Source organism: Aristolochia californica, unplaced genomic scaffold (assembly GCF_029961685.1).
Source record: "Aristolochia californica isolate CCGP_79_NKW_82.1479 unplaced genomic scaffold, dmAriCali1.0.hap1 SCAF_2, whole genome shotgun sequence".
Classification (NCBI taxonomy): domain Eukaryota; kingdom Viridiplantae; phylum Streptophyta; class Magnoliopsida; order Piperales; family Aristolochiaceae; genus Aristolochia; species Aristolochia californica.
The window spans coordinates 46,597,019-46,737,074 of NW_027181881.1; the positions used below are offsets into that span (position 1 = coordinate 46,597,019).

General features: G+C 38.6%; 15 protein-coding genes, 1 long non-coding RNA gene, 1 other non-coding gene and 1 pseudogene across 28 annotated transcripts in view; 9 read left to right on the top strand and 9 right to left on the bottom strand.

Moving 5' to 3' along the window:
• LOC137957048 (tryptamine hydroxycinnamoyltransferase 1-like) overlaps positions 1-457 on the top strand; it is a 1,355-nt gene extending 898 nt beyond the window's left edge. Inside the window, exon 1 of the mRNA XM_068804751.1 lies at positions 1-457. This exon is cut by the window's left edge and continues 898 nt beyond it. Coding sequence (XP_068660852.1) covers positions 1-422 — 422 coding nt within the window. The 3' untranslated portion in view covers positions 423-457.
• A 4,135-nt stretch (positions 458-4,592) lies between these two features.
• On the top strand, positions 4,593-6,521 carry LOC137956931 (transcription factor MYBC1-like). Of its 2 annotated transcripts, none has more exons than XM_068804601.1 (2): positions 4,593-5,769; positions 5,863-6,521. In XM_068804601.1, the coding sequence occupies exon 1, from the start codon at positions 4,889-4,891 to the stop codon at positions 5,765-5,767; it is 879 nt and encodes a 292-aa protein (XP_068660702.1). In that variant the 5' UTR covers positions 4,593-4,888; the 3' UTR covers positions 5,768-5,769; positions 5,863-6,521. The 2 variants fall into 2 exon arrangements, with proteins under 2 accessions (XP_068660702.1, XP_068660703.1); XM_068804602.1 differs by having other exon boundaries at positions 5,955-6,521.
• Positions 6,522-12,297: 5,776 nt separating this feature from the next.
• On the bottom strand, positions 12,298-25,673 carry LOC137955635 (protein ALWAYS EARLY 3-like). 2 transcript variants are annotated; one of them, XM_068802665.1, is made up of 21 exons: positions 25,443-25,673; positions 24,188-24,260; positions 23,338-23,464; positions 21,010-21,108; positions 20,528-20,590; positions 19,572-19,649; positions 19,232-19,424; positions 18,816-19,078; positions 18,343-18,706; positions 17,515-17,598; positions 16,346-16,626; positions 16,206-16,268; positions 15,377-15,706; positions 15,113-15,294; positions 14,643-14,925; positions 14,250-14,474; positions 13,969-14,124; positions 13,595-13,714; positions 13,287-13,499; positions 12,850-13,140; positions 12,298-12,747 (listed from the first exon to the last, which is right to left on the bottom strand). In XM_068802665.1, the coding sequence occupies exons 3-21, from the start codon at positions 23,440-23,442 to the stop codon at positions 12,547-12,549; spliced, it is 3,594 nt and encodes a 1,197-aa protein (XP_068658766.1). In that variant the 5' UTR covers positions 23,443-23,464; positions 24,188-24,260; positions 25,443-25,673; the 3' UTR covers positions 12,298-12,546. The 2 variants fall into 2 exon arrangements, with proteins under 2 accessions (XP_068658766.1, XP_068658767.1); XM_068802666.1 differs by lacking the exon at positions 17,515-17,598.
• A 2,136-nt stretch (positions 25,674-27,809) lies between these two features.
• On the bottom strand, positions 27,810-32,059 carry LOC137956945 (uncharacterized). The gene is made up of 4 exons (XM_068804621.1): positions 31,789-32,059; positions 28,748-29,366; positions 28,191-28,467; positions 27,810-28,090 (listed from the first exon to the last, which is right to left on the bottom strand). The coding sequence occupies exons 1-4, from the start codon at positions 31,925-31,927 to the stop codon at positions 28,040-28,042; spliced, it is 1,086 nt and encodes a 361-aa protein (XP_068660722.1). The 5' UTR covers positions 31,928-32,059; the 3' UTR covers positions 27,810-28,039.
• A 1,835-nt stretch (positions 32,060-33,894) lies between these two features.
• LOC137956952 (bZIP transcription factor 17-like) lies at positions 33,895-37,092 on the top strand. The gene is made up of 2 exons (XM_068804626.1): positions 33,895-35,881; positions 36,562-37,092. The coding sequence occupies exons 1-2, from the start codon at positions 34,012-34,014 to the stop codon at positions 37,008-37,010; spliced, it is 2,319 nt and encodes a 772-aa protein (XP_068660727.1). The 5' UTR covers positions 33,895-34,011; the 3' UTR covers positions 37,011-37,092.
• Positions 37,093-39,765: 2,673 nt separating this feature from the next.
• On the bottom strand, positions 39,766-40,603 carry LOC137955305 (uncharacterized). The gene is made up of 3 exons (XR_011113138.1): positions 40,520-40,603; positions 40,356-40,433; positions 39,766-40,093 (listed from the first exon to the last, which is right to left on the bottom strand). It is a non-coding gene; the product is annotated as an uncharacterized lncRNA (long non-coding RNA).
• A 277-nt stretch (positions 40,604-40,880) lies between these two features.
• Positions 40,881-42,727, top strand: LOC137956222 (F-box/kelch-repeat protein At5g26960-like). The gene has a single exon (XM_068803607.1). The coding sequence runs from the start codon at positions 40,952-40,954 to the stop codon at positions 42,191-42,193; it is 1,242 nt and encodes a 413-aa protein (XP_068659708.1). The 5' UTR covers positions 40,881-40,951; the 3' UTR covers positions 42,194-42,727.
• A 2,301-nt stretch (positions 42,728-45,028) lies between these two features.
• Positions 45,029-49,024, top strand: LOC137957104 (exocyst complex component SEC15A-like). Of its 3 annotated transcripts, none has more exons than XM_068804815.1 (2): positions 45,029-45,482; positions 46,379-49,024. In XM_068804815.1, the coding sequence occupies exon 2, from the start codon at positions 46,394-46,396 to the stop codon at positions 48,761-48,763; it is 2,370 nt and encodes a 789-aa protein (XP_068660916.1). In that variant the 5' UTR covers positions 45,029-45,482; positions 46,379-46,393; the 3' UTR covers positions 48,764-49,024. The 3 variants fall into 3 exon arrangements, with proteins under 3 accessions (XP_068660916.1, XP_068660917.1, XP_068660919.1); XM_068804816.1 differs by having other exon boundaries at positions 45,029-45,136; XM_068804818.1 differs by lacking the exon at positions 45,029-45,482 and adding an exon at positions 45,798-45,901.
• Positions 49,025-59,058: 10,034 nt separating this feature from the next.
• LOC137957082 (putative RING-H2 finger protein ATL69) lies at positions 59,059-59,781 on the top strand. Its single transcript, XM_068804786.1, has one exon. It carries the CDS (start codon positions 59,078-59,080, stop codon positions 59,591-59,593), a length of 516 nt encoding a protein of 171 aa, XP_068660887.1. The 5' UTR covers positions 59,059-59,077; the 3' UTR covers positions 59,594-59,781.
• Positions 59,782-60,622: 841 nt separating this feature from the next.
• Positions 60,623-71,292, bottom strand: LOC137956457 (protein FLX-like 3). Of its 5 annotated transcripts, XR_011113243.1 has the most exons (7): positions 71,207-71,292; positions 68,994-69,559; positions 68,728-68,873; positions 67,609-67,688; positions 67,337-67,479; positions 61,871-62,177; positions 60,623-61,755 (listed from the first exon to the last, which is right to left on the bottom strand). XR_011113243.1 is itself a non-coding variant. In XM_068803963.1 (5 exons), the coding sequence occupies exons 2-5, from the start codon at positions 69,533-69,535 to the stop codon at positions 67,393-67,395; spliced, it is 855 nt and encodes a 284-aa protein (XP_068660064.1). In that variant the 5' UTR covers positions 69,536-69,543; positions 71,207-71,292; the 3' UTR covers positions 67,111-67,392. The 5 variants fall into 5 exon arrangements, 4 of the variants coding, with proteins under 4 accessions (XP_068660064.1, XP_068660067.1, XP_068660063.1 ...); XM_068803963.1 differs by lacking the exons at positions 60,623-61,755; positions 61,871-62,177 and having other exon boundaries at positions 67,111-67,479; positions 68,994-69,543; XM_068803966.1 differs by lacking the exons at positions 60,623-61,755; positions 61,871-62,177 and having other exon boundaries at positions 67,111-67,476.
• A 733-nt stretch (positions 71,293-72,025) lies between these two features.
• On the bottom strand, positions 72,026-72,098 carry TRNAA-UGC (transfer RNA alanine (anticodon UGC)). Its single transcript has one exon. It is a non-coding gene; the product is annotated as a tRNA-Ala (tRNA).
• A 109-nt stretch (positions 72,099-72,207) lies between these two features.
• LOC137956115 (uncharacterized) lies at positions 72,208-77,603 on the top strand. The gene is given in 14 exon segments (XM_068803458.1): positions 72,208-72,273; positions 72,360-72,455; positions 72,578-72,655; positions 74,863-74,943; positions 75,024-75,243; positions 75,324-75,382; positions 75,508-75,557; positions 75,663-75,762; positions 75,908-76,162; positions 76,262-76,354; positions 76,871-76,881; positions 76,883-76,973; positions 77,115-77,231; positions 77,311-77,603. Coding segments are annotated over 14 exon segments (1,398 nt in total). The 3' UTR covers positions 77,392-77,603.
• Positions 77,604-77,645: 42 nt separating this feature from the next.
• Positions 77,646-79,501, bottom strand: LOC137955189 (cytochrome P450 CYP94D108-like; annotated as a pseudogene).
• Positions 79,502-80,069: 568 nt separating this feature from the next.
• Positions 80,070-82,318, bottom strand: LOC137956314 (cytochrome P450 CYP94D108-like). Its single transcript, XM_068803760.1, has 2 exons — positions 81,915-82,318; positions 80,070-81,431 (listed from the first exon to the last, which is right to left on the bottom strand). Exons 1-2 carry the CDS (start codon positions 82,302-82,304, stop codon positions 80,274-80,276), a joined length of 1,548 nt encoding a protein of 515 aa, XP_068659861.1. The 5' UTR covers positions 82,305-82,318; the 3' UTR covers positions 80,070-80,273.
• A 2,127-nt stretch (positions 82,319-84,445) lies between these two features.
• LOC137956651 (probable carboxylesterase 17) lies at positions 84,446-85,760 on the bottom strand. The gene has a single exon (XM_068804222.1). It carries the CDS (start codon positions 85,682-85,684, stop codon positions 84,674-84,676), a length of 1,011 nt encoding a protein of 336 aa, XP_068660323.1. The 5' UTR covers positions 85,685-85,760; the 3' UTR covers positions 84,446-84,673.
• Positions 85,761-95,653: 9,893 nt separating this feature from the next.
• LOC137956071 (uncharacterized) lies at positions 95,654-103,548 on the top strand. Of its 3 annotated transcripts, none has more exons than XM_068803383.1 (7): positions 95,654-95,827; positions 100,787-100,951; positions 101,065-101,297; positions 101,401-101,659; positions 101,902-102,081; positions 102,649-102,804; positions 103,067-103,548. In XM_068803383.1, the coding sequence occupies exons 2-7, from the start codon at positions 100,949-100,951 to the stop codon at positions 103,241-103,243; spliced, it is 1,008 nt and encodes a 335-aa protein (XP_068659484.1). In that variant the 5' UTR covers positions 95,654-95,827; positions 100,787-100,948; the 3' UTR covers positions 103,244-103,548. The 3 variants fall into 3 exon arrangements, with proteins under 3 accessions (XP_068659484.1, XP_068659486.1, XP_068659485.1); XM_068803385.1 differs by having other exon boundaries at positions 103,062-103,207; XM_068803384.1 differs by lacking the exon at positions 95,654-95,827 and adding an exon at positions 95,919-96,005.
• A 4,563-nt stretch (positions 103,549-108,111) lies between these two features.
• LOC137955190 (WAT1-related protein At5g07050-like) lies at positions 108,112-110,273 on the bottom strand. Its single transcript, XM_068802058.1, has 7 exons — positions 110,071-110,273; positions 109,891-109,953; positions 109,674-109,790; positions 109,291-109,540; positions 108,935-109,093; positions 108,688-108,839; positions 108,112-108,397 (listed from the first exon to the last, which is right to left on the bottom strand). Exons 1-7 carry the CDS (start codon positions 110,271-110,273, stop codon positions 108,112-108,114), a joined length of 1,230 nt encoding a protein of 409 aa, XP_068658159.1.
• Positions 110,274-130,635: 20,362 nt separating this feature from the next.
• Positions 130,636-140,056, top strand: part of LOC137957014 (cytochrome P450 734A1-like) — a 10,118-nt gene continuing 697 nt past the window's right edge. Inside the window, exons 1-6 of one of the 2 annotated variants that reach the window (XM_068804711.1) lie at positions 130,636-131,032; positions 131,725-131,924; positions 135,261-135,890; positions 136,856-137,003; positions 137,999-138,178; positions 138,811-138,962. In XM_068804711.1, the coding sequence (XP_068660812.1) occupies positions 130,753-131,032; positions 131,725-131,924; positions 135,261-135,890; positions 136,856-137,003; positions 137,999-138,178; positions 138,811-138,962 (1,590 nt within the window). In that variant the 5' untranslated portion in view covers positions 130,636-130,752. The remainder of the gene's footprint in view (positions 131,033-131,724; positions 131,925-135,260; positions 135,891-136,855; positions 137,004-137,998; positions 138,179-138,810; positions 138,963-140,056) is intronic. The other variant, XM_068804712.1, reaches the window with a different exon arrangement.

Below are 140,056 nucleotides of genomic sequence, written 5' to 3' on the forward strand. Positions count from 1 at the left end.
TGGTACTCTGGGCTTACCCGAAACTGAAAATGAAGGATCTGATAAACAAGAGCTACGGTTTCGTGGTCAAAACGATCCATGACGCCGTGGCCAAGATCGATGAAAAATATTTCCAGTCGTTCGTTGATTTTGGAGAGCTGCTAAAAGGAGAAGAAGGGGAGGGAGTACTGGAGGGGACGGCGCCGGAGATCGGAAACTCCCTCAGCCCGAATCTGGAAGTGGATAGCTGGTTGAGATTCCAGTTCCATGATCTAGATTTTGGTGGAGGTGCCCCCTGTGCTTTCCTTCCTCCTAATCTACCCGTGGAAGGGTTGCTGATCATGGTTCCGTCATGCAAGGAGAAAGGTGGCATAGACGTTTACATGTCTCTTTCTCCCGACTGCGGAGTTCTGTTCAGACAAATTTCGTACTCCTTGGATTAACATTAACAATGGTTTCTCCATTTTTCAGTGCAGTTCTGGCTGATCGCAATGTATTTTACATTAAGAAAAAAAAAATAAAAGAAACAGACGGACGGGAGAAGAAGCTGATGCTTTTGTGCGATTCCATTTTTTACAATGAAAATTTCGATCCCAATTGTGTAATGACCTAAGGCATTCGATATCAGAAATTATAAAATGTCAGATTAGGATAAAATTGAAAGAGAGTTTTATAATATAGTTTTTAAAGGTATAAGAGAATTTCATTTTCTGATAAACTAGGGTTTTTTTCATGAAATTAAACCCTTTGTTACGTGGGTTCCATGTAAAAGTTCAAGCTCACTACGACGGACGGCCATATTCCATTTGTTCTACATCGGTATTTCTTGGAAAGACCTTCTTGTCTGCCGTCCTGTCTGTCGCTTCTCTGCTGTCAAGGTATGCACTCGCTTCCTTCTGAATCCGCTCAAGCAAGCAGAAAGACCTTCTGTATCCATTTTTGGCTACCTAATCAAATGTTTTCACTGTCAGAATGCTACAGTGCATTGAATATTTTAACCATCTCATATTCCCAAAAAATAAATTATATCACTTATATGGCACAAACACTTCATTGTATTGAGTGTGGGTGGGCTATCGTCTGCTCTTTAGATATAGCAACCACGATCATGGAAAATTCCTGAATATTTTGACGAATATTTCTTAGATATAGTATCTGCTTTGAGTTGTTGATGCAATTAACTCAGGTGATGAGAACTCAGATGTGGAGCAAAAAGCCCAGGGAGCAGGTATAACCTACCTCACGTGAGGTGCCTCTTCCTCTCTGTTTTGTTTTTTTTGTGTCTGAAGGTGTGGAACTGATATGAAATTTGATGAACCTCCATTGCAAAAGATTGCTGGTTACATTAATCTCATGGCTCTTGAAGACACTTAAATTGTTTGAGATACTCTCTTATTGCTAACTTCACTCAAGTTTTTAAGAAGAACAAATTGGTAGCATTTCAGAACTTCTGTTGTATGAATCCATGTTCTGAAGAAAAAAACGGAAATGGACATACGATTAAGTCATCCAAAACCATTTTTCTTTGTCTCCATGATTTGGATTTCTAGTCATCGAATCAGAACGATCTGATTGAATACAAATGGACAAAACTAACGTTTTTTTCAAAGGAGTGTTTTTGTGTTTGACTATTGAATAAAGTTTAGGCATAATTATGTAACTTTTATGAATAATGTTATGCATAGTATATATATAATTTTATGCAGGGTTAATATATAAAGGTTACGTCCAATTTTAAGTAGAGGTTATGTCCAATTATATGTAAGATGTATGCATAATTTTATATATAATTTATTTGACTTGTATTTTACGCAAAGTTTTAAATGTAGATTGGAGCTTGAACTCAGCTCGAGTTCGAGCGAGTTCAATAATTTTAATCGAGTTCGAGTTCGAACTCGATTAAAATTATTGGACTCGAGCTCTGTCTCCAAAAGAGTAGGAATATTACTATTATTATTAATTATTTTATTTGTTCGAGCGAGTTCAATAATTTTAATCGAGTTCGAGCTCGAACTCGATTAAAATTATTGGACTCGAGCTCTGTCTCCAAAAGAGTAGGAATATTACTATTATTATTAATTATTTTATTTGAAACTTAGAATACAGGCAGAGGAATAAAGAAAAATATTAATGATGGAAAGAATTTGAACCCAGAAGTTTGAAATAAAATACTGTAATACTAAAGAAAGATAAAAGGCTCAAAATTTAAAGTAAACAAGAAATTGTCATCAAACTATACTGCAGAGTCTCAAGCATTGCCTTTGCATGGATGAAACAACACCACAACATGCAGCTTCAATCATGCTTTTGCACCATCATAACAAGCTCATGACACAACTGGGGAAGCAAAGAGGTTGTGTATCGATTCCTTTCAGCGAAAAATGGGAAAGGGGTTCCAGGTTTGCAATTTTGCTTCTGGATACTGTGTCCAATAGTGGCAGCTTGAAAAAGCCACGGTCGCTGAACATAAGCTTGATGGCTTTGAAAACCAGTTCTTGCTCTCTTTCAGTTTCGATTCAATAAATCGAGTTTAGATCAGGTGACGAAAACCCCTTAGCTTTGTCAACAAAAACGCTCTCGGAGCAGGTATCGCCTCGCTCATATGAGGTTGTTATTTCCTCTGTTTTTCGTGTTTGCAGGTAAGGAACTCGTTTGAATTTCGATAAACGACGATTGCAAAAGAGTATGATTATAAATATAATGGTAGCATTTTACACCAGAACAGAATCGAAATTGTATTGGACCCATTTTGTGCCTTCCTTGTGGAGATCAAAACTTAAAAGCTTCTCGGTCGCACTGTTTCCACAAATACGCTTCTTCTTCTTGAAGACGACTCTCAGGTAGTCATGTCAAGAAAGTAACGAGACGACGATTGCAAAAGAGTATGATTATAAATATAATGGTAGCATTTTACACCAGAACAGAATCGAAATTGTATTGGACCCATTTTGTGCCTTCCTTGTGGAGATCAAAACTTAAAAGCTTCTCGGTCGCACTGTTTCCACAAATACGCTTCTTCTTCTTGAAGACGACTCTCAGGTAGTCATGTCAAGAAAGTAACGAGAGAGCAATTAATTGTATAGCAGGCTTATGTGAGTTTCGGGGAAGCTTGCCACGAGTTATCAGTCAAGTCACGGTACGGTAATTACTGTTCCTATCCAACATTCCATCAGGGGTGTCCGGTTGTGTAGAATGCAAACCTCCTGGACTGGTGGCTGAGAGATTTTTTTTTTTTTTAATATTTCTAGAACTTTGCCTGTGGTGTAAGCTCTCATGGATTATGGTTTTTATATCTTAAGAATGTCTATTCGTTTTAATTGCAAATCAATCATCAAATTATTAATTTTTACCACACAACTGTGGTTTACTTGATTTTAAATACGAAAGGATGGGTTTAAATGCCTTCTTTATAGCAACCAAAGCCTTCAATACTGAGCTCGTTATGGGCGATGTTCACGGCTCAGTAGACCCATTTCACCTCGATCAAGAAAATGCCCCTTCCGTTCACCTTTCGAGGACATTTAGCTGTTTCAAATTTCCGGCCTCGAGGAGCAGCACGAGCCACCAGAGAGACTCCTCTCTCTCTCTGCCTCCTTTATTCGAACAGGTTTCCTGCAACAAAATTTATACAAACGAATGTCTCTGTAAATCAGAGCGGATTTACAGTCTTCTTTTTCCCTTTCATCCGCCCTTTCTGCTCCCTGCAAGTCGTGATGCATGAGGAACCCTTTAGGAGTTTTAAAAAAAGTTCCCTCTCGGCAAATGCAGCGGAGCGTATCGAGCACAGACATGGCGGTTGTCGCTGTCTCTCTCTTACTCTCCCTAGATTCCTGGCGGGCTAGTGACATCTCCCACTAAGATTTTCCCAACTCCGGAGACGGGAAATTGGAAAATCACTTCGCTGTTGGGACCTTTCTTTCTTTCCAGCTTTAACTTTTAATTAATTGAGCAATTAAGGAAGAAGACGACACAATGCAATGAGAACCTTATCGGCTTATCTTGACTTTCTCTGTAACATCAGTCTGGACGGCTTTGATGACGCAAGCAGGAAGCCCAGAAAATAAACAAACCCCCCCCCCCCCCCCCCCCCCCGTCAGTGCGATTCTGATGGGGACAAAGTTGTCCATTATTCCATTTTTGCCCATGTAAACTGGGTGAAAAACAAATCAGGAAAATGTAAAATGTGAATTGAACTATTGCTACATAAATAGTATGGGTCCCATTCGATATTACCACTTTGAGCATGACGAAAGACGTCGACCCTTTTTTCACATCTAGACCCTAGGGTGTGGCATGATTGTTTTTAGATCGTCCGATTTTGTGGGTCCGAAAATGGGAAAAAAAGGGGCATGATGGTCTCGATTCGAACATCTGTCCAAAATGAGAATCGAAAGATTGAAGGGAAGTATGGGAGATGGGAATTGGGATTCTTTTTTGTGATTAGTGGCCTACTCACAAATAATAATAATAATAAATAATAAATAATAATAAAAAAAGACCATTCCCCTTAGTGAGCTATAATGTAAAGTGAGAGCTAATAAAGTAAATTACTTAATAATTATATTATCTAATCTGATCTAATAGAGAAAGCCAACACAACCGGAGATCCACCTCGATCGTTCCCCCATTTTCTCTCTCTTGTCCTCTCTCTCTCCCCCACCTCCCAGTCGTCTTTCTTCTCTTCTTCTTCTTCTTCTTCGTCTTAAGTCGGCGGCCTTTTTACTATTGATTTTCAATTGGAGTGGGAGAGGCATCTGTGATTTTTCAATCAACATCTCAAATGCTTGTTCGTCCACTTTTTTTTTTTTTTTTTTTTGTGTATCTCTGTCGTCGGCTGCGGCAGCATCTCTGAATTTGTAGTGTTCCTGTGGTCCTTGCTGGGAGTGGTGGTGTTGCTGTTTGGCCAAAAATGAGAGACGATGACTCTAATTGGTTCGCTCAATGGGAAGAACAGCTCCCAACTCCGGAGGAGCTGATGCCTCTCTCGCAGTCTCTCATCACACCCGACCTCGCTCTCGCCTTTGATATCTCGCCGACGGCTACTACCCCTGTCGGTTCTGTTTCCAACCCTAACAACCCTAGTCCGCCAGCCGCGGCCCAGCCGCCGCCGGTGCCCCCTGCTACCAATAACTCCTCCGACGGCCTTGTTGACTCCTCCGACATCGTGGGTTCCGCCCAGGATGAGCCGGCCAGGACCCTCAAGCGGCCCCGACTCGTTTGGACCCCCCAGCTTCACAAACGATTTGTCGACGCCGTCGCCCACCTTGGCATCAAGAACGCCGTCCCCAAGACCATCATGCAGCTCATGAGCGTTGACGGCCTCACCCGCGAGAATGTCGCTAGCCACCTTCAGAAGTACCGTCTCTACCTCAAGAGGATGCAGGGCCTCTCCGGCCCCGGTGGCCCCAACGCCGGTCCAGTCTCCGCTGCCGATGCAGCCGACCACCACCTCTTTGCCAGTGCCCCCGTTCCGCATCATTTCCTCCACCGTGGCCCAACCCCTCCCGCTGCCGCCGCTGATCATTTCCTGCCCTTTGTGCCTGTCGCCGCACTTCAGCACCACCACCATCAGCAGATCGCCGCCCATCAGTACTATAATTCAAGGCAATTCGGCCAATTTGGATCCCCGCCGGGGGGGCAGTTTGACCACGGTTTTTTGTCTCGGCAGCCGCACGCTGTTCATCGAATGGGGGGGCCTATGCCTTCTGCAAACTACGATGACTTGGAGACAACGGGAGGGGGTGGAGGGAGGAAGGTTTTGACTCTTTTTCCCACTGGAGATGACTGAATGTGGGTAAATTTGGTTTCTTTTACTCTTTTTTCTTTTTTCTTCTATGTTTTGTTTTTCTGATTTGGGTCTCTGGTAATTCGGCCTGATTGTAGTTGGGAGAGGTTTTCAAGAGTCAAGCTAAGCTTGGTTTGGCTCAATTTGGGAGGTTTCATTGTTGTTCATTTGATGCTGATAGTGTTCGTAGGTTCATGGGAATCTGATCCTTGCTTAATTGGAGTTGTTGTGTTCTGGATGCAAGTCCGGCTGCTTGAGTCCATGTCTTGAAGTTCAAGAGAACATTTCGTCTCTACTGCACTTTGGATTTTCAAACTCCTCTTCGGGCTTGTTGTTTAGGCATTTGGATTTGACAGTGATGGTGGATTTCTCACACTTTGATTCTCAAATGAGGAATACGAGATTTTGCAATCAAGAGGTGCTGGATTGAGCTTGTTCTCTTGGTCTTGATTACGACCATTGTGCTGATAGACTCGTCTCCAATGTAGTGTTAGAAGCAGAGTAGAAATTTCATCTTTCTGCTTGTGTATTTGGGTCTCTGTTTTACATCTGTTGTTGCCATGCCGTGGAGTAGAATTCGGGTTGTGGGGTTCGTTGTTGTAAATTGAAGAGTTAAAATTTACATTATGTGTTGGTGAATGAACCTGCTTGATACTCGGGAGGTTTATCAGGGAATTGTGGATGATATGTAGAGTCTTTAATGTATTTCAGTACTCACTAGAATGTTTAAATGTACCTTAATTGAAATTTGGTTCAACACTATTGTTCTATTTTAGCTCTTCCTTTGCCTTATTGCTTCTGTTTGTGGAAAAGTTTTCGAAACAGGAGCAGATGATCTGAATGACTTGGTTAAAAATACTTTCTCGTGTTGTTCCACTGTTTCAAGAAGCACTGTTGTTGAACCAGATGTTGCTAATTCTTCAAGCATGTCTTTTAAATGATGGGAAGCTTCTCTTCCTGGTTTGTTCTGCTGATAACAATGACTGTCTAGGTTCTTGAGAGTTGACAAATCCAGTGCCCATGACCAGTTATGATGTTTTGGTTTCTGGTTTGGTGATTTAGCTACTCTTCGGAGATCACATCTGGAGGTTAAAAAAAGAGCAAATGACCAAACCTACTACAAATTGTAAAAGACTTGCCTCCAAAATTCTATTAGGGTTCTCACTTGATATCCTGTTTTGATATTTCAAATGCTTGTGTAAGCTAAATATCCGTTGGAGAAAGGGGGGAATACAGAGATGTTGCCTTTTATTATCAACGTGTGGGTCTCTCCTCTGTTTCAGAAAAAAACTTTTCTCCTTCATCAGGTGTGACAAAAAGTGCTGCAAGTTGAGGAGTCCTTACCTCTTCTGTTGTTTACATGAAATGATAATTCGGCTAACTTTATACAGGACTCCTGAGGTCCTAACGATGCGAAACAGTTCAGACTTACAGTGCTTTCAGGTCCTCGAAGTCTAATTACTACAAGGCTGAGCTCCTTTATGGTGAATGATTAACACCTGGATATTGAAAGTTTGAAACAATCAGGTCGAATACATCACTGACACTTCATTTTCTTGTCCTTTTTAACCCCTGTTTGCATCCTTGTCAAGAACATGAAAAAGGAAAAGAGTGAATATTTTGTTGAAAGGGCGGATAAAGCTGGGTGTCTTCCAGTTGTTAGCATTTGCAAAAGGCAGCTGCTACTGAAGGCTAGCCAAAAGCATGAGCGGATTCGAGAAGGTAGTGTGTGAGGAAGGAACTGTGGCTCTTGTTGGCCACACCTTTTTCCTTGTAAAACTACCGCCTTTTCAAAAAGTTACCCGCTGCAGCAGCTGACTGGAGCAGTAGAAGACAGAAAGTGTCCCCAGTGAGCAAAAGGCCAGGTGCGGCGGATACGGGATACTCATCCAAGGAAAAGCAAAAGATTCCGGCAACTGCTGCAGTGAGGTAACAGAAGATGGAACGGTTCACGGCTTGGGGGTACGGAGCAATACCCTTAAATTTCTGCGCATGGTGGCTCTGCCATTGGTGTCATCTTGTCGCTGAAAGCGAACAGACCGACTTTTTCGTTTTCAAAGCGATCCATTTTAGAGGGACCCAGTTGACGGGAAGGCATCATTTGATGGAGATTGCTGAAAATTGGCTGCCCAGAAGGAATAAATATCTGTGGCATCATATAGCAGGAGACTCGAATGCGCAGCTTTTGTTTGAGACCCACGAATACAAACAATGAGTACTCAGGAGGACGGAGCGTGAATATACGAAGGAGACTGGTCCACTAGCTGTGGATCAGTATTCAGTACAGTTTTGATGGATCAGACCAACTGCGTGGTCCTGCCATTGCCACAGCCTTCAAGTCTCATTCGGGATTCATTGTTTGAGCTGTCTCGTAGTCGTAATTCCATGCCTATGATGAGACAATTATGCACGAAAAGTGATCTACTTGAACCAACGCAATCAACCAATCTAATATCGTAAACAGATTCTCTGCCTTAATCCACTCTAAAACTGAAAGGCTAGGAATATTGTTGCAGAAAAAAAAAACTTCAAAAAATTTTGAGAGAGGAGGGCAAGAAAAGAAGATAGGGTTTCTACGGTGGAATCAAATCAGCAAGATGTAATTACACCCAGTTGTGTACTTAATCCATCCAAAGTACACCAAAACAATGAGCAACAATTTTTCTAGATAACTGACCCAATTGCTTCTCTAATTGACATAACATTCTTTGGATCAATAGGTCTGTCTCCAAAATATTTGGAGTTTTTTCGCTTTGAAAACGTTAAAATTGAAGTTGTCTGAGGAAATCTTCATGTCTGAGGAAATCTTCATATGAGATAGATATCAACTCAACTAGGAGAATGAAAGTGCAGCTACATCTATCACAATTGACAAAGAACCGTTTTATAACCAAAACACATTTAATAGATATCCATTAGACACACATGATTTTTTTTCCTTTTTTTCATGGTGTTTGAAACTATTATATACATATATATATTATATTATTTTCCGCCTGTATGATGCTTATATTCTTTTCTAATGGAAATTGTTGGGACATTTTTAGCCTTAAATCCTTAATTCGAAAGTATCTCTAAATTGAATTGTATATAAGTCTATTGTGAGTCAATCCTACAAGCTTTGAGGTAGGTAGTTTCATAGTCTTGTACCATTGATTTATCCACTTAAATCAATTTAAAATATCAAGGTTTTAATTGTAAGGTGAGCTTTTGTGACTTTGATTATGGGTCAATAAATCTTATGCTCTTCCTTTACCTTCAATATAGTCATGCAACTAGTTACATTCTTTAGTACCTTAATTTGCAAGTGTTGAGGGGGTAGTCTCTTTACTTCTATAGAAGTGTGACTACCCCCCTTGGTTCAATTTGACAGTACTAAATTTTTTTCTCCCAAACTAGTGTGATAGGAACACTTCAAATATCATGACTAGAACTCGTTCAAAAGTGTTTTTGAGACATCAGTTGGCCTTTCATGACCTATTCCTATAAGCTTTTTAGGGGAAAAGTCTCATATGGAAGTGGGCAGGTTCAATCATAAGATATCTGATAGAAGAATGTTTCACTTTGAAAGATAAATTCCTCAAACTTATTGAACAATGAGTAATAATTTTTTATTCAAAGAATGAACAAGTTATAGTGAGAAATTTGTCACGATCAAGCCTTCAAAACAATAGTGGCTAAGATGTTAACCTCAAATAGTAAGAAGTCGTCCTTGCCCTCAAACAAACCAACAACAACAAAAGAACTCCTCTAAAACAAGTTCTATCACTCTAAAGATAGCCTCTTTAAAAATCATTTTTAGTACATTTGAGCTAATAGTGGTGAAAGTTTCCAACTCACTTAAGAGTAAATTAAGTTCTTCCAAAATGGAAAGCAAAAGGCAAAACAAACACTTTCCTTACTAAAAATCGAAAAGAAAGCTTCTAAAAAGGCAAGCAGGCAAAAATAGTTCATTATTGCCCATCACAGTTGAAAAATTCATGTCACAATAGCTTAGATCATGCATTGCACTACATCAAGTGAAAGTAACCCATAAGTTGTAATAGAAAGTCTATTCCAATGCAAATTACTCGGAGAATTTTTATTTTTTTAAATCTTCACTTGCCAATAAACTTAGAGACAAAAGGTCATTCTCAAAACTCCAACTATGAAATAACGGGAGGCAAAAGATTGTTCTTAACTTCAGTAAATTGGAGGCAAGACTCATAAAACTTCCAATCTTCTAACAAATTTGAGGGTTAAAATGATGTCAACTTAATGGGAGAAAACCATCCTTGAAATCCTAGCTTCAAGACCATTGAGGGGTAAACTCTTCCAAAAAGCTAAATTTCAAGCAAATAGGAAGCCAAAAGTTGTCCTCAAAATCGGCATTTGAAGTAAGTTGGAGCTAAAAAGTTGTTCTTGAAATCCACATTTCAAGTAGATTTGAAGTGATAAGTTATCCTTAAAATATAAAATCCAAGCTTCAAGAAAATTTGGGGGAATGTCTCCTAAAAAATAATTCAAGCTTTTAGCAAATCTGGTGGGAAAAGTTTTTGTCCTTCAAATCCGAGCTTTAAGCAACCCTCAAGTTTTTGCCACTAGTGAAAAAGTAGCTAGTGATTCTCCGTAAGTGTCTCAAACTAATCGACTAAGTAGTGGGAGAACAATGTTGAGTGGCAGTTCCTGCCTGCCATTTCTTTCTTAGGATCTCCTTCAGATCATCTTATACAACAAGATCTTTCAAATTTTAATCCAAAACAAATAACTTTATTTCCGCATCAAAGCATGAAGTAAACCACGATTTTCGGACAGGAGGAACAGCGAAACCCATATGAGCAAGCAAAAAACGAAGAAGATCGATGGAGAAGATTTGGTTGGCGTAAACCAAATGGGGAGGAATAATATGCCATTGCTTGCACCATTCTAGCTTTCATGACATGACAGTGGAATGATGCATGCATGGAGTGGCGATACTCATCAAAGATTATTTGAAAATCAGTGACGCGCAAGTGGAAATTTTGGTGGGAATCCTCATCGTCTACGCACTGATCAAATCTCATCCATCGAGAGGACGTCAAATTGGATATGCCAGAGGTACACCGTCTTTGCAGCCATCATCTTCTTCATGGGTGCAGTTCAGATGGGCTTTGCAACCAACTATGCTTGCCTAATGGTGGGAAGATTTGTTGCTGGAATTACGCTCGGTGCTCACTCCGTTGTACACGGTGGAGGTCTCACCAGCATCAACCAGAGGCTTCTCGCATCACTCCCTGAAGTCTTCATCAACTTCGAGTACATCTCCAACTATGGGTTCCCGGAGCACCCACAATAACTCACCGGGTGGCTGATGCTGGGGTTGGTGCAATCTCGGCTGTCTTCCTCGCTGTCGGCGTTCTGATTTTGGCTTTGGCTTCATTATTTGTTTCTATTGATACCCGAGGACTCGGGTGCGCAACAAATGATGCAAACCATACCCGAATATAGAACATCTAAAAACTATAACAATGATATGCAATGGTCCTGGAAGTGATATCTTGCTGGAAAGGCCACTTGTTTCAGTTGGAGAAAAGTGAAATCCCACTTCAACAATCAATGGCATTGATAAGAAGTTCAGCCCTGACTTCACCATGACTTAAATAAATTTATGGCTGAAATTGAAGTTCCTGGTCTTGGCATCTTGTGCCCAAACGGAAACAATCGAGGACGTTTTCTTCATGTCGACGGTCATGGCCGTAGTTTAGAAGGAAAACCGACAATCCGGCCTTGAATCGGATGAGAGAGACAGGAGCGACCCCAATTTCTACCAGAAAAATTAAGTTGTGGCACGCCCTGGCGAAAACAATGGCAGGGAAGACTGCATGGCCTCTGGCGATGGACAGTGGCATCAACATCGTCTCAGTAAATGTAGGGTTGGTGATAGGTCCCTCATTTGTCCTTCTGTAACTCCTACCTGAAAGGCGAGATGGAGATGTATGAGGATGAACTGCTGGTCAACCGGCCATGTTTCTGTCTTCGAGGGTCCTACTTCAGCCATGTGATCAACCGGCCGGAGAATGCAGTGAAACTAGACCAAATGTCGACGGAGAACATGCCCTGCCCGCCTACCTCTGACAATTTGAGGATCTTTCAGTAAAAAATAGAGAGATCAAGTTGGCAATTAATCAAATTGGATGGGAGAAATCTTTTGGAGCTCCAAATCCAAACTTTAACAAAATCCTCACACAAGTTGCAACAAGCAACAATCCAGCGAAAACTCTCTCAAATTGTCCATTGGCACCTATTCCAGAAAATCTCACGAGAAAGTGGAAATAGAAAAAACAAAGATAACCAATGTTTTTTCTTTGAAAACTATCATGAAATCATGTTTCGGTGTTGACGTAGCCTAAATATATTCTGCTTCAAAATAAATGCACAACTGTTTCTCATTTTGGGAAATTGAAAATGCTCTCATTTCTTAGACAGGTAAAAAAACGTTTGGACACGACAAGACCAAGTCGATTAGTACTTGATTAGAATCATCTCAGATTTCTAGGGTTCCCATACGAAATCTGATACCAAAACGCTCCAATCCACGCTTTAGGGTGACAAATATGGACCAGTCTGCCCCTCCACCCCCACCCCACAACCAATCTTAAAATAAAAAGAAACGAGCCTCATCTCTTATCCATTATCACTATTATTACTATGTACAAGTTTTCTCATAACACAAAGGAGAATGAACCAAAGTAAGCTGGGATTTTTCCGAACACAAGAAAACTGAGATTTTCTATTGAGCTTTATGAAATCAAAACAGTTGTTTTCTACGAAGTGGAGAGCTCAGCTGGGAGTACATTGTTTTGGGTAGGTATTAGAGCCAATATCTGAGTTTTGATGACCCCCATGAAATTCTGGATATCTGCATATATTGGAAGATTCTGAGAACAGCAAGGCTCCAATGTTTTTAGGGCTGATTCCAGTATCTGGGCCACCTCTCCTGGTGGGCACTGTCGCTCTGTACATGTCTGCACAGCATCATATCCGTGTGAAATACGTTTAGAAGATCAGCATTTGAACAAAACAATGCAAGAAATTGTTTCAGATCTCATAAGCTCCAGATTTTTTACCTGTATCATGAGCAGAGTTGTAACACACGATGAGATTAGCTCTGAAGGGAGTTGCAAATCATTCCCATCAGGGATGTCCTGTTTAACATCCACCATTATGGGTTCTGAAGGACATGCGTTAGTTTGATCCTGTTGATTAAGAGTGCCATGGCTAGAATGATCTGCAGTAGCAGCAAAAGATCGAATGGCAGGAACAACGGTATCAAGGCCACAAAGCCTGGTATCCACTGAATCTAAAGCTTCTCCAATTTTCACATCAGGACTTTCTCCTTGCCTCAAAGAGGAGACAGCCTGAAAATAAGCAACACAATCTAGTTACCATCTGCTTGGACTCACAGTGAATTTCGTCAACTCTTCTGGGAACCTTCATAGAATTTTTTTTAAATTATGAAACCTTCATCACTGATGCAACAAACAACATCCCAGACATCAATTACCTGCATGGCTATGTCTACCATAGCCCTGGCTTTTCGTCTTGAACTATCAAGAATTTGAACCACATGAGATCCAGATTCTTGATTGAACAAAGCAGACCGATCAAAAGACATCCCAGGGGGCCCCAATGGATGGGACATAAGCCTACCAATGTGAGGTACTGAGTTTCCATTAAATGTGTTGCGCTCTCTCAAAGCAAGAAGAGCAGCACAAACCTGAGAACAGATTCAAGGAATGTAATTGAATTATAATTTTCACAGTGAAATTAGTATCCCAAATATTGAACGGTAGGAAGAAGAAAGATACTTACCTGATCATCAGCATTCTTGAGCTGTGTAACAACTTGGGCATACTGAATTCTGAAACTCTCATCCTTCTGGTTTAGAGAAACCTCCTCGTGGAGGTTCCTGATTTCTTTCAACAATGCTTCCTAAATGTGATTACACAGCAAGAGAGTAATAAGCTAATGTAACATGATAAACCCAAGTATGAGCAGGATAAGAGACCAAAAAACCAAAACACCAATAAATTTTATCATCATCATCAGAGCCTTTGCCCCAACTATTTTGGAGGTCACCTTTGCTCCATTAGGCTCATCTGCTAGAAACAGAAATTCAAAAGAAAGCACCCAAAAAAATAAAATAAAAATATTAATCTTGATTGATAAACAGTACTGGTGTTCACCTTTTTATCAAGAGCACGGGCAACATCAGTGAGAGCCCTAATATCAGCCTCCCTTGCTTGGATTTGTGCCATACTACAAGGACCATATGCAGCATGCGCTGCAACAGCTTCATTAAGAGCAGCTTTAGCCTGTAAAATAGAATCAATTGTGTCCCCCTGTCGAAAACAGCTTTAGCTGAGATAGTCCTTACTTGAGTTGTTTAAATAAGATAACAACACAATAAGGTAAAATTAGAAATAGACTTTACTCTCAATGAATGTGGAGCTGATGTTTTCCTAACCTTTGCCTGCTCCATCAATACATTAATGGGATAATTTACTGAAGGCACACTAGACAATCCGTCAGCGTTCTCTGTAGTCTCGCCAGAACCAAGTTTCCAAGAGCCCCCAAATTCCCACTCTTTAGGATGGCCATCAACTGTTGGTTCAGCATAGTTCCTAAAACTCTGTCTCCGAAGTGCTTCAGGCATGTTTTCCAGGGGATTTAGAGGCATACAGTCAATATCCTGGGAAAACAAATTAACAGGAATCAGAAAAAATACTTCCCATCAGACACCAGCCAAAAACACATGGACCCGATTGTCGAGTCCCCACTACTAACAGAGTAATCAACCCAGAAAAATGTTAAATGTATCTTATATAGCAGCATCTCGAATCAAAGTCATGATTAGTACCAAGAGAAGTTCAACCCCTAACTCATGTCGATCAAACTGCACTCTGCACTTGTTACGATCAACAGTTAGCACGCTACCATCATGAAGTTCTCTTGTCTTAGGATGCCAGGCAATAACCCGCTGTCCAACTGATAATGGACGAGCAAGATCTGTTGGCAGTCCTTCCCCAACACCAGCACGCAATTTAGCATACGTGTCCCTGACATTTTCACGATATTCTTCAAGTTTATTTCTTTCTTCCCGCAATAACTGATCAGAAAGACGACGAGGCTTCCCAAGAGCACTGCACAAACAAGCAAATGTGACTTACAAAGAGATGGATGTGGAGTTTCAATTCAGAATATTCAACTTCTCAAGTCATGACAAAGACAGATAAGAAGGCTTCAACTCTTCCATATCTGAGAAGGAACTTTGCCTACAACAGAGTTGGATACATATTTAACGTTTCAACTCAGGCCTCAAAAGCTTACCTACGTATGACACCCCACTCAGTACGAGTTAATCTTGATGGAAGATTGCTCAACTGAGCAAAATCTAAGTAAGCCACAAACTCATTCTTGGCAAACCATGGGTAGTCAATTGCACTATAAAACCACTCAAAAACACACCATCTGCGAAGCAACTCTGATGATAGGCAACGTGACAACTTACTCTGGAAAGACCATAAAAAAGTAAATAACACAGGCTAAAAAATTTTAAATTCAGAATGTGATTAGCAATTGGAAATAATCAACCTTCAGCTCAGCTGTCCTGTCATGAACAAAGGGTGAAGGCTTCTCAAGTTGCTCATTTCCAACATTCTCATTCGGCTTCAACTCCTTTGGAGCCAACGACCTTTGCAAATTCATCTTACGCCTACTCTGCTGTTTAGTTGGTAGACTAACCTTGTCTAGTGAAGCCTTCTGTACAGGTGGCTCACCTATTGCTGTACCGGATCTTCCCACATCAGCACTAGAAGAAGAATGATCCACCGTTTTGACTGTTTTTCCCTGTTTAGGTGCTGGTACAGTTTGACCAGCACGTTTAGCTTTGCTTAGTTGTTTCTTTCCTTCATCAACAGAAGCCTATAAAAGATTTAAAAAATGATGAGCACCCACAAATCTTTCTACATTTCAGTGCATAATTTTTATTAAGGCTTCACATAGTAGTATTTTATTAAGAGCATGAATAAACCTACAGGGCAAACATATATATACCTATAAAGCTGAACATACAGTTACATAATTTTTTTTCAAATATTGTATAAACTGAACACACAAGGCAAGATTTACACTTTTTTCAGGGTTGAGGGAATGTCATTCTTTTTAGGGAGGGTTGACACCCAGGCAAATCTGCCAATACCTAATGGCCTCAGGTGCAACTTGTGAATTAATCAATTTTAGAGAAATGGGTTCCTGGAATTTCATTTTATCAAGTTAATTTTTACCAGTGAAATATATAGTCCAGATTTTTGGATTCCCCAATATCTGTGGATTGATCTCCAGTTACATTTTAGCCTTGGTAAAAGTCAAAAAGCAAAATAAAGCAGAAAAAAAGAAAGTCAAGTGGAAGTATTTCATATACCTCAATCTTCAGAGATTCACTAAGATGAGACTTGTTGTCCGCTTCAGTATTTGGACTAGGCATCTGGGGCAATAAATATCATCAGAATAAATCCATCTGAGCAGGTGTACAATATTAACTTCAGCTCAGCACAACCTTACTTTGACAGGTAGAGGTTTCCTTCTCCTTTTAGGCATTTTATATGTTGATGGGTAAACCCATTGCTTTGACTCAAATATTGAACGAACATCAAAAGCTGCATCTTTTCCAAGTATGGGATCTTTCAGAAGCACTACATCAGCTCCTGGACTATGAAGCTTTTCCTTGGTTGCTGAGGCTTTAGATTTATCTCTTTGATGATTGGTAGATAACACTTCAGGTGTGTTGGACTTTCCATCACCATCTATACTTCTCTTTTCTTCCTTGACTTGGACAGAGGACTCTGCATGAGAAAATATATCAATCAAATGAAATTGGCCATTCTGCTGGAATTGGTGGCACAGTTAGGGATCATGATGGTTTGGTCCTCCTTTCCTGCTCTGGTCTGCTAGGTTTTGGCAGTTCCATTGATGCCAAATTTTTTGTCTTGTTGGAAGGTGTTCATCTTTATTTCCAGAAATTCTCAGTTCACAGTTGTTATTGTAGTAGATTCAGCAGTCATTCTCTCCTGGTTCATAAAGAAAAAAGATCCTTCCTGGGGGCTTCAGCATGTTATGATGAAGTCTCCTATATTTACTCGGACATGGCCATTCATTGGCAGCACACGCGCAGATCAGGCAATTCTCTTGCTGAGCAGCTTTCTAAACTGGTTGTTCCCCTCAACTCCTTGTTGTTGGGAACTCTTTTCCCTTGCAATTGTTGGGCTTTGCCTCTCTATTTGTATTTGCTCTTCTTTTCAGTAATAAAAGTCTATCACTATTTGATAAAAAAATAAATGATAATAATGAACTGGCCATAAACAACATAATAACTCTTCTCAACAGATCAAATTCACGTATTCACTTTAGTTTCTTCAAATGGGTAACACCTTATATAAGGTGGATGGTCGGGAGGAGTACACTATCCATAACAAGCTGGGCCAGGAGAATCAGGAAAGGACTCTTGTGTAACAGTTTGGAGGAAAAGAACACCATGCAGAAAGATTTTAACTTTATGTTGTGGGATGAGGAAATTTCTTTGAATTCACCCCAAACCCAATCGACTGGTTTTCTTTTAACACAATGAGAAGAGATTTAATGAGGAACTTCAAGAGGACAAAGAGTGCATTAGAGGGAATACATCAAGAGATATTACAAAGGAAATGCTAAAACAATGGAATAATAATATGCACCTGATTCAACAGTAGAAGTTGGAGCAAAAATGTTCAAAGACAAGTCTGCCAAAGTTTGTAAGGCATCTAAGGCAGTGCTTTCATCTAAAAATCAAAAAATAAAATATCATAAACATGATCATGATAATTGACCTAAAATCATTTGAGATGATAAAACATAGTCAGGAGAGCAGCCTTCAGTTAATGAAGTTTATAGAAGCACTTCATTGTATAGGGAATAATCAGCATCAAGTAGAACAATTATCAATAAAGCTTCAAACTGAACTACAGGGTGAGAACAGGCTCTGCAAACAACTCCATGATGCCAACCCTACTGCCAACTTGTTTAATAGTGCAGTCATGTATTCAATGAACCCAAGTTGGTTTCTTTGTCATCCAAAAAGCTTATTATTCAGTAATTTAAACTAAGGATTTTGCATGAAAAATGGATCCAATGAAGTTTTACTCTTGAAACTGGACAAAGTTGATCTTAGCATAGGATTTCCAAAAAACGATATCTAAATTATTGAGTGGGAAAAATCCCACTTTAAAAAAGCATCAAGAAAGCTAAATGGGCTATAAAGTTGAACAATAGGCCTCCTAAGTGGCCAGTCATTTTAGGATTAAAACCGGGCTCAACCCAACATAGATCATGTGTAATCCAAAGCGGGGCCATCCAGTAGATGGTTCTAAGTTTGACCATGTAAGAACCATACAAGAAGTGGTAGGGTACGGTGGTAGGAGTCGATCTGCATGTAAGCCTTAATAAAGAAAAAAGGATATAGTGATAGGGAATTTACAAAATTTGTCCTGCTGCAGATTGAGAAGAAAGATCTGAAAAAGTCATACCTCCCTCAAAATATTGCTGTCGGCTTCTCTTTCTTGAGCCTTGCGGAGAAGAATGCTGGACCTTCTCATATGAAACCTCTGTTTCAGCTTCGTCTTTGACAGCCCTCAAAGTAAGCCCTTCTTCTGTACCACTACAAGCTTCTCTCACATCATCAAAATGATCATTATTTTCAAAACCTTGAATCTTTGGCTTCTTCGTTTGAAACTTTTTCCCCTTACGTGAAATTTCCACTGCACCAACACTTTCATTATCTCTACCAAACTCTACATTTTCAGCTCCCCTACTTCCCAAACTACCCTCACAGTAATCTTCATCCATTGAAGTGCCAGTTGCCTTGGAATTAACCGTCTCGAATTCAGAATGCTACATCACAGGTAAAGAGGTTAATTTAGAAGAATTTCCTTTGTAGCAACAAAAGTAAAACGGTAGACGACAAATGAAGTGGATCAGGTTAGGAGACAATCGTTATGACCTTCCTTCTATTACTCTGAATGGAAGAGGGCTTCATGTTCTCTGCTCGTTTACTTGGGGTGAGAGAAGCACGTGGGGAGACAGCTCTTTGTGAAGCCCCAGCCAGTGCTAATACGACATGAGCCACTTCATCATCATCACTATCTAGCTCAGTCTTAACGCCATGTCTATTTGATGATCCAACCTTTGCCCTATCTTCTTTATCACATGTGTAAGAGACAGGGAAGCGAGGAGTCCTTTTACCAACTGCACGGGGACGGCTACCTGCAACAAGTTGCTACTGTTTAGAAATTCCAAGGTAGCAATGAACTATCCCTCATTCTTCCTCCAGAATGTAACAACTACTGGAGTTGATAATTAGACCAAGGGACACTAATAAGAAACAACAACGAATGCAACTTTCCAACAAGCAATTACCCCCTGAACGCTTCTTCTTCAATAAAGGTAAGCAACCATAACTTGGTGCTGACTGGCATTGCAGCAAGTCTGGCAGAGCCCCTTCTAGCCCTTTTGAGACACTACTGGATCGGAATTTTCCCCGTCCACGTTTATGGGGCTTACGGGATATTCCAAAATCATCATTGCTTTCTCGCTCACTATCAGTTCCTTCCTGCCAGTTTGATAATCAAAGGTTCAATTTAAAATTTTCAATTTACTAATATTTCAAGTTAAAACAACTGAAAAAGAACATAAAGGAAATCCTATTCCAACAGGACAAGGGGTAGGAGTCCAGTACAACATGAAACTCAAATCTTACCAAAATGTTATAGTGATCGGTCATCATTGCTATTAGCCCAGCCACAGTAGCAGTTCCCTCCGGGAGGGATAAGTAAGCCTGAAGACAACAAATATTTCAACGTTATAAATTGATCAACAAGCAAAGATCCTATTAACCTCATGGTGGATTTTGGAATTTGACGTTCTGATATGGGATGAATCAGCTGATACAAGCTTTTTGTCAACCCAGTACCACCCATATCAACCATTCCATAGACATCTGAATGCCTAATACAGTATGCCTTATAGATATAGAAACCATGAATTTGTCTTTTATGAGAAAATGTATCCACATTTTAAGCAACCCTTAATATAGATGTCTTAAACCAACCTCAAGATCAATTCATATGGTTTTTCCTCACACCATAAACAATTGTTAAAATCTATCAATGTCTAAAGGAAAACTTTGCAAGTTAGCTCCTTGGTTAAAGCGAGTTTCTATAATCTATCAGGACATCTCATTCATACACCTCCCAAAGCCTATTCATCCCTTTCTGTTATTACTAAACATTTGGGTATGTTAAGGTCTTCTGTATACTCAGAATGGAGTATACAGAAGACCTTAACAGGGTATATATGCAAATTTAAGTTCATAGTATTACAGTGGATCCTCAAACATAATTTTTACCAAATCAAGTATCACGTAAACACTTCAACTTTTGTGTGCTTTAAAGATAAAGGAAGAAAACAATATCTATCAGTGTTCACATAGTTTCTCATTTTAAATGCCAAGAGAACAAACAAAAATGCTTTGTAGTACAAAAAAATGGTAGGAGATACAACCAAGTATGAAAACCTGAAGGAACAGTAGTTCCTTACTGCCAAACAAACAAAACACTCCCCTTGACCCCTTCTTCCATATGGTACATGTTGCACTATAATAAATAAAAGGTCCACCAAACAAAAGTAGAACTCTTTAAGACATATCATGCTCACCCTGTTCATGTTATAAAGGGCCTCCACCATATCCACTGATCTGTTACGAACAGCACCAGCCACCTGGGAATCCGTAGTAATTAGTACTATGTGCTTAATAATCAGAACAACCAGTCAAGAAAGAAGATTCAGCACTAGTCAAACAATAACATTTCTCAAAAAAGAGTAGGCACAATTGATGTTTGTCACCCACATATTTTCTTTTACTCCTGATAAACGATGCTTACATATAACAAAAGCTGCCCTTAAAAATATGATAAAGGACTGCAAACTATAACTTAACAAACATTCATGGAAACCTCTAATTTGCACTAAAATTTGAGAAACTATGTGGGTGCCTGTTAAGCTTTAGGAACATCCACTGAAAAACTCTTAAATTAGAATAAACAGAAATCCCAACTCAAGAAAAGGAAAAATATTTGTTAAAAAATCCATTTGAACTCACTACGTCAACTGAACACAAATATGGGATAAGAGTAAACCTTTTTCCAATCTCTCCCATATCTCCGATAGGCTTCGTAAAACCGCTCAAGCTCCTCCTTGCTCCATTGCGACCCCAGCATATCTGACAATTTCCTCTTCTGCATGAAACAGGAACAACCATTGGACAATGTAAATGCCATTAACAAATTCTCATTAAACGTAGCTGAAAGCAAAAAACAAGCGAAAAGCATTTCATAGTGTAACCAAGGTCTATCAGTGTTTAGTCCAACTGAATAAGATAAGATATCCTCTTAAAAGATAAGATATCCCAAGCCACATAGAAATAGTAAATTAGAATTATCAAACACCACAAAAAGATAGTTCATTTTCCAATCAAAATCAGCTTGAATGCATCTGATATGATCTTTTATTTCCTGTTAAATACAGTCTTAAAAAACATGACTACTTGTTAAAGTTGGGTCCAAGTCCATCCCAAAATGATTAGCCGAAGTTAGGAGGTTGTTTCCACCATAACTCTTTTCTTAACTCTCATCTATGTTAGACTATTCCCACTAACACTCCCTCTCACATCCAGGCTTACACAAACACACAGCAGGCTTGAGACATGGACAACACAAATTGGATACAAACTAAATGAGATGCAACCAAGGCCCAACAAGCAAGCATTCCACTTTCATACCATGTTAAAGTTGGACCTAGGTCGTTTCCCAACTAATAACCATTTAACTTTACTTAACATATATCTATGTGAGACAATTCCCACTAATAATACAGAAGAAAGAAAAAATCTTCCATAAAGCAAATTAGTACTAGTGATACGCGGTCGGACGTGCCACGGACGGAGATGCGCACTACGGGGCCAAATATGGGTGCACTGGAAATACCATCAGAAAGAACTTTCCAAAATAGTATGGCAACCCCAAGCCCTCAAAAAGCCCACCCAGGGGCAACAGTACCTTCACAGGGCCCACAAACACGAATCTGGTACGAAATAGCCAAGGCTGCAGCAGTTGGGGCGCAAGGGCACATGCAGCCAGCTGCTGCAGCCTAGGTGCACGCGCAGGTGAGCAGCAGCGTGCGGGCGTGCAGCCAGCAGCTAACTGACTGGCTGGCTGGCTAGTTGGCAATTTGCATTGAAATTCGCAATTTGAATTCTTCCTACCAAAATGGGATTGAGATAGGGTGGTTTAAGGCAAATAAGGGCACATGGGATTTGACTCATTTGAATATGAATTAGAGGGGTTTGCCTTGCTTATGTGGCGAATTCTCATTGGCTCATGTAAGATAGGGGATAAGGGTGGCTTATCCTTCATTTGCCTACAAATAGGCTTTGTAAACTTGATGTATTCATCTTGAAATCCGTGCAAAGAATACCTCATTTCTAGAAAAGGTCATTTCTCTTCATTTTGGCTTAGTTTCCTCTCCAAACGAAGGCTTACTAACCTACTTTTTTTCACCCAAATTAAGCTAGGCTATACACAGAAGCTTTAGGATCGAATCCTAGCCCGATATAGCAGCGTGACAACTAGACAAGCTAGTTAAACTAACTTCAGTGGGACCAAATCATTCATCCAAGTTATATATCTGTAAGACCTTGAGGAGGGTCAAAACAAGGTAGACAAGGTTGGGTTTGTTGCTTCAAATGATGAACTGGCTGACCCAGCTTGATCTGCCAGATCATTGTCAAGCAAGGAAATTTCAGCACCAGCAAGGCAGCAGCCCCCGGCCGTCATGTGTTAGTAGCTGATATTTGTTATTTTTAACAGGTATTTTAGTAAATGGGTGCAAAGGGGATAAAAGAGCCATTAACTTGAAAGATAGAGGGCAATCCCAGCACCCTCGTAGAAAAAAATGGCGATGGGCAGCGGAGCCCCATGCAATAGAGGAGGGCAGGGCCCTTCCCTTGTCAGTGAAAGGAAGGGGGCAGGGGCGGGGGCAGGGCTATGTCCCTTCCTTCGTCTTCCTGCAAATTGAGGGAAAAGACTCTCCCAATTGTTGTCTTCTCAAAAAATTAAATAAAAAATATCCCAGGTCACCCGGCCGTCAAACCTGATTAACCCAGACACTGCTCCATCAGTTTTTATAACATTGGAACAAATGTAATCTAAAAACTACATCAATGTGAATCTAACCAATTACCGGACTGTATTATCAAAGTATGATTGAGCAACAGATAATCATCAGATGCTTATAGAAAACTGGGGGTCTGCAGAAGAGACACTCAAGCCCAACACTAATACCCAAAACTGAAGATAGCAGCATATGCTAACGAAGAGATACAACAGATCATCCACCACCAAGATAACTATACCCACAAATAACTGACAGTTAACTACTTAAGGAAGAAAATAAAGCCGCCCACTCACCCGTAGTTTACTTTTATTAGCAGTGCCTCCATCTTTCTCAGGAGACTCTTCAATATGTTTAGCAAACCTCTTGTTAACCGCTCTAGACTTTCTTGTCGAAGCCATGAGCAATTCCTCTAGCAGATAGCTGAAACATTTTTAACAAAAATACACCTTTAGAAAAATAATCACAAAATCAATACATTGTCCACAGAATGAGTGTGTGGGAGAGAGAGAAAGAGAGAGGTTCATTTTGACCAAAGGCACAAAATGCATTCAATGAGCTATGATTGCTATGCCTTAAGCAGCATTTAATCAAATTGAAAGAAGAGACTGATACAATTTTATTTATTATCTCTGTGCTTATATAGAATGTGCAGAAATGCACAACAACCTACTTGTTCACAGTTCTAAGACAACTTTCCTTTTAATACAAGGACCATTTCCAAAAACTGGAGGGAGTAAGTACAGTTGCCCGTAATAAACGAAGCAAAATACACCTCGGAATAAACAAATAAACTTTTATGGGTCATGATACGAGCGAACAGACAGACATACAAGAATATATAAGTCAAATAAATACAAAATAATTAGACAGAATCACCATTGTCATAAGCCAGTACAGATGAGCAATAGGAAAAACAGAAGGAATTAATCAGAACCTGTATGCACGATTCAATATGAGTCTAGTATTTCATATTGAACTAGAGCAAGAAACCTAGGAGAGCCTGGTAAGAGGCACTATGCATCAACTAACCAGGACAGGTGATCATACCACTAATGCATCAACCATTTTATAGGCAGACCTAAATACATGATCTGATCACTAAGCTGAGAATGTGTTAAGGGATTATTTGCGTTGTCAAGCTACCTTTTTCCTTCTTGATGAATGCAGCTATCTCGTAGCAATATACATAACTCTGAGCAGGATCCGGGGTAAATTCCTGCACGAAAAAAGTATCAGAAAACAGTGGTGACACCACCAAAATATAAGGATCTGGAATACTTTATTTGTTAGTTATGAAAGAAAAAGCCAAGAATGCATGGAATCCACACAAATAAATAAATAAATAAATTATTGAAAACTGGTGAGCCCTTCACGCGAGAGAGCGAGAGGAATTTGGCACTAAGCAGATATTGAAAACTGAAATCAATAGTTAATCGTGAGACGTCGCCCCAGCTCTGCGAAACTAGACTGATAGCTTCTTCATTTTTATTTTTATTTTTATTTTGTTGAGAAAGCTAGAGTAGACCAGGATTAGATAAAAGAACAAAGAGTTTCCTTTTTCAACAGCTCTAAAAAAATTCAACAAACAGGAAATTATAGACATAAAGAAATACTAACTATGCAACAAATATCCTGAAAGCAGATAAAACAAAAAAAAATATCCAGAAGATAGCTTAATCTCTCCAAGAACAATGAAAGTATAACCAATAAATCAATCTCTCCAAGTTTTATAAATATAAGGTAAAAAAGATTAAAAAATAATAATTAGGATGAAACATGAAAAATCCAACAAAAAAAAAAAAAAAAAGGTGCTGACTACGCAGGAAAATACACAAACAGGAAAAACACAGAAGCAACAGTGAACGAGGCAAGACCCACTTTCATAAAAATCGAAACAGAGAATTAAGGTTTGGAAAATCGATTTCTTGCAACTCAGATGTGAACCTTAGAGTACAAACAGTTCGAAAAGTACTTGATTTGATTTAGTGTAAAAAAATTAAGCATTTGGTAATAGACGACCAACTAAAGAGATGAGAGCTCGGGATTCGTAAAAATTACTAAATCTCCTTTGAAAACCATAAACCTCAACCAAGATCTCACGAAACTCAACCAAGATCTCAAGAAACTGCACAACCTCAACAGACAAACAACTCCACCAAAAATTCGACAGAAAACCCTCAACTCTACTAAAGCAATCGACTTTATCAACCACGAAACACTCGGAAAAATTTAGCCAAGGAAAGTCAGAAGAAAGCAACAAATTCATGGAAACGCACTCAAAAATTCAAAAAAAAAAAAAATTGAAACTTCGATAAGCCATTAAAAATTGAAGCCAGCAACGGAGTTTCCCAAAAAGTCGGAAAGAAAAATATAAGGTCGGATATTTGATGTGATCTACCTGGATTTTGTAAATTGAAGGGAAAATGAATCAAAAGTAAATTATTTGAAGGAAGTCCGAGCTGGCGAACTACGGAACCGCGGGAAAATCACAATGCCTGAAGACCTCCAGTTTTAGAATGAAGAAATTTGAACGCCAAATTCCCAAATTAGGGTGTGAAAGATCAAGAGCAGAGAAAGAGGGCTTTGGCGGGGAAGAGACGAGGGAAGCAAAGATGAAAATAGGAGGAGAACGGAGATTGGAACGGAAGGGGAGCCTTGGGGAGCTTTCGCTTTGAATGAGAGAACGGTGTTAACTCTACACTTGCAACGTCACAGCCACAGGTAAAAACTTACCTGTGACGTGTCAGATGACATGGACTACTTTACTTGACCACTCTTTCTCTCCACCTTTTTTCACCCCTCGTATTCCCGTTCATCACACTGTATCTGCCCCACCAATCTTCTGGCCGAAAAACGGAGAAGGTTTTCTATCTTGCCAATGTGGCATATGATGAGATGGCATTCCAAATAGATGCCACATTACAAGTAACACTCTTACTCCCCAGCAAGTCTTCAATGAATGCAGATTCTTACACGTGCGAAAGAACAAAAGATGCGGGAGAGAACAAAGGGTGTCTTCGTCATTTTACGACTCGATTTTGATTTTGGTGAGCCACACAACACCTTTGACTTGAAATCGCGAGGTTAGGCCTATGGCTGAAGTGTTTCCATGAGCCCCGGTGCCTTCGGTAGGGCGGCAAACGATCACCGAACGCACTGGGGGAAGATGGAATGACAGAAACAACCCCTATTTCAAAATTCGTTACATTAAATGAGTTAGGAGGCTGGATTCGAAATGGCTACGCCTGATTTTTTATTCTTGCACTCTCTAATAATGTCTTTAATATATTCATAAAATATTATTATTTTTATTATATCACTGAAATTTATAAAAATTATAAAAAACCAAATCTGAACACAATCATCAATACATAGAATAATAGATAAATTTTAAGAAATAAAAAACATATTTAAATCATTCAAATTTCGATTTTAATAAATTTAATTAAAAATTGAATAAAACTGATTTAGCTGAACTTAATCAACTTGTTTTTATTACAATTGTCAATGCATCCCACTTACACGTCATTGTAACCAAAATATTGATCTAAGCAAAAGGTTAAGTTTAATAAATTAATTATATTGCCTTAATTTAAATATTATGAACAACTAAGATTATGTTATCAACATATCTTAATGAAAAATATAATATGCTATTTAAATTAAATTATTTAATATTATAATTTTTTTATAATATCATCTAACTGTACAATAGATAATCGGGTAATTAAGTGGATTACAAAAATATTTTAAAGTTGTATTCATGAATATTATAATTAAAAACTCAAGAACAATGTCAATCTAATGTATAATAAAATCAATTATAAAAATTATTAAATTATACTTATATATCATCAAAATTTCGATTAATTCAGATTGTAAGGGTGTTACACACTGTATGTATTCAGCCAGGACAGCTGCTTTTTAGAGAGGGATCGCAGCTTCCTATATTCACACTTTCGTCAAGATAGGCTTTCCAATCTCGTTACCGCCCCCAACCCTATTCATCTTTTCCAATCCCTTAACGAATCCAACGTTAGCTTTGCCACGCAATCTTACTCTGTTCAATTGTGACGATCTTTATGGATCCGACCAACTAATCACGAGTCACGGCACCAAGACACATCTTCGACTCGGCTACCCATCAATGGAACTGTAGAAAGGGAACAAGAGACACAACCAGAATTTTGGAAATTGGACTGTTAAGACTGTTTCGAACCCCACACCATACATGGATCTCCCAACGTATCGATCATCTATGACGCGAACTTCCGCTTGGATCAACAAGCACAACAAGCCTCTCCAACTGTCTCACTCAAACTAGAACAACCCCACAGTGATTAAAGGGTTAGAGAAGCTGAGGGGGGTGGTATACAGCGATAATCCAATGCCAAGAAAAGGAAACAAAGGTGAATCACATTAAAGGGTTGTTAGTCAGCAGTTGGAACTCATTTGATTGTTTGACAATTTTTATCTTTTCTTGAAAAACACACTCCCAGCCAGGGAAAGTAACTGGATCTGGATATCAGATTCCAGTAATGATCTCATTCAAACATTTTCTCCTAGTTAACACAAATTAGCTAGCTACTAAACCATTTTCTCTTTTTCTTTTGGAACGTGCAGTAAATGTAGAATAGATCAGAGTCAACCATAAAGCATAACATGAAAAACAAAACAAATAAACATACACACACACATTCACAATCGAGGAACAGCAGAAACGAGTTTGCAAGGCAACTGGGTGAAAGAACGAACCATACAGAGGAACAGCAGAAACGAGTTGCAAAGCAATTGGGTGAAAGAATGAAACTTGACTAGCAAGTAGCAACATAGATATGCAGGTATCCAAAACTCCAAACACACTGACCGTCAAGGCTAACAAAATCTAATGCCACTACAAAACTTCAAAAAAACGAAAATATTTCAGCATTTTGTCTAGCCTATAGTGTCACAAACTAATTGATTGTAAAGTTACATCAATATACTGCCAACGTCCTAATGATTCTGCACGTAATCAAAGCTCAGGGGTTGTTGATAGAAAGGAACCTGCAGCAACAACAATTCCCTTAGCAGTGAGCAATGGATATAGGATTACAGATTTGCATAATTTTCAGTCTACATAATAATGACTTCAAAGCATGAATACCTGGAAGACTGCACGTCTGAAATGCTCATGGGAATGTGCATACATCATTGCAGGAGTTGGCCAGTGCATATAGGCAGAGTCACTAGAAGACTGACTCGATCCAACAGCACAGAAGGGGCTCGTAACAGGATTTGTCGGTTGATAATTCAAAGAAGATTGGGTCGTAGGCAACTGACCTAGTGGAGGAAAACCATCATAATGAATAAATTGAGGCTGGAGCACTGGAAAGGGCCCTCCTAATCCAAAGCAGTGGGTGAGTGTTGGACTCTTAACATACCTGTAACATGTTATGGCAAACCATCACTTCAAGATAATTAATAATAAAGCCTAAACCAATCTCCAACCCCCCAAAAGAGAAAAAAAAAAAAAAAAAAATCTAGACTAGACTAGCTGTTTCAAGAAAAAAAAAAAACACCACCAAATATATGGACTAACTTATTCAGTTATACCCTACTACACCACAAATACGTCATAAATAACTGAAATATGAAAGAATAGAAAAAAGTGCCATAACTCTTAACATAAAAATTAGAAAAAAAGGTAAACTCAGATATTACCTATCATAACTCCTGTCGTAATCGGGGTCAGTCCTGTCCTTTTCTCTGTCTCTGAAAATAGCAACCCGGGCACCAGTATTAATATCCCTGGTATAATGTTTCTCCACCTCATCATTAGTCAAATTTCTAAAGATTTCACTCTCTGCTCCGCTTGAAAAGGGGATTCTTCTTGCATCAATTAAAGATATCTCCTCTAAGTCACCATTACTGGAACCATTGAAGATGCGAGCACGCGCCTTTTCATATTCCTCCTTCCGCTCCTCCACTGTTCTCACTAGACTCTTATTTAAACCTAGCTCAACTGCATCTGTTGAAAGAGCTCTCCTGGGCCTTGGCCTTATAGCAATCTTGACATGTTCCAGTTTTTCATTTTCTGCTTGTATAGCTGGAATGTCAGCCAAACAAACAGTAGGGTACCTACTTTCAGCTGTCTTCCGGACAACTATTCTGCTTCCTGTTCCATCTACATTGTTGTCCAATACCATTGAGTGAAGACCGTAATGTTGTGCAACACGGTGTGCTGCAAGCCTAAGATATGATGTTGGGAAGTGTTGGAACTCAAACTGCTGCTGGTCAGGGTTTTGCATGAACTTCTGAATATCCAACTCCATTCGTAAAACTGAAATACATAAAATAAAGTTTACGTTAAAAGTATCAAACAGCAACTCAATCATCATTAATTAATGTAAACTAAGACAACTAGCCTTATTTTTTGGGAGTGTCTATTACAACAGACTTAAATTCAGTTATTCATCAGCCTAGTGAGCCTCAAACTTGAGACCTCATTCTAGGAAATCCCCATCAGAACATTGAGCCGCAGCCCGAGTATCCCAGACAACTAGCTTTCAATTTCAATTCTATTCTTCAATTTGGTGATATGACATCTATTAATCTTCCTTCCCCAGATAAGGATAAAGTAGATATTTTTTTCAAAATGCGATATATTATAAAAAAATAACAATGATATAGTTCTCTCACATATAAAATACTGTTTGACAATATTGACTGAAAAATTTTAAAATGAAGACAAACTGCATATGCCATTTCTCTGTTTCAGCTTATAGCAGCTTCACAATGATCAGACTAGGCTTCTTAAAGAGATTAGTCTATCTGTTTAATAATGAAAAAAGTGAAAGCATTTTTAAGTTTAAATACATATCAGCACTACTTTATTTGACAGGTTCATCAATTCGCAATTGCCAATAGATATCCTGTGTTGTGATCTTTGCATTAAGAATAAAAAAATATAATAAATAATAGTGTCAGCAAACCAAAGGAAACATGTGACGCATTTGGACATGTCAAACACAATAAATATCCTTTTGAAATTTTAATAAAGTTCATAACAGAAAAACTGCTAAGAATCTTTTCTGTTAGGGCAGAGATGATAGTAACTCAAATATGAGGAAAAAATGTCAAGGCTGAATTTGCCAGAAGGGGTCTGCCACAGCCAAATCTCAAATTGCATTTTGTAGGTCCTCATTTAAGTTTCTGTTTGTGAAGCTGGCACAGCTCATAGGAAATTAGCCCAAATGGTTAAATATACCTATTTTAAAATTTCGTCAAGTTAGCAAAAAAATTTATACTACTCATACAAGGTTTAGCAAGAAGGTGAAATGGGACACCAAGTTGCCCATGCAAGAGATTTATCAAGAAAAGAGTTTTGTTAATTCGATCATTGTCCCTTACAAAAAGCAAATTGTACCCATCCATTCAGCCTGGAAGTTTGGCAACCTCAATATTCAGGCAAATTCTCAATAGTCAACTATCTTAAATATATTTTCATTGTCCTTGTTCAACTAATTATTATGGTTCTTGGTTTAGAATAAAAAATGCCAAAAATACAATTAAATATTTTTTTTTTCTGCAAGAAAGCAGAAACCCCCTTGCGCTAATAGTAAGTGGAACGTGCAGGGTCACACATTGAGATGTGAATTCAAGACCTCGCACAGCAACCCTACTCCTGTTGCCATTGAGCCAAAGGTCCATTCCACTATCCTTCTTTTATTTGAAATCTAGATGAACCTAAAACAACAATAAGAGCTTCTTTGAGGAATATAAATCCCCCTGACATTAATGGAACTCACATTCCTCGGTAAGTAAAGTTTCAGTCCTCGTTTATAACTTGCATATTTTCAATTGCAAACTTTGATGTTTAAAGCAAATTTATACCTTATCTTATGAACTTCATCTACACAGAGCACACAACTGTCCAGACCTGAGCTTACAGAGGTTATTACATATCTAAAGGGGCAATACGGTCGTAGTCCATAAAAATCTAGATTACAGCAGAAGATTAAAAAATCGCATCAAACAGAAACAACCAGAAGAAAAAAGTATACTCGACTCCAATGCAAGATTTTAACCTAACCAGACACGACTAAATCTGGAAGAGAAATAAAGAATTACAAGCTTTGGGTGCCTGAAAAGATGTTCTTCTCACACCACCTTGAATTTGGATTTCCAAATATATTTGTTCAAAAACAAAGTAAACTCGAAGAATAAACTGCTTAAGACCTGTCTTTTTCAAACAAGATACTACCAATCATTAAGAACTAAGGTCAAAATAGACAGTGCAGAGGGCAGACGAGCGCAGAGAGAGAGAGAGAGATCTGCACAAAATCAACAGTTCTGAGAAATATACCTCAGGAAATTCAAATACGTGACCCCAGAAAAGTTGTATCAAAGAAAAGCACAAAGGCAACAAAGAGAGTTGAGAGAGAGCTTCAATCAAGAACTTTGAATTACCCTATAGCAATATTAAGAACTATACAGTAGGAAATTAACACAAAGATCCCATAAAAATCTATAGTTCGGAGAAAAACTACATAATAAACCAGATAATTTAAAAATATTAATAAATAATAATAATAAATACATAATAAACCATCCATCTCTTGCGAACGGCAAAGGTATGCATCCATAATTTAAAAAAATAGATAATAAAAATAAAGTGAAATTAGCTCATAAGAAAGAAAACATCAAATCTAACGCGTCAAGAGTAAATCAACAAAACTGTAGAAAAAGAAAAAGAAAACTACCAGTGAGGCGATGACGAGGGTTCTGAAGCGCTTCCTTCAAGAAGGGATCCACGGGATCAAAGCAGGCATCTTTTTCCTTCATGGCGGCGCTGTCAACCCCCGGCACTGCAGAGGCTGAGCAGTTGGGCTGAGAATCCATCTTGGAGAGGCGGATTTCCCTGCCCTTCTGCGAAGCACTCGCGTCGCCCTGCTCTCTAATTCTCTCCTTTTTGTCTCACCCTTTCTTTCCCTTTGCGAAAGGGTCAAATAAACGAGAAGACCTTTTTCTCCATTGAGACTCGACACAGGCTAGTGCCCGGTGCGGGTGAGAAGATAATCCATCCACTCGGTGCGCCCTATCTGTCCGTATATCAAGCATGCGAGAGATTGTACTCCAGCGGTCAAGATCAGACAGGAGACACTGTTTTCCTCGCCGATTCTCCCTCAGTTTCCGACTCATGACTCAATGTCCTAAATTTCCAAGCCCGATATTTTGTATAACTTACTCTATCTCGTAAGATAATTTATTTTCTTACGTACCCGTCAAATATGACATTATTATATACGTCTCTGATCTCCGAATTAAAAATTATTATTATGAAATAAGATTATGACTTTCTATACATATATATGATATGTGTGACCCAAATCGAGCCTATGTAAGCAATGTGGAGACCAACTAAATAAGTAGAAGGGTCTCTCTATACCTAGGGATGGCATTGAACCGAGGTTTACAACTTAAGCTTAGCTATGTTCTGGCTAAGTTCGGTTTGAATAAATCCGATCTTTAATTGAATTCAAGTTAGGACTCAAAACTCGGGATGGAAGGAGGAAAGGTGAATACTAAAACCTCTCAGTCGAGCATCACTTAAACCCAATAGCTACTCATACAATTATGATTTTGAAGGTTGGATGTATTAAACTGAGCAATGTAAATGTCAAAGTTAACTTAAATTTCATTTTTTTAACGTATAGGATATGTTGTGATTGTTTGGTATGTCTTGATTAAGCGAAGAAGATGATTTTGATTTGATTGGCTATACTAGACCAATTTGATTTTTTCAATCCTTACTCACTTTCTTGCTATTTGCTTATTTCATGATTGTCCAGGACCAATAATATTTACATTTTTATGGGTGGATGAATGCTAACATAGGATTGAAGCAAAAAAGTTATGCTTAATTAGTTTTTTTTTTTAATATCTCCTTCAAAATTTGATTTTGTCGGAATCATGCCCAGTTTTAAGTAAAAATTTAAATATAATTTATTTGACATATAATTTATATAAAATTTTAAATATAGGTCGGAACTTGAGATTGATTCCAATTTTAGACTCTAGCTCGAATTTGAAGTATTTAAATCAACTATCTCAAACATATACAGGTTTGAGTTTGGCTTGACTCACTGCCACCCCTATTTGTACTAATAGAAAAATGCGAGAAAAATGCCATTGATTTTTTTTCTCATAAATCAAATATTTAATGCATTTGTGTCATTTTTGGGATAATAAAAAAGATTTCCTTGATTCTTCTTGTTTCATCTTACCTTTGTCTAGAACTCACAAAAAAAAAATAAAAAAAATAATGGAATTTGAGCTCATATCAAGTTGTACTAACTTACTTATACAAGCCTATTTGAAACACCTAAAGCCCTGATTCAACAAACCAACTTGGCTTATTTAATCAGATCGTGTTTCCTTTTTTAGTCATTTGGATTGAACCTCATCGTATCCACTACCACTACTCCAATCTCAGTAATTTGTTTAATTAAAGCTAGAATAAGAAGTTAAAGAGTATTCTAACCTTTGCAATTAATATAATATCACTACTATCATACTATATCTTAATATCTTAATCACCTATCATATAATATCTTAACCAAAATGTACATTTAAATAAATATTATTTTTATAATTAAGTAATTGTGTAATCAAATTTAGACTAACCTTTGCAATAATCAGAAAAAAGGAATGAAGAAGAGCAGATGGTGTATCCCGCAAATCAACGGCGTAGATCGTGTAATAACTTACGGGCCCCACTACGCACCATGCCGTGTAACCCTAGCAACGGAAAGCTCCAGAGAAGTTTCGTGAAACAGCGAAACGTTATTTTTCATTACACGTGTCCGTACTCACGCTTGTCTTCCTCTTTCCGTGCGATTTCGTCAATGCCAGGAGGCCTCCCCTCTCCGCGGCGTCCAGGAGAGAGCCCGCGGGTCTGATTCACTCCCCGCTCAACTCTAGCCATGGCCGAATCCTCTCTCGGTTGCCTGGACTCTAACCTTGCCGTCTCGTTTCCTCCTGTCGACACGGATTTGATCGAAAATTATTTTCCCGTTGATTTCACCTTCGGCGACGATTTCGCGAACGATCTTGGCTTTGACGATGCCCTTGACTTTTCTATCGATGATTTTCTTGCACCTCCCGACAACGAAGAGTGCAAGAACGAATCCGGCTTTTCTAATTTATCGCACGCGTCAGGTAGCCCCGAGCGAGCTGGATTTTCGAATTCGACGTCGTCGGATTCCCATGGGGCGGATGATCGGGGTTCTGATCCTGCTAGGTATCTGGATTTCTCATCGCCGGAGTCTGAGGATCATGGGGGTGGTTGCAAGGGAGAGGTGGCCGACAGTAAGAGTCCCAACGATGCTAGGGTTTTAGACTTGCCATCGCCGGATTCTAATAATTTTGACCGGAACTCCTATGCATCTGATGATCGGAGCTCCAATGTAGGTAAGGTTTCCGATCCGCAATCGCCAGATTCTGCTCATTCCGCTCATGAGATTACAAAATCATCTACGTCTTCTTCTCTGGATTCGAGCAACAATCCGTCGAATCCTGTCTTTCAACAGATAAAACCTGAAGATGATAGTAAGCTTTCTAAGAGGAGGAAGGAACGAGAAGACGGAAATGGTAATCCCAAGGTGGCTAAATGTAGGCGTTCTAGTTCTCCTGATATGAACGCGACCTCTACCCACACTTTCCGCTCAGGCAGTGAAGAGGAAGAGAAAAGGATGTCGAGGTTGATGAGAAATAGAGAAAGCGCTCAGCTTTCTCGCCAAAGAAAGAAGAATTACGTTGAAGAGCTAGAAGATAAGGTAAGAACTTTGCATTCCACAGTCATTGAGCTGAATGGAAAACTTTCATATATAATGGCCGAGAATGCGACTTTAAGGCAACAGGTAGGCGGTGGTGCACTTGCCACCGTCTATGCGCCACCGCCGCCTATGGGCGCCGTCCATTTCCCTTGGGTTCCTTGTACTTCATATGCAGTAAAACCCCAGGGAGCTCATGTTCCTTTGATTCCAATTCCTAGATTGAAACCCCAGCAACCTGTTCCTGCGCCAAAGGCTAAAAAATGTGAGAAAAAGATGGCTGAGAACAAGACGAAGAAGGTTGCAAGCGTGAGTTTTGTAGGTTTCTTGTTTTTCTTCCTTCTTTTTGGAGGATTATTTCCGTTTTTAAATGGTCAATACGGGGGAGTGACTGATTTAGGTAGGTCTGATATAGTCCATAGAATGTCCATGGGTCAGTCTCGAGGAAGGGTTCTGCCGGTTTCAGGATATTTGAACCATACAGATCCAAACTATCGATACAGGTTAGGGGCATACTCCGGCAAGAAAGGTCCTGGAGAGAGAAATTTTGAACATTTAGGAGGCAAGAATGCTGGGACAAACGTATTTGAGCCTGAAGTGAAGTGTAAGGGTGAATGTAGAAGTTCAGGGAACTCAAGTAAACCTCTGCTTGCCTCGCTTTATGTGCCACGGAATGACAGACTTGTTAAGATTGTGGGGAACTTGATAATTCATTCTGTTCTAGCCAGTGAGAAGGCATCTTCACATGCTATGTCCGGATCAAAGAATGAGAAAGGCCATGATTCTTTGGACAATGAAGCTGCAAAGACTAGGTTGGCAATTCCAGGGAGTACGGTATCTGCATTGGCTCTATCTAAACATGGTATTGGCGTGGAGAGACAATCTAACCTTTATAGAGCTTCTGCCCAACACCCAAAAGCCATAGGTTCCGGTTCTGGTTCTGGAGATTTTCACAGGGATAAGCGAGAATCAGCTCCATCTGATGGCTCATTGCAGAAGTGGTTCCGTGAAGGTCTTGCTGGTAAGGATTGTGATTTTCACTTATGGGTGTCTTCTTTTTAATTCTTTATTCGTCACTGGTTTATTCTTTCCAGAGAATTGCATATGTATGAACTCTTTGTGATTGTGCATGATCATGCCATGGAGCATCTGCAAGAAAATTAGATGAAAAATTAATATTTGGGAATCTTTTTACTGAGCCACTGAAATCAGACCTAAGTTCAAAGTAAGGATCTGGTGTTTTTGACCCCATTTTTTGGAGTGTCAATTAATCGCGCTGGAGGGATTCCCTACGCTGCAGGACAAAAAGAAGATCTGAAGATGTCAAGGAGAAGTTTATTTCCAATGTACTTATGTAGATTGAAAATGAATAGTGAATATTCTGAATTTCACTATTTTCAGGTTCTCAATGCTGGAAGGTGCTCGCTTAATATGTTTGCTTATTTTGCTAGAATACAAGCTTAAATACTCCTGGTCAGTCAAGTAGCTAAAAGAAAACATATTCTTGTAATTCTAGATTCTCAGTTAATAGATAATCCAATTTAGCTTTAGGTTGAAGCAAATTCAAGAGATTCTGTTTCTTTTGTTTTTTCATGCTTGACCTCTCTTTTCTATTTCTTACTGTGCTCGGATGTTCAGCATGTTTTATTTTAAGCTTTTGCTGCGCAGTGTTTGACATGGATGCGCATTTCTATTTTGCAGGACCAATTTTGAAATCTGGTATGTGCACTGAAGTGTTCCAGTTCAAAGTCTCCAACACTCCGGCTGCAATTCCACCAGTAGAGTCTGTTGCTAACTTTTCTGAGAGCCAACCTAATCCAGCTGGGCGCAGCATGAGGAAGAACAGAAGGATTCTTCACCATCCTCCTCTGCCACTCCCTGGAACTTCCCTCAACGAAACCGTGAAGCCTTCTAATAATTCTACTGAGGATAATTTTCATGGAGATAGCTCCGAGTCTTCTTCGATGGTCGTTTCATTATTGGTGGATCCAAGGGAGGCTGTTGAAGATGGGGAGGGGATGTTTGCACCCAAATCTAAATCCTTGCCTCGCATCTTTGTTGTCGTGCTTCTAGACAGTGTGAAGTATGTTACCTACTCCTGCGTGCTGCCTTTGAAAGGAGCCACTGGTCCTCACCTTATGAGTACTTGAACGTATTTTAACACTGCTTCGGTACAAATATTATATGTACTGATACACTTACTGTTTACCCTTAATTTATCTTTTATCGAGAGCAATAGAAGTAGGCAACATAAAAGAAACACTTCTTTACTCGCTTTGAATTTAATAAAATAATAACTACAAATTTACAAATTTAAGGCTCGGTTACACGCTTCGGTCCTCGATTTGTCATCTGACTATACTGTTAGTTCGATTAATATCTATGGCCGGTTTTCTTTTGTTTCAGCCTCTCAGTCAAGTTCAGTAAGACGGTTGTCTGAGCTGAAGAAGTCTTCTGATGGTTGAGAAAAAGAGCTGATGAAGTTGTACCTATTGTCCAAGCTTGATGTATTAGGCAAAGATTGAGTCTAGGACCCCCTCAACCGTAAATGGCGGGCAGAATAATCACCGATGAAGCTTCATTTGCTAGAGAAGCAGCTCTCGATGGTCTATTCCATGGGGATTGCCCCTTCCTTCAGAAAGAGACTCGATGCCATTTGGGGCATTGACAAAGGTATAAAAGGGCCGAAGAGAACACTATTGAGAATCCAAGCACTGCTAAATGATGCAGAATCTAGGCCGTTTCAAGAAGAAGCTGTGCGGCGCTGCGTCAACGAGCTCAGAGGCATTGCTTATGATGTGGATGACTGTCTCTATGAGATGAACAGTGAAACTTCAACCGAAAGTTGCGGACAAAAAATAAGACAGGAGATCATCAAGTCAGCAACCTTCTCTCTTCTTTAAGGCTGCACAAGGCTGCAGATGCAGTAGAAAATATCAATTTCAAAAATGAAATAGCAGCCAGGGTAAATGATGTATTAGAAAGAGTAGATGAGAGAGTAGAAAGTGAACATGCCCTTCACTTGAGGGAGGGCATTCCAGGAATCCCAAGAGACACTGGAAAGAGATTACAAAGTACTTCGATGGTAGATGAAAATAAAGTTTTTGGGAGATGCGAAGTTAAAGATAAGCTAATATCTCTATTGTAATCAGAAGAGACTGCAGGTGGTAATATTTCTGTCATTCCCATGGTCTTGGGGGTCTGGGTAAAAAATTACACATGCCCAGCTTGCTTACAAACTACAATGATGAGAGAGTTAAGGAGTACTTCGAAATAAAAGTTTGGGTTTGTGTCTCCCATGAGTTTGATCCCAACACAGTGACGATATCAATCATTGATATCGTCCTCAAGCGTTGTTAGATGGCAAGAAATTCTTGGTCGTTTTAGATGATATATGGACAGAGAGCAGCAGTCACTGGGAATGCCTGAAGGCACCTCTCAGAGTTGGCAAAAAAGGAAGTAAAATTATTGTAACCTCTAGGAGTAATATTGTGTCAAAGATGATGGGTACTACCCCATCCTACCCGTTAAGAGTGTAACAAATGCAGATTGTTGAGCTCTTTTTACACAACAGATACTCAGAGAGAGGGAAGACAAGTTGCCAGAAATTCAGAAGCAAGTTGTTAGGAAGTTTTAAGGGTTTGGCTTTGGCTGCAAAGGCTCTAGGAGGGTTGTTAGGGTATGATTGATGGGCTACCAACAAACATTGGAAACCTAGTTAACTTGCAACATCTCAATCTTTGGAACACTAGTTTACTGTGGCTATCAAAGTCATTTTGCAAGCTCTTCAGATTACAGCCATTGGTTCTTGGTCTACCAAAGGATATGATTAACCTAGCAAACTTACAGGTACCAAGGCAAATAAAGACCTGCTGACTTCACTACGGATTTATTAACTAAATGTACTATGACTAAAGCACATGATTGATTTAGAAGAGTGGTGAACATTTAAGGCAGCAGATTTACCTAGCCTCAGTGAACTCATCTCGTGGGATTGTCCCAAATTAAAGGAATTTGACTATTGTCCTCAGAGAACTTACAGCTCTTTCTTTACTCCCGGCTCTTACATATTTAGAGTTGCAAAACTGCAAAAAGAGGATAGTATTGAGCTCATATACATTCTTCACCTCTTTTTCTTCTTTAAAGATTTCTGAAATTCAAGGGCTCAAAACCCTTCCAGAGGGTCTGCTGCAGCACTTAACAGCCGTCAGCAAACTAGAATTTGTGGACTGCAATGAGTTGTTGCATTGCCAGAGGGGCTCCCTGCAATGTAATAGATTTGCACATTTCCATTTGTTCAAATCTTTTTCACCGTCTAAGGGAGGGCTTCACAACCTCAATAACCTTCTTCGGATATCAATTGAGCCCTGTCCAAAGCTACACAGTTTTATGACAAATTAGTTAATCTTCCAGCTCCAACACCTAGAGTTTGCTGGTTACAATCGGATGATAGCGCTCAGTTCGTTGCCTTACCTTCCTATTCTCCAATTTAAGAATCTCCATGATCAAGTAAGAGTGAAAGAAATGAATTTTGAGTTTTTGTTTCTTATCTATTTGTTTGTATAACAATTTAATATCTAAAAAATATCGTTTCATTTTGATGTATAAATAAATATATTGTATTATTTATTTAATGATTATGTATTAAATTTTTTATTTTATTTATTTTAAGTTTTCATATCCAAATAATGCCCCAAGTATTCAATTATACTACTTGTACTCTTTAAATCCACCTTGCAAGTTATTTTCTGGCTTACACGAACTAAACAGTTTACGACTTCTCAATGGGTATTCAAGCATATAAAAAGTAAATAAATTTATAATACTTAAACGTAACATAATAATCATACCAGTATAAATGGAAAGATAATCGTTACCTGTTTCATGTACGATTCATATTCACTGTGTTCTACAGGTGATGAACGTTTTCCACTATAAAAGTACCCCCCACTATAAAAAGAAAGGGAAAACTTTTCAGGGAATTTCAACAATTAAATCAATTGATAACCTGAACAGCAGATCCTTTAGTATTTTTTTCGTCCCAGAAATTATTGCACATCTTTGAAAGGCTTAATAAGGCGATATTCATCATTTCTGTTTTGAAACACAACCTTCTTCAAGTCAACCCCAATTTGAATAAAGGCAATACTTTCTGGTTGGGGAATTGTATCAGTCATCTTATCTTCCAATCACACCGAAAGTTGATCACCATCATCCAAGGCCACGCCACTTCCTGGAGAAGGCAGAAGCTCAAACTATCATTACTGAGCTTTTTCTTTCTTTTTTTAATCTCATTTTCTCATGGTCGGACGTTCAGAGACAGGAAGAGAGCTAGGATTATTATCTCACTCGGTCGCAGATTATAGGCTTTCATTCTCCCGGTAACAATAATTTATATCCCGGATCCGCTACAGTTTTTTATTATCTAAATTCTTGTAAACAAGAGCAAACCTAAACTATCTTAAGCATTTACCGTTGGTTAAAAAGATCCAAACCTGAACGACGAAGCCTCCCTTCAATCCAGAGCTTTGTCGTCGTTGTACCGCCACAGTGATGAAAGTAAAATCCTCGATCTGCCACAAAAGAAGCGACGAGGCAGACGGTTTCAGAAAGTAACAGAATAGAGCATATCCCAATCAAGACTCCAGAGAAACCTCACCAACCATCACGACTCCCTCCTCTCGCCCTATAATCTCGAGTACCAAGGGAGGATTTAGTTGATGCAGAAATGTGGAGTAGTTTGAAAGATAATTAAAGAACTAGGGCACGGAGCCAAGTGGTATGTACCTTATCTAGGCCTTGGATTGTTGGTTGCCTCTTGTCACATTTTTTAAAATAGACTATAGTTTTTATTTGATTTGAACCCAAAGTCGGTGCATATTCGATTTAATTATTATTATGTTGTGGTTCGAGAGTCATAATTTTCTAGATAGAATGGAACGCTACTAACCAAATGTGTGAATTTATTTTGGACTTATGTGACGATTTGAGGGCAATTATTGTAGGAACGCGGAATTCGATTACCCTTGATTTTAAATAAAGCCTTCTCACGAAGCTATCGTTGCCCGCTTTCTCTCTTGCGGCTTCCGCCATGGTCTCCGCGGAGGCCTGTAACTCTCGATCTTTATCATGGCTCGTCAAATCTTGCCTCCCGGAAACCCGTCGTAAAGCCAGTTTAATCTCCCGAACCGCTGAGAAAGTACCGCTCCAAAATCGTAATCACAGTCGTGCGTCTATCTCCTCCCTCCCTGATGATCTCCTGCTCGAATGTCTCTCCAGAGTTGCTTCCTCATCCTTGCCGTCAGTCGCCCTCGTCTGCCGCCGCTGGTCTCAGTTCGTTTCCTCCCCGGTATTCTACTCTCTGCGTCGCGCTAATGACCTCCTCCGTCCAACTCTCTATGCCGTCGCCGTTTCCGATTTTGGCGTCTTATCTGCGTCTCACCGCTTCGAACCCGGTTGGCCTTGGAAAACCGTCCTCTTTACCGGCGCTGCACCGGCGGAAGGCCTCGAGGCGTCGTCGCTCTCCCACCCGCGCCTCGTTGCCTTGGACTCCTCCATTTACGTCCTCGGGCGGAACGCCTCGATGCGCTACGACACCTGGTCGGAGACCGTCGCCCCGAGAGCTCCGATGCTCCACCAGCGGAAGAAGTTCGCGGCCGCCACCGTCGCCGGCAGAATCTACGTCGCCGGCGGCTGCCGTACTGCCGCCGTGGAGGAGTACGATCCGGCGAGTGATACGTGGCGCGTGGTGTCGGAGGCTCCGAAGAAAAGGTACGGCTGCATCGGCGCGGCGGTGGAGGGCGTCTTCTACGTGATCGGCGGGTTAAGAATCGGCAACCGTTGCCGGACGGAGTGCCCGCGGGGAGAGGCGCACGTGTACGCCAGCTCCATGGACCTATACGACGTGGAGACGCGCACGTGGTTGAGGAGCAGGCACGTGCCGAACGGAGGCTGCGTAGTGGCGGCCTGCGCCGCCGGTGGGTACGTGTATGTACTGGCGAGCCATGCGGTGGAGCTGTCGTTCTGGAGGTGCGACGGGCGCAGGTCGGAGCCGGGGTTCGGGGAGTGGAGCAGGTTAAAGTCGCCGCCGGTGCCGGCTCAGGTTAGGCTGGACGGGACGGTAAGGTTTTGCTGCGTACGGGTGGGGGAGAGGGTGGCGCTGGTGCAGGTGGTTGGGTCCATCGACGATCTATTGAGGCGGAGCGGGCGGAGCGAGAGAGGGCACAAGGACGGTCTGGTTCTGGTATATGAATGCCGGATCGGAGACTGGAACCGCGGACCCGACCTGCCGGAGGTTTTGAGTCGCGCCGGTTGCGTCTGCGCTGAGTGCTAGAATGCGCCGGACACGACGGGAGGAACGCAACTTTGCCGCGTTTGCTCTGTTATACCTGGAACACTTCAGCGAAATGCTGGTGCTAAGAGCTAACGTGCGCCGTGTGTGACATCCACTGAGTGGTTTCAATTTGCTTAGTCATCGGTGACTCAAAGGGAAACTTGGGTTAGAAGAAAATTTGTGCGCATTTTTTTGGCTTCGCTTCCTGTTGAGCTCTTCTCAAGCTGACGTTTAAAGGTTTGACAGCTGAAAGATCTGGTGTTGGAATCCGGTGGAAGGAGACGTTGGGTTTGCTGCCAGGCGACTGCGACTGGACGCTATATGGCTGTGGCTGTACATGAGGGATTCATCTACATCACTAATACCTTTGATCTCAGCAGAGACCCGAACAGATTCTTTGTGTGAAAGCCTCTCGCTTTCATTGACGCATCTGGTTCTGATTTTTCAGCTTTCTGCAGGAACTTTCCCGTTTTAAGGATTGTAGGAGGTGCCCATTGGCATGGCCTTCAATGAAAACATTATTTGTGCCTGAAATATTTTGCATTTATTAACGTCCTGGTTATTGGTTTTCTTGAAGATGTTACGGGGGGGTTAATCAACAAAATGGATTTTTAAAGCTCATGTTCATCTCCAACATAAATATCATGTTAGTCATGTACATTAACTTCAACTTCGCACTTGGTGTTACTGTTGATGATTTCATGTACACTGGAAAACAGTTTCCAGTGTTAGTGCCCCAATATGAGAAAAACGTAAAAAATAAGAGAATTCCTAAACCCTTACAATACACTTAATTATAATATAATCTTTAAACCCCAAATTAAGTAAAATAATTATTATTACTATACGAATAAGTTATTTAATGTATAATTAAATATATTTATTAATTAAATTAGATATTTTATTATGTATTCCTATGGTAATTACATGAGCTAATAAAATACGTATATGATTAATTAAAAATAATAAATAAATATCGTTATAAATAACAAAAACGAAAGTAATACGTTGAGTTATTAATTTATTAATAACATATAATATACTTTAACCAAAAATGAATGATTTAAGAGAAAAAAATTGATCTAATCTACTATATATTTGTACATAATATATTTTATGTATTATTAATTAATAATATATTGTCACAAATTTTAAAACCATTGATTTAATTAATTATAGCAATCGGATAATTAAACCAAAATAATTTATCAAATATTTATTTTAACAATATTTTAATTATGACTATTAAATCACTATTTTAATATAGTAATTATAAAATAAATATATTAAATAAATAAAATAAACTATTTTATAAATATAAATTATAAATTAATGATTTTTATGACGATAGTTTAATTTTTCCTAACTTCGGAAAAATTAAACCATTGTCGTCTTCCTCAGCGGTGAGCCAACGGGCAATGGTGATGGCGGCGGGCAACATCGATAGAGACGGCGCTTCGACGGTATGCCGAGAGGGAGGCTAAGAAGCTCTGCAACAAATGTTCAACCTCTCATGTTCTACGACGGAGGTCGAGAGGGATAGGAGAGGGATGATGGTCGATGGGGGGGGCGGCGGGGGGAATTCTTGCCTATAGAGAAGAGAAGTCGTCACCCTCCCTCTCCTCTCCCTCTCGACCTCCGTCGCAGAGCCTCTCAATCTCCCGTACTCTACAACGGAGGTCGAGAGGGAGAACCGAGAGGGACAATGGAGACGAGAGAGGGAGCAAAGAACTCGGGGATAGAAGGGGTGTAGGAAACAGAAATGAGCAGACTTACGGAGACGGTGTGCAGCAAAGAGAGAGGCACGCCCGTTTCCTGTACATGATTCTCAAAAATTGGGCGAAAAATACTTTCCCTCGTTTATGCTTTGGACATTATCTTGTGAGTCATGTTAGTCATATACTTGAACTCCGTGGTCACTAACGACATTAGGACATGAATTGAATGCGGCTGAAGTTCATGTTCGGATTCATGTCGATTAACCCCCACCCCCTAGGTATCTACAGATTTCATTACCGTGTTCTCTCCGTCGAATCTCCGGACAGGAAGAGCTCAGATTTAATTACCGTGTTCTCTCCGTCGAATCTCCGGACAGGAAGAGCTGGCATCTTCCGGCCTTCTTAATGGATGTCGTCCTTGTGTCTCGCTTATTAAGGCCATGCATTTCGAATTACTGTCGCAGGCAAATTTTCAATCGGTACAAATCCTGATCTTTATCGTATCGGATGTTTGGCTGCCGATGCGGTACGGGATTTGCCGTGGAAAAGCATGGCTGCGAACTGACGATCACAGAAACAAGGGGCATAATCGGAATTTAGAATCCACACAGTGAGCAATGCAAATCTCGTGGACTGTCTGTGAGATCCACAGATCTATTTACTCTTGTTTAAGGCCCAGTAACATCTGACCGGTTCCAGTAACATCTGACCGGTTCCACTTGCTATCGGCCTCAATACCTATTTGGACTCGACCCGACTTAGGCAAATCCAAGTTAAATTTTTTAGTGGCCCAGTTGATTATGTTCCTCGAGTGTACGTAATCCAAATTGTTTGCCTTAACCCTAGTTTGTTTGCCTTCACACATGGGTTATATATTTTATATTATAAATAATTATAATAAACATAATATATAGAAAATAAATATCTAAACTAATTTTCTCCCCCATTTGTCATCTCTTGGACGAGTTTAGAGATAAAACAGGAATTTTAAAAATCCAAGAAAAATAATAAAAATTATTAATATTTATTGTTATTTTTTTAATTTAAAAAAAAATTATTCATAGTTTAGGTCCAAAGGGGGAGTCGGTCAACAGATATCAGAAGAAAAGGATGGGAAGATAGCAACAGAGGGGAGATAGATCGAGATTTGAGAAAGAAATGTCGGAATGTTTGACGCCGCAGGATCGGAGATTGGGCTGAAGCAGTCTCCTTCTCAACTTATAATGTGGGTTATCTCTATCTCAACTACGTTGCCACGGATGCCGGACGTCCTCGTTTAAGTCGCTTTGTAGTTTGTACAAAACTGGAAATGTATTTATTATCACCTCCTTTTGCGTAAGCTCGATTCAAAAGAGAGTCCAGAAACATTAAAGAACGGCAAAAGAACCATTACAATTACTGGGAACGACGAGGGAGCCGACCTTCCTCTGCTGCTCTTTCGACAGGAACAAGGAAGTAGGGAGAGAGAGAGAGAGATCCTTTTTTTTTCTCTGCTTTTCCGTTTCTTATTTCGTTGTTCGGGTTCTGGCTGTTCCTGCAAAGGAGGAGGACGCTTTTTCGAACACTTGTGGGTAGGACAAATCCTGGATTCTTTTTTTGTTTGGTGTTTGGTTCGGTTGTGTTTGATCGGAATGTCGGAGTGCTGCGGCTTTTCGGGTGGAATTGGGAATCCGTTTGACTCGTTTCACGTTCTATGAAATGGGTCGGTGTTGAAGGGCGTTCATTTTGTGTTGTTTCGTGGCCTTGTTGTTTAGCGAAAGCGTTTTTGTTCGTGAAACGAATTTGTTTCTTCTTCTTTTTCTTCTTCTTGTTTTTTAACGAAGCCGATTCGTGTAAATGTACCTTCTCTTTTTTTTTTCTTGGGAAGTTGGATCACATGATGGGACTGGATTTCATTTGTCCCGCGCGTTTAGCTGTTAAGTTAGTGTCATTAAGCTCTTTTATTTGCGTAACGAGACGGTCTCAATTCGGCAAAGTAATTCAAACAAAGGTTAGAAATCTTCTTCACGGCAGTTGCTTATTTTCGTTGTTCGGATTTCTTCGTTAGTATTGTCATACACATCTCCTGTTTGAGATATCACTTCGAGTATTTTCTTCGAAACAGGTCTTGAATTCATATATTCTCGAATTATGATTCTTCTTTTGCTGTGATGGTTCCTAGAGTATGTGGGAAGCCATTTTTCTTTATGTTTTTTATTATGTTGGACTTTCATTTTCTTCGATCTTTTCCATCTGTTCAATTTTTAGTAAAGTAGTCTTGCTTGTTTAAGAAATCCAGAAATGAGCCCAGAGGGTTCTCCACAATGACTTCTTCATAAGTTCCTCAATTTAGTCTAGTCATTATTTCCCTTTCCTTTTGAAGTAATGTACGCTTGTTGAGAGGCTTGAGTTTCTTGTGCCACTGAGATCAGACAATACGAATTCATTGTTTTCTTAAATTGTACTGACACATATTTTCCTTTGCTAGGCTTCAATATAAAAAATGCAAGCAAAACCCAAGAGGAGAACTGCTGCAGAGAATGGAGAAGGGATAGGAGGAGATGAATTGGTGCTTTTTACTTCAATTGGTAACGGGGAAGATTTGGGCCCTCTGGTTCGTCATGCTTTTGAGGTGGGAAAACCTGAGACTCTCTTGCACCAGCTAAAGAATGTTGTGAGAAAAAAGGAAGTAGAGATTGAAGATTTGTGTAAACTCCATTATGAGGATTTCATCGTTGCTGTTGATGAGCTCCGAGGTGTTCTTGTAAATGCTGATGAGCTGAAAAATGCTCTTCAAAGTGAGAATTTTCGACTCCAAGAAGTTGGAAGTTCCCTTCTTTTGAAGCTTGAGGAGCTTCTTGAGTCATATTCAATAAAAAAAAATGTAGCCGAGGCTATACAGATGTCCAAAGTTTGTGTTCATGTTGTGAACCTATGTGTTAAGTGTAACCAACATATTTCCGAATGCAAATTTTATCCTGCCCTCAAAACCTTGGATATCATTGAGAAGGATTATCTGCAAAATGTGCCTGTGAAATCTCTGAAGAAGGTAATTGAGCAGCAAATACCAGACATAAAATCATATATTGAGAAGAAAGTATGCAATGAGTTCAATGATTGGCTTGTTCATATCAGGAGCACTGCCAGGGAAATTGGGCAGCTGGCCATAGGACAAGCTGCATCAGCACGTCAGAGAGATGAAGAAATGCGAGTTCGTCAACGTGAGGCTGAGGAACAGAGCCGTTCAGGCTTAGGAGATTGTGTGTACTCATTAGACATTGATGAGCTTGATGAAGATTCAGTCCTAAAATTGGATCTCACGCCTGTGTATCGAGCTCATCATATCCACAAGTGCCTTGGGATACAGGATCAATTTCGTGAATACTACTATAAAAACCGATTATTGCAGTTAAACTCTGACTGGGAAATATCTTCAACACAACCCTTCCTTGAATCACATCAAACCTTTTTCGCTCAGATTGCTGGATACTTCATAGTGGAAGATCGGGTTCTGAGGACTGCTGGAGGGTTGTTGTCCGCCAGTCAGGTAGAAACTATATGGGATACTGCTCTAGCAAAAATGACATCTGTTTTGGTGGAGAACTTTTCTCGTATAGATACAGCTAGTCATCTTCTTCTAATCAAGGATTATGTCACTCTTCTCGGTGCAACACTTAGGAGGTACGGGTACCAAGTGACCCCTTTACTTGAAGTTCTTGATAATAGCCGGGACAAATACCATCAGCTCCTCCTGGAAGAATGCCAGAAACAAATAATTGATGTTCTTGGAAATGACACATATGAACAAATGGTGATGAGGAAAGAGTATGAGTACAAAATGAATGTTCTATCCTTCCATCTCCAAACTTCTGACATAATGCCAGCTTTCCCATATATTGCCCCCTTCTCTACCTCTGTTCCGGATGTATGTCGCATTGTGAGGTCCTTCATTGAGGATTCAGTTAGCTATTTGTCTTATGGGGGTCACATGAATGTTTATGATGTGTCAAGGAAGTACTTAGACAAACTCTTGATTGATGTACTGAATGAGGCTTTACTGAAAACAATATATAGTAGTACAACAGGTGTGTCACAAGCCATGCAGATTGCTGCTAATTTGTCAGTTCTTGAACGGGCTTGTGAGTTCTTTCTTCGTCAGGTGGCTCAACTTTGCGGTATCCCTGCATGTTTGGCAGAACGACCCCACTCCAGTTTAACTGCTCGTGCAGTGCTTAAAACTTCACAGGAGGCAGCCTATCATGCATTGCTAAATCTTGTGAATTCGAAAGTGTCAGATTTTATGGCTCTCTCAGATGTTAATTGGACAGCGGAAGAGGCTCCACAGAGTGCCCATGAATACATGAATGAAGTTATAATTTACCTTGACACCCTTGTATCCACATCTCAACAGATATTGCCTTTGGATGCTTTGTTCAAGGTGGCAAGTGGAGCATTAGACCACGCCTCAAATTTGATTGTGGCAGCTTTTCTAAATGATAATGTGAAGAGATTTAGTGTTAGTGCTGTAATGGGAATTGATAATGACTTAAAACTATTAGAGCATTTTACTGATGAAAAGTTCCATGGCACCGGATTGAGTGAAATGCAGGAGGGGAGTCTGAAAGATTGTTTAATGGAAGCACGACAACTGGTCAATCTTTTGTTAAGCAATCAGCCAGAGAATTTCATGAATCCAGTGATTCGAGAGAGGAACTACAATGCTTTGGACTATAAGAAAGTTGCCAGTATTTGTGAGAAATTTAAGGATTCACCTGATAGGCTGTTTGGAAGCCTCTCAAGCAGGAATACAAAGCAAACTGCCCGTAAGAAGTCTATGGACATGCTGAAGAAAAGGCTTCGAGATTTCAACTAAGATTGAGAGTGTGCTTATTTATTATCCATCTGTCTGACTTTTCAGTGCCCAGGTTCCTCCTTGCATGACATACTTAATATTTTTTTCTTTTTCCTTTCTAATTGTTTTTATTGTGCTCTTAGTCTTTCGAGAGGTTTAGTCTGACTGGTGGTTCTATTCAAAGTAATGGGCCTCGAATTTTGAATCAGTGAGACGACTTGCTGTTTCTTGTAGATATTTTTGTTCTGGGTTTAATTTAATGTTCATATTTTCGTGCAGAAAGTCACTTTGCTTGAGATTTTTGCTGATTTCATGTCTTTATTGTTTTAAAAAAGTTCATAATATCTGTTGCTTCATTTGTCTTTTAGTGACAGAGTACATAGGGGGACCTCTAAATTGATGTGTAAAGGACCTTGTCATGAGCATGGCCATGCTTCAGAAAATAGTGATACCATTGGTCATGTGGGGAGGGTGTTTCTCTCTCTCTTGTAAACTGGACCCAGGTTAGCAAGTTTTTGCTTTGAGGTTGTCGCAGTCTAGGATACATTGACTTAGTTCATCGTGAGAATTTAAGTAGCGATTTTTTATGGAAGGCTTGCATTTCATTCTAAAAAATGATGGCAAATGTTGATGAGGAGCATCTGCAAAAGCTACCACCTTCATGGTAGAGTTATGTTGTATGTATTTGTTTGATGTTTGGCACTGTCAACTGATTGGGTATCCAAAAAATTCAATATTGAACATAGTACTTAAGATTGGGCAACACGAAGATATGCCAAGTAATCATTGTGGTCATCCATCTGGTAGGATGTGGTCTCATGCAAGTCAACAACAACCTTTGATTGTTGGAATTCAGCTTTTGAACTGTCAAGAAAACATTCAACTTGTGAGTTGAGGGTACCCATGGTTTGGCAGAAGTAAAACAATTACCCAACTATAGAAGGTGAATCAATGCTGTCCTTGACTAGTTTGTAAGTTGGAAAATCAATGCAAGGAAATGATGTTGAAAGCATTCAATGAAGTTATCGTGCCTTTATTTAGACTGAGGTGAAGTCATGATCACCAACGTTGGTCGATGTGCCCTTTTCGGCTAAGAAGCTGATGTAGAACAAGGCTCAGTTGTGGAAGAAGAAAGTCTTCCAGAAAAACTGAAGATATCTAACACAGGGAAGAACCTTCTCATAAAGCAGAGGAAGAAGAAAAGCAAAGAAGAAGACTGAAATACAATTGACAAGCTGCTTCTATTTTTGGAAAGTCACTATTCTAGTATTTTCTATCTTAGGAAAGTCAGCAGGTTCTAATTTTAGCAGTTTTCTAATCTGTTGACAGTACCAGTTAGGAGTGTTTTCTTTAGGAAAGTCTTTGGGGAGCAACTCTGCTCTTATTAATAGTGTCAGGAAAGTTCGAAAATTAGTAAGTCCATCTAAATTAGTTGTTGTAATTCTTTCTTAGCAGTCGATCTCAATTCACAATTCAATTGTAATTAGGATGTTTACTCTTTGGAAATTTCTGTCCTGGTGATGTTACTTATCTTCATAGATCTTTGGATGGTTTAGAGTCTATTAATAGGTAGATCTATTGTAACATTGAACATGTTTGAAGATTAATACAAGTTTTTCTTTTTAGTTGTTGGAGCGTTATCATTTATTTTTCTTTTTGCTAGGATAGTTTCTTAGTAACTTTTTTTTTATACTAGTTACTACTTGTTACAAAACAACACCTAAAAATTTAAATTATTTCCTTGGAACTTGAACACTGAATTTCCTAGAGTTGAGAAGAGAGAGGCTAGGTTACCTACATTCTAGCCTTGTCTATCAGATTTGTTTTTGTAATTTGGTGGTGTTATTATAGACATAGTGAACATGAAGCTGAAACTAAGAACTTGAGGAAGTGCCTACAACAAGTTGATCTGACTGTGGACTGCTCGATATCTTAAGCTTGCATTGTAACTTCAAGTTGATCGTGATTTAGAGTAATCGAAGCTCCTTGTCTGAAAAACTCACTTTAAGTGAAGATTTGAAATTGTTGAATGCAGACTCAATGCGGCTTAGGCAAGTTGAAAGGACCTTGACATGTTCTGGATTTTGCATCTCTCAAGCCATTATTGTCAGGTCGCTAAAGGTTGTGGTGGCATGACTTGTCAAGTTGGCGACTTTATACTGCTTTTGGGTCATAACCTTTACTTTTTTTAATAAAAAATTGATGGTAATTTTTCCTTGTGGAAAAATTGGATTGAGAAGTTGTCTCTCATATTAGAAAGTAGACTTATCAATCTTTTCTTTCTAGATATAATTTTCAATTGAAAAGTCTAATTTTTTATGGCAAAAATCCTGGATTGATTGCTTCTGGTGCCCTTCACTGCTTTTGACACTGATTTCTCTTTGTAGAAAAATTGGAATTAGAAATTATTTGTTGTGCTGGAAAATAAACTCACAAGGCTTTCCTCCCAGGTATAATTTTTGGTAAAAAACAATGGAAGCAAAGGGGTCTGTGTCACACTGACACAGTGACACCCCCCTCACCCCCCTCCTCCCTAAAAAAATTCCTTATAACTGAAGCTATTCTAGGATTTGCACCATGAATGAATTATTCTAATGCCAATTAACATTCTTATGTCTCACATGGAAGAGGAAAGAAAAAGTTTGACAAGGTGAATAAGGGTTGCTCAAAAGAAGTAAAAGAGAGGTTGGTTGAGGCTCGTGCTTGAGCTTTTACAACAAGACAGTAATAAAAATGAGTAAGGTTTTCTTTATCAAAAAAAAAAATAAATGAGTAAGGTTTTTCTTGTCTGCCCTATTCAACAAAGAATTTCTCAATTAATTTATTTGACCCTAATTCCTCCTAACTGACTGTTTTAATTCATATCTGTAGTTACTCGCCACTTCCCTTGTTCACCCAAATGACTAAATTACCCAAAGGATGGGATCTAACAGAGAATTGCTGTATTTGAAAGAGTAATCACACATTGATTTAGGTTTGAAAAGATCCTATGCTTATTAGTTGAGAGGAGGTCTCATAACTTCAACTAATCATCTTGTGAGGAGGTGACCCAACTTTAATATGGTGTCAGGGCTAATCCAAGACCATGTTTGTATTATGTTTGGCCTTTGTGTTTATTCTTTTTGCCCTGTATGTGTATGTCCTTTATGTCATGAACCCAGTTGTTGGTTTTGTTAAAATACCAGTCCAAGATGTGCATTATTTTTTTTTTTTAAAGGTCCAAGATGTGCATTATTATTTTTTTTAAAGGTCCAATATGTGCATTATTGCTCCGATACCATGAAAAATATGAGATTTGGGAAGAAAACAGAAGAGAAAAGAGGAAAAAAAGAGACCTGGGAGAAGAGCAGCCTTGCTGCCTTGGAGAAAGTGCCAAAAAAGCACATCCTCTCTCTTTTTAATCAGGGTTTAAGTGATATTTTACAAAAAGACAAAAATGCACCTCAATACTCAAAATTACACTTCTAAATTGAATGAAAATTGAACTATAGATAAAATAAGACATTGTCTATCTAACAACTATACTATAAGAGAAAAATGTAATGTGGTAAATAACCAAAATACCCCCGACTTGTATTTTAAGAGGTTTAGGTCTGGACATGAAGAATTTTGGTATTTGTGCTGCACGTCTCATATTAGTTGTTTGAGATTAAAGAGTTTTTGGTAGAAGAGAATAGTCTCACATTGGTGCTCATTAATTGGGATGTGAATCATTTTAGGAGGAATGAGCCCAACTTTAACCATATCCCATTTGTAACCGGACCTGAGAACTCTCCTCCCCCCTTACCCCTGGAATTTGTTATTATATAATGAAAGTTCATGAGTTTCACAAAAGAAAGTTGTAAACTATGGTTCCAGAACAAGAAAATACTTGTTCTACTTTTGTAAATTAGATAAAGTTGAAATGGTCAGCATCATCATACCTAACTCTGCAAACCTTCTGTAATTCTTTATTTTTTAATGAAAGCTCATGAGTTTCCAAAAAGAAAATTGTTGGTTTTAGAACCAGAAAATTTTTGTTCTACTTTTACAAATCAGATGAAGTTGAAATGGTTGGAGTCATCATATATATATATATATATATATTTTGAAACTGATGAGCTTTATTAAAGCTCAAAGAAGGGAACAAAACAGAATCCAGAATGTAGCTCTATTACAATAAGAGATTGGAGGGAGATACCATTCCTAGCAAGAGAATCAGCCAAAGAATTGGCTGACTGCGGAATATGCGTCCAAATATAGGAAAGAAAAGAGGAGATATCCTTGACATCGTGGAAGGTATTCTAATGGCGCCAAGGGGTCTCAGTAGAGAGGGAAGAACACCAAGAAATCACTACTTTGGAATCGCTTTCAACAATGAGGGAGCGTGATATATGATCCCAAAAAAGAGTGAGACCAAGGAGGGGTGCCATGAGCTCTGCAGAAGTTGGAGTAATCATATCTAACTTTGCAAATTCCCTTTGCTATGTAATTCCCTCTCAATACTCCTCCTCATTTCTAGGCTTATACATAACGAATCTGAGATGTTGTTACAAACTCAAAGCAACACAAACAAACTCCCACCAAACGGGGCTTCGGCCCTCTTACACATCATGATTTGATAACATTGTTAAATTGAGTCTGGTTCTATCCCAAAATAACTAGCCACTTAAGAGATCTATTTCTCAACCTTATAACCAGTACTATTTCTTAACACTTTTTAATGTAGGATTTCTTCCCCTTCAATGCAATCCTTCTTGGGCAAGCTCTTCCACGAAACTCTCCATCCCCTAGCGCACTTACTGAAGGACATTGGAAGACTATCTTCATTTTAGGGATCATATGATGCTATCTGTCATAGATTGGTCCCCACCTTCGGAAGGGTGGTGTATAGCCCATTTAGTAATTCCTTTCCAACTGTTATTAGGCGTATTGTTGGAGATCATAACAGATCTGTTCTCTTAGCATGCTTGGGATCAGCAGGTGAGAGTGAGTCAATTGAAGCTGAGCTAAGAGCTCTTCTCGTGGGAGCATAATTATTTATTAAAAAAATCTCTTGTCCTATGATAATCAATGGTGACTCAACCACCATCACTGCATGGATGTCCAAGATAGTAGATTTCCTTGGAGATTGAGCTACATATTAGATGAAAGACAATAGAATGGAAACTAGTTCTAAGGACAGCAAGCATGCCTGGTGAGTAAGTTAGAGGAGTCTCCTGAAAGGTTATTGGAAAAAAAAAAGTCTCCTCAAGGCATCTTCTTGTTAACTTCTATCCGCCTTTTCAAATTGAGGCCAGAACTGGCTTCTTCCCCCCACATTCATGTCTGTTTATCATTAATGCAATGTAATTCAACATTCATCAAACCCGAGTGAGTTGTTCGAGTGCTCTCCTCCACTCATTTCATCAATACCATTAGATGCTGTGAAAGTTTTGATGTAGTACCTCTCCATTTAGAAGTTTTGGGAGCCATATCCTTGTAGTAATTAAGATTCATAATAAATAATTTATTAGAATTGTAATTTATGTTCAGCTGTGCAGTAGTGGATCATGGTAGAAGCCTATAACATGACTGTGACTATCACATGTATTTCTGTTTCGCATTCTATAGTGATCCATGATATTTCTGTTTGCCATACCTCTACCTCCCCCTCCACCATTGCATCATTGCGTTTACAGCTATTTTTTATGTTCTCTACTTGTGACCTTTCTTTTTCTAGTCAGAGTTTGTCAGAACATGCAGCTTAATTAACAGAGACTGTAGTGATCCAAAATGGAACCAGTGAAGGCAACATTTTGTTTGGGTAGCGTATGAATGCAGTGAGGTACAGGGAAGTGATAAGAGTTATGTTGCTTGCATAAAAATTCTTCAAATGGAAGAACTTGGTATTATGACATATGCTTTTTGTTAATCATTCGTTTGGTGTTTAGATGCTCACACGGTCTCAGAGATCTTTAAGGTGTAGTTTCATAAAAGAATTAAGTATTTTCTATCACTGATCGATAGAACTGTTCAAAGTCAGACGTTATAATCTATCTAATCATCTGTAGTACTATCTAATAAATAACGGAAGAGTTTTGGAGCTCATAAGGCGCGTGTCTTATCTTCTTCAGTCTTCTGGTAAATTTGGCCTTCTTATATATTTATCTTAACACCGCCTTAAGGAGAGTTGCTCTGGTTTCTTCTTATTTCTGTCTCAGTCAATAATCGGCATCAACCAACCTCTCTTCTATCGATTTCTCTTCTCCAGACTGCAATTGTTAGCTTGCAATCCTCTGATTTCTCTTCTGCAACTTGCTAGAATCGGTGAGTGATTTCAGGCTTTTATGTTCTTGCCTTTTATATTGTTGTGAGATGCTTTACCTCAAGTACCAAAACTTTGCTGTCTACGCTCTCAATCACCCAAGTCTCGAAGTTTTCCTCTTTGTATTGCTACTGTGTTGGGTATTTATTTTCATTAGTTTTGTACTTCTTTTTCAACATGTTCGATTTCATGCTGGCAAACTTTTGCTTTTTATCTGTCTCTGGGTTTCATTTTGTTCTATTATGAAACACCGAATTTGCAGAAGCTTGATGCTGTGACCCGATATCAAACCGAAGCTCTACTTCCTTCTGGTCCTGTCCGTTTAGTTGCTGTTTCAGCAAGCATTCCAAATATTGGAGATATTGAACCTATACTTTAGGAGGAAATGGAGAACTGACTCGGATGTATGTTCACCTCTGGGGTAGTGAGAATCATGTCAGCTTCTTGCATGGTTTTAACCGAATTTTCATGGTGCTCTTAGGTCCAACTAATTGATTTCCCATGGACCAAGCTTCAGCTTCCAATCTTGGAGCTTCCGCTGCACTAAATCCTTGGATGGAACTGGTATGCAGTTTGTTGCTGTGGTCTTTTGTTGCAGGAACTCTGAAGACACTTCTCAAGAAATAAGACAATTTTGCTGGTGAGTTACTCAGTGTTCACCCTTGCCTGGGGTGTCATGAGAAGGCAGTAGGCCTCCCCACCTTTCTACCATCTCACAAAAACGAGAGGGAACACCTTCTTCCCTTCCTTCGCTTGCTAGACCAAAGAGGAGAGGAGAAGAGAAGAAGGGGTACTTTGCATGAAAATGATTTGCCGTCTGCCCTTAATCGAGGGATTTGATATTGACAAGCAGAGATCATAAAAAAAACGAAATATAGCGAGAAAACTTTGACAAATTTCCTCCCCAGAAGAGAGAGAGATAGAGAGATGATGGGACGGACGAGTTCAATGTGAACTCCATTGTCGATTTTCTTTTTTATTTCAACTCTCGACGTCATTCCATACGCAGCAGCTTAAATAACAATGGAAGAAAAAGAAGGAAAATAAACCGGGAATCTGTTTCTTGATCTCTAGGTCCGACATTTACGATCCCACTAAAGCGAAACTCCAGTTCAGTTGTCTTGTTGAAATCTTGTAATTCTTGGCGATTTGCTGTGGACCCAGAATTTCTCCAGTTGGCCTTTATTCTTCACTGGCAGAGTGTAGAAGTAGCCAGATGAGAGTGAAAACGAGCAGTGGATTCGCTTAAATTTGTGCTCATTGAGAGGTTTCTGACCTTATCTGCTTCAGCTGCAGCGAAGTCTACTTCCGTGCCTTCTCACGGATTCATTCTTTTCCTTTGTTTTTTGTTATCAATGAATGACGCTGTTTTGGATTCTTCCTTGCTTACCCTTTTCTTTGCTGTTTTTTCTTTAGTAAATTCATCAAGCCTGTTTATTAATCGTAATAGTTACTGTTTGAGAATTTGAGATTTCGCAGTCGTCTTTCAGGGCAGAAGTTCTGTAATAAAGGCTTGACAATTTGATCTCTGGGCAGGAAATATTACACTCGTGAAGGGTGCAGTCCAGATTGCGCCAACGACACGATTATGTTTGTGGCCGTTGCTTAATTACCAATTCAAGGGATTTTTAAGAAATATTTCGCTGTTCTTTTCGCTGCTCTCCGACACTCTCACCAACTGCGGCGGAATGGCGAGATTAACGCCCATAATCGGAGCAGTTATCGCAGACTCCTTCGCTGGAAGGTTTTGGACCATCACCGCTGGCTCCCTCATTTACCAGCTGGTAATTTGTTCTTCCTGGACCTCCTCCTCCTTCCTCTAAACTAAAAAAAAAACGCTGATACTGGTAATGGGTCTGCTATCAAATTCTGTGACAGATATTTCTCTGCTGCTACCATTTGGTATCTTTTTATCATTTCTTTCAATAAATTATCTGGAATGGCGAGGCAGCACATGCAAGTTGGGATGATGATGGCAATTAGAATACTTTTATAAGGAAAACAGGGAGCCACAAAGAAATCCAACAGTAATAAATATCCATGTCCCTGTCTCACTTCGTAAAGCTCAATTACTGCTCCAATTCAACTTGCAGCACATTAAGAGCCACATGGAATTAATTGTCTGCACCTGTAAATTGCTGTAGAAGCAAAGAAAATGGAATTCTGAAGTCATGTTCTACAGTCTCAGAAGTTAAAACTTGCAAGTCCATTAGCTACTGGCTGCACTGAGATTAAGCTCTAAATCTTCTGAGCCGTGTCTCAGAAGAGATAGAATACGGATGGACCCTCTTAATGTTAGCTCATGCTGTGAAGCGGCTAAGGAACTTCTGCATGGCAGATGGGAGATCTCTACGTCTCACTCCTCTTCACCTCTCTCGGCTCCGGCGGCATCCAACCCTTCGTCGTAGCATTCGGCGCCTTCCAGTTCGAGCTCTCCTCGTCCCGGAGCTCTATGAAGACCTTCAACTGGTACTACTTTAGCATGGGCATAGCAACGGTGGTGGTGTACATCCAAGACAACGTAGACTGGGTTGGGGTCTGGGCTTGGCGACCATTGCCATCGCCCTCTCCGTTGCTGCATTTAGGAAGAGGAAAGCCACTAGAACTGCCGATTGTAGTTTACTTTATGAGAAACAGAGCGCTCGACGCTGATATTTCTACTACTGGGAGGCTTCTCCACACTGATCAATTCAAGTGAGTTGAAGAATGAAGAGGAACGGGTAAACTTATCTTCGTAATTAGCGTGTATACATTGATCTGATCTCTCTCACTGAAAAATTGCTCGTATTTGATTGAAGGTTCTTCGACCGAGCTGAGATAGCCACCCCGGGTGACAACTCTGAATCTGACCAGCCAAATCTCTGGAAGATTTAAACCGTCCGTCGCGTGGAAGAGCTTAAATCTTTTATCCGGATGCTGCCCATCTGGTCCGTCGTCACCATCATCACCTTTGTCACTGCTGTACACTAGGTAAAATTATAAAGTTGATTAAATAGAAAGGAACATCTTTTTGTATAGATGAAAGAGAAGGTTAATTCAGCTAAATCTATAATAAACATATACGAAGAAGAGGTTTTAATGCTCTATTCATGCCTGGATATATTTATAATTATGGGAAGTGTTTGGCTACCTGAAATATTAAACAAAAGAGCAACTTTGATCATTTGAGAAAACAACAAAACAAGAAAGGATTTTAAAACAGCAAGCATAACCTAAAGAGAAAACAGGTAGTGGCCTTGCATGGGTTTGATCGAAAAAAGTTGGTGATTGTGTAGATCCACCAACCTGAAAAATAAATCAGTTTATTCGCAAGTGCAAACAGTAAGTAGACAATCCAGAAAGCGAATTGAATCGATCACAGTGGGCGATTAAAGAGGAGGAGATTTCCATTGTTTCTCTAGTTGAAGGAAGGAGGATGATTTCACTCCGTGAATACAGTTCTCGTCAAAGTAGCAAGTAGAGAAACCAGAAAGCGAATTCACTCCGCCGCCTCACTTCTTCTTCTTCATGAATCTTGCTTTTCAAGATGATAGTTAACGAATGATTATGCTCTGGGGACGTGCACCCATCAATTGATGAAAATGAGTTTAATTAAAACTCCAGTTAAAGTGGCTTACGCGACGCCCAAATTTACATTTAATCGACATCTCGAGAAACAGCTTTTTGTTAATTTAATGGGATCTGTTAACCAAAATTCACCTTCCTAACTATAATTAATATTTTTTTTCGGCGTTACCTTACGCCTACTCAATTCTATAATTGGCTCGTTTGAATTCATGATGCCCAGATTCTGATTGTATTGACGGGTCCGAGTTCGATGAGTTGGCCAACAACCGGATCGGGTCGTTGGTTCGTGGGAACGGGGGTATTCTAGTAATTGAACAAACCTTACATTAAATTGAAAGCTTTTAATAATCTCGTGGCTCCGTTTACACTTCCCATCTGCTCGAGACCCCAAAGCGTTAACACTCTCACCTGCTCCTGCGTTCCACTCTTTACTCTCCACCCCCCCCCCCCCCTCCCCTATCTCTTTCTCTCTATCATATGATATGTCTTCGAATTCTGTCTCGTCTCCACTGCCAGAGGCCGCAGGCAGCGTCGGCCTCGGCTACGGCATCGCCATCGCAGTCGGCATTCTCGTTCTTGTATCCACAATCATGCTCGCCTCCTACGCCTGCGTGCGTGTTAAGGGCGGAGGGCCGCAGACGCCGGAATCTGCCTCCGTGGCTAGCGATAACAATGGCAGATCCCGAGACGCCGACGTGGTGGTGGTAGTCGGGGGCCTCGACGGGGCTACGATCGAGTCGTACCCGAAGTTCGTGTACAGAGGAGGCGGCGGCGGGGGGTCAGAGGAGACGAACATGTGCTCGATTTGCTTGGGGGAGTATTCGGGCGGGGAGGTGTTGAGGAGAATGCCGGAGTGCAAGCACTGTTTCCACGCGCGGTGCGTCGACGAGTGGCTTCGGATGAATGCCACGTGCCCGATGTGCAGGAACTCGCCCGTGCCTACTCCGGTGGCTACACCGTTGTCGGAGTTGATTCCGCTCGCGATGCACGCCAGGTGACAACCGCCGGGACGCTTCTCTTCTTTTCTTTTCTTTCTTTTTTAATGTTTAATTTTTTTTTTTTTTTGTTCCTTTCTTAAACTCTCTTTTGAAAGGAATTAACATTGTTTATTACAATTATTACTCCGTGGAGTGTAGAATCGATTTCCTTTTTCCAAGTGTGCAATACGACTGATTATTGCTGGGGACCTCTGGCGAATTTCTCTTGGCGGTGGCTACAGAGAAATGGAAAAGCTCTTCACATTCTGATTTCTATTTGTGCCGGATTCATCTTTACGATCTGGAAATGGCAAAAAAGAAAAATATAATTAAGGAATGGCCCTGTGTTTGCTTACTGTGGAATTTCATGGATTCGATTCAGACGAGAAAATGAAACAATTGTTTATAATTTCTAATCCCGCAGGAGAGATAAGAGCAGTAACTCCGGAAATAGATTAACAGGGCACTGCTCTTGGTTATTACTATTATTTTTTTCTCTTATTTGTGGCGATGATGATTATAATAATAGCAGCGACTAGAAATTAAAAAAAAAAAAAACACGCTAATCATAATGGAGGATGATGAAACCGTTGGAATCGATTTTTGGTTTTTCTTTTTATTATTCCCATCGAAGATGCTTTACAAGTTGGGTGCAAACAAAATCTTTTAATCGTGTAAATGAAACAAACACAGGTATAGGATACTTTTGCATAATTTTTTGGCTAATTTCAGAAATGTTTCTTTCCTAAATCAGAAGTTCAATAATAAGTTTAGGATTCTTTCAAGATGCTCATACGTTCCTATAACTGAATTTGTTACAACATTAAAACATCTTTTTACTCTACGGATCGCCAGTCTACGAATAAGCCACACTTATTCTTAAGTAGATATCGTATTAATGATAACTTGCTTATATCAAGAACCTTGTCCTCAATAAAGAAGACCTTATTTTACATGGACATTTAAAGCTTGGACCTTCTATAGAGTCGCTAAATCAGCAGAAAGACTATTATCAAGCATATAAAATTCTATAGATAAGGTTTGGTCGTCTGTTACAGGTAGTGTCCCTAGCTTATTCTCTAAGATACGCTACCATAGTTAGATATTACAACATATCTAGCTGCTTCAGTGGGCCAAGATTCCTACCCACGCCCACCTTACTCCATCGAATTGATTTATTTCTTCTTTGACCATTTGAGTGTGTCATCACTGGAAACACTAACAAAAAGGCTTTAAGAGGCATTGGATTTTTTTCTGCGAAAAACACTTAATAATACGGCATCAAGACCATATACTATTCCTCCGGATCTTCTACATTGCAGCGACTTTACCATCACATTAAAATCTAAACGCCTTCATATAATGAAAGAAATTTAGCTCAAAGAGTGCTTATACCTGTATTATCTTTTCTAAATGAAAATTGCAGTCCCGGCGCCTTCTGGTGCATGTCATAAAACTCGTTTGGTAGACGGTGACCGTGCAGCCATATCCACATTTGTACTAATGCTAAGCGACTCCTTTGGCAGGACTTCCATAATCCTGAACTACTTACCAATAGGCGTTTTTTTTCTTCTAATAAATGGACCCACTTAACATCCCTTGAATCTAGATGGCCTTTACCAATTGCAAATTATCCATTTCGGCCAGCAAAACGGGAAGCTGCTGAGAGTTTTAAAGTACCGTACGAGAACCCTGTCATCGTGGCGAAGGTCACAACCACCTTTTTCACAAGAACTTGATCCACCCAACAGACTCAACCATGCAACCTTTGACACCCTAATCTAACGTTTAGGTTCAGCCTCACCCTAACGTGTTCCAATACAGCAACTCAAATGGTAGCCCTCATTTGTCAACAAAGTTAACTTTTACACGATGGTCAGAAGCTCACAGGCTCCTAACCCTAACTTGGCTCCACTTACAAGGTATACTTGGACTCAGCAGTCGGGCGACAAATCCCACATACCCAAACACCTGAACTCAAGTCTCCCAAGCCAGACAACATAACACTCGGGCGGGTTTTTGTGCTATGTAAATAGAGCATGACCACTCTGGAACCTCACCCTTGAGTTATATCAGAGGGACTCTGATGGTCAGCTTTAAGACCCCTAACAAGTCTGGGATTTAACATGATGGTAAAACCCCCAGCAGAGGCTCCAAACCTATTTTTGTTTACCAAAAAGCACCTGCAATAGCACACAAAAACATGTTACTAGTGACATAAACATGTTTCCCAAAGCATCATACAATTCATCAAATTTTCATACAAAAATCTTTGCAGCTTCTGATCATGAAACTCACCCCACATCAATAAGCCATTTTTAACATATCAAACTTCTTCAACCTTCTCTTGTGTGCATCTGGTTTCCTATTCATTTTCAAACCCAAATTCCCTGTAACATGGGGAAAGCTTTCACCCTCTTTGGCTCTCGTACCAGCACAAACAAATTCCCTGTAACATGGGGAAAGCTTTCACCCTCTTTGGCTCTCGTACCAGCACAAACAAATTCCCTGTAACATGGGGAAAGCTTTCACCCTCTTTGGCTCTCGTACCAGCACAAACAATAATTCATGTTTTTCTTGCCAAAACCAAGAGCGTGGTTTACACCTGCAAGAAGGCAGAGTAATCATTGGAAAGGAAAAAGGAACCACTTGAAGAAAAATTGGGGTTTTTTAGTATCTAGTAACGAAAATTAAATCTTCTTTCTGTTACAATGTCTGAGATAGACAATACAGGTAAAACAATGAAATCAAGTAATCAGTCACATAAAATAATTGAAACTTTAAACACCAAGTCTAAAAATAAAACTATCTGGGGCAGTAGATGGAGTTAATGGACTCGTAAATTTGATCACCAAGGGAAGGGAAATGAAAATACAATCCAAAATTATCTACTTTGCGTATAGAACATGTCTTTTTGGTGTTGGTGTGTGTAAATGGAATGTAAGGGAATGGTGAGAACGGGTAAACTTTTATTTCCAAGTCTGAGATAGAAGATAACATCATGCCACCTTATCTCACCTAAAAAACACTAAAGAAAGTCAAATTTCACCTTTTTTGTTCGCACAAATTCCATCTTAATTAGTCTTATAAATAATTGAAACATTTTTTAACTTAAAATAATTGAAACTTTCAAATACCAAATATGAGCTAAAACTACCAGACTCGTAGGTTAACCAAGTTCTATGAAGGGATTAACTGAAACTTCAATGAGAGGTTGAACCTGAATCTGCAATTCCCAAGCCATTCTCTTAAACTCAACAGTTAATGGAGAGGAGAGTCCTAGTAACTATGCCACACTTAACAAATAACCTAGTAAGGCCCATATCTGAGAGGCACAGCAAGGTAAGCATCTCGTTGAACAAAGCAAAATATGAAAAAGCAGCAACCAACCATTCCAAGACCTCGACCAAGGATTTTAAATGCTTTGGCAGTACCACCAGAGGGTCACCAGATGTCCATACTAAAGAGGTTGACAAAAACCACTTCAGAATGTTAACTTAATTCCTTTACCAGAATGCCATCCACACTACCACCACCTCAAGTGATACGAATGTTAGGTGCATTATATCCATCATTCCTGTCCCAGCTTTCCCCACAATTCATTTAACTGCTGTAAAACAGAAGAGAAAAGAATTGCCTGCTCAAAGAACTGCTACTCCCTACTCATCTTGCAGGCAAATATGCATTGCTCCTCAAGCAATAAGTTCAAAAGGTCTGATCAATGGGCAACAAAAGAATAAGATCATGAACAGGAAAGAATGAAGGCTCTGAGAGGAAAATTCATAAACTCACACTCAGATGCTCAGGACCAAAAAACAAGTCCCTGTAATGCTGGGCGTTAACCCAGGAAGCACATTACCGGGGGACCTTGAGAGCTTTTCATCTAATAAACCACTTCCCATAGATCTACAATCTTCTGAATCTTTCCATTAATATACAAGTTCGAAACCATATGATATATCTTCAGCCATTCTTTTCCATGGAGAAAATCTCTGTTGACCAAAAGTTAGCTTAGTATCTCACCGATATCCAAAATCATTCATAACTGAAACGTTTTCAAGAGGACAGCTATGCTGCAAATCAGAGAAATTGAATCAATGCTGAGAGAATTGAACTCATAAAACAAAAGAGAGAATTCTAAAGATAGACGATCCTCATTGTCATAGTCAAATTTCCACTTCACTATACATCAGTCTAGCTTAAACCATGTCATCAATTCTCAACTTTCTAGATGTAAGCTTGCTTTCTACATAGGTTTGATTCACACACCACCTTCTACCCCTGGCTGGTTGTGAAATACTTGTGCAATAGATAACAGCCTTGTCAATGCAAACAACAAATTTGCATGAGAAAAAGTGGGAATAAGGAGAGCACGATCAAGAAATTCCTTCAATTAGATTGACCCCATCCACAGTGGAGGGAAACTGTGAAAACATAGAAGCCAAGCACAATGCCAGACGCACAAGAAATGTATCTTGATCTTGGACATAATAAGGCACAAAACTGCACAAAAATAGGTGCACATCACATTGATTGAAATATCTTCCCACAACAGATAATTCATTTTACACTTCTCACGTCTAAACAAACAATCACTGATGCAGTTTTATCCCAACTAGGATGAAACCAGCTAAATAGCTCCCCCTCCTCCACTCTACTGCATCCTTAGCCAACTTCCATCCTACATTGACCTTCTTCAATTCTTTTCACACCACTTCCATCCATGTCATTTGTAATTCTCCTCCTATTTCTTGCAGATCTCTCAACAGACTACAACAATACATTCACCAAATGTAACATATAGGGGCCTGGGTATCTTAAAACCATTCCAATCCACATCTAAGTTTTCAAAAATGTATATATCACTGATTCACATTTCCTAATTTTGCCACACTTTCACCTGAGCATTCTTACATCTGCCACTTTCATCATGTGTCATGTTGCCTCAGAACAACAGAATAGTCAGCACCATAGATAATATCTAGCCTAATAGTCATCTTGTAAACTTTTACCTTCACCAGTTCCTGCATGCACCAATAGTAAAACACTCCAAACCTCAAATCTCCACCTAAGCCAATATTTTTTTTGAAATACACCTAAGCCAATATTTGATCCAAATGTTAAATTCTCATCAATCTCCTCCTCTGGTATAACCAACCCCAGCTAGGGAAAAGGAGTTTCTTCACAGTATAGCTTGGACGTTAATTATATTACATCTAAATGCACTAGATATAAAAAATCCAACAAGGTAACATACATAATAATCCTGTAATCACTCAAAAATATCTAGCTTAATATTAAGGCAACTACATGCTAACCTACATGTATACAAAAAGTCATAAACTACCATGATTGAAATAAACCAATATCCAGCCATGTCTTTAAAACAGATCATGTAGTTCTTAATCATAAATTAATCATACATAAAATTTCAGAAACAAGCACTTCATATGAAGCTCCAGGTCAAAAGGGAAAATTAGATCAAAACAGGACAGGCCACTTAACAGTGAAATAATACTTGCCTATAGAGTTTCGATTTGTCAATCAACCTCCTGGTACGTGGCATTTGAAATCATCTCGAAGTATCTGGGATCATCTCAATTCATGCAGAACAAGCTGTCTTTTCACTTAGTTGCCCGAAAATAACCATCCATCAGTCTCACAAGGCAAATTAGACATTAAACAAGGGCTAGTCACAATCACATAATATCAAGACCTCAAATATGCTTTACAAGCATTGGTTGAGTATGCTAAATTAACTGAAATAGTTTCAAACATCTGATGCCCGCTCATCTGCTAGACACTTCAAGCAACTGTTGAACACAATCACTGGTGTGCACTGGAACTCTCTGCTGACAAGTAGACCAAAAATCTGTGGTCAACTTCATACAGTACCCAACATGATCTAGAGAACTCTGGTAAGACCCTATTGCCTCTTTCTGTTCACCCATCCTTCGTTTTTCTCTTTTCCTTTTTGCCTTTTGACTGAGCAATTCTTCACCACGATTCCATCATCACTACACATTTCCTTCATATCCTAATGTATAAGAGGTGAACAGTCTTTGAGTGATTCAAGAAACTTCTGACCCCATTTATATCACCCAAGTCTTAATTTCAAGGCCAAGGGATCATCAAAGCCAACAAAATATATGCTCAAAACTACCCTTTGGATAAGATATGATGAAATGATGAGGACATAAGTCTATAAAACCCTAGCAGAGAGCATTTTCTCTGCAATCCACCTGCAGCTTAAGGACATAAATGGACAATCCTAAATACAAAGCCCCCTAGATCCTAATGTTATGCCTAAAGAAAATATAACCACCAAGCATCGACACTGTACCTAATAATTTACTACTCCAGGAAAAGAAGATATCACCACCTATTCAGTACCTCATCATAAACATAATGAGAATCCAACCAATCGCCAAACAATTAGGATGCTCTCATCTACTTCAACACCAATTTTCATCAGGACGAACCAAACAAAATGATCTGCAACTTGCATTAATTGCTGACTGACTGACTGAATTCAACCACAATTGATTCTCACAAAGCAAATCCAGTGCCACCAAGGTCCCCATACTCAACAGGCCAGCAGGTAGACACTAAGATATGTGGTGCGAGGCAGAAAGGTAAAATCATGTCCACTGGCAAGAAGAGACTTGGATAGTTTCTTCATTACAACAAATAATAATTTATGATACATATGTGCTTCAATGTTTATCAAATAATATAACACAAACCATCCATTTGGTCTGGCCACTGATGTTAATGTACTTAAACAAGCTCAGTCACTTACAAACGAGCGATGAGAGCAGTAACTCATACAAGGTCGAGAATCCTAAAAGATCTTAAACAAACTTCATTGGAGCTACACATGCAACCAACAACCATTTATCTCACCTTCCCCAGTGCAGAACTTACAGTATCCATATTTTCAGAAGATACTAACGCTGTTTGCTATATTCATCAAACCAATCCAAATTGCACTCAATCACCTCAGAAGGCATCAATACAGTACACCACATAACCTTCTCTTCACACATTTTGCTGACTTGCATATACTTCAAAAGTGCAAGCAAGCTTCAGCATCTCTATATCAATCCAATCTGTTCTTATGCTCCATTAATGATCAATCTCCTCCTTTTTTTTTTTAAATGGTGCTATCCATCTCCCGTTTCTAAAGCTAGAAGCAACAGCAATCCACCTCATCAGCCAAGTAATCCACATTCCTTGTTGTAACAATGAAGCCACTCAACCACATGAAAATTATTTGTTCTTAACTCGATGCACAAGAAGGGGGATACAGGTATAGACATTCCAGCACTTAGAATCCAATCCTAAATTTGCATATGTTTTTTTTTTTTTTTTAAATGACAAATTTTCATATGTTTTGAAAGATAACAAATATTGAATGTCTACATTCTGCAACTCAGTTAGATACAAAAGCGACACATCAAGCCAATTATCCATCACCAACAACAAGAAATCCACAAACTGAGTGACATACAGAAGAGGAAAAACAGGCAGTCTAGGAAATTCAAAGCAACAGAGCAACATAGTGATGCATATACTAGCAAGCCTTAATATCCAAATACATATTTCTTCAAAGATTTATCGCACAAAGCTTCACTACTTAAAAAAGAAAAAGAAATTTTGCTCCTCTCAAACAGGACTGATGCTGTAACAATTTCAGTCTAGACAACTTAAAACTCTATCAATAATTACTAAGATAATATCTCTACCCTTATGCTGAAGTACCAGAAGCCTAAGGACATAAGGGCATCCTTTCTGCTTCTCTGAATTGAAAGGTGTGATTAACGTCGACTGTGGCGTGATTTCTCAAACCCTCCATATGACACTGATCCGACTCCATACAGAGGACCCTTGTCAGATGCACCCTGCTGACCAGAAGATGAGTAAACACAATAAGATGACTATAATGTTTAAATTTGCCAAAAACGAAATTACACAGCCTTTGAAGATTATCAGAAATTTAGACACAGTTATAATATATGAACACGTAATCTCACCGGATGAATCCCATAGCCACCACCATATGACGGAGGAAAGCTCCCTTCAGGACTACCAGGTTTAAAGGCATAACCTCCACCTTCAGCCACCAAATACTAACGTGTTAAAGATCAACTTAAACATATTAAGTATTCAAACTGATTAAAGACTGAACAGCTGCATAATCGCTCATACATACTAGACATAAATGATATTTGTCCACATTGTAACTGGAAAAAGCATGGAGTATGCTTATAACTAGATAAGCAGTTACCTGATTCAGTAAGGAAGGCATGGCCCTAAAGAGTAATGGTATCTCAATGTCAAAATAGTGGCAAAGACAAAAAGGCCTTAATTACAATTATTTAACAAATAGAAGTAATAGGACACTGGTTCAATTGTTAATCAGCACATAAATCCGTTAATCATTATCCCTTTCAAATAAATCAACTATCAAGGTGTAACCTAATAATCTAGCTCAGAGATAAAAGATAATAAGGTTTCAGGGATCAGGGATCAGAGGGAATTGACAGTTAAAGATTTTCCTCCTTAAAAAAATAGATAAGATTTTGTATGAAAAATATAATTTCAAATGCAAGCAGAACAAAATTCTGTAATTACTGTTGTAACCACAAATTTTGCAAGTTTAGAGAATCTAACAGCTGCTGTTCTGAAAAGTAATATTTTATCGTGAGCAGACACAGAATATAACAGGGATCTAACAACAGTCAAACTGCTGTCCAATACCGTTTCCTTAAGCAATACCTAAAAACCAAATTTTATATTTATGCATTTAACCAACTTTAACTAACTGCTAAATAATTTGGGCACTTCACCCAAATTACCAAAATGCCTACTGGGAATTTTAAACAGATTACTACTTGACATGAATCATATAAAATTTACTCCACTAAGAGATACTGGCAATGAAGATGACCTCAATCGAGTATGTCACTATTTAATTTGGACCTTACCCTCCTCAGTGGAAGCCCCGGAAAGGGATGGCTATTCCACACCTTCGACCTTTGACCTTTGACAGTTGGTAGGAAGAAAACAAACTACACTAATGAACACTTCAACATCTAATACAACAAGGAAATCCAGACTCAAATTACATAAATGAGTTAAAATGTGTGTACCAGGGCCCCATGGTCGACCATCAGAATTTGTAAAATCTGCTCGCAGTTTCTCAACTTCACGAGCCATGGAAACCAGGTTCTTCTCCATTGTTTGCCGCTGCTCTACCAGCTCAGTATTGGCCTTCTTCTCAAAATCAAAAGCAGCTCTGCAGAACAAGTGCCCAATGCTTGAAATGCTTATCCATCATGTGCAACTTTTGAATGGTTAAAACACAGAGCATGAAACTACAAAATAAGTAACACAGGAAAGAGAAATCAAGCCACACCTTGCACGAGCCATTTCTTGACGGATCCCATCTAACTCTGTCCTCAAGAGCGGGATCTGTTGATTATCTGCTTGTAACCTACCTAGCTCCTGGGTTAAAGACTGAACTTGCGCAGAAAGATCTTGTCTTACAGAATTCAATTTCTGAACTTCAGACCGTAACTGCAAAACTTCACTTCTTAAAGGTTCAGCTGCTCGGAGGTCAGCTTCTAGCTTCATCCCTCTCTCTATCAACTCCCTGGAATGCGCTTCTTTATCTGCACGAATGTCTGCAATTACTAAATTCATCTGATGGATTTCCTCCTTTGCCATGCCTAGTTCCCGTTGCATGCCCATCCGATCTTCCACTAGCCTCCGGTTTTCACCCACAAGCCTCCTGATTTCAGCATGTTGTATCTCCAGTTCCTCTTCCAGTAATGCAGGGTGAGGTGGATGGGGTAACGGGCCTCGTATGAATTGAGGAGGAAGGTTTTCAGGAGGATTTGGATAACCGCGTCGACGAGCATCATCGACATAGCGAGGCATACGATTTCTCCCGGCCATTTGAGTTACTAGTTGAAGGAAATACTAAAAATTTCAACAATAAAATAAAAAAATTAAAACAGAAAGATTTATAAGCATAATTAGTCTACCTATTAAGAGTACATATGCTCTACAAAATACTCATACAGCATACATTTTATTAACAAGACTTCAGTAAGCACAAAAAGAATAAAATTTGTTCTTATTATATGGTTGGCTAGAGTGGAAATCACAATCAGCTCAATTGCTTTTATACTAACAATGATTTCCACCTCTCATGAGTGATTGTATGGACAGAAGAAGACGAATGATGTCTCAACCACAACATCAAACATTAGCAACATAGAGACCAACTCTTTTTTAATCTACAATCAGAAATCACTTGCACTTCCTTTCTTCAGTTTTTCATCTCTCTCTCTCTCTCTCATACTTAACAATAAAACTAAAAAAGGGAAGTGTAAAGGCCTTATTTGGCAAAAATAATCACAAGCAATATTGACTTTTCTAAGTGTATGACTAAATAAACCACAAGAGAATTGTAGAAGCCAACTACTTGTACAGATAGGACTCATTGAGAAGCCTGAAAACTTGCTTCATCGAGACATCAAAGCCTATCTTCCCAAAATCTGTGAGTAAAATATAAAAAAACCTTCTGCATACAAAAACTATAAATATTAATAAGTATCTCAATCAGCCTTTCTCTTCAAAGAAATACAAAACCAACCCAACTGAAAGATACTCCTCACAGTGTTCAATTCACAAAGTCTAAGAATCACAATAAAATTCGAAAACATAGCATTCACCACCACCACCACCACACCAGAGGGAATCACTCACCAATGTTCTCTCACACACTTGTATGAAAAACATAACCTACATGTTAGAATGAGACCAGCCTTCTTGTATCAGAGAGCTCTATATCAACTTTATTCCCTAGGGTAGATTTAGAATAAACAGGGTACTCAAACCCAACAAGAGCAGAGCAGAGTTCCTTGATTCTCATGGAAAGCTTACAAGCAGCATCCTATCGATAAACTCAAACAGGAAGCATAACATGAGCAACAAACTCATTTCCATGATATTAATTCCCTCCTTCTAAGAAATACCTATGAAATATCTACACCTGCAGACCCGCGATGGATCATAAAAGGAGAGTATACACAGTGTGAAACACTTTAATAAGGCATAATAACTACACCATGTCAAAAATAATCTTTATTCGCAACGCAAACAAAAATAAACCCTAAACATTAAACACATGAAACTGTGAAGTTGACTAAATTGGATCCGAAGAAATTTTATACAAAAATAAAAAGTTCAGAGGCAGAACAGATTAGACACAGAAGATCGCCGCGAAAACCAAGAGAATACTAACAGGAACAAGCGTTCACAATAAAACTCGACCTACCAGCTAATTGAAACCAAACATCAAGGAATCTCGAAGACAGAGAACAAAACGCTCATAACCGGGCCAAATTAGACACAGGATACCGTCACGAAAACCAAGAGGTAGGCGTTCACAAAAAAAAAAAACAAATGGACCTAGCAGCTAATTGAAACCTAACATCAAGAAATATCGAAGAGAGTAAAAAAAGCGTGGACTATTCGGGAGGTTCAAAGGCAGCAGAACAAATACTATAAACGACGTATCTTACACGATCAAAATACAGGAATAAGGTCCAGAATAAGAACCTAGCAAGCCCTCAAGGATGCGCAGGAGAGATTGCAACACCGGTGGAGACAAACCCTACGAACGAGCAGCCTCTCGAGTCTCGTGATTCCGATTTCAAAATTTTAACAATACATTTATCAAAACATATGTATTTATAGAAACCACGTAAGGACGAGAATAAATGCGAACCTACGAGCGGCCTCGGAGTCGAGACTCGATAAGACTTGATAAGAAGAAATAGCAAATACTGAAAATACAGAAAATCCAAATATGCATTTATGTTGTTGTTATTTTAAGTTTATTTTTTTATTAAATTTTAATAATTTAATTTAAATAATAATAATATTATAAATATAGTAAAGTAAATAATATTATTGTAAACTTATAGTTTATTAATACAATTACCATGATTAGACTTGAGTTTAACCTCCTTAAGTACCTAGTCATAGTGTAATTTTAAGTAAAAATATAAAATAAGTGTAACAAGTTCACTATACTTCGAGATCATTAAAATATTTGTTTACCCAAAACTTTATTTATGCCTTTTTTAAATTTATACTTTTATTCGTCAAAGAATAATTAAGGCAAATAATTGGGTAATCGAAAACTTAATACCCCTATTTATGATCACTTAGGTTAACGTCGGGCCATGCTAAGTAAATGAAAAAGTTAATTAATTTAGTTTGATAGAAATAGCATATCGAACTTAAAAAATGGCATTGAAACCATTAACCCAATTGAATTAACTCTTAATAGCAAGGAAGAGTAGATATGATTTTTTTTAAAAAATAAAATATAATACGAAGTTTTAACAACAATTTATAAAATTTGAAAACCTATGGAGATGCAGGGTATCGAACCCTGTACCTCTCGCATGCAAAGCGAGCGCTCTACCATTTGAGCTACATCCCCGTTGATTGCTTTGCAGGTACACTAATCAAAAAAATATAATTTAATTATGAATATCTACCTTGGACCTCTCCCTTCATTTATCGTCCTCAGTACCCCTCCATCGGCTGTCATGGAGTTTCAGGTCGTCGTGCTCGCCGGTGGCACATCGAAAAATTTAGTGCCTCTTGTATCCAAGGTTCTCCTTCTCTACCTCTGACCCCTTATTCATAGATATTTCTTTATCTTTATTACTGGCGTAATTTGCCATTTTCATTAATACAGGACGTTCCAAAAGCCTTGCTGCCTGTAGCCAACCGGCCAGTTCTATCATATGTTCTCGAGCTGTTAGAATCCAGCAACCTCAAAGATCTCATTGTCGTACGTGTTCTTCTGCCATTATCGCGCCTAAATGATTTATTTGTCTTATTTAGATATTTTTATTCGTTTAAAGTTCGCTCCTTTTATCAAACGCTAAAATTTTAACTCGTTAACCGATGCAGGTCGTTGAAGGGCAAGACAACGCGGTTCGAGTTGGTGGTTGGATTTCGAGTGCGTACGTAGATCGCCTTCAAGTTGAAGTTCGTATTGCTGGATTTTCTTCTCTATTAACTTGAAACTTTTCGTTGTCCTTTGCATTCCTTTTGTGATTCCTGCCAGCATTAATACGATGTCGTGAATATCACCTACATTATTTTGGAATATATTCCAGAAACTCAGACGCCCATGCTCTGAAAGTCGCTTATTTCTGTAAATCTCGTGGGTACTGAATTCGATAAGTTAGTGTAGTCTATGTGGCTCGGGTTGCTGGAGCATTTACGCACTTGAATACTTTGCAGAATCTTAAGGTAAACAAAAACTTGAGTGAATATGTGTGCACAGGAATTGGAGATGAAATCCCCTTTGTTTTGATGAGTCCACTTTTTTTATGTGATGGACGACGAAAGTGTTGTTGAATTCACTTCAACTGGGTAAAATGAATACTAACCCTAATGTGTTCATAGTGAAAATCTTAGTTGTATTTCTAAGGGTTGGAAAGAGAAAATCTAAGTTGTATTTCCAAGGGTTGGAGTTCACTCTCCTTTATCTCGTTGAGTGGGATGAGCTCACATATATGTAAACTGTTTTAGAAATGTTGATTTAGATTTGATTCAAGAGAGGAAGTACAGAGGCTGCTTCCCAAAGGGAAAGAGACAAAGCTATACATCTCAGAAGAAAAAATAATAACACAGAATTACATGCTAGCAACAGGCAATTGTCACAGGTTAGGTTCTATAAATAGCTAAGATATGCTTGGAGGTTCTGTTGGTTGCAAGCTTATCAGCAGCTCCATTTGCAGACCTGGGTGTATGAGACCAGGTGACGTTTAGGGCTATAGTCTTGTCTTTTACCTTGTCCATATGCTCAAGAAACCTCCAGGGGGGTTTTGCTTTCTTCTTACACCAGCTGATTAATATCTTGGAGCCTTCTTCAATCATGATAGGGAGGCTTGGAATTGAGGGTCACATTCGGTGTTGTCACTGATTATTACCTCAAGTTTTGTTTACAAGGTCATTCAGCTGCATTATTTCTACTTTAAGGAGAGAAATATAAGAAGTGGTCCATCTTAGAAAAAAACTCACTTTCTCTTAATGAGATGATCCACCTTCCTTGTGCACTAGCCTCACCTAGGGCCACACTTAAAGAAACATGAGCTTTGTTATATTCCTTCTAAACTTCTTCTTTCTCCTGAATGTGTTTGTGGACATTGACCAATGGTGACAACACATATTAATATAGCTGTTTTTTTCCTCATTCTATCCCCCTTTTGTTGTCCATAAAATGTTGATATGCTTTGCATTGAGAGAATGAAAAAATTACAGCTTAGGATGGAGAGAAGCCTCAGCCCTCAAGCTAGTGGGAGAGGATAACTCAAAGCCTTAGTTCATAAAGTGCATTGTCCAATATAATTTTCTAGCAAAAGAATCCCTCTACTGTTTGAGAGTCTCCAACAAAGTATGAGATACATACCTTAATGTTCTCATGTGGATTTTGTTTGCCAATACAATGTCCTTGAATCTAGAACTTGAGATTCCTTTTGTACATAGATGAGTCAGAGAGACTTGAGATCTTTTCAATGCTGCCTATGTCTTCCAACTGTCATGAGCTATCTGGAAACATTACATACCTGTAACAATAATACCTTCAAGTACCATTAGTGATTCTCTTTAAGTACAAGGAGGGATGGGACCTTTAAAGAAAAAAAGGGGGGAAGGAAAAACCCAATACAAACTACAAGGGAGGAGAAGACCTGGCGACCACAAACTTCCAGGAAACCCCTTCTTTGGCTAACTTATCTGATACACTGCATATGCTTCCACTGAATGTTCCTATTAGCACTGAGAGAGTTAATTTGCACTATAGTTTCTTCTCACCTTCAGATACCATTTCCGGAACATGGACTATATAAGCTGTGCACATGCACATACTCTTTGGTTGATTATAGTGGGATTGATTACTATCACCACTGCGACTATGTAATTACACTCACAAACTGCAGCCCATACTCTTGTGAGAATCGAACCCAAGACTTCACTCTCACCCCCTATGCTTCTTGTGTTATTGGAAGATTTCCTTATTGTGCAACCTTGAAAGAAGTCTTGTAAAAAATTTTGACCTTATGATGGCTTTCAATTAAATGAACGAAGAATGTTGCAACATTTGGGAGATGCCTTGATTGAAGTCTTGTAAATGAACCAAAACTTAGATAGACTTTAGTTTTGTCTCTTGATCTTTTTACCCAATACAGGTTGCTGATGTTCCTGACGATGTTGGAACCGCTGGTGCACTGAGGTCCGTTGCACACCACCTTATTGCAAGTGATATATTGGTAAAAATCTGGATTCGTCTAACTGAGAATTCATAGTTGCTTCATTCCACTTCTGACTTAAATTTCAGTAACCTTTTTAGGTTGTGAGTGGAGATCTTGTTTGTGATGTGCCTCCTGGAGCTGTGGCAGCCATTCACAGGAGACATAATGCAGCAGTAACAGCACTTCTTTGTGCTGTTCCTGTTGGTGGACATTCAGAAACTGGTGGCTCTGGTGGAAAAGACAAGACTAAGAAACCAGACCAGCACAATATTATAGGGTTGGACCCCACAAAACAATTCTTATTAAATGTTGCAACAGGTGTGTTATGAGGATATGTTGCATCCCTTATCTTATAGAGCATATTTACTTACAGAATGGTTTTAATTACTTTTGGATAGGGGCTGATGTGCATAAAGATCTTCGAATTTTAAAGACTATTCTGCGTGCTTCAGGCCAGGTATGAACCACTGCTGTGTTTACCAGCAATCATGAACTGAGCAGGTCGCAGCCACTGAGGGAAACGTTTTCAGATATTTTCTCTGAAGTTTTTTTCTTTTTCTTGGACTGTTATGAATTGTGTAGATGGAAATCCGATCTAATCTCATGGATGCACATTTATATGCATTCAAGAGGTGAGTTTTTCTTCTACATCTGGATTTTTTTTAGATGCAACATTTATAAACAGAAAATTTTGGGCATCAGATCTGTTGGTCATTTGTTCAGTTTTTGTTTATCAGAGCTGCTCTACTGGATGTTTTGAATCAGCATCCTTCATTTCACAGTATAAAGCAGGATGTAGTGCCATATCTTGTAAAGTCTCAGTTGTTGTCCTCACTGGTGAGCAGTTTTCTTGTATTTAATTGTCTTTTGCAATGTGATATTCACTTATATAAGTTTGCTGTTTCATATCTGTTCTAATTGGAAAAGAAAAATTCTATTTGCTCTTCAGTTCTAATCAGCTTTTTCTTTTTAATGCTTCTAGAAGTCAGAAGTTTCAGTTAATGGTGCATCTCAAATGGAAGAAGGTTGGAAAGGAATTGCATCCCAGACTGACCATCTGTGGTACACCCAGCGCCAGATGGGCCCTGTCTCCACCTTTGACGATATTGTTGCTGGATTTCCTGATGACTTCTTTTCTGTCAGAAGATTACATAAATGTTGTGCATATATTGCCAGCAAGAATAAATATTGTGTGCGGTTAAATTCAATTCAAGCTTTTTGTGACATAAATAGAGATGTAAGTTTTAGGCTACCTTTATTGTCATTTTCAATCAGTGGGGTCGGTATGCCAATAGTTAGAAATTTGTAGACATTGATAGTTATTTTTCTTGTGCAGGTAATTGGAGATGCAAGTCACCTGTCAGGATATTCCTTTTCTTCTCAAAACAACATAATTCATCCTTCAGCTGAGCTTGGAAATAAAACCACTGTAAGCCAGATCCTTGATTATTTATTAATTTTTATATAATGTATTAATTACTGTGCATTAATTTTAATAAAGGCAATTTCGATGTATCTTCTAATAAAGCCTAGTACCTGCCCTCTCTCTCTGTTTCAGTGTTTCTGTGTAAAATGATAATGAGACTGCATTCCGAGATAAAAATCTGATCAGTTGATCAGAGAACAATAATGATAGGATGCTTTGTGACCACACTTTTCTTTATTTGATTTCTATTTTGTCTCTTGCTTTCCCTTCTCAAATACTGGATGGAACTAGGTACCATTTATTTGCTTCTTTCCATTGATACTGTAGAACTATGTCATTTCCAAGGTTCAATTTTGCTATGAACCAATTCGAAACTGAGTAGAATATTGATTTGCCATTTTTGTTTGGCTGAATACTGCAGAAAGTGGTAAGAACCAGAAATGTATTGTGGAGTTAGTGTTGTGCCCCCTGCAGATTCATATTCTTTTTCATATATAAATTTATTTTGTGGTGGTTAAGGTGGGGCCAAACTATGCTTGGTGAAGGTTCACAACTAGGTGACAAATGTAGTGTCAAGCGATCTGTTATTGGTTGTCACTGCCGTATTGGTTCAAATGTAAAGGTAAATTTCTCTCTGCTTTTGTGCTTCTGTTGCTTCCACATTTTTCAAATGGTGACAGATGCCACATCCCCAAAATGATTATAATTGTGAAATTCTCGAAAGAAAAATTTTCTTCTGGTAATTCTGTTATTTTACGTGCAGATTGCCAATTCAGTAGTGATGAACTATGTTACCATAGAAGATGGATGCTCTATCCAAGGTTCTGTTATTTGCAGTAATGTTCATCTCCAAGACCGTGTGGTTCTGAAGGACTGTCAGGTTACAATCAAGTTTTTCTCTCTTGTTTATAGTGCTCTCTCTCTCTCTCTCTCTCTCTGGCTAATTCTGTTTTTCTCAGGTTGGAGCTGGTTATGTCATTACTGCTGGAAGTGAGTACAAGTCAGAATCTTTAGCTAGGAAAGAGAAATCAACCCAGTAAAGCCTGTTTCATATCTTCTGCTCGTCCAGCCAAGATATGAAGCTACTTGCCACGTCCATTGCTGCTTGCTTATTTCCTACAAAAACTTCGAGATTTCGTTCTGAAACGACTTCATGGTTTGCTTAACTACTTTGGCAACTAATTGAGTACAAGCAAACAAGCATTTTGGCTATGAAAAAGATTTACGAAAGACATGCATAAGTTTACGTATACTGCGACTTCGGTTAATGTGTCGAACCATTGCAAAATCCATTTTATGGCGCTTTACCAGCGCATCTCTTCCTCATCAGCACCGGCAGCCCCTCTCTCGTCTTGATTGTCAAGGACAGCCTGAGCTGGGGACGATTCTCCTTATCGAAGGCCTCAATTTCAAACCTCCAGCAGGGAAGCTGCTTCCGACTTCATCTGTATGTACGCCATGTCCTTCCACGTCCGAGGTCCCGCGTGAAACACCGGATACTTATGCCATCATCCCCACCCACTCCCCCTTTATTCCCAATGCATATGCATGGCACGAGACTTAGATCCCTTCTAGACGAAGGTGCCATCAGGCTACATCTTCCGAAGCGGGCTTCGGGTTGACAGCCACGGGCGGGTAGAGCCTCATTGACTCGGATAATGCGGCATGGTGGTAATGCATTTCTCGCAATTCATCGCTGCTAAACGTTTCGCCGGCGTCTGGATGACGGGACCGAACGGTTTTGATCTCGTCGAGGATCTTTATCTCCACATCCGGTCTTGACGATAGGAGCCAGAAGAACCAGGCGAGGGAGGAATAAGTCGTGTCTCGTCCAGCCAAGATGAAGCTCGCTATGATATCTCGCAGGAATTCTTCGGAGGTGTAGTAGCTAGCCATGAATCTAGAGAGGAGATCTTCGCTGGGAGGAGAGTTTTCCTTATCCAACTTTTCTTTACGGGACCGAATGATCTTAACGGCCAAGTCGTGAACGATAGATACGGATTGGTTCAGCTGCCGCTCCGATCCGACGTCCAGGAATTTCTTGATTTTCCAGAAGAATGGGATAGCGTACTCCCCGTCCAGCACTGAGGTTGGAAGCTAGCTCGAACGGGCGGGCGAATTTCGTGCCGGGAACGGAATCCGAGGCATCGTCCCTTGCAGGGCAAGCGGGTCCTCGTTGAAGGCGACCTTGCAGACGTTGTCGAAAGCGAAGCGCTCCAGAGCATTTTGCAGGTCCAGACTCTTATGACCTTCGGCAACTTCCGCTAGCAATGGAAGAAGCCGCTCTCCAAATTCGTATCGGACGGAATCCATCACGAAATTCCGGAGCGATTTTGTGTTGAACTCAAAACTGGCAATTTTCCGCTGGACCTGCCACGCCGGAGAAGAAGCTATTTCTTAAAAAGAAAAAGGAGTGGCCAACACCGGGATCTCCAATTTGTTAATTCACTCCCATGCAATTCATAACGTGATCAATCAAATATTTGCAGAATTATGCGTCGAATAATTATTATTTAAAAAAAAAAGGCTATATTCACAGACTGGAGAATACCTTCCAGAGCTCGCCATCGGAGTTGAAGATGCCGCGACCAAGGAAATCTTCCAACTAAGAGGTGAATCAATCTCCTTCGTTATACTTCTGGAAATTGGTCTTTAGCATATCGTCGATAAACACTAACATATCCATTGAATTTTTGTTAGAATTTTCTTAAATTTTTCGTTAATTTCCATGTAATGCATTAATAGGATTTTATCCAAAGTTTTCTTAAAAATGTGTATTTAAGGAAAATCATTTCTAACATTTGTTTATATATGAATTTCCAGCAAGGCACTAACGGGTCATTAGGATTGAGGGGGTCAAGTTGACCCTAATGATTCCGCTCTGCAATAACTATTCCGTCGATCGTGTCCGCGACTGATCTAAAGTCAAGTAACGACTTGATGCTTGCTCACTCTCGTTCCAGAACGTCCGTACTACTCACCCTCACCGGCAGCCCTCCTTTCATTCTCAGCGTCAATGACAATACAAACTCTGGGCGCTTCTCCTTTTCCGATACCACCGCCACAAACTTCTCCATCACGCACGCCGCGACGTTGCAGACGTTGTCGAAAGCGAAGCGCCCCAGAGCATACTTGCTGTAGAAAATGCATACTTATCCATAATTATCATAACAATTATTGAAGACCATTTCTAAGCCCACTTTCATGAAAATTTTCAGAACTATCCCCCTCCTAGTTATTAGACTTGATGTATGATAATAATAAAATAAACATCGTAGAAATAGATATTAAATTCTCCTATAATTCTCACTATCACGAGAGTCATACATATATTATAGAATTAAAATAATATGAATAAAGTGAGCATACCTTTCATCTTGAATAATATAAATGAAATTTGAAGTGCACAAGGTAACTTTTGGTAATTCGTTTGCAAGTAATAAGTTTGTTCCCGTTCAACCAGATTGGATGTGCAAACATCTTTAGCCTCACTTGTAAGACCATAGAGGAATTTATAAATTTCCAAAGAGTGTGACACTAATGATTATTCATAAGGATACATCCCTTTAGGAGAGGTACATCCTCTAAGGAGAGATATATCTCCTTACGAGATGTATCCGATCAATGCACCCAATAAATCTACCTCTATAGGGAGATGTGCTAGCCATTATTTCCTGTACTGAACATTCAATAACAAAACATCTAGAAGTGGGCCCCATACCTCTAATATCATGGTAATTTTATTTTATAAATAATATATTTGAAACCATAATTCCAACACTCCCGCCTGCCTTTCTCTTTTATCTATAAAACGAGTCTCATAAGTCTACGTGCCATTTCACTATAGTACATCGCTATACATAAAATTTTAATTTGGGAGATGTCTGGTATTTCCGTGCTCTATCATGCATGTAATGATATTTTAGTCGTAGTGTTTCATATCCCCCGGTGATCTCCTCCTCACCCTCACCGGCAGCCCTCCTTTCATTCTCAGCGTCAATGACAATTCATATTCAGGGTGCTTCTCCTTTTCCAACACCTCCACCTCAAACCTCTCTATCACACACGCCGCGATCGACTTCATCTGTATGTACGCCATCTCCTTCCCCAGACAGGTCCGTGGCCCTGCGTGGAATACTGGAAACTTAAACTGGGATTCCGCCCTGTACACTCCGTTCTCCAGCCACCTCTCCGGTTTATAGCTAAGACAATCCGGTCCCCACAGCCGTTCCAACCTACCCATCGAGTATGTGAAGTAAGTAATGAACCATCCCTTTCGAATGAATGTACCGTCCGGCAACATGTCGTCATTGAGGCATTCTCTCGTGTCGACCGGCACAGGTGGGTACAGCCTCATTGCTTCGGAGATGGCGGCATGGAGGTATTGCATTTCTCTCAACTGGTCGAAGCTGAACGTCTCGCCGAAAGAGGTCGGATGGAGGGTTCGCACGGTTTTGATCTCCTTCAAGATGTTATTCTCCACATCGGGTCGTGAAGCCAGTATCCAGAAGAACCAGCTGAGGCCGGAGGAAGTCGTGTCTCGGCCGGCCAGTATGAAGCTCACGACCATATCCCGGAGGACCTCCTCCTCCGAGTCGCTGTAACTCGCCATGAACCGGGAAAGAAGGTCCTCGTCTGCGGCTGCTTTGATTTCTTTCTTCATTTTCTCCTTCCTCGTTCGAATGATCTCGGTGGCGAATTGGTGGACTGTGGAGATGGATTCTCTCAGGCGACGCTCATATCCTACGTTCAGAAACTTCTTAATTCTCCATAATATCGGGAAAGCGTACATGAATCTGGCGGCGCTTATGTTAGCTGCGTCGTCGAAGGAGTGAACGAAGTCGGAACGAGAGGTACCGTCGCCCGCGAGGCACCCGGGGTCTTCGTTGAAAGCCAGCTTGCAGACGTTGTCGAAGGCAAAGCGTTCAAGCATGTCTTGCAGGTCGAAAATCTTCTGATTTCCGGCGCCCCGCTCCAGCAGCGGAACTAGCCTGTTGGTGACCTCGAAGCGAACGGCGTCCATGACGAAATTTCTCAGCGATTTTGTGCTGAATTCAAAACTTGCTGTTTTACGCTGTGCCTGCATACACAAGACAAAAGCAAAAAGTGTATCCATAAATTTGAATTTTAAAATAAAAATAAAATTATTGGAAGATGACGACGTGTTACGTGGCGAACCGGTCAAAATTGGGTATTTTTTAAAATAAATTCATGGCGTAGTTATTTATCAAAATAAGTTTTTTAGAATGGTTATTTTGGTAAAAACGCCCAAAATAATTCTTTCATCTTTTGTAGAGAATTTGCTGCACTGATTTGTAAAGCAGAGACGGAGAAGCCGGAAGTAGCAGTTCTTTTTAATTAGTGTAGCTGACAAAAACAAGAAATAGAAGAATCTGAAGTTCTCTCTGAAGAAGAACATATAACAGTTGCAAAGCATCCCACCTCGTCATATCGAACGAAAGCAACAACCGTTTTAATGTACTCGGGATGCATGGCTAACCACGAATAATATGTATATTTCCGAAAGAAAGAAATTAATGGGAAGAAGAGAGGAATTAAATACCTTCCACTGTTCTCCATCACTGATGAAGATACCCTGACCGAGGAAATCTTGCAACATGGACACGAACCGCTTTCCTTTCGGGTAGTTCTCAAAATTGGTCTTGAGCATGTGTTCGATGTTCATTGGATTCGCGGTGATGATCCCATCTGAGTCCCCGGGGCGTTGCAGTAAGAGCGTGTTCGTCGGCTGCAAGATGAGGACCTCCGTTATCCAATCAAGAATCCGGTGACGGTTTTTGATAAAATCCGGCAGGAACCCAACTATTGGATAGGATCTAAAGCCACCTGCGTTCGCGTTAACCGTAGAGTACTTGCAGCCATGGAAGTAGGCGAGAAGATATACAAAGATAAGGAAGAAGAAGAGAGACGGCAGAAGGCCGGCGAGCTCCATGATCGCCTACTGTTTCTGAGTTTTTCCGTTTCGGTTACACGGAGAAACAGAAGGCCGCATTTACTCTTACTTTATAGGTCTCCATGTTGCTTTTTCATTTAATTTTTACTTCTTTTTTGAAATGGCACATATTGTAATTACTCTAGACCAAAGTTATAAACCCGACCCATCACCCATAAATTGAACCAACCGGATGTAGTACAACCCACTTTTACTAGGTCTGGTTCAACCGGGGGAGGGGGAGAGAATGCCAAGAGAGGAGAGTGAGAATGAGTGAGAGAAGTATGAGTGGGGAAAGAGAGAAGTATTAGCTCACCCAACCTGGCATATGGTCCATAGGACCATGATATATTGGGAGTGGGCAAGTTACAATGGTCTGAGTTGACATCTTTTGGTCTGGGTTGACATCTTTGTCATGACAGGTGAGAATTTAATTTCAGAGCGACCCACTGCAAGCAGGGCCACTAACTTTTTCTTGGAAGCTACTCATCTTTCTATAGAAACACTAGCTTCCACACTTTGCACGTATGTCCAGTCACATCACGTGTGTACAATTTCCTGACCGAACGTGCGGTTTAATTATGGATGTATCGAGTTAGATATCTATCTATTCAATCGAGTCCGCACCAATACCGAGAGCCAACAGGCTGCGTATCGAATGGTTTACATTACATTAGATTGGCCCATTATAAAATATGACAAGGCTATCTACAAAAGAAGCCCATATTTTTTGCTTCACAGTTTAAAATGTGGCTGGGCATGCGATTGAGGCCCACTCAGACTCATGTGGACGTGTGTGTGCAGCAAATCTGAGGAAGTGATCGATAGGCCTCCAGTTCTTGGCGGCTTGAATGGGCATGCGGAGCTGCTACTTCTTTTATGTGATTTCAACCCTGTAGACACGCTAATCTGTAATTATGAAATTGACAACTCATTAAAAAAAGAGAATTTTATTAAATTAATTATTTATAAAAAAATATTTATAAAAATAAACAACTCATAAACATAATTTTAAAAATACTACGGACAACTACCGACTTGGAAAGTCCGAGGCTACATGTCACCATTTGAACATGTCATCTATCATCCACATCAATGAAACTCATGTTAGCACGTTTTTTTTTTTTTTATCTTTCTTTGCCTTCTATTGATTATAATAAAAAAATATTTTATATATTAAATTTTTTTAAAATAATAATATAACTAACACTTGTCATTATGGGGATATTTTCTAATTTAAAAATATTTTGTAAAAAAATTGTTTTTAAAGTATTTTTATCGGTTTCATTACCTTTTATTTATTGTAATAAATATAATTTTATATATTTATTAAATAAAATTAATATTCTAATCTAATTCTATTATGTACAAGGAAATAAAACTTTAAAAATATATATTGAATATTTTTATTTGCATTTAAACATTATTTTTTTGTCTTTCCCTCTTGCAAGGTAGCGAGATATTTACGTTTCTGCTCACCGAACTGTTCTATCCCAATAAAAAAACCACAATCCTTCTAATCCAACGCATCCGAAAGGTCCCGAACTGTACTTTAATTTGGTTCGCCGATGCGGTAGGCGCAACCATTTCTCATCGACCATAAAAAAAAAAAAATCTTAAGCCTCGTTGGCGTAAGAAGGCCTCAAATGCAGGGCTGTTTCCTTGATGTTTCCTCCGTCTCCATTCCTGATTCTTGGAATGACGTCCTGCTGGATCAATCTGGTCTTCGATAATCTTTCTGCAGATGGAATTCACTGAACCTCCAAACAAGTTATCGTCGTTATCACCAAAACTTATATAAAATAATATACCAACGGTGGAGCAAACTCTGAGAAGTCTTCGTTTTCAGATGAAAGAAATAAAATTTCAAACGACAGAAATGAGCCAAAATTTCCGTCTCTTTCTTGTAGTCCGTGTGGAAGAAAAAAGCCAGCTAGCTATCGCTTTCTTTTTGCTCTTTCCGGGAAAGGCAATGATGCCCTTCTCCTACCTATTCCCTCCTCAATTATATGCTTTATCGAGACACATAATGAGTGTATAAATGTACGTAAATCGTAACCTATGGGAATCCATGCGATTATACCGATATGCATGAGCTCCCGTGTATAGAAACCGATTCAAGTCCACTGTTTACCACGAAATCTGATTCATCTTTATTTTCATAAACGTAATTTGACTGATCCTTCTGTGAAGATTTTGCAAAAACAGACTCAGAATCCGGACCAGTTCACTTTGTACCGACGTCTTAGTGGAGTAATCTAAAGTAAGATTTCCTGATCATCTTCCATGTTACTCCTCGTTTCAGTAAAAAGCAACCTACAGTGGGAGAAAGCAACCTAAGCAAAGTACGCAAGCTCCTGTTCACCTCTTCAGTGTTTTCTGATGAATTCAGAAATGCCAGCAATAAGCAACTCCGTTTGCGCCGCCGTGTGTGGGTCGGAGTCGACGGCGATTTTGTTCAAGTAGAAGCAGTGGCCGAGACCGGGGCTGTACAGCACTTGCACCTCCTTCCCCGCCTTCTTCATTGCCTCCACGTATTCCATCTCCCCGTCGTAGATCAGATCCTGCTGTGCGATAGGGACCAAGAACGGCGGCAGGTCCTGACCCTCGAGGGGCGGAGCCTGGGGTCCCATCGGACACGTGATCAGGTGATCCTTCGTGCTACCTATCGGCAGTGCCAGTGCCAAGAACTTGTCCAGCATCGCCAGGGTCAGAAACGGCGACTCGTATTCTAGTTGGAGCTCCGATTTGCTCCTTTCGGCGCGTACGAATCCCCCGTGGATTGGAATCGCGCCGGCGACTGTCAGCGGTGAGAATTCCTCCGAAACGACGCGTGCGGCGACGTGGTGGACGATGTTTCCGCCAGAAGAGTCGCCGATGAGGAAAACGCGAGAGAGGTCGGCGCGGGCTTGGAGCCAGGTTTCGGAGACGTCCCCGCGGGCTATGGAGCGGAGCCAGCAGAGTGCTGCGTAGCTGTCGTCGCATGCCGCCGGGAGGCGGTGCTCCGGAGCTCGGCGGAGGAAGACGGAGACGCAGACGGCTCGAGCTGTCCGCACCAGCCGAGAGTAGAACGCGTAGTACATGACCCAATCCGCCTGGCTAATACAGAAGCCACCGCCGTGGAAGTGGAGGAGCACCGGAAGCTTGGGCTCCTCGTCCGCTTTCCCCTCGGGGAGATAAATTCGCAAAGAGAGGCCGGACTTGGCGTCGATGACAACATCGCGAGTGGCAACGCCATCGATGAATTCTTCCGAAGGTGGGAAAGGTTCTGCGAGGAACTTGACATCCGGCGGCCCGGTCCAGGTGCGATCGACGGAGCCGTCGTCGTAGACGCGGAGCCAGCCGGAGACCTCGTCGACGACTTTCTTCGTGAACACCATGATTTCTTTTCTTTTTTTCCCTCCCTAAATCGCAGAACTAAGCCACTGCTGCTTGCCCCGTCTCCCTTTTATACTGTCGAACTTCTTCTGTAACTTCCAGGAAAATCGACTCGCAAGGGGAGAAAACGATATCAAATAGAAAGAAATTTGACTTCTACTGAACAAGAAAAGAACAATTTTTTGCCAGCGTAAATTCTGAAATCCTTCCTTCTACTTTCAGTTCTTGCTCTAGCAGAAACGTGGTCAAAAAGTATGGCCGACAGACTTCCTCGTTGACCGACTTGGGACCCAACGTAAACGTTCCGCACGAAGAGGCGAATAAGAACAGAGTGAAGTTTCGTATTTCCAGTTTCCAGACTCGTGAGTCGTCGGTGGTAATCTGGAAACGAGGGGCATCCATGCTTTCTTTTGGATGCTAAAGCGCCAAAATAACTCCAGGTCGAGGAAACATGGCTTTCACAGATCTTTCGCATCGAGTAGTTGTCCAGGGATGTCCATGGCCGTGCATAAATCTTTCACGAGTCGAAGGTATGTCTCATTCCAGAGATTTCGGACGACGGGGAAGTTTGGTCTCTCAAGTCTTAACTCCTCTAAACTCGAGAAGGGAAGTATATGTTGGAAACAATAGTCGACAAATAACTCTAAGAAAAGAAGAAAAATAAAGGAGAGACAAATGTAAAACGAATTTCTTCAATACAATTGATTGTTATCTTTACAAGAATATACGAGTATTTGTACTACTCAAAATATACTAATCAATAGATACATTTTATCACTTCAAAAGTCACTAATCAATAGATGTATCTTATCACATCAAAAGATATTAGTCAATGGATGCATCTTATCCCATCAAAATACATTAGTCAATGGATGCATCTTATCACATCAAGGGACATTAATCAATGGATGCATATTTTTCGGTTTTGTTAAATAACCTGTAGTAAATTGATAATATCTTCTTCTAGAAAACATCAATTCATGAATGGTCTGATTCATTGGAACCTAGACAGGTATACCTTTCTAATGACATATTATTTGCACCATTTAAATGATAATAGACCCTTCAAATGTTTCTTTGATTCCAGACAAGTTTAATATCCAACACCCTCTCTTAAACTTGATATCTTTGTAACACCGATCAACATTCTTAGCTTCTGAAAACTTTCATATTTGAGAGGCTTTGTGAAAATGTCAGCAACTTGATCAAGTGACTTCACATATTCTATCTCAACTTCCATTTTTTCAACACACTCTCGGATGAAATGATATATTGTATCAATATGCTTGGATCGATCATGAAAACATTGGATTCTTTGCTAGAGCAAGTGCCGATTTGTTTTCTATCATAATCTTGGTTGCTTCACTTTGTTCTAAATGGAGCTCCTTTAATAGTCTTCTTAACCAAATTATATGACAGGCAGAAGAAGTTGCAACAATATACTTAGATTCACATGTTGAGAGAGACTATGGGTTACTTCTTGGAACACCAAGAAATTGCACTATTTCCCAAAAAGAAGACAAACCCAGTAGTGTTTTATTTATCATCAATATCTCCAGCATAATCACTACCACAATACCCTCTCAACTTGAATTCATTTGAAGATGAATAGAAAATTCCATAGTCAAAGGTACCTTTGAGATAACGAAGAATCCTTCTAGCTGCTTTCATGTGTGTTTCAGAGGGATTTTTCATGAATCGACTCACAATTCCAACTTAAAACAAAATATCAGGCTTGGTACAAGTCAAATACCTCAAACTTCCCACAAGACTTTTGAATAAAGTTGGGTCTACTCTTGCTCCATCGTCCATTTTAGAAAGCTTCATGCCACATTCCAAGGGGGTATTGGTGGGGTTACAATTCACCATGTTGAATTTCTTGATCACTTCCTTTGCATAAGCCTCTTGAGAGATAAAATTTTATCCTCCGTTTGCTTTACTTCAATTCCCAAGTAGTAAGACATGAGGCCCATGTCACTCATTTCAAATTCTTGAGTCATAGTCTTCTTGAAATCTTCAAACATTCTTGGATTACTTCCTGTGAAAATAAGATCATCCACATAGACAAAAAAAAAAAATCCTCCATTTTATTGTTTTACATAAAGTGCATATTCATGCATGCACCTAGTAAAACCATTCTCTTGGAAATACTTATCAAGACGGTTGTACCAAGCTCTTGGCGCTTGCTTGAGTCCATACAAAGCCTTCTTCAATTTTAGTATTTTGTCTTGATGGCCTTTAACAATATATCTTAATGGTTGTTCAACGTAGCCCTCCTCTTTTAGATAACCATTCAGAAAAGCGGACTTTACATCCATTTGATGAATCTTCCAATGATTTTGAGCTGCAAGAGAAATTAGCAATCGGATCGTCTCTAGGCGAGCAACAGGAGCAAATACTTCTTCATAGTCAATGCCTTGTTTTTGCTTATATCCCTTAGCAACTCTACCTTCCCCTTGGAATTCTTCTTAACTTTGAATACCCGTTTAACTCCAATAGCCCGATGACCACTTGGAAGAGAAACAAGTTTCCAAGTGTCATTCTTTCAATGGCTTGAATTTCTTCATTCATGACTCGTATCCACCTTTTCTCTTTTACAACTTCTTCAAAACTCAAAGGTTTATCATTAGAGAAAAAACAAAATAAGTTTTCATCTTCTAACCTTTCAGTTTCATTGTAGATGTCTTCAAGGTTCCGATATTTTTTAGGTCCTTCACTTGAGGAAGATGGAAGTGAAGAAAATGACGATGATTCTTGCGATAATGTATTTGGTGAGGTTGGAGGATTAATTTCACCTTGAGTTTGTTGCACTGCAGACTCTTCTTCTTCAAAGTATGGAAGAAAATCATAGACTCCTTCCTCATTATCACTCCAATCCCATGAAACATCTTCTTCAAACTCAACATCTCTACTTACTAGAAGTTTATTATTGCTAGGATTGAAGACCTTGTAGCCTTTGGAATTTTCGTCATAGCCAATGAACACAAACTTCTTACTTCTATCATCGAGTTTAGATCTCTCTTATTCTGGAACATGAACATAGGGTACTGATCCAAAAACTCGCAAGTGTGACACACTTGGCTTCTGTCCACTCCCTGCTTCTTGCGGCGTTACAGTCTTTAAGCTTTTTGTTGGTGATCGATTTGAGAAATAGACTGCACAAGCAACAACTTCTGCCCAAAATTCTTTTGGCATCATCTTGTTCTTCAACATTGTTCTAGCCATGTTAAGGATTATTCTATTCTTCCTCTCTGCAACTCCATTTTGTTATGGCGATCTAGGAACTGTTAAAGGGCGACGAATTTCATGTCTTTTCTTGAATTCATTAGAAGTGATTTCTCCCCCTTGATCAGTTTGTAGTGCTTTAATCTCATAACCATTTTCTTTCTCAACTCGAACTTTAAACTTTTTGAATACCTAAAAAACCTCACTCTTGTACTTCAAAAAATATATCCATGTTTTTCTAGAAAAGTCATCAATAAAAAAGATAAAATAAGAGTTTTTACCAAGAGATTGAGGTTTGATAGGACCGCATGCATCAACATGGATTAGTTCAAGTGGACTTGTGACTCTTCTAATGAATTGTTTCGGAAAACTCTTTTTTGAATGTTTGCCAAGTAAGCACGTTTCACATACTTGATTGAGATGATTCACTTTTGGAATGGCCTTCACCATATTCTTTTCTTCCAAGTCTCTAAGTCCTCCAAAGTTTAGATGACCAAATCTCGTGTGCCAAATCCATGATGGATCTTTCACACAAGCTTTTAAACACATTGCTCCAATGTTCTTTATATCAAGTATAAACATGCAATTCTTTGTCATTGTGACCTTAGCAATAAGATTGGCTTCTCGATCTCTAAGCCATAGAAAGCGATCTTCCATGTTGATTTTGTAGCCAGTACTCAAAATATTACTTTTCTTCTTGGGAATGTAATAAACATTATGAAGAATTTTGTGGCCACCACCTTTCATTTGAAATAAGATTGTACCTTTGCCTTTAATCTCCACCTTTGTATTGTCACCAAAACGTACATGGTCCATTATGTTATGGTCAAGTTCCACATATTTGTTTTTATCAGCTGTCATATGGTTGCTAGCGCCATTATCAAAGTACCATGTACTATTTTCTCCAACGGGCTCATCCTTTTAGAGAAATAATATAGGCTCCTCAACCTTTTCCTTGTGCTTAATCAATTTTGACTCTTCATCTACTTTCTTGAATTGATACTCCCATGAGTAATGCCCATATTTCCCACAAGAATAACATTCAATTTTGGATTTGTCAATTCTTACCTCATTATTTCTCCAATAGTTGCCTCTATTGTTACCTCTTTCTCTTCCTTTTCCACGACATCTTTGAGAAGTCTAGTTTCTATTATCAAAAATATAATTTGCTCATCATTACCGCTTCCTTGACTACGTCCACGTCCACCTCTCAAAGTGCTTTCACTTTTAAATTTGAGAGATAACTTTGCTTGCAAGGCTTGCTCGACTTGCTCTTATTTGTCTCGATTCATTCTCTCCTCATGGGCTTGTAATGACCCATTTAATTCATCAATGGACATGATCTCCAAGTCTTTAGACTCTTCAATGGCTACCACCACATGATTGAATTTTATGTTGAGAGAGCGTATGATTTTCTCAAAAACTCGAGTATTTTCAATCTTTTCGCCTAGCCTTTTCATTTAATTCACCACTGCCAAGACTCTTGTGAGAAATCAGAGATAAACTCGCTCTCCTTCATCAGAAGTGATTCAAACTCAACCTTTAGAGTTTGAAGACGTACCTTTTTAACTCTATTAACTCCTATGACATATTTTTGAAGAGTATCCTATGCTTACTTGGATTTGGTGTCGTTGGCAACCTTTACGAACACGTCATCTTCCAAACCTTGATGAATGACAGTAAGTGCACATTGATCTATCTTCCTCTTTTTCTCTAAAGCTTCATTTTCATTTGTTGGCAAAGCGACTTCATTTTCTTGTTCTTCAAAACCTTTCTCAACTATCTCCCATAATCCTTGAGAGACAAGAATAACCTTCATCCGAATTAACAAACTCTCATAGTTGGTTTTGGATAATTGTGGATATTGGAAAGAAAAAAATGCTCCCTTTGAAATCATTTTATCAACCTCACTCTGATACCATTTTGTTGGAAACAATAGTAGGCAAACAACTATAAGAAATATAAGAAAAATTAAAAATAAAGGAGAGATAAAAGGAAAAGGAATTTCTTCAATACAATTGTTTGTTATCTTTACAAGAATACATGAGTATTTATACTACTCAAAAGATACTAATCAATAGATACATCTTATCACTCCAAAAGTCACTAATCAATAGATGTATCTTATCACATCAAAAGACATTAGTCAATGGATGCATCTTATCATATCAAAAGACATTAGTCAATAGATCTATCTTATCACATCAAGAGACATTAATCAATGGATGCATCTTTTTCGGGTTTTGTTGAACTGCCTGTAGTAAATTGATAATAACTTCTTCTAAAAAACATCAATTCATGAATGGTCTGATTCATTGGAACCTAGATAGGTATAGCTTTCTAATGACATATTATTTGCACCATTTAAATGAGAATAGACCCTTCAAATATTTCTTTTATTCTAGAGAAGTTTAATATCCAACAGTCTATTTCACTGTTTCTTCTGTTAATCATGGCAGAAGAAGAACGATCCATACAATGACTGTCAATTGATTAATTTCATAGTCACGACCGATTTGGCGAGGCTGCAAGTATGGAGAAAAACAAAATGGGGTTCTAAGCTCTGATTTTTAGGAAATGATTATTGCTAAAAACAACTCCAACAAGAATAGATAAAAAAAAACAAATCGTAGAAGATAACGATGCTCACCTGATGGAATTTGAGGTATGGACATGAATTACCAGAGAGGATGAGATTTGATAGTGAAAGGGAATAAAGTTGTGCAAGAGAAAAAAGGAGGAAGAGGAATTCCGCCTGAGACGCCATGACAAAAAGCATTTTTATTTTTCTTATACGAGTTTGACTAACTCCCCTCCCCCCCCCCCCCCCCTCCCTGATTTAGAGGTTTCACAGAATAACTCAGCTGAGTCATCTGGGATTCAATCTCCTATAAGAGGTTTAGCATATATAAGACCCCAACAAGGGATTGGTTAGGATTGCACCTGGTTCGATTATAACCGGGGTGGACCGAATTTATAACACTCGTTCAGGACTATGTTATTATCTTTATTTTATTATTAAAAAAATATTTAGGTCATGAATAAATCGGAATCAAAAGTGTTAACTACTTCCCTTCTGTTTTAGAAGCAGTAGTCCAACTTCTATCAAGGAGTAAGTTCCGTTTCAGAAGTTATGGTCTACTTCTATCATGAGTTATAACTCCCTCCCATCGACAAATACAAGAAGCCGATAAGCATGATGGAAGCTTGACTTATAAATAAAATGTTGGTCCCCAATCTCGGTCACTATTCCTCTTCAGTAATACACCATCATATGAGAGTGATCAGATAACGGAAGTATCAAACACAAGTAGAGAACATGACGCAGGTTATTTATACACGGAATCTGATTGCATGGAGGGAGGTATGATTCTGGGCTTCTGTTTATGTTTTATACTATGAATTTCATGAAGTTATAAATCCATGTTTAATCTTACAAAAAGTTGTCAAGACAGGCTGGTTAGATACAGTATGGGAAAATACCAATGACACTTTTCAGATCATTTCTGATCAATACAACTCTAACGGCTTTCCTGGACATCTTTGTTGCTTTGCTTCAAGGAGAGGAACTTGTAAACCTCAACTGCTGGTTTTTGGGGTTTATGGCCTAGTTAATTTTATATTTCTCAACCTGTTATTCATTAAAGTAAATTTTGATATTTAAAGATTACTTGCCATTATTTTTAATCCTAAATATATAACCAAACCATATAAAATAAGGTGCATCCAATTTTTATTTTAACATAAAAATAAATTATATAATGATAGATGCTATATTCTGACATGAGGACTAAGTTAATTATAATAGAATAACCTTTATAATTGTGTTATAGGTGGTTATTTATCGGTTTTCAAATGAAATGTGCATTTATTGAATTTGGCATTAATCACTGTCGATATTGCATATTTTTCTCTCCTGAATTATATTTCATTGTTTTGAAGGTTTATTTCTTCCTGAAATGCTTTTTATAGATTTAATTATGGAATTTTAGGAGAATTATGGTGGAGAAGGAGATATTTACCAAAATGCCCTTAGTGAAATGGAGATGATTTTTAGGTCAAATCGTTTTAAAATAAATAAGATGGTATTTAAAGCAAAGGGGGACGTCGAAAGAAGAGGTCGAAAGGGGACCCGAAAGGGGAAAACCCGAGAGGCGAGCGTGAACAGAAAACAGAGTATCGACCGAAAACAGGGGAGGACCCGAGAGGAGTTCCCCACCGTCGTTCGTCGGGCCAATACCTTCCGCCGCGCCACCGTCGTCCACCGCCGTCCAGCAACCGAGAACAAACCCGAGGAGAGCTCGAGAGAGTCTCCGTCGAGGTGAGTTCGACAGTCATCGCTCGCCAGGCCGAGAAGAGATCTGAGAGGGCTTCTCCGGTGCCACTTCCGCTTTCCGACTATCCTCCGCCGTCGGTTACGTATTTCCGACCAATCCCGGAGCTATTCCGACTCCAACCGAGACTCGAGAGAGCCGGTTAGAGAACGTCAGCTCTGTTTCACTCTTCGCCGGACGTTCCCTCCATCCGTCGGCTTCTAACCTTCGTCGCCGGCGTCGTCTCCACTTCCGGTCACTCACTCTTGTTACCCGAAGCCATTAATTTCGGGAAATTGCAGCACCCGTGAGAACGAGTTGCTGCCCGAGCGAGAGGAAGAATAAGGGGAGTAATTCGTCATTTTTGAATTTTATTTTTTATATAGTTTGAACTTAGGTTTTGAATGTTTATTAAATGGGATTTGATAATTAATGTTTATTGAATATTTGTTTTCCAGATATTTTATTAAATTGGCTAGTTAGGGTAGGATTATAATTTAGGTTGGATTTTGGTATTTTAATTCGATTTCTATCTTTCACTCTATGCGCCCGAGAGGGGCTAGACGCAAGGATTGAGAAATCGGATTCGTGATTATGTGGCGCTCGAGACAGGCACGAATCACGGTAAAATCCATAGTTGATAATTTTAGCATCATCACAATAGGAAATTGATTCTCTGCATTCTATTGTAATCCGATCTTTGTCATTAACTCTAGGCGCCCGAGAGGGGCTAGACACAAGGATTGAGAAATCGGATTCGTGATTATGTGGCGCTCGAGAGAGGCACAAATCACGGTAAAATTCAGAGTTGACGTTTCTTGTTGTGCAAGTAGTTAATTAGATTATTGTTTGATAATTTAGGATAGCATCATCACAATAGGAAATTGATTCTCTGCATTCTATTGTAATCCGATCTTTGTCATTAACTCTAGGCGCCCGAGAGGGGTTAGACGCAAGGATTGAGAAATCGGATTCGTGATTATGTGAGGCTCGAGAGAGGCACAAATCACGGTAAAATCCAGAGTTGACGTTTCTTGTTGTGCAAGTAGTTAATTAAATTATTGTTTGATAATTTAGGATATAATTAGTGTTTAGTTCAGATTAATTCATCATATTTGGTTAGGCTAGTTGACTGAAGAATACACAAAATTCAATCCTCCCTGTGGATATGACCCTCGCTTACTGCTAAATTACATGAACGATTCATACGCTTGCAAGGTATTAAAGCTGATGTAACTAAATTCTACATCAAGTTTTTTTATAACTTAATTTTTTTTCTTGTTCTTATTTATAAATTTTCAATGTAAGTATACGTAAACCCCTCTTTAACACGTAAGGAGACTTGATCCCAAGACCTCCTCCACATGGATACCCCGCCTGAGACCACTAAGCGACAACCTAACTACTCAATTATCCTATGTATTCATGTTGATCTAATTATATATATATTTTTAAAAATAATAGTATTCTTATAAATATAATAGAAATTAATAACATTCTTATAAACAAATAAAATTAAGAATAAAAGTCACCTACAACAACATTTGAGTCCAACCTCCATTCCTCTTTATAGAGGGGCATAATTATCATTTGGTATAAATATTTAAAAATTTATAATTCACCCCTCTCCCACCAAAATCACTTAAATCTAACTTTTAACGTTAACGTTAGGTATTGGAATTAGAAAGGAGATCCCCTTGAAAATGTGGGAACCTCCTTAAATGGGTTGTTTAGAGAGTTTCTGTTGGAAAATTCATCCCCCCTTAGGCCCTATTAGTGTTTTCTTTAGGAAAAGTTAAAAACATATTTCTAGTAAAAATACATGTCTATAGACCATTAGAGCCTAATATTTTTTGGAAATAATTTTCTGGTTAAAAACTTTTACTAAGTAAAATTTTTCAACGAAGATGGATTAGAAAACCATACTAATCTTTTGTGTGTATTTATGGGCTGTGATGGATCCCTTGCATTTTAATTTCATGGAGTCGGGATATGGTGGCACTTTTCCTCTTTAGGTTTTGGTAAACTTTGAGGCAAGGGACCATCTCTGGGAGCATTTGGCAACCAGGTCCGGTTAAACTTAAGAGTAGGCAATAGGCATCCCAATTTACTTTTTACTTTCCTTCACCGAACCCAATTGAACAATTCTCACGTCGCCTTTCCCCGATCGTTCACGCCGTGCGCCCGGATAGGATATTCAACGGCAGGGAAACGTGATTGGCGGCGTCACTGGGGGCGACTATTCGGTCGATTGAAATGACGGCTGCACTTTACCAAATTAAATGGGCCCACTTTAGCCTTTTTTCACTGTCGACGGAGATACTCAAGAACGTGAACGCGCTGGCGACCATTTATTCGTCACACGATTCACCTGCCGGTGGACACGTGACGATTGTCTTTCTTTCTCTCCTTCACTCTCGCCTCTCGCTTCCTTCGTAACAGACGCCTCTCCGTTTCACTCTTTCTGGTGCAAAAAGTGATTTTTTTTTCCTCTGCTGTTACTTTCTCTCGCTGTCTTCATCTACTTCGTCTTTTTTGCAGTGGGTGCTGTTGTACCTGGATTTCGGATTCTGATCTTCTTATTGTGTCGGTTGGAAGTGTTATCAGGTACTACTGTAACACTGTAACGTTCCTCCGTTCTTAATTTTGATTGAATTTCGTTTTCTGTGACTTTTAAGTGAATAAATATGTGCCCTTGGCTTGGACAATGCCTTGTGTTTTTTAACTGTGGACGGGTGCATCGGGGAGATAAGGAATTCTGCTGTTCTGTATGGTTGTTGGGAAGGTAGAGCCTGTTTGCTGCTTTGCTTTCGGTTGTTTAAGTTTGGATTTTGATACAGAGGTGTGCATTTGTTACATTTTGATCATGTTGGCATGGTGTTCTTTTAGTGAATTTTGTGGTTGAGATGGGAGAGTTTTGCTCATTTGGGGGAGATATTGTGTAGTTTTGACAAAACTATGGGACAGAGCGGCAGATGATTGGCATTTTGATAGCCTTTTTGGTACTTTATGATGCTGTTTAACGGTTATAAGCATTAAATTAGTCTCAATTTTTTATAATCATGTTATAGTGGTGTCGTGTTGAATACTGTTGTTTAGATGGAAAGATTTTATTAATTTTTGGGAGGAGATTTCTTAGTTCTCTTAAAAGTGTTGCACGATGTGCTTGAGGATTCAAAATTTGAGAACTGCTGTACATAAAATGTGATGGTATTTTAAAATTTGAGATTAGCTAAATAAATAATCATGTCAGTAAAAAAAGAAAAAGAAAAAGAAAACACCTTTTATGAACTAGTCAATCCTTGCAACCTCTGGAAACTACGGCTTCCCTTCCTTTTTCTGCTTTTATGCTCTCGTCATCTCTAGGGTCATTAATTATCACTATATCATCTACTTTAGCACACACTAAGTTGAAAAAAATTCCCTGCTTAATGAGTCGAAAGTTTACTTACCAATGACTCCATTTGAATTGATTTTGTTCAATAATTTCTTTGCATAAAGTTTGAGTTGTTGAAGTTGTTGTTTAACACGAACTTAAGGCACTTGATTATAGGTTTGCACATCTATGGTCTGATTGCCTGTAATGTAGATATCTGCTCATGACAAGCCACCATCAGATTGTTGATGTGTTAGTCGTGTTGGAAAATTGACTATGTATATGAGATCACTCGCCTAATAACTAAGGTCTCTGGGAGAAAGCTCCTAGAGTGCTCTCTAGAGTAGATATTATGAGTCTCTCGTACTAGTTCTTCTCATCTCTTCCAACCCTAGGGAAGATGTCTGATCCTGTCAATTAGTTTTACCCAGTCCCTGGTATATACGTTGGTGTAAGATTTCTTGATTACACAATTGGAGGAAGAGCCTAAAAAACCTGGCTGCATGAATCTGTATGGTTGGAGATGATTTTTTTTTTTTTTTTCAAAAATAGCGAAGGCTTTTTATTGAAAGCAAAGGAAAAAAAATGCATAGTAGAACAGGGAAGATATCCACAAATTACAAGGGGAAGTAGTTCCCCATGGCTAGCTGCCCGCAGAGATTCCTTCCTTAGCTAGAAAATTATAAAGGCCATGTGCTGATCTTGGTGTGTCTCCACTCAATCTGCCAAAGTGGAGGAGTGGAGTGGAGATCTGTAATTTCCTCAAATGTGTAACTTAACCTCCATGGAGGCTTAGTTTTCCCTGCAGCCCCATGAATAACATATGTGGAGTCCCTCTCTATGATGATATTTAGAAAGTGAGAAGATGAATACTCTCTCTCTCTTCTCTCATACACACACACCCCTGTTGTATGAGGGTGGGTGACCCTGTCCAGGCCACCAAACATATATGGGTGTTTGACGAATTGTTCTTGAGCTGGTCCTCCTGGTACATCTTTTTGTGGGTGATCCCTCGGGAGATTCTAATTCCCCCAACAGTCCAATGACTATTGACCTTCCTTTTCACTTACGAAAAGGTACAGGATGTGGAGTAGCCACTCTGGATGCCACTTCAGAAATTAAAGCGGCAGCCGCCCTTACTGACATTGTAACCTTAGCAGTTCAGAAGTGTCTCTAGAAGGTTGAATATTGTTGTATGGAGATGTATTAACTTAATTTCTTGTTGGATGATTGGGATTTTAAAAAAGAGGGTGTAGGTAAGCATAGGGTGTTTGCCATCCTTAATGCCCAAAAGCAAGCGCTTCTTCACCTTGCTCACGATTGGTGCACGAAGTTTTTGTCCTATGACACACACACACACACACACACCTACGACAAATGAGATATCTTGCTTTGTAATTTTAGCATAGATCAGTTTAACTACTAATCGTCGGTATTGAGTTTTATCCTTGAGTGTAGGACCCTGGGTGTCATGCAGATTATGATTAACTTCCATGGGGGTGTCTATGGGTTTAGCACCTAATAAACTATACTCTTGTAACATATCCAATATATATTTTCTCTGAGAAAAAACAATACCTCACTTGGTGTGAGCAACTTCAATGGCAAGGAAGTACTTGAGAGAGCCAAAATCCTTTGTCTGGAAACGTGTGGCTAGATATTGTTTAACTTGTGTAATACCATCAAGATCTTCACCAGATAACACAATGTCATCTATATAGACAACCAAAACTACCATACCAATCTTCCTTTTAGGTAGGAATATGGAATGATAACAATGGTTCCTATAGAACCCAAACTGTAATACCACAACACTAAACTTTTCAAACCAGGGCCGTGGACTCTGTTTAAGTCCATAAATAGCCTTCTGCAGCTTATACACCTTTCCTGTTTCCTCCTGAGCAACATATCCTAGAGGTTGCTCCATATACTTCTTCATGTAGATCACCATATAGAAAGACATTCTTCACATCAAGTTGAAAGAGAGGCCAACCCTTTTCAATTGTGGAAGGAGATCTCGCATGACTATAGTTGGGAATTATATTGTGAGAAGTGCTAATTGTATTGCTGATTCTCTAGCTAGGTTAGGGGTTACTTTACAACACATCGTTGTGGGTGATTCCTTCCCATTGGAATCCAGTTATTTTATGTATGTTAGGGCTGTTTTTCTGCCTATTGTTTTTTATCTTTTTATTCTCTGTCTCTCCATCTCTCTCATTCTCACTCTCTTAACGTGGTTTGAATAATGGTGCTGATGCTTCCACGGAAAGCAGAAGATCTGGATGTTGATGTGCTAAAGAGTTCTTTGAGAAAAGGAGCAGCTACAGAGCTGTCTGAACTCTGATTAATTAATTAATTAATTAATTTTTAAAAATTAATGTAGTTTATAAATGAGATGCTTTTCTTATGTGACAACATATGATGAAATGGCTTTAGGGATTCTTTAGGGAACATAGGGCTATTTTTCTATACCTGGGAAAAAAATGCTCTGAAAATTGTGAAGCTTGTGCCAATCCAAGTATCCACCTATTCTCTGTCACAACAAAATAATGAAGTCTTAACTGAGTTGTTTTCATTTCAGACTTGCATTAGCTAGCGAAATGACATATTGTTTATATATTGGATTATTAAATCTTGGAAAAATGTCTCTTGCCTTCTCTATGTTCTACTGAGAGACTACTATGAAATGTTTTAGATGCAGGGTCCTATACGTAATGTTGCTGTGTCAGGAGAACTAATCTTATGATGCTTATTTATGGAACACAAAGTCCCATACGTGTTACTTCTTCAACATTTCTTCTTATTTTGCTCACTATTAGATTCTCTGTTTATCTTAATCAATTTCAGACAAAGCACCTAATCACACGAATATTAGGAAAAAATTTAGAAGGAAACTGAAACCATTATAAAAGAGAGGTCGTTTAGGTAATTTTCAGGGGGTTTGCCAATGGGCCACTCAACTGCATTGCAGGCTTTAATAATGAAGAAAATTGTGATGTAAGCTTATCAGTAATTGAATCCATGAGCATTGGCTTCTGGAATGTGTGGAATGAGTGCAATAGAAGAGTTTTTGAAGGTAAGCAAATTTCTCTAGGAGGAAATTGAAAAACAATGCTTAGCATACTATTTTGGGCAAGCAAAGTAGAAGATATATCCTATCTCCCTAGTTTAGTAATCATATGGAATTGGCCAATCAATCGTCAACTCGGCCTTGCATTGCATTGTCCAGCTGACTGCCTGTGCCCTCCTTCAGAGTGTTGGTTAAAACTTAATTTTGATGGAAGCTTTAGGGGGAATCTTAGGCGCGTGGGTGGTGGGGATGAGGTTAGGGAACTTGGAGGGCATGGTTCTTCTTGTTTACTCTGTGCCTTTTGGGCAGTGTGAGTCCACAATGGCAGTGTTTAGGGCCTCAGATTATACTTCGACTGTTTAGTAGTCAAAGGTGATTTTCAAATGGTTATTTATTGGGTCTTGGGCAAGAAGGCCCATCCTGAATGTTTCTTGGAGTATATAGATGAGATCCAAGACATCAGTAGAGCCAGATCAATCTGTATGGCTGCATATTCTTCGGAGCGGCAATGGAATGGCAGCGATCTTAGCAAGGGAGGGAGTCAGCCGCCATCAACTCGTTTTCGGCATTTCCCTCCCTTTATGATTTTATGATTTTATGTTTCTTTGGGTTCTTTTCTCCTCATTGGCTGCCTTGTTGTTTCAGTTTTTTAATATCCTTGTTTCTCCTTGTGCTTGTATATCGTGCCTCTCTTGTACCCTTTGCCCTTCTTGGGCCTTTTTAATAGAATTCTTTTCTTGTTGTCCTCAAAAAAATAAAATAAAAAATACTAGCCAAATCCATGGAATGTTGGTTATGCCCAATGTTTTAGATCTTATCCAGTAGTGAGATCTCCAAGTTCCATTTCCTTTCACACAAAAAAGTTTGAATTTCTTTTGCTGCTTTATGCCCAATGCTTTTAATTGGAAATGTACTCTGAAACTGCACATGAATGCTGTAAGTATGTTTGTCAGGAAAATTTTGTCAACCATCATTGTTTTGTTCCATGATTTTGTATTTTGATTATTTCTATTGGTTATTTAGTTTAGGCTAGAGTCTTGACATCTGATCTTTTTAGGGTAAAAGAAGATTTCTGTTTGGAAGATTGCTTAACACATGCTTCTGTCGCATTTATTCTCAGAAACAATTGTGCGAATGAACTTCAAAGTTGGAGATCTCTTCTTTCAAGACTGTACTGATGATAGCAATAAAGAGATCATCGTGGGAGCTAAGCTGGTTTGGAATGAGATTGAGGATTTGGATTACATTATTATCTAATTTCTAACTTTTCATTGCTGGAGAAATGGTATTGTGCATGGATTCCTCAACTGTTTCTTCTTTTATTTTTCAAAAATATATTATATTTTAATGAGTAAGAACCATAACAAACTTCTGATTACATTTGCTTCATGTCTGCAGACTGTAATTTCATCAAAGAGATCACCTTTTCTACTACGTGGGATACTTCTTACCTTTGTTACCACAATTGGTGTTTATATTTGCTATGTCTGTTTAAAACAAGTAACTGGACAGATGAACCCAAAGAAGATCAATTCTACTTTCAGGAAGTCAAAAACCCACTGTAACATGTCTTCCATCTCAACAACAGATGCCCTTGATGTTCATTTTCCTCAACCAAAAACTTATAGAAGGTTTCTCTCTCTCTCTCTCTCTCTCTCTGTGCAGTCAACTTTGTAGTACACAAATTTTTGTTCCTTATTTTGAAGTTCTAATTCTTCCATTTGACTCTGACAGGGATGAATGTGCATGTACTCCTGTTCGGTTCTTTGCTATTTTGTCGATGCAAAGATCTGGAAGTGGGTGGTTTGAAACTTTGCTGAATAGCCACCCCAATATTAGCTCAAATGGAGAAATATTTTCCGTAAAAGAAAGGAGAGCTAATATTTCAACTATTTTGAAGACATTAGATATGGTTTATAGTTTGGATTGGTTCAGCAGTGCTGCAAAAAATGAATGTGTGGCTGCTGTTGGATTTAAGTGGATGCTGAATCAAGTGAGTGCATCATCGGAATTTTATCTTTGTATTTTTATTCATATTAGATAATTATGTAGATTATACTAGTATTCCGTTTGTGCATAATCTTCTGCATTAGGTGAATGCTGAACCTTTGGAGTTAATTTTGGGTTCCATCTCTATATTCCTCTTAATTATGCAAAATTGTGATCCTGTTATCTTTCATTGACTTTTATCAGTTTCGTGATTAATTTATGATTTCTTGTTGCTTATTTACACAGGCTGTGATGGACTATCACAGTGAAATTGTTGATTATTTTAATTGGAAGAGGGTTTCAGTTATTTTTCTGTTTCGAAGAAACCTTTTGAGGAGACTCATCTCTTTGTTGGCCAATGCATATGATAGACATGCCAAGCTTCTCAATGGAACTCACAAGTCTCATGTGCATTCAAAAGAAGAGGTCTCTCTCTCTCTCTCTCTCTCTCTCTCTCTCTCTCTGTGAGTGTGTCTGTGCTTGTATACATGCTGAAATTTCAGTCCATTGGTAGCAGGTTGTATTTATCATCTTTAATGAGCTAATTGCTAAACCTTTCAGTGGGTTAAGTACTTGAATTCACTTTTTTTTCACTCAGTTTGCTTCCTTTGAGAAGTGTCAGAGTAACTTTTATTATAAAAAATGTTCACAATCATGTTTTTTAAGTGCATGCACTAGCTTAGTAGTTTAGAGACAAGGTCCAAGATAAAAATGACTCTTAGTAGGCATGTAATAATAGCTGTGACATGGTTTTTTGATGTGGAGCAAATTTATACATTTAATTGACTGGTCAAAAGTAAGAATCAATCAGGACAATAAAAGTGATGGATCGCTCCTAGATGTGAGATATTACACTTTATTTTGTGCCTAGGAATACTTTAACAAGTCTTTAAAAAAAATTCTTGTCTTTTGTATCTTTTCACTAGCGCATGTTAGATTCTTCAAATCTAGAGAAGCTTTTTCTGATTTATTATCCTGACTAACTCTTTGCAGGCCGAGGTGCTGGCACAATTCAAGCCTGTAATTAATGTTGCCACCTTGGTACCAAATCTCAGTCGTGCTGAGCGAATGATGGCCGATTCTTTGCTCTACTTCAACTCTACTCGTAACATAATCACGTATTATGAAGATATTCTCAGTAACCAACAGGTAGTGCTTCTTCTCTGTTACTGAAAGAAGTAACTAGAGCGTGATAAAATTGGTTCAGTGTATGAGAACATTCTCTTTTGACGTCTAGACAACTCTTAGCAGCATGGTGCTTTTAAATACTTCTAAATTTCTGCACAAACTGGAAATTATATTATAATTTTGCTTTATTAGCTTGCTAAATAGAAAGCAATGCAAGATACAACCAAGCCATCATTTTTCCTTGCATCTATACTCATTTTGCTATTCTTGTATCCAAGTGCAGACGTTATCCAATGTTCAAGAATTTCTGGGTGTTCCTGTGAGAAAGTTAAAGAGCAGGCAAGTGAAAATTCACACAAGACCCCCACTTGAACAAGTTGATAACTGGCAGGATGTGTACAAGATCCTTAACGGAACGCCCTACGAGCATTTTCTTCAGCATACAGATTACATAAACTAATCTTATTGGTGTTTGCCTCTCTAGCTTCTAATCCCAATTTGTAAAATAATCCATTCTTTTCATTTTCTTTTTGGTTGGCCTGAGTTAATATCTGGAAATTTTGAGGTGTTACAGGGGCTTGGCATGCCCATAAAAGAGTAAAGAATGTATGTCAGAAGAAGACATCCATCAAGTAGATATTTTGAGGTTTTTGTCCCAGCAGATAAAACTATCCTGTTAATTTGGACTGAACACTGTTCAAATCTCTCCTTGTGAGGTCTTTACTGTACCTATTATAAAGCCTGTTTTGGATCTTTTTCTTGGCAGCATTGGTCTCTAAAGCAAGTATCAAACGCCTTGTTACTAAATGATAAAATTGACTATGTATTCGAGCAGTTCATCCAATTATCCAATTATCCATTTGAATTAATGTAAGTTTGAGCCTTTTCTAGGGATTATGCAATATTTTCTAATGATTCTTCAAATCATTTCTGGCAAGTCGTCTCAAAGAAAAGCCAAAACGAAATAAGAGTGATGATAACATTATTCATAGGGAGCAGAATCAGAGCAATGATGTGAAGACGCATCGTCTTCCACGAGACACGCTGCGAGTGGTTTCGGCACTGCCAGATGCCTGCCGGCCTCCGTCGTTTATATGGGGAGAAATTTCTTTCCCTGCTGCCCTCTTCCAGCTTGCCACTGCTTGTTCTACCAGTCCCATCCATGACTGGACATCACCTCATCTTTTCTTTCATATCCAATCACAGATACACCAAACTTTTATCGTTTTCTGATATGCCATGTCGGCTTCTCTGTAGCAGAAGTTTCTATAACAGAATGGAAAGCTGTTCACTTGTCATGTTCAGTCCCGACTCAGAAACACGGAGAGGGAAGTTCACTGTTTGACTGAACGTACTACTGTTGAGAACGATGAATCCACTTTCTTTAGTTTAACTTGTTCTGATCGCAGCTTCCATCTGGTGCACTATTCGTCCCAGAACTCTAGTGGACTAGTAACAACTGACGCTTATCTTCGCGTTTAGACATTAAGAAAAGAAAGAACAAAGAAAGAAAGAAAAGGAACAAAGAAAGAGAACAAAAAGTAAAATAGAAAGATCTTCATCTTGATACGAATTCTACAAAAGTAATGCATAATCCCCATATTGCTCTAGATGATGTCAGAAGGATGTGAACTTGTCCCAAATTGTTTCTGCTCCAAATGATTGCGTCACTCACTCCAAACAGCACTTGAAAACTGAACCAACTCTCCCCGGAATGTTTCAAGTGCCAGGTTCCTGGTTGGCTGTAAAGGGATAAAGTGATGCTATATTTTCCCCAAAGATGCTAAGCGTGATGGATGTGCAATACCCTTAATAATAATAATATTGAAATCATGCTTGTGCGCAAGCACACACTAACTATGCAGTGGATTCGCCTTTTCAGTTTGATGACATATACCCACTTGAACTCAGGAACAACCATTCACAATATCCACAGAACTTAATGGTCTCTCCCTTCCCTCATGGGTATGTTTAGAAAGCAACTATTTAGAAGGAAATCATTCTCGATCAAAATCAAGGGATTTTCCCATGGTTTTCCTTCCGTAAATCCTGCACCCATTAAGATGGAAAGAAAGCAAAATCTAAGGAGATAGAAATAGCTCAGTGGAATTATGGGCACTGTAATAAAAATAAAACTGAAAAGTGTGGTTTGATGGGTTTCTTTGTGCAAAAACGAACCACACCGACTGATATTTTTTGCTTGAAACTTGACTCTTGGTGAAGACAAGTAGCAATATTCCTGTGAAAGCAGTTCGGAAACAAACAAATTGGCAACCTAAATGCTAATCATTGTCAACCTACCCACTGATTGACTCCAAGTATTCACGTATTATATTTGTTTTGATTTCATTTTTTTTTTTTATCTTTTTAAATTTTCTCCTGTTGCTTTGCTGTATTTCTTCACCTTTTTTACCAACACTAGGAAGGTAAATCTTGGATTAAAAGAATGTCTAAGGTGAAGTAAAGAAAGCAGGAAACAATTGATGAAATTATTGAAGATAGAGAACAAAATACTGATTAGTGGGGGGATCTTCATCCTGATTTTCTCTGTTGAGTGTCTCCTACTAATAGGATAAATGTCAAAAGAGAAAGTTTCAGAAATAAAAAAAGCAAAGAGAAGATAGAAGAAAGATCTTAGATATGTGGAGAATCGATGTTGCATAATCATACCCATGTTTAAAAAGCAAAGAGGAGATAGAAGAAAGATCTTAGATATGTGAAGAATCGATGTTGCATAATCATACCCATGTTTTCTTCCCTTAGTGATGTCCATGCAGATTAGCCTTTGCTTTCTAGGTGACTTGTATGCTCATGTCACGATCCAATAACTGTTAATGACTTTCAAATGTTTAATGATATCTTCCATTAGTAAATTGTGAACTTCACCATCTCAGGGTTTTCTTTCTCTGCTTGAATGGGTTCTGTGTAGTATTAGTACCACACAATATACTTGGCCTCCATGAAAGGAAGAAATGATGCTCACTTCAACATCTCAGGTCCCCCTTGCAGCATTAAGGACAAAGAAATGAAATCCTGGAAGGGGAGAATGGTGGAAGACCACTTTGTTTTTGTGACATGAATATCCATTTTGAGCTTAAGGATTAGCAATTCCCAAATATGTCACCTCTGCTTTAAGTGAAAGACAACCAATAATTTTCTGGTGATGAATTTGAAGGCATGAAGAGGCACCATTGATGATGAGATCGATCTGTGTTCCTGACAACGGATGATGTGTAGCCTTCAAATCATAAGAGGAGGCTTCAACTTCAGTTCCCAAGATGGCTAGACAAGAGGAAATGACTGAGAAAACTGCTGTTCTTCTGGAGAACATAATAGCTGATCTTTTATCTCACTTAAGAGGGCAGCCATGTCTGGTCCTCCCACTACCACCACATCGATGCAGTCCCCTATAGACACAAATGCATTGAGATGGCCACTGAGGCACTTCCCACTCTTGGATTCTCATGATTGACCAAAGATCAAATTCCCAGAATAAAAAACAAAACTAAAAGAGTTTCCCAAGACAAAGTGTAAATGTATAATCTCTCTTCTCAGAAAAGCAAAAAGTGAAAGCGAATTAGATACACAATTGAAGTTGAGGAATATAAGCATTTCAAAACTTTAGTAATTTAAAACAAGTATTGAAAAGCATCACAGAGACAACAACATCACATTAATTTGTTGATCTATCCAGATCTAAATGATCCTAGAGGTATCTAACCTCAGATGTGGAATCAACAGCCACATGAATCAATTCGATGTTTGGAATTTTAGGTACTTGAAGGTGAAGGAGACGGAATGCAACAACTCAAGTGAAGGGCGGTATCCCATCTCAGGAACTTGTACACCAACTTGGCCACTCAGATTGCTGCAAATGGCCACAGAATCTCAGTTTTTCCGCTTAAAAAACTGTCTGCTTCCCAGCAAAAATTCCTTCTATGACACACGTTGGATTCGAAACTTTCATTTTTAATTCTTTATCTTTTCTTTTTGCGTTTCCTGCTCTCATTATTTCATGGTTACCATAACCACTGACTGAGATTCTGGGTATGAAGGTTCAATCAACAATTGTAATCGGATTAAGCTGAAAATAGAGCTGATCTTATCTTCATCAAATAAATGAATAATCTGAAGGCATTTCAGGATCAGAACTTAAAAGGGTCCGTTCTGACAGAGAAGCTGCAGGAAGAACATGAGGACACTCATGTTCAGACTTGGTGGAGAACTTTGCAAGTGGAGCGGCTGCTCTATTTTCTGCACATGGCTTTTACTAAAACTTTGATGTCGGCTCTGTTGTGTGCTGTATCGGAAGCATTCCACTGGGATCAATCATCAAGTTGGACTCAACCATCTCAACTTGTTTGTTCTACTTCCCAATGGGAAAAACAGAAGAGAAAATTACAGCTTTAGATCATTTTCAGAACCATAAATACTGATGAGCTCAAATCAGGAGGAGAGTTGCTGTTTCTGTGACTGGAAAACAAAGGATACCATCTGTCCTTTTGTGATGATGCCTTGAGCTCTTCTTGTTCTGTGGAACCATTTTAGATTTCTGTCACCCAAGTGAAGAACCCAATCATCATCCCATCTTAAGGGGCTTCTAGGCCTAGTAAGAGTCAGTTAAGATTGTGAAATTAGGTTAAGTTGGGTTAAGATCCACCACCCAAAATGACTAGTCAAAGTTATTCTAAGTAATAAGCGCATAATCTTTCGAATTGTACATCTATATAAACTATTCTTAATTGAGATAAGTATTAAATTTCAAGAGACTGAAGGTGGCTTCGGGCAGCTGATGCCAGAGAATATGAATGAACTTATCAGGATTCAAGTGGTTCTTTATAATTATTTGTACAAGTAAAATTTTTACAATAAATTTAGAATTAATTTATATTAAATAGATCTCTCCATTCAATTAAAATTTTAATAAATAAAAAATTTAGGTATTATTTTGAGATGGCTGACGTAGTTGAATTGTCTACTACCAGCAGCACCATTCACTGTGGAGATGAATCCATATGAGCCATTTATCGGTGGGTATGAAAGAAAACGATACATCTTTCTTGTCATGTCTACAAGTGAAATTTCTAATATTTTTACTTTTATATATTATTCTTGAAAAAAGAGAAACAAAGTTCGCAAGCAACGACAGCATATTGAGATTCTCTCAAACTGTTCTTTTCCTTCAGATCTTTAGAACCATACATGAACAAAACAAAGTCTAGTTACAGAAGAAGAAAAAAAAACAGGGCAAGAAAAGTAGAAATGGAAACGACAAAAAATGCCCTCCCTAATCCCTTGAACTTCTCTCGTCTCTACTTGTAGCATAAATCATTTGTTGCCTTTGATGGGTACCTCTGCTCTCATTGATTGCTCAGGGGCGGGGACGTCAACAGTGACTGTAATGGCCTCCTCCAAGGCGCAGGTCTTGTTGGCTTTGGCTTTCTTCTGCTCGACGTTGCTGGATTCAATGTCATCAATCATCCCGGCGACTCCATTTTCTTCACCATCCTTCACGGGTTCTGGTATCTCAATGGCTTCTTTCTCTTTGTGCTCCTTGTATTTGCCCCAGAGGACTGAGTAAAGCCCTGCGACTATTAAGATCCCTCCAAGGATTCTGCACAGGGAAGAGGAAAATTGTCAGCTGTTCTGCTTTTATTCTGCTTTGATGGTGATGTATTTACCGAGAAGGAAATTAGAAGTGGTAGCTTGTTTTTTCTTCAACAGGGGAAAGAAAGAAAGCAGAATTTTGTTCATTTTTATATTGGTGAGAGATCTAATGAAGGAATAATCCATGGAACCGTATATGGTTCTCTACATTTTGAGCTGTTTTTGCTGTAACTTCCTTTTAATATTTTTTTTTTTTTGTTTAAATATGCTGTGATGAAAACAGTTTGAGGAAGTTACCCTCCCAAGTAGATCTTTTCTGCAAGAATGAGAGAACCCATGATAGCTACTATAATCATCATGAGAGGACTGAAGGCTGTGACGAAGACTGGCCCTCTTTTCTGCATCACTATCCCTTGCACATAGTATGCAATGCTAGACGATACAATTCCCTGCATATGTAAATGCAATCTCATTAGACATGAATACAAATATTCGTACAGAGAGAGGAGAGAAGCTGAGGGAGTACCGAGGAAGAGAGACTTACAGCATAGGCAGCGGCAAGAAGGTTCATGTCCCACCCAATGTTCCACACTGAAGGCTTGTGCTCCATGACCAAGGTAACAGCGATGGACTGCAGAGTGCCCATGAAACAAACCAGTGATGTGAGGGAGAGTTGAGCCGAGTATCTCCTCATTGTGATAGCCTGAAACACATTATAAAACCCCAGATACTTTATGACTGGGCGAATAAAAAAGCTGTAGAACTATCTAGTTTGGAAACCGGTTTCTTCTGCCAATTGGCTTCATTTCAACACAATGTAATGAACTAATCCTTATTCCTTTTATTCTTTCTTCTTTACAGAGAATCTGAAGTGGGTTTTTCTTTTAAATTTCTGCTTACCTGTAGGATGAAGAAAGATGCCCAGGCCAAGGTAGCGAAGATGAGAAGAATGGAGCCCTTGAACCATTCCTTGTCAGTTGTTCCGGTAGTATCGGTCGTGTAGGATTTTCGAGGGTGAATATGGCTGGACCAGATCATCTCCACAATGGGACCTTTGTACAGGGTCATCAGCATAGCCCCAGCCACTGTAACTAGAGTCCCCACCACCTTTGCTTGACATCTCACTTTCTTGATGTCTACCTTCTCCATCCTGGAACATCACAACCAGAACCCATCCTCATATTAGAAAAATAAATAATTCGTCTCTGTGCCAACATCACCCCAACATGGAAAAAAGATGATGACTACTGCTCAACGTGTATGGAGGAGAATTGGGTATTCACCTGCAGAGGACAGCCATAACAAATGTCATGGCAGGCAGCATGTTGCTCATAGCACAGGAGAAGGTCGGAGAAGTGAATTTCAGCCCCGCGTAGTAGAAATTCTGGTCGATCACCGGCCTGCAAATTATGTACATGTCATTCATATTGCTACCTAAAGCCCCAAAATGACGGGCAATATCATCGTAAAACATCAACTTATTTATCAAAATATACTAACCCAAGAAGACCCAGAACGAAAATCTGCATGAAAATCGGAAAAGTGATCTTGGGTCGAACCTTCCTGTACCCAGAGCAACTGGTGTATCAGTAAAAAAATCCCAGCTGCAGAAACGAAGAAGAAGAACAACAAAACCCAGGGGAGAGCAGAAGCTCCCCGGGTAAGTACTAAATTTATTACCTCTCAAGTATGAGAGCAAATGGGGCAATGACAGCAGTAGCAAAAGCATGGCGATAAACAACCAGCACGTAGTGGCTCATCCCTCTGTTGAGGGATACCTTGGTGATAATATTCATGCCGGCATAACCGAACTGAAGAGAGGTCATGGCTATGTACGGTTTGCACCGTTGAACGAAGTTGCCATAGCATCCTTGGCTCTCCATTATTCTTAGCTCAATTTTCTCCCTTCAACCACAAGAACCAGTTCACAGATCACTGGAATCCAGAGATCAGAGAGACAAGGAACAGAGAAATCAACTCAGGAAATCTGGGTAGCTAGAGGAGAGGAGAGGAGAGGAAGAACCCTTTGTGTTCTTGGTTTCTCCTAAGCCAAAGGCGAGACCCTGGCCAGCTATTTATACTACAGCATGCGAGTTCGGCAGTCCTATCCGTTATAATCTCCACGGCTTTTTTCATAATTTGGTTTCTGCACAATTAAAGATTAAAAAAGTGAAGAAGGAGAAGAAATGCTCTGACGTGTATTTGTGAGTATACCCGCATTAAGAATTTCTTCCCACTCATGGGTTCGGCGGCCCCACGACCTGGCCCTCGGAATCCATTTGAATATTCTCCTCGCTGTTAGATCCTATCACGACAGAGGGCCCGCACCTACGATGGTTTCCACGTGGCACGATGGGTGGGTGGATCAGTGATATGCTAGTGGCGGGACCCATGAACAGCAACCAAGTGGGTAAGCGATATGAAAGGGCGTCGAAACATGGGAGAGATTGGTGCATGCTGATGATGCCATTTATACGACTGGCCCTCTTCTTCCCAATTCTTTCTGCAATTTTCTCGTCATTATCGATAAAGCAAAGCTTTTACAATCCAATTGCAATGTCAAATGCCTCCATTCTTCCCTTCTGTATTCATTTAAATCGCCTCGCAAATATTCTCATCAGCAGAACTGGACCATGTTCTACACATGAGCATATTTAGCTCTTTCTGAGAGAAGTGCAATGAAATTATATGAATCCAGAGTACCGTGGAGTTCTAAGTTCAGACGTAATCTTCCTGCGTCGTGATTTACGAACCAACTTTGAAAGACCGAATCAGAATTCTGCTTGTTTTTTTTAATGGACGGAGTGATCTCATGCGTTCCACAAGATTAACTACCAGATGAGCTAAACTGGGTGGAAGTTAAATTCCCCAAGAACAAATTGGTAAAGCGGATTCTGATGGTGGATTTTTAAGACCTTGGCGGTATCGCGCACTCGTAAGCCGTCCCCATGTCATATCAAGCTTTCGCCAATGGCTTCTCTACCCAGATTCAGAAACATCATCTTCTTGCGAATTTATCCTTTTTTTTCACTTGTAAACGTTAACAGAGACGATGCGACAAGCCATTATTCTGGAGGGCTCACTCGGCGGACATTCGGATGAGGACGGCAATGGTGGACTTCTTTTATGATGGGTTCTCGGATACAATAGATTCCCGATACGCAGACTTCATAAATCGAAGCCTGTTATCATATCGGCTGATGGGACTCTCGTTTTGCAGCATGAATTCCCTCTGCAAATGCTTTTTCTTTTCTGTGCCAGAATAACTTGAAAAAAAAAAATATAATAAGAATTAGATAGTAGAAATGTTCTTCTAGAAAGGCCTTGTCGATATATATAATCAGAATATATAAGAATAAATATCTTTTATTCTCTTAGGAGTTTGGATTATCATAGAATAACCTCCTGGGATGACATGATATTCTCTGGACTTCGATCAGGTTTTTGAATCACATCTCAGTGTAAGATGGAACTGAGATCGTTTATTCAAAAGTTAACATGATTGATCGGATATCATAGCATATTTTCTACTTAAAACATGAATGAAGATCAGTATGTTTGCACTAAAATACCAAAATCTTGATACTGAGGTTTGCATGAAAAATGACATCTGCTGCAATCAGAGGGAAGAAGAATAAGTGAGGCAAGCACTGAAGCTCTCAAGAGATAAGATTGTTAACAGTAGCAAAGCAAATTAAACATCAGGGGTCTTTATTCTTTAGGGCTTGTTGGGAAAAGAAAACCAAAGAAAATGAAGGAAAAAGGAGGGAGAAATGAGTTTTTTGTTGTTTGGTAGCAATGAATAAATTAAGAGAAAAGAAAATAATTCTCTCTTAGTTAATAAATTTTAATCATCAAAATTTTAAAAATTACTATTCTTTTTCATTTTTCACGTGTATCCAAACAAGAAAAACTATATTTTTTTCTCCATTTTCTATCTCATTTTTCATAGGCATCCAAACAAAAGAAAAGAAACTTGTTTTTCATTTATTTTCTCTTTCTTTTTCTCTTTCTCTTCTCTTTCTTTTCTTTTCTCTCCACTTTCTGCGTTCCAAACACATCATTAGAGATTGGGTAGTTTTTCTATCTTTGTTCAAAGAGGCAAGAGAAAGGACTCACCTCCCTTACATTGTCAAAAAGAGGTAGCAAGAAGAACTGCTCAATTCAGGCCATTTCAAGTGGTTTGACGATCAAAATGTATGAACCAGCCATATAGACTGAAAATTTTCCTTCTCACAATGAGTATTTTTTAAGGGGTTAAATCTTTAGTACATATGTATTAACATTAGATTAGTCTCCTTCAATCATATGAAGATATAAATAAGACTCATTTATATGAAAAAATGAGTCTCACTCACTTCTCCATGTGATTATTAGAGATAACTAACCCAGTTAGTTCAAGTAGACTAACTGATGTTGCCATTGGCTATCTAATAACTACTTAAGCAGCCTGATGTCGAGTGGAGTACCCAAGAAAAGAAATGGCAGTCTACTCACTTGATCCAAGCTTCAGATATCCATCCAAAGAAAGAAAAACCTGAAATCCAACTATTTTCATTGCTAGAAATGATGAGATAGGGAGAGCGGATAACGCCAAAACAATAATAGAAAAAGAGAGAAACAGACGTGAGCGAGTGTCTGGAAAGCCCTTTCCATGGACTCATGGCTGTCCCCCTCTCTCCCTCTCTCGAAGGACAAACCTTCCCTTCCTTGTAGACCTGCCTGCCCTTGGTGGGGGATGAAAAAGAGAGTGCCCCCCAACTGGCCCCACCGAAGGGTTGTTTATACTTAGTGCCATAACATGAGGCCACCACTCGGTAGACGTGTTGGAATTTCTGAGGCAGATTTTGATAGTGAAAAAAGTTAGGGTTGGAGTGTTTTTTTCTCTCTCGTCTTTAAATTATTTCTTTCCCATTTCCTGAGGGCTCGCGAGATTCCACTGGGAATATTGCGATGGAAAAGAAAAGCCACCCGTGATGACATACGCATCGAAAGAGAAAGCGAGAGATGCTTCCAAATGTCTATGTAGCAACTAATATTACTTCCTCTGGTTGTGTCGGCATCTTAGGTGAGAGTGGGAATGGTGGCAGAGGGGAATGAATATCAGTAATATTGGCCGGAATAGAGAAAAGGAAAAGGAAATCTCTTTCTCCATCTCTACGCTCTTGACATCTCAATGATATGTCGTGATATTGAATATTGATTAGATTTAAGTACTTCTGCTACCTATTCTTCATTTTTTCTGTAGTTAAAATAATCAATTATATTGGTGAGATCAGTTTCCTGAGTGATGATCAAGAGTGACAAGTGATATTATGTTCGGACAAATTCTAAACAAGGAGATGATAAAAATACATACTAAGATTACTACTAAGCAAAATCAGATTATACAAACATGTTTGTAACTTTTAGAGTACTTTGAAGTTTGAAATTTTTTGGATATGTGTTTCGATGCAACACAAAATTAGGTATAGAATATAGGAATAAAGAATAATATTGCAGTGATTGCACGTGCGAAACTTACACATGTGGAATTCACATGCTAGTGCACACGTACGTGCGAGGGAAGCGAGACGGCGTGTCCAAGGGGAAATTATTCCCCCCCCCCCCCCCCCCCCCTGAACTTAGGTTTGCGGGAGGTTCAGCTGAGAGATTATTCTGGTGCGGCGCTAGTGAGGGTGTTGCCGGCAAGGCAGACGATGGCGGCAACGTTAAAGATGGACGGCGACAATGGTGACTTCGGTGGAAGGGGAGAAAAATAGGTCGGGCAAGAGAGGTTATGGTGCGGCACTGGCGAGGGAGTTGCAAGCAGAGTGGACGGCGGCAACAACTGGGTGACGGTGATGAGGACGTCGGGCGAAGCGGCGACAGGGGCACTAGCGACAGGGAGGGTGGTTGTCGGTAACGGCAGGGTAGTTTGAAAACAGGGAAGAGGGAGGTTGGTGGCATGCTTTTGTGTTTTTGTTTTTGTTTTTTTTCAAAAATATCTCCAATGATATTGCACGGAGAAGGGAAGGGAAAAGTACCAGGTATAGGCGACAGTAGTGGGCTGCAGCTACGAAGGTTGCTTCTGATAAGGATTTTCAGTGACGACAAACTGGTTTTGATTAATTGATCGAAAACTTTGATACCATGTAGAATATAGGAATGAAGGATAATGTTGTCGTGATTATTATTGATTAGGTGTATACTATTTATAAAGTTACAACAGAGACAGTAGATGATTACAAATCTACAATTTGAATCTGTCTCTAATTCAATCACTAGTTATCTTTATCTTTATCATTATCGTTATCATTATCTGACAACTCCAATTCTTTTTTTGGCTGAAAAAGAAGTGGTATTTGAGGAGATAAGCATAAAATTTTCTTTTAGTTGCTTTTTGCTACTAGAGTGTTTGGAAGGTTACAAGATTAATGCTTGTTCCAATACGAACGGACACATAGTAGTCTCACGGATTCCCCAGAATTTCCAACGCATTAAATCATGTAATGCAAGCAGTCTCAGTGTCATGCAGCACGCGTGAGTACTATGACACACTCAAAGGCTCTAAAGTTCCCACCATTACTCAATCTTTGCTTCTTAATTGTGTGCACATTGTGCATTTAGGCTGGGGGGTTAGTCCAAAATGAACTAGAATAAATTACTCCCGTATTACTTAGTTCATTAGATTAAGGTGTTAGTGTATAATGAATTCCATTTATTTTGAATGACGTCAATTCATTCACTCAGGTAAAAAATGGGGAATACAGATTCAGACCTTTTTTACGAATCATTCACATGAAGCGTGGGATGCGCTTTTCTCCCTCACCCCGTCGACCTTCCTCCCCTCTACTCTCCCTCTCGGCCTCCCTCTCCTCTCCCTCTTGGCATATTGTCGGAGCGTCGCCATTGCCCGCTGGCCCGCCGTAGTCTCCCGTCGTTGAGGAAGACAACACGCGTCGTGAGGAAGACAACGCGTGCCGTGAGGAAGACAATGCGTGCTGTGAGGAAGACGAAGTTTATTTTTCCTAACTTAGGAAAAATTAACCAACGTCATAAAATAATCTATATTTTTTATTTTTAAAATAACTATTTTTATTTATTCAATATATTCATTTTATAAGTATTGTACTAAATTAGTGATTTAATAGTTATAATTTAAATTTTGTTAAAATAGATATTTGATAAATTGTTTTGGTTTAATTATCTCATTTCTATAATTAATTAAACCAATGGTTTAAAATTTTGTGATAATATATTATTAATTAATAATACGTAAAAATATATATTATGTTATTGATAAAATAATATATATATATATATATATATATATATATTTATATATATATATATTTATATTTATATTTATTATATTCGATTATGTTATTTTTTACTTTTATTTATTTATTTTTAATAATTTATTCTAGTCACGCGTAATTATTGTATTAATTTATAATAAACTATAATAATTCAGTAATATAATATAGTTTTTTATTAATTATGATATTGATATATTTTAATACTACATGTTAAATCACTTATAAATATAGTAACCATGTTTATTTTGGTTTCTTATCTGTTTAGGTATATGTTCTATTTAAGTATATTATAAAAGATTACCTATTCTCTTGTTTATATCATACTTTTCATTTGGGGGTATTAACACAAGAATCTGTTTTCCAGTGCATTTGAACTCATCTATACTAACACCTAAGGATAAATTGCAGTTAAATTAATCCATTTAAGATAAATTAAATTCTTCACTTCATTTCAAGTTCATTGTGGACTAAAACCCCCTAAAGTATTAAAATGATGGGAGAAGTATTCGTTACTTGAAGGGTAATGACAAGGTTGTCGTGGAATGAAGTGGAGCTCTTCTTTTCCGTTTTCCCCTCCACCCTTTCATTTCTAGAAAAATATCAACGTGGTCAAAGATCCAAGCCTTCAAACCCTGGAAGATTTATGTTCAATCAAGTCGCCACTGGGGAGAGGTGAGCTTTCACGCTTTGATCGACCGCTAATCGCTGCAAAAACAAAGTCTTTAACGTTTCCCCCACTACTGTAGATCAAACAAAACATTGCATATCACCATGGACAGCCAACCCCATTGGCTGCCTTGGCAAGCAATGAAGAATGGTCAGTCAGAAGGACGATGGAGACGAGAAAAGGAACGGCATGAACGTAAGGGCTGTTCGATTTCAAATCCAATCATTGATGAACACTGCGCACCCCTTGAGCAGTCGAGCTTCCTTCATCCTCCGTTTCATCAACAGTTCAATCATAGCTTCCTGCATATACTTGGTTTTGCAACATCATTGGCAGTCAAATTTTCTTTTGAAATTTGGAAAACCGTATCGGACTTGCATGGCACCACGCCACCAAATTAAAGGAACGCGATTACGTGGTCTTGTTCTGAGGTGACCGGCGATATATCCCGGTTTGTGGCTCCAACTTTTCCACTGAACCACTGGCTAACGAGTGAAACAGTTCCGATCCAACGTTACCGTTAAGCATTTGAAAAGCTAGATCACTGTGACAACTTTGTGAACGATCAGGTTCTGGCGCGACCGAAATCTGGGATTACTGATTAGTGGATTACACATAGTCTTTCCTTTGGGAGTTTTTAAACCCAGTCTCGATAGTGGACCGGAACGAGACTTCATTAATCGGAGCATCGGGCGTTAATAAATTCGAAGAGGAAGATGATTGGGGATTAAGGAGATGATTACGTGTTCGTGCATGAAGAGACCAGTTTATGGCTTTGCAGCATCGCAGGTTCGTCGCCGTCCAGAAACTGAAATCTGCTTTCATGGGTTAGAATTAAACTTTATTTACGCAACCTGATCATATTGCGTTCTTTCTAAGAAAGAGAGAGAGATAAAGGATGCCTAACTTAAAAACTCTTGGACCGGAACGATACCCTGCGAAGCTGTCTTCCTAATCCATTGGAGAACATAAGCCTAACTGTGCAGAAACTATTTGAATAATGAAGGTAGGTGATATGGTGTGTCACGCAATAGTGAGAAAGCTTTCCATGTTTATCAATATGATTCTTTCATCACAGCCCACAGGCTATGTTCCAATTATCCGGCTCTGATAAAACTCTTGAAGTGTGATCGCCGCCTCCATTAGAACGGAAAAATAATGATGTGTAGCTACTGGTGGGACTGTTCGACCTCATCCATCCAACCCATTAGTGTAAAAATCCGACAGCATTCTTGAAACTACAGGCTGTAGAGTATTTGGAGCTGGTATAACTTCACTCCATTTGCAGCTCCCATCTTGTTCGAGCCCTGTGCCAGGCCCATAAATGCCTTTCATCAACCACCTTAAGCATTCTTGTGCTGATTTCTATAAATTCACGTACACTGATAAAGCAAGATTTGTTTTTCTATTTGTATCCAAAGAATCGCATTATCACAAGGTAAGTGTTGGAAGATAGGTCTCAAGCCCACACGACCAAGGAAGACCCGCATATCCAAGTATATTAAAAAATGGGCCCATAAGCCCACATACAATGATGATAGGATGGTAAATAAAAAGTCATCTTATAAAGATGGCATTGATATAATTAAGTTAAAGTTTCAGGGTTAAAACCCTAAATCGTAAACTCTAAGTTTAGGGGTATTATAGTAATACAATAATTTCATTAATCTATGAATAGAGCTTCAGGGGAAGGGTTAGGATCATCAAATCCATAACCTCTTCTTCCTCCAGTTTTCTTCTAATGAGTCTCTCACCCTTTTTATCCATGAGCTAAATTTATGGAGTCCTAAAAATCAACAATAAGTAGCAGGTAAGGGTGGCATCAAGCCAAACTGGCTCACAAACTGTTCAAGCTTGACTCAAAAAAACTTGGCTCAATTCAGTTTTTACTTGAGCTCGGTTCAAGCTCAAACTTGAAATAAGGCTCGTTAAGTATAACAAGCCAAGTTCAGTTTGTTAGCTTGTGAGCTGAATCGTTAGTATATATATTTTTTTTATGAAAATACCATTTACTCTAATTGTTCTCGTTAATTCTCTCTTTAGTTGGTTAATAGTTTCTCTTATTTATCTCAAACCTCAAAGACTATCGATCATTTAACCTTTTTGGGTTCCTCAACATGTAATGTTGTTGTTTGCCAATAGAATAAATATTATTAATGGAAGTGTTTGCTCTTTATGTCTATTAAGTTTGTTATTATACATTAGTATGCTCCATTGTAAAGTATTGGGCTCTTCTGTGATAGCTTCCGGTTCAATGGTACTAAGTTCATCACATTATAAGAAAACATCATTTTAGTTTTATAAAAAAAATGACATAGGAAGATAATTATAGTAATTATAAGAAATTTGACCAACAAACCAGTGTCGATTGATTAGTCCGTGTACTCTATCCTCTTTGCCTCTAATGAGAAATGGTAAAATATTTATAAAAAAATAAAAATAGGACGAAATGAAAAATTCTATTATATGATTTTATATGAGAATTATTTTTTATTTTAAAAGTTTTCTATGTAAACTTTTTGTATACTTGTTTAAAACATTTAATAAACAAATAAAAATAGGAAAATGAAAAAAAATTATTATATGATTGAATAAATACAAAATATGTAAAAAATATGTAAAAAAATACAAAAAGGATATTCAAAAAATATTAAAAGTCCAAAATTTTAAATACAAACAATATGTACAATCAATGTAACGACTCCCTTCCTGCAACAACTTCAAAAATTCAAAAAATACTAAAGATGGAGGACCAAGGTGGGAGGAGCTAGTATTTCTAAGTCTATGACCTTCATTGAGAACTTTTGTAGACCACATCTCTTTGATTTGCTCCTTTGCTGTCTGTTCTTTCTCTCTTAGTTTCTTCAATCACCTCCCCTCCAAGTGCTGAACTTGCTTGTATCAAAGAATAACTAAATTAAAAGATTGGTAAATCTACAAGGACTATTATCACTTTTGCTTTATTCTTTTCAATCGAGAGAGCAACAAACTTTAAAACTTAAGCCCCCGTTTTAAGATCGGAAGGATAATAGGCGGAGGAGGCGACGGTGGAGGAGGATAGCGGGTGGTGAGTGTCGGTGAGAGACGTCATCGTGGAGGAGGCGATGGTGTCAGCATCGCCTCTCTCTTTTGCTCTTTTCTTTTTTGTTAGGTGGAGAATCTGAGAGAGAAGAGAGAGGGAAGGAGGAGAGTTCAGTTAGGGAAATTGTTTGTCGTTTGACGGGAAGAAAAACAAAGGAATATTAGACGGAGGAGACAGGAAGTTAGTGTCTCCGATGAAGGAGGCCGGGTGAAGACCCTGCATCGTGGACGGATGAGGGCCCACAGTGCCCTCCTGGAAGCAACGCGGCCTCGGTATCTGAATCTTGAAAATCAAGACTCAGTTGTCTAAGGTTGAAAAATGTTCTTTAAAGAGGCTCACCATAATGAGGGATATAGTACGGCAGGATTCTCCCAAGAACAAACGGTGCAGAGGATGATGCAAGCGGCGACCGTAACCTGAGGCAGAAGCAGAGGAAGAGATAGTTGTGGGAGAGGCGCAGAAGCAAGGAAGAAGCAGAGAAAGCTAGACGAGGAAAAAGAGGAGGTCGCCCTGCACGTCGTTTTGGAAGATTTGTTTCGTGAACTTTCGGATTTACATTTATAGGAAATGTGTTGTCTTGTGCGTTTCAATTGGTCAAAGTCTTCTGCGTGTCTACACGGACCAACGAGAAATGGGAATTAATTTTGAATAACTATTTATTATAATATTTTTAGTATATATTTAATTTTATTTACTAAAATTTTCTTTTATGATTACAGCCCGAGAAAAAAATTACCGAGATAATGCTACCAATTACTTATTTTTTAATCTTAGCAATTTTAATATTTTTCACTACATTAAGTAATTAGTAGTGGAAGAGTATTTTTTTTATCAAATAATAATAATAAATTTTTTTTAGTCCACAATGAAGTGGAATGAATTCCCCCCGCATTACCTAGTTCATCCCATTTATGGTGTTAGTCCAGAATGAATTGACTTGAAGTGAGATAACACCGTTTCATCTCCTCAAGCAAAAACGACGGAATTCTGTTTCCGCCCTTTTTTTCAAGTCATCGAATTACCACGAGCGACGGCGTCGCTTCTTCTCCCCCCCCCCCCCCCCCCCCCCCCCCCCCCCTGAAACTAAAAAATCACCCTCATTTCCTTTCTCCTCTCCTCTTGCTCAGTCTTCGTCTCTGGACGAAAATTTTCGCCCGACTTCGTCTCTGCTCGCTTTGCTCCTCTCGCTCGACTCTCGTCTGCTCGCTCTGCTCCTCTCGCTCGGCGCTCGTCTTCGTTCTCTGCTCCCTCTCTCTTGTTATCTCTCGTTTTCGCCCCATCTCCCTCTCTCGTCTCTTTCTCTCTCGGCCTTTCTCTTCCCTCTCCCTCTCTCATCTCCTTCTCTCTTTTCCCTCTCGGCCTCCATCTCTTTTCACTCTCGGCCTCCCTCTTCCTTCTCGTTCTCGCTCTTCTCTTTCCTCCTCCCCCGATTTCCTTTGATTTAACCTATTTCGGTTTCGAATTCCTTCGATTTCCTTCAATCTTCTTCGATGTTCGACGGTTAGGCATCGATTTCTTCCATTGGGCTTACATTTCCCCATTCGGCGGTGATTTCCCCCAAATTTCAGAAGGTAATCCGAAACCCTAATTTTTTTTCAACTAATTTAGTTTTGTGTTTGAGTTAATTTAAATTTTTGTGCGTAATTTATCTTGATTGTGGCCAAATTAATTCCAATAATATCACATTCATTGAAGCTGAGATACAAAACGTTCATTAATAAATAATACAGATTTGCTCACTTGTTTCCTGTGCATGAGAGTTGATAACTCAACGGACTGTTTAAGAACTTGACAACCCATCAAGCATGCTGTCAGTTCATGGCATATTTTTGGGACCATGCCCTTGCAGTTTCCTCATAACGGGTTCTTTAGATGCAGTGAGTTCCCCTCCCTACTTTTTCCCCTTGACTAACTCATTTCCATACAGTTTTCAAGAGAGTAAATTCTCTTGCAACTTTTCCTTTGCACTAACAATGCTCCTATTAGAGGGTGACACCCATTTGGCCATACGCTGGGTAAGACCATGAACCCAAAACGAACCATCCAATATTAAGTGGTTCTACCCATTCGCTTGGTAAAATCATGAAACCAAAGCAAAGCGTCTGCATTTAGCTGTTCCACATTTCTCAATGCAAGTCTTGCCAATTTTCTTGCTAGTTATGAGATCTCCCACCAGCAGCTTGCTGCTAGATGCCATTCCTCTACAGTTTGATTTACTGTTGCAGTTTCTGATGTGCTTTCTTTTATTCTCTTTGTTGTTCTCTTTTGTTAGGAAAAACCTAGTAACTAGAATAACAGAAGGTAATCCGAAACCCTAATTGTTTTTTCAACTAATTTAGTTTTGTGTTTGAGTTAATTTAAATTTTTGTGCATAATTTATGTTGATTGTGGCCAAATTAATTCCAACCCTGAAGATTAATTTTGAAATGTGTTAGAATGTTGTTGAATATGTTTGAAGTGCTATGAAATGTTTATGTCATGTGGTGAAGAGATTTTGGAGTTATAAATATCCACCACATGGTCCAATTCAAACAAGGCTGAGTCGCCTACACGGGCGTCCATTAGCCAACGAAACCCGACCCCCATCAATGACGATGTACGGTTCGTAGTGACTGCGAAGTCATATGGGGCTCTACCAGGGGTGTTCGGTGAATCTGGACTTCACGAGTTTGTTTTTGCATTGTTCTAGTCATTTGCAATGAAATTAGTTAGATTACTTTTGAAATGTGTTAGAATGTTGTTGAATATGTTTGAAGTGCTATGGAATGTTTATGTCATGTGGTGAGGAGATTTTGGAGTTATAAATATCCACCACATGGTCCAATTCAAACAAGGCTGAGTCGCCTACACGGGCGCCAACGAAACCCGACCCCCATCAATGACGATGTACGGTTCGTAGTGACTGCGAAGTCATATGGGGCTCTACCAGGGGTGTTCGATGAATTTGGAATTCATGAGTTTGTTTTTGCATTGTTCTAGTCATTTGCAATGAAATTAGTTAGATTACTTTTGAAATGTGTTAGAATGTTGTTTAATATGTTTGAAGTGCTATGGAATGTTTATGTCATGTGGTGAGGAGATTTTGGAGTTATAAATATCTACCACATGGTCCAATTCAAACAAGGTTGAGTCGCCTACACGGGCGTTCATTTGCCAACGAAACCCGACCCCCATCAATGACGATGTACGGTTCGTAGTGACTGCGAAGTCATATGGGGCTCTACCAGGGGTGTTCAGTGAATTTGGACTTCATGAGTTTGTTTTTGCATTGTTCTAGTCATTTGCAATGAAATTAGTTAGATTATTTTTGAAATGTTTTAGAATGTGGTTGAATATGTTTGAAGTGTTATGGAATGTTTATGTCATGTGGTGAGGAGATTTTGGAGTTATAAATATCCACCACATGGTATTTTGTTATTTGTTGGTTGTGTTTCTGTGTGTCCCTAGTTACTACGACGAGTAATGGTTGTCTGATAAAAAAAATTTCTATGACGACCATCTTGGATTTAGATTATAAATGGCTGGAAGAAGACAACAAACTCCTCGATCATATGACATTTAGACCTTCGATGATGACAACAAAATGCTCGATATGTTGGTTGAGCAAGTCAATATGGGGAATAGGATGCCTAATGGGGTTTGGAAGCATGAAGTATATTTGGACTGTGTCACTCGGTTCAATGAAGACGCAACTAATAAAAAAACTGTTGAGCAGCTCAAGAATCGAACAAGATCATAGAAGAAAACTTACCAAACAGTAACAAGTTGTCTCAACACTAGTGGGTTCGGTTGGGATGCAACCACACATCGAGTTACTGCATGTCATTCTGTATGGCTAGACTATATCAAGGTCAGTAAATTATGATTGACTGTAAAATATTTTGTATGTTTTCCGCATTACTAGAACTCTATGCCAGGTCGTCTAAATGATGTTTTATCCTTGTAGGAGCATAAAGAAGCTGAAAAGTACAGACAACAAGGTTGCCCTCTTTATGACAAATTGGCTTTGGTAGTGGGAAACTCAATAGCCATGGGGAGAACAAGTCAAACTGACGAAGACATGTGTAATGATGTCCAACATCAGGAAAAAAATGAGCACGTGGATATGCTCGAGGATGTCGATTTAGGTAGAGAATCTCCTTCGCCATTCTTTACAGAAAATGAGTCGGCACCTGATCAGTCTCCAAGTACTAACCCGTCAAGTTCAAGTCGTCGTAGAAAGAGACCACAAATGGCCACTGATGATAGTATTATGTTCGCTGATACAATGACAAGAATTGCCACCCTACTGCAATCTCTACAAGCTAAAAATGATAAAGCCACCGGAGAAAATTGGTATGAAGCACTCACAAAAATCCCGGACCTATCAGTAGAGATGAAGTTTCGCGCTCCTATATTGTTAGATACACCAATGAAGAAGGACATGTTTACGAAGCTGCCAGTGGAATAGCGAATTAATTGGCTTAAATATTGTGCTGGTGAAATGGAGTCAATACTTTGAAGTACATTATATATTTTGGGACGATTGTTTTGAAGTTTAATTATGTTTTTTTAATTATGACTTTATAAGACGTATCATTGATAGATTATGAATTTTATTATGGTTAAGATTTGGGTTTTCATGATTGTCGTGTTCTTATTGTGTGGATGAATGTTGTGGGTGTGTGATTGGAGATGATTTTATATAGGTGTGATTAAAAATAGGTTATGATTGAAGAACATGGTATGTTTTTGTGTTGATGATATTATGAAGAAACAGGAATTATTGTTGAAGTCGTTATTATGGTTGTGGTGATTGTATTTGCAGGTTTCCATGGAAGACGAAAATAGGAATACAATGATGATTTTATTGACATGTCTTATGTACATGATGAGAATATACTATGAACCATAGGTCTAGACGTACATTACATCCTCGTGGGATAGGTGGTCCGATTTATTTACAAAAGGCATTAGCAAAATCACCTGTTAAATTTCGAAAAGTTTATAGGATGAATCAAATTGTGTTTAAAAAAATGGCAGAGATACTTTATAGCAAAGGATTTTTATCACCTACAAAGACCATCTCAGTGGAAGAACAACTTGCATATTTTCTCTTAACTGTTGGTCAAGGACAAGCGTATAGTGTCACAACAGAGATGTTTGATAGATCAAACTGGACTATAAGTAGGTATTTCAATAAGGTGTTGAATGCTATTATCAAACTTCGGCCTGATTACATCAAACGGCCTTCGGAACGGACTCACTCGAAGATTTTAAACAATCCAATGTTTAATCCGTATTTTAAGGTAACATCACTTGACATATAATGAACAATTTTAGATTAATATTTAGAGTTACTTGTATTAATTGAAATGATATAATTAGGATTGTATTGGGGCTATTGATGGAACTCATATCAAAGCAAACATCCAACTTGAAGAACAACAAAGGTTCTGGAACAGAAAAGGCTATCTCTCACAAAATGTGATGGCAGCATGTACATTTGATATGCAATTCACTTATGTACTTGTTGGATGGGAGGGATCAGCAGTTGATTCCCGTGTATTGAAGGACGCATTGACTCGCCGAAATAGAATTTGTGTACCTGAAGGTAAATAATATATTGTTATGTAGTATTTTTTTTATTTTTTTTAATTATCTTATGTGAAAAATATTTTGTATTGTAGGTAAATATTATCTAGTCGATGCTGGTTATGCAAATATGTCAGGATTTTTGGCTCCATATCGAGGAACTCGTTATCATCTACAAGAATCTGGAGACAACCTTCCTAGAAATGATAAAGAACTATTCAACCGAAGGCACTCATCTTTGAGAAATACTATTGAACGAACTTTTGGTGCTTTAAAAGCTCGATTCCAAACGTTGAAAGTTGCTCCTCCCTTTTCTTATAAGATCCAGATGAAAATTGTAATAGCTTGTTGCATATTACACAATTATATACGTAAAGAGGATTACAATGATATGTTTGAATTGGAAGATGATGATTCTGATGATGAGGTAGGTGGAGGAGGTGATGAGGTCCGATTAGCTGGTGAAAATTTGGATGGAGATAGCGATGATAGCGATGATAGCGATGATAGCGATGATCTTGGGGATGAAGGCAACCTATCAACAACAATGCGGAGGCGTCGTGCATTAGAATCCACTAGAGCTGCACAATTTCGAGATGCCATAGCAACTCTCATGTGGAGTGATTATTAGTGGTTGTACTTTATTGCATTTGAACATGTATGTTGTCGTTCGTATCTACTAAACTAGTCAGTTGATGATGTTAAACGCACAAACTCTAATTATATTGGTTGTTGTCATTTTATACCTTTTTGTTTTAATTTTATTTATTAAGTATTTTTATACTATATAGTATGTTATTACAAAATAATTTATTTATTAATTATATTCATTTATGTTATTTTTAACTATTTTATGTAATTTAAATAATTTATTCTACTCACACGTAATTAGTTTAATAATTAATAATAAAATGTAATCATTAATTGGTTTAATTATGCAATTGCTATAATTAATTGAACAATTTGGTTTATTTATTATATTCCCTTATGTTATTTTAAAATTTTTATTAATTTTAAATAATTTATTTTAATCCCACGTAATTAGTATAATAATTTATAATAAATTGTAATCATTAATTGGTTTAATTATGCAATTGCTATAATTAATTAAACAATTAGGTTTATTTATTATATTCCCTTATGTTATTTTTAATTTTTTATTAATTTTAAATAATTTATTCTAATCACACATAATTAGTATAATAATTTATAATAAATTGTAATCATTAATTGGTTTAATTATGCAATTTCTATAATTAATTAAACACTTACGTTTATTTATTATATTCCCTTATGTTATTTTTAAATTTTTATTAATTTTAAATAATTTATTCTAATCCCACGTAATTAGTATGTTAATTTATATTGAATTGTAATCATTAATTGGTTAATTATCCAATTGCTAAAATTAATTAAACCATTATTTTTATTTATTATATTCCCTTATGCTATTTTGTAATTTTTAATAATTTTATATAATATGTTCTAGTCACATAATTTTATAATGAATTATAATCGTTAATTGGTTAATTATCCAATTGCTATAATTAATTAAACCATTAGGTTTATTTATTATATTTTCTTATGTTATTTTTAATTTTTTTTATTAATTTTATATAATTTATTGTAGTCACACGTAATTATTGTTTTAATTTATAATAAACTATAATGATTTATCTAGAAAAGGACACTGAAATTTGTTTTCCAAGCACTAACACTGGAATCTGTTTTCCAGCCACTTCAACTGGCCTGGACTAACACTTAGGGGTGGCTTCGAGCCGAGCCGGTTCTCGGTATCGGCTCGGTTCGATTCGTTATTTTTCGAGCTCGAGCCGAGCTCGAACACCGAAATCGGCTCGTTTACCTTAACGAGCCGAGCTCGACCGAAGCTAGGTTCGGTTCGTTGGCTCGCGAGCCGGCTCGAAATGAGTCGGATCGGCATGAATCGGTACGGGATCGCGAACGAGCGGGGGAGCGAGAGCGAGGGGGGGAAAATTTTTTCCTCCCCCCTCGTCACCGCCGACCCCTCCCATCGGTTGTTGTCGCCGCCTCTACCGCCGTTGTAGCTGTTCTCTGGCGTCTATACCGCCGTCGCAGCTGCTCACCGGCCGCCTCTGTGTCCGTTCGTTCGATTTCTTCCTCTCCGCGCCGTCGCCGCCGCTTCCGTCACCGCCGATTCCGTCGCCGCCGACTCCGTCGTGGCCGTCATCTCCGACGATAAATCCTCCCCGGCGCCGTAAGCCCCTTCCCTCGGGGTCGTCTCGGCGGAAAACCAGAACAGGGGAGAAATAATCTCCCCCTTCCTCGCGAGAAGATGATCTCGCACGTGCGAGATCATAAAATAAAAAAAAAACTTTTTCCTCTGGAAAAAATTAAAAATAAATTTTATAGAAATAATTTTCTATAAACTATTAGTGTCTCATGTTTTTTTAAACACTTTTCTAATTGAAATTTTTTATTAAAAATCATATAATTTTCAAAGTAAGATTTTCTGTACCAAGATGGGGTAGAAAACTGTATAGAAAATTTTTGAATAAGTATTTAACAGTTGATGCTGTAATACTTTTAGCATAAAATAATTTTTATTGCAATTTTGTGTTTGATATTTTATTTAATTAAAAATTTATCGATAAGTATAATAATATATTAGATTGATTATTAATTTTTATTTATTTCCCTAGAAGAGACAATAAAAGGTTCATTTAACTTTCCTAAGAAAATTTTAAAATATTTCCTATAATTTTCTAATAAGTCACTAATAGTAATAAGATTTTATTTAAAGGTTTTTTTGGGAATATGTATCATAGGAAAAATATTTTTAGTTTTTCCTAGAATATAAATTTTTATCTAGGGGCACTAAGGAGGCCATAATAAATTATGGCCAAATTCAAAAATTACAAAACAAGCTAGACAACAATTGGAGTAAAAAATATTAATATTGGTGTATTTTAATCTATTATTGAAATTCAATCCTGAACCTCCCCTATCATTATTTTTTTAAAAATGTATGCATAATTTTATATATAATTTATTCAAAGCCACCCCTAGTGCGATATCATAAACAAGGAAAAAAAAAAAACTCTTTGTCCCTTCCTCATGGCTTTTAAATAAATTGAAAAGATATTTTAGTAGAAATACGTTTCCAGAGACTAGTTTTTTCAATAAATGTTGAAAAAACATTTTTAATAGAAATATAGGGACCATTAGTGCCTCGTATTTTTTCAAAATATTTTTCTAATTATAAATTCTTTTTAAAAAATCCTATAATTTTTCAAGTAAGATTTTCTTGCCAAGATGGTTTAGAAAACCATATAGAAAAATTTTGAATAAGTATTTGACAGTTGATGATATAATACTTTGAGCATGAGGCAATTTTCATAGTAATTTTGTGTTTGACATTTTATGTGATTAAAATTTTATCGATAAGTATAATAATATATTAGATTAATTATTAATTTTTATTTATTTCCTTAGAAAAGGCAATAAGAGGTCCATTTAATTTTCCTAAGAAAAATTTAAAATATTTCTTGTAATTTTCTAGTAAGTATGTAATAGTAATATGATTTTATTTAAAGAATTTATAGTTTTTATTTGGGTGATTGTAAATCGATAGTAATATTTTATTTTATTTTGTTGTGTTTGATTATTGTATGGAGTTTATTTATAATGTTATGCAGTGTATGGAGTGTTTAGATTATTTTATGGAGTGTATAAACAATTTCATGAAGTGTTTATGGAATGTATAAACAATTTGATGGAGTGTTTATGGAGTGTTTATGCAGGTATTATGTATATTGATTATGCCCAATTTTAAGTAAAGGTCATGCCGAATTTTATACAAGTATTATATATATAGATTATGCTCAATTTTAAGTAGAGGTTATGCCCAATCTTATACACATATTATATATATAAGTTATGCCCAATTTTATGTAGAGGTCATGCCCAATTTTATATAAAATGTATGCATAATTTTATATACATTTTATTCGATATATATTTTTTAAAAAGTTTGAAATGTATGTTGAGACTCGAGCTCGGCTCGAACCTCGGCTCGAACTCGTTGGGCTCGAGCTCGATAACAATTTTAGGCTCGGCTCGAAGCTCGGCTCAAAATATTTAAATCAAGCTCGACTCGAACATAGGCAGGTTCGGGCTCGGCTCGGCTCGATGCCACCCCTGCTAACACTCAAACATGACTTGAAGTGGAAATAATTCATCTCACTTCAATTCAATTTTCCACTTCATTTCCACTTCATTGTGGACTAACCCCCCCTCATATGTGGAGATTTTACTCGTGTGAAGGAGACTTCGTATATTGTTTCCTTAGTACAAATGGAAAAAACTAGAATTTATAAATATATACTGGATATATAAATTTTATATGAATAATTGTAATTTAATATTGATATTTCAATAATATTTTTGTATTTGATTATTAAATAAAATTTATAAATAATTTTATATAGGGTTAATGTTCAGAGGTTATGCCCAAATTTATATAAAATATATATATAATTTTATATATAATTTATTTGATATATTTTTTACATAAATTCAAACTCAAAATCAATTAAAATTTGAATCGTTGATTGACTCGTTGATGTCGGTTCCGACCTCCGTGGTGTGTAGATAAAGTAAGATTTTCGTGTCTAGGATGAATAAAAAGGTAACAAAGATGATAGTAACGTGCCAATAGTGGTTCGATTATCGCCACACAGAAGGGTGTTACATTTTTGTCCAAATTTGGACAAGTAGGGATTTTATTGGTTTTATTTTATTATAGTATCGTCTTTATAAGTGAAAATGTGCCAAGTTATTATTTTTCACTAAAATCGGCAAATTAGGTTCTTGAAAAAAGTTAAAAAAATAATTAAAAAAGGGCTGTGTTAAAACAACAAATTTAACACATTTAAGTCCGGAGATTTTACAAAAATACCTGCTTGAGGTGAAAACACTATCACCCGCTTATCTGATCAAGGTCCCTTTCACTCGCTTTAATCGACACAACCCACTTGCATCGCCCATCCCTCGCGGACTCCCACCAAACCACTGAAATTAAGCTGGTCCCGCGCTTTGTTTTCCGTCCAGGTGTGCCATCCACGACGTATCAAATTAAATCAATTAACTCGGCCGATCTCTTTGACTCGCCTCTCATGAAGTTACTTCCCAATTACGGTACTTTCACATCTCCAACATGATCGGATAAGAATTTGCCACGTGGTTTCACAAACTGCGGTTAAAGTGTTCCGTCACATCAGCTGGCTGAATGCCAGTTGTAGACCACAAATGCATATGACCCACGTGGCTTCCCCTTGGTCAAGCCCGCTTTTCCGGGAGACGGATGGAAGTGACTAACGGTAACGCTGTAATTGTCAGCTTTTCAGTTCGTCTGACCATTGACACTACCATTATTACGCAATTTTACTCTAATTTAATTTGTATATACTATGCTTGGACTAACTACATAATAAATAATTTTATTTTTTAAGTAGATAATACAAATTTATGAATATAATACACATAAATGTGATCCACCGATACTTTTTCTTAATCTTGGTGGCTCATTTTCGGTGGGCCCACCTCCTTCGTCTCCCGCAAAATTTCTGACAAGCAAAAACCGTTTTGAGTTTCGCCGTCGTTGAAGTCACAAGTACTGGGAGAAGCGGTGCCGCCCAAACTTTACCATTTCCCGCGTACGAAAACCTCCTCTATGAAATCTCTTCTGAAGAGTCGAAATGCCTTCCTGCCTAAATTCTGGTTTATTTTCACTAGGGTTGAAGGGTTCGTGCGAGCTTGGTCGAGAATCCGGTAGTTTCTTCAGAGATTACGCGGCCCGGGAAATCAACGTGCTGTTATGGATATCTCTCATCGCAACTACCGCGCTTCTGCTGAGGAAAATCGCTACCTTGCTGAACCTTTGGGCCAAAGGATGGAAGATCCCCGGGCCGCCTTGTCCGTCGTTCCACGGCCATTCGAAACTGATTTCTGAAACTGGATCTGGGGAGAATCTTAATGGTAAGGAGGAGCTTTATCTTTGGTATCCAATCTTTTTCTGTATTGATTTATTTTGTTTCTAGTGAAGATTATGCGAATTCAATGTTAGATTGGAATTTTTGTCTTGTCGCGAGTGTGAACACTGAAACTGTATTGATTTATTAAGTTTCTTCCTGAGTCAAATCAATGCCGTGATAGAAGCCTTCAGTCACAAACTCTTTCAAATGTGAGCATTATCATATGGAATTACACAGAAGTTTGTGGGTAAGGTTACAGTTGCAAATTAAATTCTGCTTGAAAATTTCAGAAGTTACTCGTCATCATCACCAAGGCTTGTATAAAATCTTCTTAATCTGTGTAGTTAATTTTTTCCTCCATTTGGATCTATGGTTTGCCAAATTCCGTTGCCATGGCCTTTTGTTGCTTTTTGTGACATAATCATTGTCTGCCATATTGTTTTGTGTTGCTTTGCGAGTTTCTTCCCAATATTTTTTGAAATGGTGATGGTTTTATCATGCCAAAAGATAAAACAGGGATAAGAAAGAGGTGGGAAGCTAACAACAGTGATTGCAGCCCAGTACCATCTTCGCCAAAAGGCAATTCTGCTGTTGGTTAATGGTAGCATGGAAGTGCTTTTTCCTTGTTGAAGTATTCAGTGCTTTGCCTATAAACATGTGTATTTTATGTTGTTTTTATATTTTTTTGAATTTCAGAGCTTTTGTTCAAGTCACATAAGAAGTATGGATCAATTGTTGGGCTGTGGTTAGGCCCTACTCAGCTGTTGGTGTCTGTGAAAGATCTTGCACTGATTAAAGAGGTGCTTGAGAAGGCTGAAGATAAACTGCCCTTGACTGGTAGGGCATTTCGTTTGGCTTTTGGTCGATCAAGCCTTTTCGCTTCTTCCTTTGACAAGGTATATGCCTATCCCTTAACTTCAGAGCAATTTTCCTTTTTACATATTTCTATTCTTTGATAGTTTTTGTTTACTTGTTTTGGAGAGAACACTAATCCTCTTAATCAAATAACAAGTAGTGAGAACTACAAAACTAGAATATTAGAATATGAATAAGCTGGCTGCATGCAACTTGTATCTGAGAGTTAGATGAATAATCCTGTTAATCAAATCTCTGGTAGTAAGAACAACAAAACTCCAACAAGATATTGGAATAAACATAAGGCTGTGCAGACACTTGGAGTTGTCTGCTTTCTACTCAATGCCACAATTTTGCATATGGGTTTAAGCATACATATAGTCAAAATAACATAATTGTTAAGAAAGAATAGTGACTTAAAACTTTCATTATTCATGAATAAATTCTTCAGGATAATCAAACTGGTTGATTTTATTTAATTTTATTAAATTAATTAATTTTGAAACAGTTAGGGACAGATTTTGTTAGGGGTTAGCAGTTCAGGGAACTCCCATGGGAGAACTTTTTACAAAATGGAAAGAAGACAAAAAGTTTGCACTAATAAAGATGTCAGTGTTAGCCTCTAGTCAATTATAAATCTCCATAGAGAAATTCTGGATTATCTTGTGTATAACAGATCCTTTTTTTTCAAGATTTAATCTTATACATTGCATCTAACTACACAAGGGACACTTATGTTAGATTTCTTATTCACTATGTATTCTTCATGACTAGTTTCCATTATAGTGTCAGATGTTGGAAGGGGATATACAAATCCAAACCCAATACATAAACACGAACCCGAAAGGCATATACATTTCAAACAGAGGATACATAAAAATACAAACTAACCTAAAAGGCATATTCTTATTCACTACTTATTCCTCTTCAAACGGTCATATACATTTCATTTTCAGAAAAAAGGAATTTCAGTGGCAAGGTGAGCAAAGATCTCCCAAGAAGATCGATTTGTGTATTGGAATGGGATACACAAATCCAAATCCAAATTTTCATATAAATCTTTTGATCACCAAAATGCACACAGATAAATATCATCGCTTACTAAACCCCTGCCACTTGTTAGTTGTAATATGGGATACATAATAGTTAAAATGAACGCAAGCACAAAGCCTAAAGAAATCAAACGAGATCAACTAGAATATTTTTAAAAGTGGATATATGAAAACCAAATGACATTACAATGCACCGAGCTAGTAGTCAAGGAAACCTAAGTTGGCAGAATTTTTTTTTTCTTATCACCTACTGAAAGTGGTAGTTGATAATATTATGGAAACTCTTAATCATGAAGTCCGTCACGATTAACAGATTCCAGTAATCTCCAGGAATTGGTAGAAATGATAACGCAAAAATCAAATTCTAGGAAGCATGCAAAATAGGGTAAATTTTCAATACATTCCTGATAAAAAAAAAAATCGAACTTTTCACAAAACCAAATCTCTACTTCCTCAAGATCATAAGAAAAAACTTGACAAACTTACATTTTACTTCTCCTTTATTCCATCAGCAACGCCAACAGTCACTTACAACCGTTTGAGAGATGAAGAATCGAAGATTGAAGAGGTTGAGGAATAGGGTAAGATGAGGTACGAAGAAAATTGGCATTGTAGTTTTAAAATAAGGCATCTAGGGAGTATGAAATTGATTTTTTCGAATCAATCTCTCGGATTAGTTACAAATTTTTAGAAACAGATGGTTGGAGAGGATTAGAGTCTACATCAATTGTGATTTTTCCGTTGTTTGGCCTCTGGATTTTCGAAGACTGAATGATGCGCCCAAAATCGAAGGAGGAATCAGAGACGAAGGGCGAACTTATTTGGAATTGTGAAAGGGTTTAGCATTTAAGTAACCGAGATGGCTCGCGAACCGAACCACGACTTAGTCAAGTTCGGCTCGTTTAGTTAAATGAGCCCGAACACCTACTTGAACTCAATTCGAGACCAATTCGAATCGATCCAAACCGAGACAGGGTCGATCCAAGCTGGAGCTATTCTCGAACCGGCTCAATTCGATGTCATCCCTCACTCCATGCATAGGAGTTGAGTACTTCAATAGAAAATTAAGATGGAGACTTGAAGTTTAAGGGCTAAAAGGAGTCGAACACATGTAGAGGAGTTGACCGTTTCAATTGAAAAAATGAAAAACTAAAGTAAAAAAGTCGACCACTATAAACAGTGAGTTGTGAATTTAGAAAAGAGTTGACCCCTTCATTAGGAGAGTTGAAGACTTGGAAGCAGTAAAGTTAAATTCGACCACACTAAAAGGAGTTGACCTCTTTTCAGTTGAGACAAGAATAAAAGGTGTCGACCCCTCAAAAAAGTAAATTTTGAAAATGAGAAGAGTTGCCTCTCAAGGTTTTTTTTTTGTAGGACTTAACATTAATAGCATAAAAATAATTTAAAAAAGATAAGATGCAATTGACTCCCACTAAATTAAATTGAAAAAGATAGATGGCCGGATTTAGAAGCTACCAATCATGGAATTAAAGAGCAATGCTTGATGGATACATGGAAATTTAGAGGTCTTGGAACCATTTACTCATCCTCCAAAGCATGCAAAAAAATTTATAAATATGTTATATATAAATTATAGAAAAATAAATTATTTGTGACCTGGATTGGGTTTAAAATTTTCAGATTCAATCTAATCCACTTTAATTTGCGGATCGGACCAGAAAGGTTCAATTTGGATCAGGTTTTTGATTATGATGTATCTACATACACCCCTTCACCTTGGTGAGACGCGAATGGCTCTTGTATCAAATCAGAGAGGCTTGTGGCCTCACTCTGTTGCTATTTGTACTAATTAAAGAAAAAAAATATATAAAACATCCCTGCCTATAGTTGTATCCTAAGACAGGGAGCTAAATGAGTTAAACAACTTAACAGCTTAGCTTATAGAATCTTTAATTCTTTGACAGGAATTCTTTTTGTGCCCTCCCAAATTATTCTTCCAATGTGACTTAGACCTACGTCCAATGTGACTTAGCCTCTGGTTCTGTGGCCAAAAGGAGGAGGGAGGAGGGGATTCATGTCTCACCAAGGCGAAGGGGTGTGTGTGCATGTGTAGTCAACATTCAGCAAAGATGTTATATTTAAAAAAAAAAAGTTATTCTTCCAACAGAACTTGGACTCTGCTGTATTTCTTATGTTTGAACAAGTTCCATTTATGTTTTGATCATGGAACTGTTTATATACCTTATGAATGTATGGTGTTTGCTGAATGATATTCTATAGTAATTGATTTATTTGTTCTAGTTTTCATGCTGTCTTTTATATTTCATAAAGTTTTGACACTTAATAAAAAATAACTATTTGCAGGTGCAGCATAGAAGGGAATCCTTGGCATTACAGCTGAATGGGAACTTGCTGGAAAGAGTAAGTGCAGTTTCTTTGAAGGTGGTGGATTGTGTAATTGAGAGAATGGATAGTATTATGGTCAAGGGACTTTTGGACTGCAGGTCCTTTTCCCAGCACATGTCTTTTTCCATTCTGGGAGCTACATTGTTTGGAGAGTCATTTTTGTCCTGGCCTAATGCAATTACTTATGAGGAGCTACTAATGATGATTGCCAAGGATGCTTGGTTTTGGGCATCATATAATGTTCCACCAATATGGAAAAGAGGATTCTGGAGGTACCGGCACCTGTGCACAAAATTGAAATGCTTAACGCAAGACATTATTCTACAATGTAAACAAACTGACAATCCACTGGGTCATACAAACACACTTTTTAAGGATAAAACTGCTTGGAGTACCGGTGGGACATTCTCTCCTAGTGACAAGATGCCTAATGATTCACTCCTGGAGGGTCTTAATAATCACTTTGATCACAGAGAAGAATTGTGTGGGAATATCATGGGTGTAATGTTTCATGGATGCTTGACAACTGCAGGTTTGGTTGGTAGCATCTTGACTAGGCTTGTCATGCATCCTGAAATTCAGGATAAGGTACTTTTACTTTCAGCTTGAATTATTTATTCATTGAATTTGTTACTTGTATGGGTTTGTTTGGAAACCATAGAAAAGAAAAGAAAAAAAAAAAAGGGAGAGTTATTTTCTGTTGTTTGGCAGCAGAGAATCATTGAGAAAAAATAATAATAGAGAAAATCACTTTTTCTCCTAATTAATAAATTTTATCTCACAAAATGATGGAATTTGGGGAGAAAAGATTAGAAATAGAAACTTCAGAGAAAATCTTAATCATCAAAATTTTAAAATATTGCTAATTTTCTTTTCTTTTTCACTTTCCACGTGTATCCAATCAAAAGAAACTATATTTCTCTTCCATTTTCTGTCTCATTTTTCATGGGCATCCAAACAAGAGAAAAGAAACCTCTCCTCTTTTCTTTTATTTTTTATTTTTTCTTTCTCTTTCTCTTTCTCTTTCTTTTCTCTTCCTTTTCTTTTCTCTCCACTTTTTGTGTTCCAAACATAGCCAATAGGATTGGATCCTGGCTGGATGCCGATGTCTCTAGTTTTCCCCTTCTTCATAGATTGCCCCTGTAAGAATGACATGTTTTTAATCAGGAACAAACTCGTCCACAGTTTCAAATTATATGGCAACTATGCAACTTGTTTTCTCAAAATATGGATGCTGTCACAATAGGTGCTCAGTCATCACCTTAGCTTTAGGTGGGTTTTGAAATTTGAGAGCTATTCCCTCCTAGAGACAGTAGATGCGGAAGTTTAATATTGATCTTTTAAAGATTTCTTCAGTCTAGAAAAACTTGGCATCATTTTTATGTTATTTTTTCTTTGTTGCTTTCTGCAACGTCTATGTGTGCCTATGCATGTTGCAGTGATGACTTTAGTGCACTATTGTTTGCTTGTTCTGTTTCTAGCGGTTGATGGACTTATGTTTTTCCTTGTCATGTCATGATTGTTAATGTGCTAACTAATTTATCTGTATGCAGATTTATTCCGAGGTAGTTGCAGTTTGCAGCACCTCTAAACCAGAGGCTTGTGATGTTCAGAAGATGACTTTTTTATTTGCAACTGTATATGAGGCAGCTCGTCTCTTGCCAGCTGGGCCTCTGCTTCAGAGGTGTTCTCTAAAACATGGTATGGTTTGACTATTCCTTTGAAAATCACCATCTGTTTAACACTGGGATAGTGTGCATTATACATTGGGATACTTTACATTCTTTTCAATTTTAAAAACAGTAGTGTTGAACTTGGGCTTTTTTTCTTATTATCGTGGATTGGGCCTTTGACCCAAAGTATTTTTACCCTCTTGAAGATATTTTGTTTAATATCTGTTGATAATACTTGGGCTATAGTTAATGCGGTGAGGTTCTAATAATGCACAAAATGAAGATCGATCGAATCCATCCAATTGTGATAAATAATTTCACATAAGCATTTTGATTTGTTGTGCTTTCAAATGCATTTAAATGTCTGAAACAGTAGCATCGCTGCATAGACTTGAAGGAACAATGGTATTGATGCAAATATTGGTGAGAAGATGGAAGATAAAAAAGGTAACAACACAAGAGGATATAGAAAGAAGAAAAAAAAAGAAACATGAAGGTAAATAGTTTTTTTCTAACCACAGTATTCTCCTGTAAGCTGCAGTACAACCTAGATTCAGCTCTTCATTTTTACTTTTGTAACAATAACATTTGTGACTGAATTGTTCCACCTATGGTGTATGTAAGGATTGTGATCTGATATATCTATGAGTATTCTCTGCGATTAGATTGCTGTAATCAATTGATTTTCATTGTTCTATAACCTTGTATTACTTCCCTCGGGTTTCTTCTCTTGTAATTTGCATTAATTAAATTAGTTAGAACTTGTTCTTAAAATTCCGAGTTCATCCATAATTTCTGAGAATCACCTTGGCCACCAGCCACTCAATACCAAATTCTCATGAATGGAAAGGAATACTAGCTGCTTGCCTGCGTAGGGAGTCTTTTTTGGTGATACATAGATTTTTGTTGATGTATTTTGCCCTTTGTTTATCTGTCATTTTTTTTTCATTGTCCTTGATGACATCCTTTCTGCACTTAGTTTCTCATGTGGTGAAGCCTAATGGTTGTCATCTTGATGTCCAGATTTGAAACTGAAGTCCGGCATTACTGTTCCAACTGGAGCAATTGTTGTGGTTCCAATACAGTTGGTGCAAATGGATGATTCTAGTTGGGGAACTGATGCAAACCAGTTTAATCCATACCGTTTTCTGTCAAAGACTGTCATTGATGAAACAGATCCAGTCATTAAGGCCTCTACCACAGGTTCACCCCTAACCTATGTTCAGACACTTGTTTGTATCTCCTAGTATGCCGTTACCATTCTGTCTCTGTCTTCTTCTGGTTGTTTTTAAGTTTTGTTTATTGAGATGTTTGACCTAAAAGGCTTTGGACACCTTGCTTTTTTTTTCTTTTTATTTAGAGAACAGTTGGACACGTTGTTATTTTCTTGTCAGAGCTGTCAAGGAACTGGTGGCTCAGGGCTTCAGTTTATGGACTGCAAAAATTTCTGCATGAATAACTAGTGTCAAAATAGAGACATTTGGACAGAAACCTTATGTTAAAACAAGATTTTCTACTCCAGTTTATAAAGTATTTAAACCATGTGCTACAGCCATTGTATTATGCTGTTAATATTAAAATTTCCTCTAGCACATGAAAGGTCTGTTGTGCAAGGCCAGACAATATAAAGAGTTTTCTACTCTCTTTTATCTTCTTATGCATTTCTTTGACAAAAAGGAAAGTATTTTTTGTCTTTTCTTCTCTATGAAGATGTTTTGCTCTCGTCTGTTACTTGGTGGACTAGCTTTAGATGTTGATCTCCTTATTCTATAAATTCTAGTTATGTGGTTACTCTATTTTATGAGTTTAACATGCTTTTGTTTCATGTTTTGTAGGCATGGATTCAAGAAGCTCATTTGTTTTAAATGACCTAAACGAGAAGTCTTCTTTTCTTCCATTTGGTTCGGGTACACGGGTATGTGTTGGTGAGAGGTTTGTGGTTCTTGCTATTGCAACGATGTTTGCATATTTGATTCAACAATTTGAGGTTTGTGCCACTGACCATTTTGAACCCCTTGTTGATTACAACAATCTTAGGCCTCAGATGACAAATTATCTGAACATCCATTTGTGCTTATTTCGACTACAATACATTGTTTCATTAAAATTACAAGCATGGATGCTACTATGGAATACTCACCATTTGGTGCTAAGAATGTAATCAATCAAACTGTATTTTAAGAAGAAAAAGATTAAATGAGAGAATGCTGAACGAAACCATATTTTAGTTGAGATCTATTAATGCTAATGACATACACGATTTGATTTGGGAATGAAATTTGTCTTTATTTTTCTTTATGAAGCTCATATGTTCGACTCAATGCAAATTTCTAATGGTTGTAACAGCTACAGTGACAAAATGCTACGTTTATGATTTATTTAGTATAATACAACAGAATTTGCATAAATAAATTGTTTAACTTAAAAATGTAATATACTAAGAATTTTGTAACTTAGAAAATATTTGGTCAGAATATTGACAGCATTATTTGTACTTTTAAAAAAAAAAAAATTCAAATGGTAGGTAAGGTATTTAAAAAACAAAAATTTTAATCAGTTATTAAACCTGGACCTGACCAGCTGGTTAACTTAGGTCGCTTTCCCACCTTCAATTCCTGTCCTCTATTTCCTTTACATCTAATGATGAGGGTGGGATCTCTAGGTGGGGGAAGGGCCTTTGCCTTCTTCTCCAGTGTGAAGAAGTCCCACACAACGGAGGGGAGGGCCCTGCCCTTTGGTGGAAGAGAGGAGTGGGGCTTTGCACCCCTCCATCATCCTCCGAAGAGTGGGCGAAACTTGTCCCTTGATCATTTTATTTTTAAATCTTTAGTGGAAATGATGTCATCTAGGTCCAATTAGACTTAACACCTCTTTCAGGTTAGTTTTCATAACATTGTGTTTCAATTAAAATTAGCTTTGTATTAGTCTTTAATTTCAGGAGTATCTTATGGACTCAATTTAGTTAATGACATTGGAAGTTGTGAACTTCTCGTTTTTTGGTCATGAGTTGGCAAAAATATGAGCATGATCATCCTACCCTTAAGCCTATTCTTGAGAAGCAGTTTTTGCAGTGCTCCTGAG

Excerpts from the sequence above, each read along its gene's own strand:
- LOC137955635 (XM_068802665.1), bottom strand. The coding sequence starts at position 23,442 with ATGGCTTCGACAAGAAAGTCTAGAGCGGTTAACAAGAGGTTTGCTAAA. Across the intron at positions 19,425-19,571 it reads CCGATCACTATAACATTTTG|GAAGGAACTGATAGTGAGCG; the intron begins GTAAGATTTGAG and ends TCAAACTGGCAG. Across the intron at positions 13,715-13,968 it reads CCCGTGCTCTTGATAAAAAG|GAAGCATTGTTGAAAGAAAT; the intron begins GTGAACACCAGT and ends AATCACATTTAG.
- LOC137957104 (XM_068804815.1), top strand. The coding sequence starts at position 46,394 with ATGCAAGCAAAACCCAAGAGGAGAACTGCTGCAGAGAATGGAGAAGGG.
- LOC137957082 (XM_068804786.1), top strand. The coding sequence starts at position 59,078 with ATGTCTTCGAATTCTGTCTCGTCTCCACTGCCAGAGGCCGCAGGCAGC.
- LOC137956314 (XM_068803760.1), bottom strand. The coding sequence starts at position 82,304 with ATGGAGCTCGCCGGCCTTCTGCCGTCTCTCTTCTTCTTCCTTATCTTT. Across the intron at positions 81,432-81,914 it reads GTGATGGAGAACAGTGGAAG|GCACAGCGTAAAACAGCAAG; the intron begins GTATTTAATTCC and ends TTGTGTATGCAG.
- LOC137956071 (XM_068803383.1), top strand. Across the intron at positions 101,298-101,400 it reads CAACCAAAAACTTATAGAAG|GGATGAATGTGCATGTACTC; the intron begins GTTTCTCTCTCT and ends TGACTCTGACAG. Across the intron at positions 102,082-102,648 it reads ATGTGCATTCAAAAGAAGAG|GCCGAGGTGCTGGCACAATT; the intron begins GTCTCTCTCTCT and ends AACTCTTTGCAG.
- LOC137956222 (XM_068803607.1), top strand. The coding sequence starts at position 40,952 with ATGGTCTCCGCGGAGGCCTGTAACTCTCGATCTTTATCATGGCTCGTC.
- LOC137956651 (XM_068804222.1), bottom strand. The coding sequence starts at position 85,684 with ATGGTGTTCACGAAGAAAGTCGTCGACGAGGTCTCCGGCTGGCTCCGC.
- LOC137956457 (XM_068803963.1), bottom strand. The coding sequence starts at position 69,535 with ATGGCCGGGAGAAATCGTATGCCTCGCTATGTCGATGATGCTCGTCGA. Across the intron at positions 67,689-68,727 it reads TGGTCGACCATGGGGCCCTG|GTGGAGGTTATGCCTTTAAA; the intron begins GTACACACATTT and ends TGGTGGCTGAAG. Across the intron at positions 67,480-67,608 it reads GTGGCTATGGGATTCATCCG|CAGGGTGCATCTGACAAGGG; the intron begins GTGAGATTACGT and ends TCTTCTGGTCAG.
- LOC137956952 (XM_068804626.1), top strand. The coding sequence starts at position 34,012 with ATGGCCGAATCCTCTCTCGGTTGCCTGGACTCTAACCTTGCCGTCTCG. Across the intron at positions 35,882-36,561 it reads GTTCCGTGAAGGTCTTGCTG|GACCAATTTTGAAATCTGGT; the intron begins GTAAGGATTGTG and ends TCTATTTTGCAG.
- LOC137955190 (XM_068802058.1), bottom strand. The coding sequence starts at position 110,273 with ATGGAGAGCCAAGGATGCTATGGCAACTTCGTTCAACGGTGCAAACCG. Across the intron at positions 109,954-110,070 it reads TTTGCTCTCATACTTGAGAG|GAAGGTTCGACCCAAGATCA; the intron begins GTAATAAATTTA and ends CTCTGGGTACAG. Across the intron at positions 109,094-109,290 it reads CATCTTTCTTCATCCTACAG|GCTATCACAATGAGGAGATA; the intron begins GTAAGCAGAAAT and ends AATGTGTTTCAG.
- LOC137956945 (XM_068804621.1), bottom strand. The coding sequence starts at position 31,927 with ATGGATTCTCAGCCCAACTGCTCAGCCTCTGCAGTGCCGGGGGTTGAC. Across the intron at positions 28,468-28,747 it reads TACGACAGGAGTTATGATAG|GTATGTTAAGAGTCCAACAC; the intron begins GTAATATCTGAG and ends AACATGTTACAG. Across the intron at positions 28,091-28,190 it reads TCAGACGTGCAGTCTTCCAG|GTTCCTTTCTATCAACAACC; the intron begins GTATTCATGCTT and ends TTGTTGCTGCAG.
- LOC137956931 (XM_068804601.1), top strand. The coding sequence starts at position 4,889 with ATGAGAGACGATGACTCTAATTGGTTCGCTCAATGGGAAGAACAGCTC.